Source organism: Perca flavescens, chromosome 21 (assembly GCF_004354835.1).
Source record: "Perca flavescens isolate YP-PL-M2 chromosome 21, PFLA_1.0, whole genome shotgun sequence".
Classification (NCBI taxonomy): domain Eukaryota; kingdom Metazoa; phylum Chordata; class Actinopteri; order Perciformes; family Percidae; genus Perca; species Perca flavescens.
Window position 1 is genome coordinate 21,008,822 of NC_041351.1, and position 144,179 is coordinate 21,153,000.

Below are 144,179 nucleotides of genomic sequence, written 5' to 3' on the forward strand. Positions count from 1 at the left end.
TAGTGTTTTTTTCCCCCATTGTTTTAGTCACTTTTTTCAACATTTGACTCGCCTTTTCTGACATTTTTCTTCCACTTTTTCACAATGTTTTTGTCACCTTTTCAATGTTTTTGACCATCTTTTTCATTGTTTTTTTGTTGTTGCTTTTTTAATGTTTTTTTTTACATTTTCGGCGCTTTATTGACGTCCCATATATTCTGATATAAAAAAACTTTGAAAACGGGTCAAATTTGACCTAAGGACAACATGAGGGTTGAATCTTTCCCGTTTACCTCTCTCGCCACAATAACCGTCAGTCTCTATTATCTTTTCTAACCATTTTTGTCTATGCTACTCTTGTCTAAGAACGATGCTGCCTTCAATTCAAAGTCAGACGTGGGAAATTCCCAGTTTGACAATAGGTCGTAATTTCCTCCTCCAGGCATTCCAGTGGCACTCAGAAAAACCAGGGGAGAAGAAAATACAGTTTCTTTCCTCTGACAGACAAGATCTGTCATGTCGCCTTGAGTTACAGTGGCTTGTAATTGACATTGAATTGTGTAGGAGTGTGGCAGTGTGGCAGCAAGACAAATGGTAGCTAAGAGGAACAAATTCAGCTGTGCTCATTTTGGCACCGGATTTTGCTTCGGTTGCAGTTTATCTTAAATGTGCATTAGTTTTAGTTACATCGTCAGTCATTTTTGTAACTAAAATTTCAGTCTCATATTGGTTGTGCATTTTACATTTTTACTTCTTCTGAGCATTCAAAGGCCATAGCTGTCCCCATGTCGGATGATAGCCATCGGAAAGCAATGTTAGCATTACATCAACATCCTTTGATCATGTAAAATTGGCATTAACTTACCTATTTTTGAATGTTGACATGTTAGGCTGCATGGTTTGTCCCAACAGACTTTTTCCGACCTGTTTCCTGTAATTGAAAAATCATTTTTAATGCTCCAACATCTTAGCAATATAGTTTGTTACACATAAATAATCTATAATCTATACATTACGGAGAAAATAAGTAACACGGATAAATAGGTACTGAATTATGCTTCATTCATAACGTTGACATTTGAATTCTAAATCAACATTTTGAATGCTGCGAATCTTTTTTTTCCGCATCTATGCGATCTGTTGGAACTCTGTATTTCTGCACAGTTGCAGATAAAAATTAGGCTATGCTAATATTATTAGTATCCTACTATTTGTAGAATTAGATTCCACTGGTGGCTGCAATTTAGCCATTGTTTGTTCAGGGGAGAAAAAAGTATGCAACAAGTTTTAATAAGTCAAAGTGTTTAGGCTCAAGTTTCCTGTGTGAACATTTTCTTTTAAGGGGTGTTTCCATATCTGAAATGGCCTGCACTCTGGAAGGCAGCATCAGACCTGTCGTTGTTGTTAGCAGCTGTGCTACAGCAGCCGGGCTTCCCTCCTCCAGTGTATAGAGGATAATAGCCTTAAGTCCTGCACTGCAATTGAATCAGACTTGGCCTCGCGTCAACCACAGCTGCTCTTATTACAGAGCAAAGAGGGAATGAGACACAGAGGGGGTGGAGGAGTAAGTGTGTGAGTGTGTGTGTGTGTGTGTGTGTGTGTGTGTGTGTGTGTGCGTGCGTGCACTCACATGTACGCCCAAGACAGAGTAAACCAAAATGGAGCCAAAATGAGGCTGAAGGCAACAGAGATGGGGTCACACAAGCTCTAATGAAATAGAGAGAAAGAGGGCACACAGGCACACACACACACACACACACACACACACACACACACACACACACACACACACACACACACACACACACGCTGACAAGAAAACCAAGATGAAGCAGAGCGAGGGAGGAATGACACCCACACAGACAAACACACCATGAAGCCAAAATGAGATAGCAATGAAAAACCTTCAGTGCCAGTGTTTGGTTTAAGCCTGAGGTTGGGTGAAAACGATGCGGCCACACCATACCGGGTGTGGCTCTGGGTGTTGTTTTACTCTGAATTTATCACCCAAATCATCCTCATATTGTTCAGAAAGGGTGATGTTGCACAAAAGACGAAGAGCGAGAATGCGAGGAAACATGGACGTTCGAAGCCACACAGCGAGATGATGATGGCAGAGTTGCAAACCACCCAGCCCTTAACCATAGCTTTCCTGTTTTTGTTTAGCCATAACCACTGGGCTGCTCTCTGTGTACACTTCACTGGCACCATAACACTAATATATAACTAACTGGCCTCCACGCCTGTTACAGAGCACCACATTTGCAGATTGCAGGCACCGCATTGTCAGTGCTCGTGAGCAAACAGAAGGAATATATTTGTAAAAAAATGTTCTAATTATGTCTTTGAAATATTCATTTAGGATTCTGTGGTGTAGAGATCCAGACCAATGCAACATTCTAAGATCTATGTTGGTTAAAAACAAGCATGATATACCTGCAGTTTTTCTGAGTCTCTCAGAGCTCCTGAGATTCTGCCTCATACCCTTGATGTGTGGTCTCTGGATTGTGTAGCCTCCGAGCTGCTTGTCGGCTTTGCGCTCTTTAACATGCCCACACATTATTAGCACATAGCCAGTTATTCTACAAACAAAGGGAATGTCACTACTGTCTTCCTTCCTTCCGTCTTTCTTCCCTTATTGCAGATCCCGGAGGAGTTAAAGGTAAAGGTACTTTATTGTCACATACACATACATGTAGCGAAATTCATTCTCTGCATTTAACCCATCCCTCAAGGGAGCAGTGGGCAGCCAATCACAGCGCCCGGGGACCAACTCCAGATCTGAGCCAGTGCCTTGATCAAGGGCACTGACTGGAGAACCTAGTACATGTTTTTGACATGTACTGTACTTTTACGTGTTAAAGGGCAGTCCATGTTAAAGGGTGGTTTGGATTTTTTGAAGCGTGGTTGTATGAGGTACTTCTCCATAACTTAGTGTATTATATACAGTAGATGGTGGTCTGCACGGGTCGAGTTTTGGAGAAGTAGGCAGGAAGCTAAGCAATGTAGCCTACTGCTGTGGAAGGGGCCAGCACGGACAGCAGCAAAATGTATTTTAGCCACCTAAAAAAAAAATCAATATCTGTTTAAGCGTACGATATATTTGGAATATTTTCAACGCTTCAGACAACCTTTCCGACAGGGAACTGAAGCTGTTAGTACCCGATGGTACAAATACGTCTCTTAAATAAAATGTGTGAATTCATTGTCCGGTTAGCAACCAAGCTAGCTGTAGTTGTTGACTGTTAGCAAGCCAGCTAGCTTGGAGAGCATGTTTTCAGCTGCAAAAGTACGCACATGCTGAATTGCTGAACAAAACCTTTTCATAGAAATTAAACTTGTTTAGCATGCCGTGTTGAAAATGCAACCGTTGGTGTGTTTTTTTTTTAGCAATAACTGTGCTTTTTCTGTCACCGGTCACTACTGAGGTCAAAAAATGTCGCTGAGGATAAACCATGCTTGGAATGCTAACAAGTCCTCAGAATCCACAGTGTTTAAAAACCTTTTAAAATATTAATACAGAGGATGATTAAAATTTCATATTAGCATGGTTGGGCTGTGCTAAAACAGACCCGCGGCTGCTGAAGGTGGGACTGTTGACTTAGCGTTACTTATTGATCGCTACTGGCTGTGATGGCCCTCAGCAGTCAGTCAACAGGGGCCGTATTAATTCCGCCTCTCCAAATAATTATAAGAAGAATTAAAGAATTAAAAGAAGAAAGCACTGACAATGATTGCAATCTTAAACAATCTGTAGAATTTGAATTGTTCTTTGGCTAATATGCAAGGTAAAACACTGCAGTAAGAAGACTGGTCAAAGTGATTTACACATTTTGCTCATTAAAACCCCCTGTCCCTAATAAGTAACAGTCCAGTGACTCTCCTCTCACCTTCTTCAATTAGAAGAAAGAAAATGACATTGGTGCTCGTTAAGAGAGAAGTGTGAAGAGACACAGCAGACAGTTGTTCTCCCATGAGCTCTGTCTGTCTGTCTGTCTGTCTGTCTGTCTGTATCTCCCTCCCTTTATAACCCCCTCTCTGCTCCCATTACCCTCCCTCACTACTCTGTCACTGACAATTAGCACATGGCCATGACTTCATCCACTAATGGTTATGAGGGGAGCTGACAGAACAGCAGACTGTGGCGTATGCAATATGGATGGAAGCTGTCTGCCTGTCTGCCTGTGTTTCTGTCTCTTTGTCTGAATGGTCTTACTCAGTCCTTTTGTCTGATTAGAGTTGTTGCACATAAGCATTTTTCAGAAGATGAGCTGCTCAGAAGGCATAATAAAATGAATCGGGAAGCTAATAATGTAGGTCTATAGCGAGGCAAAGTCCTGATGTCAAGTCCAGGCTAGCGCTGCTCCACTAGTTTCTAGCCACACTACTGATTAAATGTAATCTCTCATTGGTTTTTGTTTTTAAATAGGGGTTTCCCTCCATATGCTAAGATGATTTCAACTGCCACAACAGTTTGGACTGACAAATCTACAGCTCGATATCCACCTGCTCGGCACTCATGTCACCTTTTCAACTTTTTAGCTCTAATTCTTTTTAATGAGCAAAGATCTTGTTTCATAATTATTTTGTGAACAATGTCTAGAACTATTGGAGAAAACTGCATGACATAATGTTGAGGAAGGTTATGTTCCAAGGCTGGAAATTAAAGCTGCTCCAATAATATTTGTATTTAGACATATGCACACATAATTGAATTTAGCTGTCTATTTAGCTATCTTTAAAACAATGCCACGGAATCATCTGATGATGTCTTAAATTAAGGTCCTATACTGTAAAAATTAAAATTCCTATGTCTTTTTTTTAAAATATAAAGCAGGTCGAGGTGATATATAAATACTGTTAAAGTATCAAAACGGTCAAGTCAGAAATGGTGTCTTTAAACGAGCTGTCAGGACTTTCGTATGGTTGTAATGTCACAACTATACTATATACAGGTAAAAAGTGCAACTACAGTCATTCCCCGGCTGCAATGACGGTGCAGAGACTCAGAGAGCGCAGAAGAGGAAGTCTGATTGGTCAGCGTTTCCACCCGGAAACTGACTGCAGACTGGGGCTTAAAGAGACAGTCAGCTTTAGACAGCTAAAACGGAGCATTTCAGACAGAGGGTGGATACAAGTATATTCAGACAGACAGTATGAGAAAAATAAAGTGTTTTTCAACATTAAAGCATGTAAACATGCTCTAGTAGAAACACAAAATACAAGTATTAACCTGAAAATATGCATAATATGTCCCCTTTAAATTAATTTGCCTTTTTTTAATTTAAATGATCTCCTTATTATTAAATAAAGTCCAAGTGCCCTCTATAATTCAGCCAATTAAGGTGCCAGGGCCATGCAATCCAAATTAATTAGATTCTATTTGTGGCCACATTACTTTGCCTCCGCAGCAATTCTGTTTCATTCATTCTGCCTGCCGGTGTGTGATTGGGTGATTGATGTACAGAGAGAGAGAGAGCGAGGGGATGGGAAGACTGATGACGTGGCTTAGGAAAAAAGCAGGGAGAAACAAAAATACAGCACATCTAATGTAATGTGTGCATGTACGTATGTGAAATGATTTCCAACAGCACCGAAGGAAAGCTGCCCAAAGAGCATTAGACTGTTCCGCTGTAACAGACCTCCAGCTATAGCTGCACACTAGTAATCCAAGCAATCATCAACCATAGAAAACTACCCTAAAAATAAATAGAAGACTTAAATACAATCATTGCTTTTATTTCTGGTTGTTTGAAACCCTTTTTGTTACCAGTATCCATTTCACGGCCCTGCTCTTAGCCAGATACCTTTGGACTGTTGCTTTTAATCCAAACCCAATAACTTTGATTGAGCAGCATTCTTTCCCCAGTTTTAAATGGTTGTCAATCCATAATAAGGGATTATATATTTTACTATATACTTGTAGGCTTCTGATGTCTTTCCCTCATGTCAGTCTCATATGGCTGAGTCAATACCAGGCTGCTTTCCTTTTAATGACTCGATCTGCTGAGATCTTAATCCAGTCCACTCAGCACATTTCCGCTGAGCGATATGGTACAAACTGGATGACACAAGCCTCTGAGGTTATTCACTGTTTTCAAATTGTATTGACTGTTTGTGTGGACGTAGTGAGGACACTGACAATGGGGTGAGAAAGAGTATTGATCTTAAAGTGGTAAGAAGATAGAGAGGAATAAACAGAAGGCAGATACAATGACCTTCATCCCCTTGCAACCCTGTCTCCTTAAACATTGCGTTCCCGTTCAACTAAACTGTATTATCAATTACAGTTCAAAGTAAAAGTATTTTTTTCCTGGATTACACGTCCGCAATCCAGCGATAGGCACACACTGTGAAACGATTACAGTTTTAAACTTGTGGTCAATGTTGTGAAATAGGAAAAGATCATGGTTTGGGTTATTAAGTTTGTTATGAAATTTAAGTTATGTATGTTAGTTAAGTAGCCTATGTCATGTTAAAATAAGTCAACGTTGATTTATTGGGGCACGAACAGCGGTCACCTGGGTGAAAGTCTTGTGTTTGTTTGACCCATCCATCCGCCCCAAACTACTCCTTACATGGACTTTGATTAGAAACGTATTTGTGATACGTCAAAAACAAACGTAATGCGCAACAAAATATGTTTCCTTCGAAAAAGGATACAGTTTATTTCTATGGGAACGAAATTTTTAGGAGACAAACAAAAACTATAAATGAATGAAATAATGAACAGAACCTCATATTCCCAATGTTTCAAAGGTGTATGAATTCAAGGGTTTCAAAGGCCTATAGTTGTGCAATCCATTTAAATTTAAACATAAAAATAACCAAAAAGTGGATTTGTGTTTATTTAAAGGACAACAGTGATATTACAATGCATTCCTCATTTAGGGTCCTGTGAATAAATGATACTTTTTAAACGTTGCATCACATTGCTGTGAAGTTAATATACTTAATTTCACAGTGACAGTAACAGTGAAGATGCACATGCAGAAAAATCAGCGCTGCCCCTTTTCAAGAGCTTTCAAATAAACGTCCATGACGATGCCCACAGGAATGTATTGACAGACTCCTTTTACTGGAATTAAAGATCACACATTTACATAAGTTATAGCTTGTGGAAACATTCACAATCAGTGACAGAAAAGTCCTGGTTGAATGAAGTGTTGGTATTTGTGGCTTCTGGTAGTCTTTGCTGCCCTCTAGGTCAAAGAGATCGTCAACACATGCAATACTGTACATCATTTTTACATTTCCCTTTGTTATTTTTCATGCCGTTTAAATCTGCCAAATGTATACATAAAGGTTTTTATTACAGTTGTGTAACTGTCACAATTATAAAAATCTGATAGCTGTTTGAAATTTGATTTATGCTGCTTGAGAATTGTATTTTTAAACTGTGTCCTACCATAAATGAGAAAATCACAAATGTGAAACCAGATTAGGTTTTTGTCATTGAAAAGGCCCATTGGATATTAACCTAATTTATTTAAACAATGTGACACTTTATTTTGAAGAACTTCAGAAGATTGAGATGGGTTGTTGCCCAAAAGTCAGTCTGTAACTATATTAGTGCATCATGTACATCTAGTGGGTGTTAAATCAGGCTCCTTATTGTACGTTTCAAAACAGCCGATGGTGCTGTAGTGCAGCTTAAAAGAACTTTACTATCAAGGTTACATTACAGTATGCCTGAATTTACAATTTGGTCAAATAAAAAGAATAATAAATAATGAAAAGACATTTTCTATGTGTGTTTTTTAAGGGAAACCCATCTCTACATCTCCTTGTCTTCCTGGGTCACCAAGTTGGGTATACCCAGTAATGTCTCCTTCCTGTTTTCTACATCCTCCACTTTCTTCCTCTCAGTTTGGCACTTATTCAGGCAGTCCTCACACAGGTCAAGCTCCCGGACCAGATAAAACCTCTGTGCCATCATTAGGGACTCGTTGCTGGGTACCTCCTCAGTGGCGATTGGGTTCCTGTCCAGGTTGATCCTCTCCAGGTTGCTCAGCTTCTGGAGGCAGCCAGGGACCCGGGTGAATCGGTTGTCAGATAGGCCGATGTGGCGGAGATCCTTTAATGCAGAGATGGAGAACGGAAGACTTTCCAGCTGGTTGATACCCAGGTTGAGCGTCTGGAGGTTCTTTAGCAGGCCGATCTCGCTGGGGAGGCTCTTCAGACGGTTGTTACACAGGTTCAAAACCAGCAGGGTCTGGAGACGTCCAATTGTCACGGGGAGCTCCTCCAGCTGGAAGAAAAAGCAGTAACACATTCCGTAATACACAGTATGATACCTAACAATTACAATGCCTTTCCTTTGGACATCTGACTTAATGACTTCATGGGAATTAAACTCCCAACCTCAGACCCCACCAATCAGTCCTCTAACAGAATAAGCTATAAAAGGTTGTAAAACTGTCGCAGTATAATATGTCAAAAAAGTCATGAAAAGTTCATAGTATAGGATTTTGGAAAAAGTATGTCAAAAAAAGTCGTAAAAAGTCATAATGTAGTATGTCAAGAAAAGTCTTAGTACAGTATGTCAAAAAAGTCATAAAAAAGTCATAGTATAGTATGTCGAAAAAGGTCATAGTATAGTATGTTTAAAAAATCATGAAAAAGTCATAGTATAGTATAGCGAAAAAAGTCAGTATAATGTGACTTCTTCAGGAATCTTACTATATAGTATAGTATATATATATATATATATATATATATATATATATATATATATATAGTATAAAAAAAAAAGTCAAAAAAATAGAATAGTATAAAAAAGGTCATACTATAATATGTCGAAAAAAGTCATAAAAAGTAATAGAGGAGTATGTCGAAAACGGTCATACTATAATATGTAGAAAAAAAGTCATAGTATAGTATGTTGAAAAAATTCATAAAAAGTAATAGTATAGTATGTCGAAAGAGTCATGTATAGTATGTTGAAACAGGTCATAGTATAGTATGATGAAAAAAGTCAATGTAGTGTGACTTTCCTCCGGTAATCTTACTAAAAAATAGTAATTATCACATGATGGGAATCAAACTCACAACCTTGGACACCCAAACCAGTTTCCTAACAGGATGAGTTAAAGAAGAAATCATTCAGTTTTATGTCGAAAAGAATTATAAAAAAGTAATAGTATAGTATGTCGAAAGAGTCATAGTATAGTATGTTGAAAAAATCATAAAAATGTCATAGAATAGCATGTCGAAAAAATCATAAAAAGGTCATATATAGTATATAGTATGTCGAAAAGGTCATAGTATAGTATGGCGAAATAAGTCATAAAGAGTTATAATATAGTAGGGCGAAAAAAGTAATACTATAGTATGTTGAAAAAATCATATAAAATTCATAGTATAATATTTCGAAAGAGTCATGGTACAGTACGTCGAAAAAATTCATAAAAAGTAATAGTATAGTTTCTCGGAAAAGGTCATAGTATGATGTTTCAAAAAAAGTCACGAAAAAGTCATAGTATAGTATGTTGAAAAAAATAATGAAAAAATCATAGTAGAGTATGTTGGAAAAAGTCATAGTACAGTAAGTATAAAAAAGTAATAGTATAGTATGTCAAAAAAGGTCATTATACAATGTCGAAAAAATTAATGAAAAGTAATAGTATAATATGTCGAAAGTCTATAGTATGTCGAAAAAATTCATGAAAAGTAATAGTATAATATGTCGAAAGTCTTTAGTATGTCGAAAAAATCAAAAAACGTCATAGTATAGTATGTCGAAAAAAGTAATAGTATAGTATGTCGATAGAGTCATAGTATAGTATGTCGAAAAAGGTCATAGTATAGTATGTCGAAAAAATCATAAAAACGTCATAGTATAGTATGTCGAAAAAATCATAAAAATGTCATAGTATAGTATGTCGAAAAAGGTCATAGTATAGTATGTCGAAAAAGTCATAGTAAAGTATGTCGAAAAAATCATAAAAACGTCATAGTATAGTATGTCGAAAAAGGTCATAGTATAGTATGTCGAATAAAGTCATAGTATAGTATGTCGAAAAAATTCACAAAAGGTAATAGTATGGTATGTCGAAAGAGTCATAGTATAGTATATCGAAAAAATTATGAAAACGTCATAGTATAGTATGTCGAAAAAAGTCATAGTGTAGCATATCGAAAAAATTCACAAAAAAAATAGTATAGTATAGTATGTCATAGTAGTATGTCAAAAATCATAGTATAGTATGTCAAAAAAATCATCAAAAAATGTCGCTCATAGTATAGTATGTCGAAAAAATCATAAAAATTATCAAAACGCGATATATAGTATGTCGAAAAAATCATAAAAAGCGTATAGTATAGTATGTCGAAAGAGTCATAGTATTGTATGTAGAAAAAATTATAAAAACGTCATAGTATAGTATGTCGAAAAAATCATAAAAACGTCATAGTATAGTATGTCGAAAAAGGTCATAGTATAGTATGTCGAAAGAGTCATAGTAAAGTATGTCGAAAAAATCATAAAAAATTCATAGTATAGTATATTGAATTAAGTCATTGTATACTATGGCGAAACAAGTCAGTGTAGTGTGACTTTCCTCAGGTAATCTTACTAAAATATAGTAATTATCTCATGATGGGATTCAAACTCACAACCTTGGACACCCAAACCAGTTTCCTAACAGGATGAGCTATAGAACAAGTCATGCAACTTTATGTCGAAATAATTCATAAAAAAGTCATAGTATAGTATGTCGAAAAAATCATAAAAACGTCATAGTATAGTATGTCGAAAAAATCATAAAAACGTCATAGTATAGTATGTCGAAAAAGGTCATAGTATAGTATGTCGAAAGAGTCATAGTATAGTATGTTAAAAATAATAAAAACGTCATAGTATAGTATGTCGAAAAAATCTTAAAAACGTCATAGTATAGTATGTCGAAAAAGGTCATAGTATACTATGTCGAAAAAAGTCAGCGTATAGTATGTCGAAAGAGTCATAGTATAGCATGTTGAAAAAAGTCATAAAAACGTCATAGTATAGTATGTCGAAAAAATCATAAAAACGTCATAGTATAGTATGTCGAAAGAGTCATAGTATTGTATGTAGAAAAAATTATAAAAACGTCATAGTATAGTATGTCGAAAAAATCATAAAAACGTCATAGTATAGTATGTCGAAAAAAGTCATAGTATACTATGTAGAAAAAAGTCATAGTATAGTATGTTGAAAGAGTCATAGTATATAGTATGTCGAAAAAAATCATAAAAACGTCATAGTATAGTATGTCGAAAAAGGTCATAGTATAGTATGTCGAAAGAGTCATAGTAAAGTATGTCGAAGAAATCATAAAAAATTCATAGTATAGTATATTGAATAAAGTCATTGTATACTATGGCGAAACAAGTCAGTGTATTGTGTTTTCCTCAGGTAATCTTACTGAAATATAGTAATTATCTCATGATGGGATTCAAACTCACAACCTTGGACACCCAAACCAGTTTCCTAACAGGATGAGCTATAGAATAAGTCATGCAACTTTATGTCGAAATAATTCATAAAAAAGTCATAGTATAGTATGTCGAAAAAATCATAAAAACGTCATAGTATAGTATGTCGAAAAAATCATAAAAACGTCATAGTATAGTATGTCGAAAAAGGTCATAGTATAGTATGTCGAAAAAAGTCATAGTATAGTATGTCGAAAGAGTCATAGTATAGTATGTTAAAAATAATAAAAACGCATAATATAGTATGTCGAAAAAATCTTAAAAACGTCATAGTATAGTATGTCGAAAAAGGTCATAGTATACTATGTCGAAAAAGTCATCGTATAGAATGTCGAAAGAGTCATAGTATAGTATGTCGAAAAAATTCATAGTATAGTATATTGAATAAAGTCATAGTATAGTATGGCGAAACAAATCAGTGTAGTGTGACTTTCCTCAGGTAATCTTACTAAAAAACAGTAATTATCTCATGATGGGATTCAAACTGACAACCGTGGACACCCAAACCACTTTCCTAACATGATGAGCTATAGAACAAGTCATGCAAGTTTATGTCGAAATAATTCATAAAAAAGTCATAGTATAGTATGTCGAAAAAATCATAAAAACGTCATAGTATAATATGTCGAAAAAATCATAAAAAAAGGTCATAGTATAGTATGTCGAAAAAGGTCATAGTATAGTATGTCGAAAAAAGTCATAGTATAGTATGTCGAAAAAATTCATAGTATAGTATATTGAATAAAGTCATAGTATAGTATGGCGAAACAAATCATTGTAGTGTGACTTTCCTCAGGTAATCTTACTAAAAAACAGTAATTATCTCATGATGGGATTCAAACTGACAACCGTGGACACCCAAACCACTTTCCTAACATGATGAGCTATAGAACAAGTCATGCAAGTTTATGTCGAAATAATTCATAAAAAAGTCATAGTATAGTATGTCGAAAAAATCATAAAAACGTCATAGTATAATATGTCGAAAAAATCATAAAAACGTCATAGTATAGTATGTCGAAAAAGGTCATAGTATAGTATGTCGAAAAAAGTCATAGTATAGTATGTCGAAAGAGTCATAGTATAGTATGTCAAAAAATGATAAAAACATCATAGTATAGTATGTCGAAAAAAATCATAAAAACGTCATAGTATAGTATGTCGAAAAAAGTCATAGTATAGTATGTCGAAAAAAGTCATAGTATAGTATGTCGAAAGAGTCATAGTATAGTATGTCGAAAAAATCATAAAAACGTCATAGTATAGTATGTCGAAAAAATCATAAAAACGTCATAGTATAGTATGTCGAAAAAGGTCATAGTATAGTATGTCGAAAAAATTTGAAAAAAATAATAGTATAGTTTGTCGAAAAAATCATAAAAACGTCATAGTATAGTATGTCGAAAAAATCATAAAAACGTCATAGTATAGTATGTCGAAAAAGGTCATAGTATACTATGTCGAAAAAAGTCATAGTATAGTATGTCGAAAGAGTCATAGTAAAGTATGTCGAAGAAATCATAAAAAATTCATAGTATAGTATATTGAATAAAGTCATTGTATACTATGGCGAAACAAGTCAGTGTAGTGTGACTTTCCTCAGGTAATCTTACTAAAATATAGTAATTATCTCATGATGGGATTCAAACTCACAACCTTGGACACCCAAACCAGTTTCCTAACAGGATGAGCTATAGAACAAGTCATGCAACTTTATGTCGAAATAATTCATAAAAAAGTCATAGTATAGTATGTCGAAAAAATCATAAAAACGTCATAGTATAGTATGTCGAAAAAGGTCATAGTATACTATGTCGAAAAAAGTCATAGTATAGTATGTCGAAAGAGTCATAGTATAGTATGTCGAAAAAATCATAAAAACGTCATAGTATAGTATGTCGAAAAACTCATAAAAACGTCATAGTATAGTATGTCGAAAAAGGTCATAGTATACTATGTCGAAAAAAGTCATAGTATAGTATGTCGAAAGAGTCATAGTATAGTATGTCGAAAAAAATCATAAAAACGTCATAGTATAGTATGTCGAAAAAATCATAAAAACGTCATAGTATAGTATATCAAAAAGGGTCATAGTATACTATGTCGAAAAAAGTCATAGTATAGTATGTTGAAAGAGTCATAGTATAGTATTTCAAAAAAAGCATAAAAACGTCATAGTATAGTATGTCGAAAAAATCATAAAAACGTCATAGTATAGTATGTCGAAAAAGGTCATAGTATAGTATGTCAAAAAATTTGAAAAAAATAATAGTATAGTTTGTCGAAAAAATCATAAAAACGTCATAGTATAGTATGTCGAAAAAATCATAAAAAAAGGTCATAGTATAGTATGTCGAAAAAGTCATAAAAAAGTCATAGTATAGTATGTCGAAAAAAGTCATAGTATAGTATGTCGAAAAAAAAAACGCTTAGTATAGTATATTGAATAAAGTCATAGTATAGTATGGCGAAAAAATCAGTGTAGTGTGATTTTCCTCAGGTAATCTTACTAAAAAAAGTAATTATCTCATGATGGGATTCAAACTGACAAAATCACCCAAACCACTTTCCTAACATGATGAGCTATAGAACAAGTCATGCAAGTTTATGTATGTTGAAATAATTCAAAAAAGTAATAGTATAGTATGTCGTAAAAATCATAAAAAAGTCATAGTATAAGTATGTCGAAAAAATCATAAAAAATCAAAAAAAAGTCATAGTATAGTATGTCGAAAAAAAAAAAAGTCATAGTATAGTATGTCGTCGAAAAAAAGTCATAGTATAGTATGTCGAAAAAATTCATAGTATAGTATAGTATGAAAAAAATGAAAAGTCATAGTATAGTATATGGCGAAAAAAAAAGTGTAGTGTGACTTTCCTCAGGTAATCTTACTAAAATATAGTAATTATCTCATGATGGGATTCAAAAAAATCTCACAACCTTGATACCCAAACCATGTCCTAACAGGATGAGCTATAGAACAAGTCATCCAACTTTATGTCGAAAAAATTCATAAAAAAGTATAGTATAGTAAAAAGTCGAAAAAATCATAAAAAAAGTCATAGTATAGTATGTCGAAAAAATCATAAAAACGTATAGTATAGTATGTTGAAAAAGGTCATAGTATAGTAAATGTCGAAAAAGTTCATAGTATAGTATTATTGAAAAAAAAAACGCTAGTATAGTATATGTCGAAAAAAAAAACGTCATAGTATAGTATGTCAAAAAGATCATAGTATAATGTCATATAAAAAAAGAGTCATAGTATAGTATGTCGAAAAAACGCATAGTATAAAATGTCGTCAAAAATCAGTAAAGTATAGTTGAAAAAAAGGTCATACTATAGTATGTCAAAATAATTATAAAAAAGTCATAGTATAGTATGTCGAAAATAAAAACGTCATAGTATAGTATGTCGAAAAAAAATAAAAAAAGTCATAGTATAGTATAGTGTCGAAAAAGGTCATATAGTATAGTATGTCATAAAAAAAAAAACGCATAGTATAGTATGTCGAAAAAGTCATAGTATAGTATGTCGAAAAAAAGTCATAGTCAGTGTAGTGTGAAAAATCATAAAAAAATTCAATCTTACTAAAAAATATAGTAATACTATCTCATTATCAATTCAAACTCATTGTGTTTTCCTCAGGTTCCTAACAGGATGAGCTATAGAACAAGTCATGCATTCAAACTCAAAACCTTCACAAAAAAAGTTTAGTATAGTATGTCTAAAAATTCATAAAAAGTAATAGTATAAAAGAGTCATAGTATAGTATGTCGAAAAATCATAAAAAAGTCATAGTATAGTATGTCGAAAAAATCATAAAAACGTCATAGTATAGTATGTCGAAAAAAGTCATAGTATAGTATGTCAAAAGAGTCATAGTATAGTATGTTGAAAAAATTCAAAAAAATAATAGTATAGTCCATCCATCCATCATTAAAAACGTCCGCTAGTATCCTGTGTCGTGTCGAAAAAGGTCATAGTATAGTATGTCGAAAAAGTCATAGTATAGTATGTCAAAAAAAACATAGTATAGTATATTGAATAAAGTCATAGGGATAGTATGGCGTTCCCAGTGTAGTGGAGATATAATCCCTCCACCTAGTCCTGGGTCTTACTAAAAACAGTAATTATCTCATGATGGGATTCAAACTGACAACCGTGGAAACCCAAACCAGGGGCATCCTAACAGATGAGCTATAGAACAAGTCATGCAACTTTATGTCCTTCGATGAAAAAAAGTCATAGTATAGTATGTCGAAAAATCATAAAAACGCTCATAGATAATACTGAAAAATCATAAAAAACGCTATAGTATAGTAGACGCCAAAATCAAGGTCAAACCCATAGTATGTCGAAAAAAGTCATAGTATAGTTTCGGTCATGACCCATAGTTCATGACCATAAAAAATCATAAAAGGAATAGTAACTGACTGGTGTCGAAAAAGGTCATAAAAAGTTGCCTTATGGCTGGTCATAGTATAGTATGTCAAAAGAGGTCATAGTTGAATGTAAAAAAATCATAAAACGTAGTATATAGTATGTCCCGAAAATCTCCGACCAATCTAGTATATTGTCCCCTCATAGTAAACAAAACCCCAAAAAGTCATTGAACTCCTTCAAAAAGACTCATTCCCTATGTGGAGAAAAAATTCCAAAAACGTTTCCTGCTATACCATGGCCTCCGATTTAAAAAACTGATCCTCATCCCAACCGCTTATGTCTCGGCTGGTCAAACCGATCCAGTGAGTGCTGAAAAGTCATAGGCCATAGTATGTCAGGAAAACATCATCTGCAAATTGTATGTAGAAAAATCCCAAAATCTCCGAACTGTAACCCCTCTCAAAAAATCATATAAACGCTTCATAGTATCGAAAAAAAGTCATAAATATTACAAACAGGAAAGCTGACAAAGTATAGCCCTGGCGGAGGCCAATCCCTAAAAACGAACATAGTATAGTACTGCCGAGAAAAGGGACACAGTCTAGTATGGTCGAAAAAAATTCGAAAAGGGATGGCCCTAGTATGTCGAAACCCCCTCATAGTATAGTATCCCGCAAAAATCCCAAAAACGCTCTCCTAGGGACCCGGTCATATGCCTAGTAATCCAAAAAACACATGTCGAAGAAATCATAAAAATTCATACTATAGGCTCCCTCCAGGATCCTAGTATAGATGTGAAGAGCCGGTCCGTTGTTCCACGACCAGGACGTAATCCGCATTGTTCCTCCTCAACCCGAGGTTCGACTATCGGCCGAACCCTCCTTTCCAGCACCTTGGAGTAGACTTTACCAGGGAGGCTGAGAAGTGTGATACCCCTGTAGTATAGTATGTCGAAAATATCATAAAAAACGTCATAGTATAGTATGTCGAAAAAATCATAAAAACGTCATTGTATAGTATGTCGAAAGAGTCATAGTATACAGTAGTATGTCGAAAAAATCATAAAATATTCATAGTATAGTATATTGAATAAAGTCATAGTATACTATGGCGAAACAAGTCAGTGTAGTGTGACTTTCCTCAGGTAATCTTACTAAAATATAGTAATTATCTCATGATGGGATTCAAACTCACAACTTTGGACACCCAAACCAGTTCCCTAACACGATGAGCTATAAATAAGTCATGCAGTTTAATGTCGAAATAATTCATAAAAAGTAATAGTATAGTATGTCGGAAGAGTCATAGTATAGTATGTCGCAAAAAATCATAAAAACGTCATAGTATAGTATGTCGAAAAAATCATAAAAACGTCATAGTATAGTATGTCGAAAAAGGTCATAGTATAGTATGTCGAAAAAAGTTATAGTATATAGTATGTCGAAAGAGTCATAGTATAGTATGTTGAAAAAATCATAAAAACGTCATAGTATAGTATGTCAAAAAAATTCACAAAAGGTAATAGTATAGTATATTGAATAAAGTCATAGTATAGTATGGCGAAACAAGTCAGTGTAGTGTGACTTTCTTCAGGTAATCTTACTAAAATTTTGCAATTATCTCATGATGGGATTCAAACTCACAACCTTGGACACCCAAACCAGTTCCCTAACAGGATGAGCTATAGAACAAGTCATGCAGTTTTATGTCGAAATAATTCATAAAAAAGTCATAGTATAGTATGTCGAAAAAATTCATAAAAAGTAATAGTATAGTATGTCGGAAGAGTCATAGTATAGTATGTCGCAAAAAATCATAAAAACGTCATAGTATAGTATGTCGAAAAAAGTCATAGTATAGTATGTCGAAAAAAGTCATAGTGTAGTAGGTCGAAAGAGTCCTAGTATAGAATGTCGAAACAATTCATAGTATAGTATATTGAATAAAGTCATAGTATACTATGTCGAAAAAAGTCATAGTATAGTATGTCGAAAGAGTCATAGTATAGAATGTCGAAGAAATTCATAGTATAGTATATTGAATAAAGTCATAGTATAGTATGTTGAAAAAAGTCATAGTGTAGTATGTCGAAAAAATTCACAAAAGGTAATAGTACAGTATGTCGAAAGAGTCATAGTATAGTATGTCGAAAAAATCATAAAAACGTCATAGTATAGTATGTCGAAAAAGGTCATAGTATACTATGTCGAAAAAAGTCATAGTATAGTATGTCGAAAGAGTCATAGTATAGCATGTTGAAAAAAGTCATAAAAACGTCATAGTATAGTATGTCGAAAAAATTCACAAAAAGTAATAGTATAGTATGTCAAGAAAATTCATAGTATAGTATATTGAATAAAGTCATAGTATAGTATGGCAAAACAAATCAGTGTAGTGTGACTTTCCTCAGGTAATCTTACTAAGAAATAGTAATTATCCCATGATGGGATTCAAACTCACAACCTTGGACACCCACACCACTTCCCTAACAGGATGAGCTATAGAACAAGTCATGCAGTGTAATGTCGAAATAATTCATAAAAAAGTCATAGTATAGTATGTTGGAAGAATTCATAAAAAAGTCATAGTATAGTATGTCGGAAAAATTCATAAAAAGTAATAGTATAGTATGTCGCAAAAAATCATAAAAACGTCATAGTATAGTATGTCGAAAAAAATCATAAAAACGTCATAGTATAGCATGTCGAAAGAATCATAGTATAGTATGTCGAAAAATCATAAAAACATCATAGTATAGTATGTCAAAAGAGTCATAGTATAGCATGTCGAAAAAATACATAGTATAGTATATTGAATAAAGTCATAGTATATTATGGCGAAACAAGTCAGTGTAGTGTGACTTTCCTCAGTTAATCTTACTAAAATATAGTAATTATCTCATGATGGGATTCAAACACACAACCTTGGACACCCAAACCAGTTTCCTAACAGGATGAGCTATAGAACAAGTCATGCAATGTAATGTCGAAATAATTCATAAAACGTCATAGTATAGTATGTTGAAAGAGTCATAGTATAGTATGTCGAAAGAGTCATAGTATAGTATGTCGAAAAAAGTCATAGTGTAGTATATCGAAAAAAGTCAGTGTAGTGTGACTTTCCTCAGGTAATCTTACTAAAAAATTGCAATTATCTCACGATGGGAATAAAACTCACAATTTTGGACACCCAAACCAGTTTCCTAAGAGGATGAGCTAAAGAACAAGTCATGCAGTTTTATGTCAAAAAAAAGTCATGAAAAAGTCACAGTATAGTATGTCGAAAAAGTTCATAGTATAGTATGTTGAAAAAAAGTCAGTGTAGTGTGATTTTCCTCAGGTTATCTAATTAAAAACATAACTACCTCATGATGGGAATCAAACTCCCAACCTTAGACATCCCAACAAGTTTTCTAACAGCATGAGCTAAAGTACAAATCATACAATTTCATGTCAAAAAAAGTCATAAAAAAGTTATAATATAGTATTTCGAAAAAAGTCAGGAAAAAGTCATAGTTTAGTATGTCAAAAGAAATCATAAAAAGTCTTATTATAGTATGTCCAAATTATCATGAAAACGTTATAGTATAGTATCTGGAAAAAAATTAAGTGCAAGTGACTTTCCTCAGGTAATTTTACTAAAAAAATAATTACCCAGTTATGTGAATCAAACTGACAATGTTCTACACTGCAACCAGTTTTCTAACAGAATGAGATACAGAACAAGTCATACAACTGTATGTCGAAAAAAGTCATAAAAAAGTCATCATATAGTATGTTGAAAGAGACATAGTATAGTATGTAAAAAAAGTCATAAAAAGTAATAGTATAGTATGTCGAAATAAAAGTAATAGTATAGTATGTCGAAAAAATTAAGTGTAGTGTGACTTTCCTCAGGTAATGTCACTAAAAAAAATAATCACCACATTATGGGAATCAAACCAACTTTAGACACCCCAACCACTTTTCTAACAGACCGAGCTAAGGAACAAGTTATACAATTTTATGTCGAAAAAAGTTATAAAAATGTCATAGTACAGTATGGTGAAAGAGTCATAGTATTGTATGTCGACAAAAGTCATAGTATAGTATGTCAAAAAAAAGTCATGGTATAGTACAGTATGTCAAAAAAATTAAGTGTAGTGTGACTTTCCTCAGGTAATCTTCATAAAAAAAATGACTACCTAATGAGGGGAATTAAACTCCCAACCTCAGACACCCCAACCAGTTTTCCAACAGACTGAGCTAAAGAATAAGTCATATAATTTATTGTCGAAAAAGCCCTAAAAAGGTTACAGTATAGTATGTCAGTAAAAAGTCCTAGTATAGCATATCCAAAAAATCATAAAAAGTCATAGTATAGTATAGAACAAGGCATACTATTTTATGTCAAAAAAAGTCATAAAAAAGTCATATTATAGTATGTAAAAAAAAAGGTAGGAAAAAGTCATAGCATAGTAGGTCAAAAAAGTATGTTGAAAAAAGTGACGAAAAAGGCATAGTATGTCAAAAAAAAAGTTATAAAAAGTTGTAGTATAGTATGTTGAAAAAAATCACAAATAAGTCATACTAAAAAGTATGTTGAAAAAAGTCAGAAATAAGTCATATTATAGTATGTCGAAAAAAGTGAGTCTTTAACAACAGTCTTCTTCTATAATTTGATTATTAGCTTTTGATTATAAATCTGTATAACCTCCAAGCCCAAGTATAACCCTGATGACATCATAGGGGTTATTTTCGTAGACCCGCCAAAGCTTCTTCGGAGCCATACTCTACATGTATGGATACAGTCAGTTAACAAAGGCATATAGTCAATCAAACCAAAGATGCCTTTTCAAGCATGTGTTCCAAAATATTGTGTCATACCCACATAATTGCTGTGCAGATCCAAAACGCGGATTTTGACGAAATTGCCAATAAAGTCCGGGACCTTTGCAATCAGGTTCCTGCTCAGGTCCAGTTCATCCATTTCACACAGCTTCTGGATGCACTTGGGCACCGCGGCGAGTTCCTTGAAACCGAGGTTCAGACGACGTACGCCTTCCAGAGTCAGCTCCACGCAGTTCTCAGCCTCTTTCAAGGTGATGGTCTTACTTTTAGCCTGTTTGGTTTTCTTTCCCTTGGCCATTCTGCTGCAGGGAGTCACAAAACAGTGAAGGGGACCGCAGGAAACAGGATTCAGGAATGTGCCGTGACAGAGGAGTTGACGGTGGGAATTGGTCTGAAAGATTATGTTACCCAACACAGTCCAGCCAGCTGAAACAGAAGCCGAAGGGGAGTTTTACCTTTCATCATTACTCAATTGTTCCATGACAAAGCAAATTAACTTACACTTTGCAAGGTGCTTTGTTCAAGTGTATTTACAGTTTGTTACTGTGTGTAGAAAATGCTAAGAACAATACTCTTTTGAAGATTTAGAGCTGCAACTAAATATCATGCAAATAATTTCATGATAAAGAAACTCTTCGATTTCTTACCCGCACTATTGAGTCAGGGTCCTCAGATCCAGCACACTGAGTAACAGGGAAGAGACAAAAAAAAAGGGCCTCTCATTTATTTCTCCAGCCTGAGAATTTCACTTTGGATCAAAATGCTACCTGAAGAGATTTGTAAATATGAACCATATAGATCCAAGTCAGACAGGGAAAAAGCTGACATGTTGTGCAGTAGCTGTCCCTCAGACAGACTCACTTTGCGAGACATGGGATTTGTTTCCCCTTGTTCCCAGGCAACTGCTGTTTGCTCTCGGTTGACTTTATGGCTGTGACCAGCTTAAGCAGGACTTTGTTCTATTGGTCTGTGTTATTTGGAACATTTATAAAAGATCACGGCAACTGTTGCTAATAGAGGCTAGCAACAGTTACCGTGGTCTTTTGAAAATCACGTACAGTGATCTTTTAAAAATGTTCCAATATATACAATATACAGGACAGTATATATTTGCTGGATCAAAGGAAGCTAACTCAATAGTGCTGGCAAGAAATTAACGAGTTTCTTTGTCATAAAATGGTTTACAAACTATAACACCTATACAGAATAACCATAGATAGGATTATTCTGTTTCAAATAAAAAAATTAAATCTGTGGATTTTGTGTCCTGGTTATTTATTATGTTGTTTTTTTTTACCTCATTGCAAAACATGAACTCTAATGCAATTCAAGTCCAAGAATACTTGCATGTAAGTCAGCCCTACAGATTACTTTGAATTGACTTTTCCCAGTCACAATTACTTAATTGAAAGTTATGAGAGATATTGCAGTCAAGATTCTAGTGACATTGAAAACCATTTTCTGAAACAAGGAAATGTATGTAGTAATATTTTATAAGTACAAGTGTAAATTGTGAGTCTCTGCTGCAGCATATGTATTGATTCCCCTTCCTAAATGGGTCGTATATATATTCTGCTTATGCAGCAAAACTGGATTTTTTTCCCCACTTATATTTCATTCAAAAAGTCCTTAATGCTCAATCCTTTGTGTGAAATTTCTATCTCATTTAAATTAGTTATTTGGAAATATAGGCTATAATTTAGTTTCAACAACATTCAATCATAGATAGATAAATCTTTTTTTTTTTAATAAAAGCATAAAAAAAATATGTTTTTATCTATCCAGTGACAATTTGGGAAATTCATTTTTTTCATTAATTTAAAATATCTAGAAATTATTTGATTTATGATCTCTATTATGTAGAGATCAGAAATCAAACTTGTATTGAGAGAAACATGTTTTACTCGCGATCTTAAGGAGAAAAACTACACTAGTTTAGTTTAGAATCAAACATCACATTTTATAAATTACATGTGTTTTGTGTGCAGGAATCTTAATGTGTAAAGTAACTAGTAACTAAAGCTGTAAAATGATGAATGTAGTGGAGTAACTAAAGTAACTAGTAACTAAAGCTGTAACAGATCAATGTAGTGCAGTAAAAAGTACAATATTTCTCTCTGAAATGTAGCGGAGTAGAAGTAGAAAGTGGCATGAAAAGAAAAGACTCAAGTACCTCAACATTTGGACTCAAGTACAGTACTAGAGTACATGTACTTAGTTACATTCCACCACTGATCATTACTGAGACACAAACCACTGTGCAATACACTAAACTGTGAATAAAATAAAAATAATAAAAACAGCAGCAGCAACAGCACATAACACTGTTATTAACAACAATAATGAAACAGCAGCACAACATGTAGGCTACATATTGTTGCATAATCATCACGCCTTTAGAGTTCTTTTTTTAGAATTTACATGCAGGATCCTAGCTATAGGTAGTAGCAGGGACGGACTGGGAAGCAAGAATCATTGAGAGTTGACAAAATAAATAAAAAAAAAGTGCCATTTATTAATATAATAAAACGGTATACTCCTCATGAATCATAAAACAATATATATAGGCCTATATATTATCATTTCACGACTGAACAGGCCCTGTGCTTTAATTTCCAGAGGTCTAGCATGAGTTTTTGTCTGCCAATGCAGATAGAAAAGCTACAATTCTCATTAAGAACTACTTTAAGGACACAAATGCACAAGCACAAGCTTAAGGTTTGATGAACCTTAAGGTGGTGTTTTGCTTATTATTAAGATGTAGGCTACTTTGTTGAATGAAAGGCAGGCTAATATAGCCTAATAATAATAAAACGGTGAGAAAATGATCAGTCAAGACTCAGATACCCGCGCACGTAGCCAAACTAATGCAATGATACAGTATAGCATGCCTATTTCTTTTATTGTTGTCGTGTTATCATCAACAGTTTGTCCACCACTCAGTTTTATCAAGGGGTTAAGTGTTTTAAGGGGAGTTGTGTTTACCGCAGCCGGTTGTAGCCTCACTCCCTCATCTCTGTCCCTCTCCTCCTGAGTCTCCTCCTCACTGTGCATGTCACTGTAGCCGACACCAGCACCGCTGTCATCGGCCACGGGAGCTGATGGAGGTCCTGCTACTGGCCAAAACATGTCTGTCCATTTGACACATTTGGCAGCGTTTGTTTTCTCACGCTGCTTCTCAGCACCTCCTTTGCGTTTCTTCTCCATGATCTCTATCACTGTTCTAGCCTGGCAGACGCACACCCGAAACTGCATGCAGGCAGAAATCCCAAAGAGGGTGCTGTTTAAAGACATGCTGTCCTCTTCATTGTCTTGGTTAACGTTATTCTCACCTAGCGCCACTTCACAGCTAGCTGCTGCTGTAGCGGCATATTCATCGCTTTGGACCGTTGTTCTTCATGTCTGTATCCCCAACAGTAGTCGTAAAAAAAATTTGTCATCTTTGGCAGCGTTGCCAAATACTTATCGGTGTCTTTTTTTCTTTTTTTAGACTCATCTTGCTTCGTCTCTGTTTGTGTACTTCCCAGCTCTCCTGTCACTGTGTTTAATTTTCGCGCCGCGCACCGTTATGGACTAGTCCATTTCAATTTGAAAATAGGGGGTGTATGGAAGAAAATAGTCTATGTGATACTTTTGAGTGTGTTTTTTGCCAGCCCAGAGTCAATTGAAAAAACAATGGGCCAATTAAAAAATAAATGTTTCTTATGGGCCAATTAGGGTCTTTTTTTTCGCGCTGAAGTAAATTCAAAATAATAATTAATTGTCTGGCTAATCCGGAGCCCCTGCACACGTGGGGCCCCTAGGTTGCAGCCTCAAAAGCCTGTGCATTAATCCGCGCCTGACTGTAGTCACACCTCAGACCAGGGGTCGGCAACCTTGGGCACGCGTGCCACCATGGGCACGCGGCACCTTAACCAATGGCACGCTGGCAATATGTGTGCAAGAGAGTTGTTGATGTGTTGAAATCATGGTTGAAATGCTGAAGCACTCTCTCATCCGCATGCCAAATTACAACGTTCACAGTTGCCGACCTCATAGGTGCCGATACCATGGGTGTGAAAAATACTGAGCACCCACGTGTGCCAGACTGCCAGTTCATTTTTACATTATTTTAATATTAAACATTGCAGGTGGTGCTAAGTGGAGCGTCTGTCATAGTGTGATTGGTCATGTCGGTGGCATTGATTTATAATTTCCCAGGAAGCTGATTAAACTTCTCATCTCCAATCCTATCTGTGAGAAGTGGCGCTGTCCTGAGTTGAAAGATAGCTTCTTCGGCGTGTGTGTTCGTGTCGGCCGCTGTCCATTTTCTAAGGTTCTGAAATGCAAACATTTTTGACTACTTTTTTTTTTTTTTTTTTGTGCGCGTGTGAGCACCCACGGAGGAAAACAAATCGGCGCCTGTGCGCAACCTGTTATTTACGGTAGTCTGATTGACTCATATCTCTGACTGGGAACAATACAAAGAGGATTACCAACGGCCGCTGGGGCAGATGAACTAACGTCTTGTTACTGTAAGGAGGCTACAATTAAACCTTCGTGAGTTAAAAGCCAATACTTATCAATGCACTCACCTGTGTAGACCGGCATCAACATGTAGAAAGCGATAATTCAATCTGCTCTGTCTGCTCAGTACACTCTTGTCCATTGCGCTGTTTTACGCAAACACAGCTCTACTCTGCAAATAGCGAATTTTTACAAAACAAGCTAAAGCAAAAGCTGTTGGTTTGTAGTCTGTTTTTGTATCTTAGTTTGCAGGGATCTTGAAATTTGGACAAATTCTTATAAACTTAAGCTGTCTGAAGAAACCATCCTCTCCGCTGGAGCGGTAAATATGGATGCATTATAAGACCAAAACAAATACATGTGGCTACTTAATATGCACGTGAATGACGCAGTCGTTATGTTCGTGTACTTCATTCTTGATAATGATGCTGGTTGTGTTATTATTATTTTGCCACAGCATCGTTTCATTGAAAATGAGACATACAGGACCTGCTTATCAGTCCATTCATCATTAAAGCTGGGCTTCAGGCTCTTTGACAGTGATATTTTTGACAAGACATTTTGAAAAGGGCACTTCCTATCAAAAAGGTTGCCGACCCCTGCCTCAGACAATACTCAGCTGTCTAAATTTCCACTCGCTGTGAATGCCAGACAGTTACAGTACCTCCAACCTACCACTAGGTTGTGCTGTCTCTGTACAAATCCCAGTCCAAGTCCAAGTCACTCTACCTTAACTCAGTACAGTACCCAGTCAGACATCTCTAAGACGCTGCAAGGTGAAGCATCTCGTCAACAAAATGTCGGTTACACTTTACTTGAGGGTATCTACATAAGAGTGACCTGACACTGTCACGAGCGTGTCATAAACATTATAAACAAGTCATAAATGTTCATGACATAACGCTTCTGTCATCAAGTGTTATTCGGTTTTTGTCATGACAAGTTAGGGTTAGGGTTAGAGTTACGTTTAGGGTTCATGTGTCATGACAGTGTCATGTCACTCTTATGTAGATCCCTTCAAGTAAAGTGTTACCAAAATGTCTTACTGTTGTTTAGGAAAATTATGAATGTGAATGTGCTGGGAATGTAACCAGGCCCTGTGGTAAAATTTCCGGGTCATGTAACCAGGCCCTGGCTATATTCTGATAAATTCTTATTCAGATTACACTGTTCATGTGAACCTGAGTGTTGACAGGTTTACCAGGAAGTGGTATCAGGTGCATGATGTCAAGATAAACAGACACAGACGACACGGACAGGCACACTGACAAAGAACGAAAGAGGCTTTAGAGATGCACAGTGTTATTAGAAATAACACCACTGTCATTGTACTCCAAAACATTGTGAATGTCCAAACAGAGAAAAGAAAATGAGAGGCGGAGTGAACTATCAACATGGTGTGGTTCAATGGCCTTTTTTTCATGGGATACACTGACCGACACTGACACGGTACAGACAATGGAAAAGCACAGGTGTTAATACTAAAATAATTTACAGCAGCTGGGGGCTCATGTGTACTGATTAAGCATGTCACAGGCCTTTTCTTTTTTTTTTAGGTTGTGCAGCAGAAGCTTTACCTTGCACGGCAGCTGTATTCTCACGACATCGCGCAAGAATCACAGCATCACATATCACACGAAAATCGATCTTGTCAGGCTTTAGGTAATGCGTTTGTGTCCAAATTACGAGCTTACCGACCCGAAATCAGCATCCGGTGAGGAGTAGAGCTTAATCGATTAGTTGTCAACTGTTACATGTTAAATTCTCTGATTCCAGCTTCTTCAATGTGAATATTTTCTAGTTTCTTCACTCCTCTATGACAGTAAACTGAATATCTTTCAGTTGGGACAGATAAAGACGACGTTATCGATTAATCGAGAGCCCTAGTTAGGAGCTACCGGCAGCTGCGGGTGTGGTTTAGATGCGTTTTTGACGGCTGCCACTGTTCGTTCTAAAGCACAATGGCGGACGTGATAGACAGATGATTTATCCAATCACAAGCATTTTTATGAAAGCGCCGGCCCTTTCCCAAACGATTTCTCATCAGGTTAGCAGAGGCTCCCTGCTGCATAAAACCAGGTGAGCCCACTTTGTGTGTCTTTGTTATGTTTTTAAAGTTGAGGTACAGAAAAGCATCTATAAAGCTCTGCATGCCACTAAAGTTTGCTTAGGTTGCGTTCACACCTACCTCGTTTGGGCCGTTTAACACGAGCCCTGGAGCGTTTGGTCGGATAGTCCGGTTCGTTTGGGCTGGTGTAGAAGCTCATCCAAACTTTGGTGCGGATCAAACAAACAAACTCTGGTCCGCTTGAAAACGTGGGTCTCGGTTCGCTTCCAAGTGAACTAGAGTTTGGTTTGCTTCAGGTGAGAACATGATCCGACTCAAATGCAGGATGTGAACCTAAAACAGAGCATTTGCTAGCCTGCAATTTCAACCTTACACACAATTTACGGACTAATATATGATTTAAGTGATGATAACTTTCAAATCCATAAGCTGTTCTGAGCACACATCGCTGGTCGCCATGGCAGTGTAGACTGTGGAAAAAGTAGCCACAAAATGCCATGTTTTGTAATGTTAACCTACAGACAACACCCAAACCCATTTACTTCCTCCCTTTTTGATCAGAACTGCCCTTTTGTTAGTGTGGGAGTATTTTGTTTTATTTATTAATTTATCTATTTACAGTATTTATTTTCAATTCTCCTGAAACAGCACGCGACAGTATAATATGGTCCATAAGCCTGAGTCATTTCCCTCAGCAGTGTGAAACACAGGACAGGAGATATGCAGGTCACACTGAAGGAAATGGTGCTGACCTAATTGAGTGAGTCAGTTTAGATTACACCTAATGATTAGAAATGTGAGCTGTGTGTGTGTGTGTGTGTGTGTGTGTGTGTGTGTGTGTGTGTAAGCATTTGTGACAGAGACTGGGCGAAAAAGAAGCAAAGAAAGTAAGAAAGAAGACAATTATTTTTGTTCCAAACTGTTTTGTCTTTAGCGTCTTTATGATACAAACCACTGCTATCTACTTAATACAGCATTTTAATCATGTGTAATAACAGGCCACACAAACTATGGTCAGCTATGATAAGCTATACTGTACAAGGGAACTTACAGGAGTTATACATGCTTAGAAATTTGCATTGGTGTCATTTACTTTGGTGCCAGTTCTATTGAGTTAATGGGACGGGCAAGTCCCACTAGAACTAGAACTAGTACCCATCTAGTTTCACTTTTGACTAAAAAATGCTAGCACCTGTTTGGTCCAAGATAGCTGCTAAATCATGATGACTAAACAGGCAGGCACGACACATAAGTCATGACAACAATTAACTAGAAACGCTGTAACGTAGCTAACAAGCTAAACAACACTCATACAAGGTTAGCTACTGTAGCTATACAAGCTTCACACCAATGATATTTACTGTAGCTAGGGGTAGCTACTGTAGCTAACAAGCTTAACAATACATTCTAAATTAGCTAGGGTCAGCTATTGTAGCTAACAAGCTAAACAACCCACATCCAAGGTTAGCTGGAATTAGCTACTGAAGCTAACAAGCTACACACCAAATGCCAGTTAGCTAGGATTAGCTGTTGTTACATCCAAGCTACAAATGGTTTAGAAACAAAATCCATTTACTGTTGTCCAAGAGCAGAGGACCCTCAATATGGCTGCTAAAGCATGCTAAAGAGTGTTTAGGCTCATTCGTGATGAGCCAGGCTAAGGCCTGCACAGAATCAATCACCTGCCGTGGCCACACAATGCAGCCAGTGAGATGCTGTAACATCATTCAGATAGCAAAGCAACGATAACCTCAAGGTGGCTGCAGTTTTTGAAGCCAGGCTGCAGTTGCTCTCCTCCGACTTCAAAACTTCAGGGCATGACAGGAAACGGCCAGTGTTGCCAACTCTTTTCCATTGAAAGTGGCCAAAAGTCGCTAAAAGTGGCCTGATGACACGAATGATGATATTATCATTTGCATATTGGTGACGTCACCATGTATCATTTGCAAAAAGCTTAGTTGATGTGTCCGCTAACTGCCTACTGCTCCCAGCCGAAGGGGAGAGGGAGAGAGCCGTGGACTACGATTAGCATCATGCATGGAATGACTTACAGTACAATATCTCGCTTTTCCCCTGATGGTCTGAAGTCGCTAAATGTGTAGCTAGTCACTTTTTAGAAATAAAGTCTCTAAGAGGCTATAAAAAGTAACTAAAATAACTCTAGTGAGAAAGTCTCCAGTTGGCAACACTGGAAACCCTTGTTGTCTTCCCTGATCTAAGAACTAATCAGTTTAATATGACACTATATAGAAAGAGATTTGGTTTTATCGTTAATTAGACTTATATTACAGATAGTTCTCACAGACTGAATACAATCTATGATAGCCTAGTTCTAGTCTACACTATGACAATAAGTCAGGAAGGCCTATAGGCCTACAGAGGCAAACTGATATGGGGGAGGGGGGCTAATGACAGAATCAATCATGTAGCGACAGAAATAGCTGCAGATAATCAAAAAGATATAGAAATAACAATAAAGACAGACCCAACACTGACGTCATATTAGCCGTCCTTGTATTTCATTTATTAATTTGCCAGCAAGGATTTCCTTTCTTTCACTCACCTATTTCCTTCCTTCCTGTCTTCTTTCACAGCTGCTTGACAGCATTTTGAAGTGTTTTCCTGCTGGTCACCATTGTTTTGCACACAAACATGTCATCCAAGTGTCTTGTTGTTGCTTATTTAGATATAATAATAAGAATAATTCATGTCTCCAAAGGCATTGGTATAAATGAGAAATGCGTACAAGGTTTTTATATAATTAGCGCTGCGGTGAAAAACTAAAAAGGGCACTTGATATAAAACTATTTAGAACCCATCCCTTGGTGAAAGACAAAGTATAATTATGGCATAAAATGCAACACACAGCAAAAACATAAAAACATCACATGGCATACATGGTGGTGAAGTGTTACTGACCACTTCTCAGTTTTGTTTTGGTGTCATGCTCTCACTTCCTCCTAAAACTGCCATTGTAAGACGGTTTGTGATAAGTTTGGAGCTGTGGAGTCACTTCCGTGGACATTAACCACTAATAAAACACTAAAAATAGTGGGCTGTTGCGAAAGAAGACTGTGTATTTCATGGTCAGTCAACCTTTGCAGGATACATAAAGTTTTAAAAGGAACACATAAATGGTGATGGCGTTATCCTGCTCAGGATCAGACACATGGCTCCTAAAGTTGTCATGGTGACTTTGAGATTCTTTCGTCGTTAAGAGTAAAAGTGCTTTTTTTTTTTTGCAGAGTTGAGTGACAGCTTATTGGAGATGTTTAGGAAAGCTGGCACCGCGGCAGCACCGGCACCCATGTGTTTATCTTAGCTTTGAATGGATGTGGCTTCCCTTCCTTCTAACTATGTGACTGTTGTGTTGCCTTTGCTTCAAAGAGCTCCTCTCCTTTTTCTAAATGTTTGTTTTGTTCAGAAAAGCGTAATATGGAACTGACAAAATGTTCAGGCATTTGAGAATGTGTTTTAGGGTCGGGGGTGTGAGTCAGTCATGTGGTACTTGTTTGCATAATGATGACTGTAATGACTAGGTCAGGATTAGTTTCTTGGCACTGTGTGTACAGAAGTGTATTAGAGCCCGCATTTTAAGACAAAGTAATGAGTGATTTACTCCTGAGTGCCCCCAATCATTTCCACTAACTCATTAGAGGAAGTCCATTTATCAAACCGGGTAAACATGTAATGTCATAACTAGTGCTGAAGGTTAAACGTGTTATTAAAGGCGTTAACGCAAACCCATTTTAACGGTGTCAATTTTTTTTGCGCGAGATTAATGTTTGTTTTGGCCTAGAAAACATTAGTTTTTTTCATATGCTGTTGCGACAACTAGTCACGTTAGAAAAACTACAAAACCACACCGGATCTAGCTAGACCGGAAACAAAACAACAGGCACGCCGCACACACTCGTTTGGGCTCGCGAGCCGGCCAGAGAGTAGCAGGCTAACATTACGTTTTGAGTGGATGGCAAACGTGAGACGCCAAAATGGATGCCAATAAGATTCTGAATGGAAAGTTTACTTTTGAAAAGTTGCCAAATGGTTCCATTGACAAGACCAAAGTGATCTGTGTGTTTTGTCGTTGTGAACTGAGCTATCATCGCAGCACGTCCAGTCTGAAATACCACTTGATGTCCAAGCACGCAGCTGATGCCAATTCTCCGCCTGCTCTTCAAAGCCAGGCGACGAAAGCACAAAGCAAGCCGATCCACTTTTCCATGTTGATAAGAGCATTAAAATGAGAAAATAATAATGGGACAAAAAGAAATCAAGGGACATTTAGAATAGATAAAAATGTGCGATTAATTGCGAGTTAACTATGACATTAATGCGACTAATCGCGATTAAATATTTTAATCGTTTGACAGCACTAGTCATAACTAAAAACACATTTCTATAAACTTGAATATAAGCCAGCATTCACATCTACTGTACACTTGTACCCAGCAGACACATTGGGAGAACTTGAAGTTCAACTTCTTCTTCGTCATATGCACAGCAGTTACAGTACAGGAAATTCCGCCGGATGCATGTATTTTCCATTTCCTTCCCCTTTCTTTGGAATTTAAATTCGGTGGATTTATGAGGACTATTGTTGACTGCTCAGATCCCTGCAGGGTAAATCCAGACAGCTAGCTAGACTATCTATCCAATCTGAGTTTTCTCTCGCACGACTATTTTGCAGCGGCTCCGTGTGGAGTGTAGCGTCGCCCATGATGATTCTGATTGGTTTAAAGAAATGACATTAAACCAGAGCACGTTTTCTTCCCATCCCCGAATGCTATGTGGAATAGCCAGACCCTCCTTCAGCCAGCTTTGGAGGAGGGTCTGGCAAAGCGAGAGTACAGTGGAGCAGACATTCGCAATACTTTTTTACTCTGAAATCCCACCAAGTGCGGATGTGCCGCGTTCCAGTTTTGTTCCGTCTTCCGCGATGTGCACCACACTGGGGGCACTGCCTGCCCGACTCAAGCTCGAGCCATTCCACTCCCTGTTCAGACTGATCTCATGAATTGGCGTATGTATGAAACGCCAATTTGTATTCCGTTTTTGCGTGTTATCAAGACGCATAATCGAATTTTTGCGTGTATATCAACGCAAATCGGCCGCTATTGATCTACATTGCGAGTCAATTTCCGCCGTAGCGAGTAGTATAAAGAAACGCGGGATTGAGTAAGGAGGTAGGTTGGGGTGGTAGATGGGTAAAACACAGGACTTTTACTCGGGAGAGCCGGGTTTGCGTCCTGCGTGTGGCGATTTTTCGGCGATTTTTCAGCCGTTTTTTTTTTCGCTGATTTTTCAGCCGTTTTTTTTTTTTTTTTTTTTTTTTTTTTTGTAATAACCCTTACCCAATGTTTCTTTCCTAAACCCAACCATTTATGTTTTCCTAAGCGTGTTTTTGTCACTGTTTTGTTACTAAAGCCTTTCCCTGTGTTCTTTTCCTAAACCCAACTTTTTTTTTTTTTTTTTTAACAGGCGTGTGATGTTGTTCTCGCGATAGTACCTCACGTTCTCGCGATAACACGCAACGTGGCGAGGCCACGTGGTGTGTATGTTTACATCAGCTGTATACAGCGTAGGCATACACGTGGATAGCTGAAAATGAGTACAATAACACACCATTTGGCTTTATGAAAGTGGCGTATATATTTACGCGAAGTCATGATGCCATGTTGCCCTGTTGAACGCACAGCGGATTTCGTCAAAAATAAACCCAGCGCATATTTTTAGCGGCGCAGAGACCCGCTTCCTGCACACTTCCGGGATGTGCTGCGTCTCGGCTGGTGGAATAACAATCATTGCCTTGATTGGCGGCTATTGCTGGCGGCGCCCGCCTGGTGGAATGCAGCGGTTAGATCACAGGCTTATTCCAACAGTAAACGGTAAAATCTAGTTACAATCTAATACATAACAAATGTGCAACATCTAAAATATAGCAATAAAATATAATACAATATATGGTGGGGCTTACCTCTACGCACAGTCTCGGTTCTGGAACCATACTCCTGGATAGGGGTTGGACTCTTTTCTTCTCCGGAGTTGCCCAGGGTATGAGGCGCCGGGCGGGTGTGGGGATACTCACAAGCCCCCGGCTGAGCGCCGCTGTGTTGGAGTTTACCCCGGTGGACGAGAGGGTCGCCTCCCTACGCCTGCGGGTTGTGGGGGGGAAAACTCTGACTGTTGTTTGTGCATATGCACCAAACAGGAGTTCGGAGTATTCGGCCTTCTTGGAGACCTTGACTGGAGTCCTGCATGGGGCTCCAGTGGGGGACTCCATTGTTCTGCTGGGGGACTTCAACGCACACGTGGGCAATGATGGAGACACCTGGAGAGGCGTGATTGGGAGGAACGGCCTCCCTGATCTAAACCAGAGTGGTTGTTTGTTGTTGGACTTCTGTGCTAGTCATGGATTGTCTATAACGAACACCATGTTCGAACATAGGGATGCTCATAAGTGTACCTGGTACCAGAGCACCCTAGGCCAAGGTCAATGATCGATTTCATAATCGTTTCATCTGATCTGAGGCCGTATGTTTTGGACACTCGGGTGAAGAGAGGGGCAGAGCTGTCAACCGATCACCATCTGGTGGTGAGTTGGGTCAGGGGTGGGGAAGACTCTGGACAGACCTGGTAAGCCCAAACGTGTAGTGCGGGTAAATTGGGAACGTCTGGAGGAGGCCCCTGTCCGACAGACTTTCAACTCACACCTCCGGGCGGAGCTTTTCGTGCATCCCTGTGGAGGCTGGGGGCATTGAACCCGAGTGGACAATGTTCAAAGTTTCCATTGCTGAAGCTGCGGCGAGGAGCTGTGGTCTTAGGATCTTAGGTGCCTCAAGGGGGGTAACCCACGAACACCGTGGTGGACACCAGTGGTCAGGGAAGCCGTCCGACTGAAGAAGGAGTCCTTCCGGGATATGTTATCTCGGAGGACTCCGAGGCAGTTGCAGGGTACCGAAGGGCCCGGGGCTGCAGCCTCTGCCGTGAAAGAGGCAAAGCAGCGGGTGTGGGAGAAGTTTGGAGAAGACATGGAGAAGGACTTTCGGTCGGCACCAAAGTGTTTCTGGAAAACTGTTCGCCACCTCAGGAGGGGGGAAGGGAACCATCCAAGCTGTGTACAGTAAGGATGGGACACTGTTGACCTCCACTGAGGAGGTAATAGGGCGGTGGAGGGAGCACTTTGAGGAACTCCTGAATCCGACTAATCGCCCTCTATGTTAGAGGCAGAGCTGGAGGATAACGGGGATTGTCGCCGATTTCCCAGGCGGAAGTCACTGATGTAGTCAAACAACTACACAGTGGCAAAGCCCCGGGATTGATGAGATCCGTCCAGAAATGCTCAAGGCTCTGGGTGTGGAGGGGCTGTCCTGGTTGACACGCCTCTTCAACATTGCGTGGAAGTCTGGGACGGTGCCAAAGGAGTGGCAGACTGGGGTGGTGGTTCCTCTTTTTAAAAGGGGGACCAGAGGGTGTGTGCCAATTATAGGGGTATCACACTTCTCAGCCTCCCTGGTAAAGTCTACTCCAAGGTGCTGGAAAGGAGGGTTCGGCCGATAGTCGAACCTCGGGTTGAGGAGGAACAATGCGGATTCCGTCCTGGTCGTGGAACAACGGACCAGCTCTTCACTCTCGCAAGGATCCTGGAGGGAGCCTGGGAGTATGCCCAACCGGTCTACATGTGTTTTGTGGATTTGGAGAAGGCGTATGACCGGGTCCCCCGGGAGATACTGTGGGAGGTGCTGCGGGAGTATGGGGTGAGGGGGTCTCTACCAGGGCCATCCAATCTCTGTATGACCAAAGTGAGAGCTGTGTCCGGGTTCTCGGTAGTAAGTCGGACTCGTTTCAGGTGAGGGTTGGCCTCCGCCAGGGCTGCGCTTTGTCACCAATCCTGTTTGTAATATTTATGGACAGGATATCGAGGCGTGGTCGGGGTGGGGCGGGGTTGCAGTTTGGTGGGCTGGGGATCTCATCGCTGCTCTTTGCAGATGATGTGGTCCTGATGGCATCATCGGCCTGCGACATTCAGCACTCACTGGATCGGTTCGCAACCGAGTGTGAAGCGGTTGGGATGAGGATCAGCACCTCTAAATCGGAGGCCATGGTTCTCAGCAGGAAACCGATGGAATGCCTTCTCCAGGTAGGGAATGAGTCCTTACCCCAAGTGAAGGAGTTCAAGTACCTTGGGGTTTTGTTTGCGAGTGAGGGGACAATGGAGCGGGAGATTGGTCGGAGAATCGGGCGCAGCGGGTGCGGTATTGCATTCAATCTATCGCACCGCCAGACGAAAAAGAGAGCTGAGCCAGAAGGCAAAGCTCTCGATCTACCGGTCAGTTTTCGTTCCTACCCTCACCTATGGTCATGAAGGCTGGGTCATGACCGAAAGAACGAGATCCAGGGTACAAGCGGCGAAATGGGTTTCCTCAGGAGGGTGGCTGGCGTCTCCCTTAGAGATAGGGTGAGAAGCTCAGTCATCCGTGAGGGAGCTCGGAGAGAGCCGCTGCTCCTTTGCGTCGAAAGGAGCCAGTTGAGGTGGTTCGGGCATCTGGTAAGGATGCCCCCTGGGCGCCTCCCTAGGGAGGTGTTCCAGGCACGTCCAGCTGGGAGGAGGCCTCGGGGAAGACCCAGGACTAGGTGGAGGGATTATATCTCCAACCTGGCCTGGGAACGCCGATCCCCAGTCGGAGCTGGTTAATGTTGCTCGGGAAAGGGAAGTTTGGGGTCCCCTGCTGGAGCTGCTCCCCCCGCGACCCGACACCGGATAAGCGGACGAAGATGGATGGATGGATGGATGAATATAAAATGACCCCGCCTACTTCAGTCTGGGGGCTTGCTTAGCAATGTTCCACATGTTATGTTATCTTACCTGATGTGTTTTATCCCGCCTCTTTTTATCAACCGGGAAGTGTGAGTAACGTTACATGCCTGCACAATACACACAGGCATCGTCCCTCCAGCGAAACGTCACTTTTGAGTGAGTGGTGTTTTTAATTATGTATTAAGTCTTATACTTCAACAGTTTTATGACAAACTAAGACTTTCACTTGCTAAATAATCTTTTAAATTGACATCATATGTGTAATCCATGGGATCAAATAATTATTTGTCTTTTGCCATTCTCTCCTGTATATATCTTTTTTCCAAAATAAGGTCCATGGGGTCCACAGGAAGAAGAGGGATTTCGCCTCTCTATATTCAATTACAGCTGCCTGCTGCGGCTGTAAATGACGGCAATGAGAACTGTCAATCAAAACAGTAAAGTTGTGAATGCTATACGAGTATTCTTTGGAGCAGCTTTAAGAAAAGCACAATACAAATTGGCTTACAGTCACTCAAAATGATTGTAGTAACACTAGATGACAGGTAACAGTATAAAAACAAAGCAAAATGTTCCAACTCCATTGTCAAAGGAAAACCTCATCCTGACTTCATCTGCTTCATCATTTACAACTTTGCAGCCGTTAACACTCTTGAAAGCCATTGTAGAATGATGTCATTATTTTGGGGAAACCAAAAGGGGTGAAAGACAGCCAGACGGTGAGCCGAGCTGTTTCTCATTAGTTCTGCTCGGCCTGCCGTTCCACACAACAGCAGAGTGAATCGTAGCACTGAGAGGTGACAGTCGCCTGAACTGCAGACTAATAAATCTTGTAGTAAAAACGCCTCATCAGTTACTGTGTGTCTGTCAAACTAATCCAAGTGTAAGACACATGTGAAAAAGCTGTTCAAAACAACAAGAGTGGATACCATCATCCACCACCATTTTTTTTAAAGGTCCTATATTGTAAATAGTGAGATATCCATGTTTTTTTTTAAATTATAGAGCAGGTTAAGGAGCTATATAAATATAAATGCTCAATCCATAGAGAAATGCACACAGCCTGTATTTTAAAGGAGCCATCAGGACTTCTGTACGGTTGGGATATCACAACTATACTATATAGGTAGAAAGTGCTGCTACATTGAGACTTCAAGAGCGCAGATGTGGAAGACCCGGAAACGCTGACCAATCAGAGCAGACTTGTCTTATTCAGGGGAGGGGCTTAAAGAGACAGGCGCTAAAACCGTTTTTAGACAGACGGAGAATACAGGTATATACACCTCAAAATGTTGGGGGGGCCTGGGTAGCTCACTTGGTTGAGCGGGCGCAGCGGCCGCGGGTTTGACTCCGACCTGCGGCCCTTTGCTGCATGTCATTCTCCCTCTCTCTCCCCTTTGTCCTATACAAATAAAGGCCTAAAATGGCCAAAAAATAATCTTCCAAAATAAATTATTAATGACCAGATTAACACAGTGTGTATTTTTTATCTCATGGACCTTTTTCACTGCAGCCATTTTGACTTGTCATAGTAGGAAAAGCACATCTGAAACTGATAACCTTAACGATGGCTTATTTCCATCAAGTGTCCCAGTGAGCTATTTCATGCTATGTTTACATGTGGCTGGCTATTTTCATAAACGGACATTTCAACCTCTCCGTTTTTCAAAAATAACATTGTGCACAGCTGTCAGTTTTCAGAAAAGTGTTTGTTTATATGTACCCGTGTATATATGTATATATATATATATATATATATATATATATATATATATATATATATATATATATATATAGAGCATGCCAGACCTGTAGGTGGCAGTTTAACAAGAAGCTCAAGCCCACGTTAGCCAATCAAAATCCCGAAAATAGCAACAACAGCAACCAATCACGTCCTCTTTCTCTCTCTCGGCTGCCTAAACCTCCGTTTGTCTCAGTTTACATGCAAACGTGCAAACAAAGTTTTCCAAAATCCCCACTTTGACCCGAATTTTTAGAAATAATCGTTTTCTGTGATAAAAACGGGGTTTTCGTGTTAAATGAGAGGTTTTCGTGTTAAATGAGAGGCCAAACTGCAGAAAAATATCTACGTCTTCCCTTCATGTAAACAGGGCCTCAGTGAGTCAGCATGCACAATACCAGGGGCCTCTCCTAAGTGGAATGCAGCCATCATTAATGGTTTTGAATACACCTGTGCTTTTCCTACTATGACTTGTCAACATGTCTGCCGTGAAAAAGGTCTATTGGACTTGACGGACAATGTGAAATGTTCCTTTTCCTTTGTTTCTCAGCAGGACTCCTCCACTCTTCCTGTGTATACCATTGTGTTTTTTTTGTATTTGGTGGCTCATGGGAGTCTGGCTGAAAACCTTAACTGTATGGTTTGTGTGGACATGACCTTAGACTACTGCTGTATACTTATAGCATAACATGGACTGACCGTCCAACACTGGACATTGGATCTGAGTTCCTACAGGACATCCAGTCCTGGACCTGATTCCTACTTCCTGTGATTTCTACTTGCTGAAGTCTTTCATTATGTTCATTATATTTTTTTTTTCTCGAGGCCAGTGTACTGTAGCTAAGCATTACTGTAACCACACAGGATATGTTGGGTTGTAGACTGTGTGTTTACTATGCATTGTATTTCTATGGACTGAGATGATGGCATGCATGGGACAGAACAAGCGCAGACGCACGCAAAGGGTTTCAGCTTTAACAATAGGTTCTGGTTGGCTATTTTACCGGTGACATCAGTTGTTTCTTTTTAAGGGAGCGTCTGCAAAGCCTGCTGTGTTGTGCTCAGACAGGAAACTATCAGTCTGTCCCACACTTCCAAGCCTTTCTAAAAAAAATACGGAATTTATCCTCAATCCGTCACCTTATACTCACCCTTTCCAACAATCCCACCCACTTAAACTAATTTTATTTATCTTACTGATCATATTTTATTACTCTTGCACCACTTCTTGCCCAAAGTCATCTACCGACCTGTGTCTTTGTGTGAACTCAATGTGTTTTCTTTGTGGGTGAGACATTTTTATAAGACCTCTGGGGGTTCTTTATGTCCCACGCACGCAGCGAGCTTCCTCCCTCTTTTCCTTTCAAAAATAATTTGGAAGTTGCAAGTAAACTGAACCCAACGTTTAAATCTCCCCCTCTCTCATCACAGCGCCTCCACCACCACAAGAGTAGCTGACACCCATCCAGGCTGCGCCCCTCTCATGTCTCCTCTTTATGTCAAGATGGAGGTGAAAATTAACTGGAGCAGGAGAATTGGAGCTTTGATCCCAGTATGTATGTTGTTTTAATTGATGCCTAACAATGAATGCAATGTTAACACATGTGGAAGCTTGGAAAACACAGTTTTTTTTTCAATTCTTGCGGTAGAGTTCAGGGCTGAAAGTGCAAATAGGCTTTAATCCAATCCATTAGATCCATCCAAATATTTGTATTGGTTGAACTAGGACCATACATCTTTCATGGAGTTAATGGGGCATGGTACAAGCAGGGTCCAAGCCATTTAACTTTAAAACAACCATAGTATATGAGCTTTCTTTGACAAAAAAAAAACAGCAAGGCTGCTGCTTTCTAAGACTATTAGGAATAAAGAGAATCAACATTTAGTCAATTATACAAATACTTTTTTAAAAGCCAGATGACTTTTAGCCTGACAGAGAATTTCCCAAATTTCAAACATTTCTACAGAGAGAAACGGTCTAATCTGTGTCATGCTAAATCATTTCAACGCTATAAAATGCTGGTGTAAACAGCAGGTTAGATATTTACACGCTCACTTCAGCCCCTCCTGTGTGCAATACAGCCAATTCAATGAATTGGCGTGTCAGGACAAGTGGTGGAAAGCATTCTTAGATTTCTTGCTGGCTTAATCACTATGTAACTTGAATCTTCAGATCAGATCAGATATAGGGCCCTATTTTAACGATCTGAAACGCAGGTATGAAACGCAAAACGTAAATAGCTTTGTGGGCGGATCTTTGTGGGCGCAAATCTTAAATGGGTTGGTCTGAAGTAGCTAGGTGTGGTTTGGGCGTAACGTGAAAATAACCAATCAGAGCGTCATCTCACATTCCCTTTAAGAGCAGGCGCGCTTGTTCCATGGCGGATTGCTATTATGACGGCGGATTTGCCTGGCGCACGCCAGCGGGAGCTGTCCAGGATTCGGCAAAGTAATAAATCCTTAAGTCCTCTAATATTTCCTCATTTATGTCATCAACACATCAATGATTCATGGAAATGTTGTGTAAATCACAACAAGCCACAAAGAATGCTGGGACTTTTTGAGGACTGTACTGTAAAGTGCCTCCTGACCTATCCAAACACCTGAAGCGCATTTTCAGTAATATTTTCCTTTGTAATTATGTATGGTTTGCAAAAATGGGAACTGCTGCGTCCGTTTAGATGAGAGAAGTGTGTGCGCGTTGTGCACCCGCTACATTATGGCCAAGCATGCGGCCCTAAAATAGCATCTGAATGAATGCGCCACTGACTTTAGACTAGCGCCACTGACTTTAGACCAGGTTTTTCCTGGTCAGTGGCGGAATTGTTTTCTGAAACTGCACAATAGCATCAGGGAACGTTTGCGCCGGAAAACGCCTCCTCTTTTCGCTGAACCGCCCCCGGGAGCGCAAATACATTCCCTAATTTACCGACGTACGTCTGTGGAGGGAAAAGTCCGCTGTGCGTCGGGTGCAAAATAGGAATGACACGTCGGTGTAAAAAGGCAATTGAGCTGAGTGCAAGATAGGGCCCTAAGAGTTTCAGTTTAGGGCTAAAATATTTCCCTGCCAAACTACTAACTGTGGGGGTGTTTTGGGCAGCCACCGTACCTCTTTGATTTATTGGTTGGACTTTTATTTATTAATACTGCATTAGAAGTTTTTGTTTCTCTTTAGGGTAGAGATCATCACTGCGGCTTTTCTTTGCCCATGTTATTTTGCTGGCTCAATTATTACTTGCTTTGCTTTACCTTTTATCATGCTTTGTTTACATCACCACTGCCTTGTTTTAACCTATTACTGCTTTTGTCCTTTTGACTGGCTAGTATTTTAATTCCTGTTTGACGTTTTATTGCATTTTAGCCTCAGTTTTCTTGTCCTTTCAGTCCTGATCACTTATTTTAATATATATTTATTTATTTACCAAGTATGTCCCCTCTTTGAATAGCAGACTTATGTTTAGAGGGTATAATGTTAACCATATTCACCATCTTAGTTTAGCATATTAGCACGACAATAAGCACAACACAGTACAGCTGAGGCTGATTATAGTGTTGTTATCAGTTTTGCAGGTTTTTGCCAAGGCTTTGGCAAGAGAAAATTGACATGATGGCTCTAGATAAAAAGTTAGGTTATCTCTATTCATCCTGAACATCCAGTACATTGAAAAAGTCAGAGGATCAAAACTTTATGGAAATCCATCCAGTAGTTGTTCAGATATTTCACATTTTGACTTTTTGGTGATGCTAGAAAAAAAGGTTAGGGGATCACTAAAGTCAGAGGGCTTTATCCTATGGGGAGCATGAATGTCTCTATAAAATATTATGGCAATCCATCCAATAGTTGTGGAGATATTTCAGTCTGGACCGAGACACACCAACATCAACATCCAATTGCCGCTAGCCTGATTAAAAACACCTCTCTGGCGGCATACTGCTCACATCCACTTTTATATTTATTTCATTTACTGATACACACTGTACAGATGAAATGTAATAAACAAACAAGAGAAGAAATGCTGGAATGTTGATGAATGCAGAGGTCAGTGGTGGGCAGGGAGAGGGAAAGGAGAGAGGGAGAGGCACAATTCACACACCTGGTTCTAGTTAGTGGACTCCCATTAAGGACAATGTGGTCTGGAAGAAACTTTACATTTCACAGTCTAAGGGCATTTTTAAGACACAATCTGCCCACCACTGAAAGGTCACTTTCAATCATTTCATTTCAATACACACTGTGCAACTGAAACATGCATAAGCAAATAACAATGGAAAATTGGAATAGTGGCAAATGGAGGTTGATAGTGTTTTGAATTGAAACGTAATAAATAGGCGGGAAACAAAGAATGTCAAAGTCCACAACCACCAGCTTGCTGTAAAAATGGGTTATACATTTGCGGTGATTCATTGGGATTTCTTTAAATGTCACCTGGCTGGCAGCCATATTGGAAGTCAGCTTTTGTGCTACATCTGCTGACAACATACAATTTGACTTTCTCTGCATTTTCAAACAGACATGGATAACTATTCTTTTTGTAACTGGAGACTCTTTCATCTCACCAATCCAATACATGTGTATGTCAGCTGTTAGCTAGCTAACCATAATTGCTACATAGTTGACTACATTAATCTAAATACCACTACAAGCTAATTCTTAAGCCCAGTTCAGACAACAGATGTCCTTGGAGCCGCTCTGACCGCTGCTTTGATCGCTGTTTTGATTGCTGCTCTGTCAGCTGGTCAAGTCAGTCAAATTTCAACTTTTTGAAATGAGTTTTAGAGGTTCAACGAGCGCCGCGAGTGTGGTATGTGGTCAAGCGAGCTAGAGAGTGACTGAAGAGAGGTAGCGATGTTAGAACAAAGCAGTGAATCAGAGAAATAAAATGTTGTTTTCGCCATTTCATCACTACTAGAAAGTATCTCACTATCACTAACCTCATTCATATTTTAAGATGCTACAATATATATCCTGCTACAAAAAAGCCTGTAAAGTCAGAATTTAGAACGGAAGTACAGAGAGTGAGATGATACACTGTCTTGTCTAGACTCGTTGGTGTAAACTGGAAGGTTGCAGGTTGGCATATTGCAAGTAGTTGCAAGTTTCAACTCTTCGCACCCTTCTCATCGCAAATCTTTGGTCTGAACTGGGTTTTAAATGTTTTACAGAAGAGTCAAATCATTTTAATCAAGTGACTACTCTATAACTACTGGTTACCAGATAAGTAGCTGGTTCAGCTAGCGTTTCACAACATGGGACTACAGCAGGCATGCGTGGCAGAAAATGAGACTTGTATTTGTGAAGGGCTCCATCTGCATGGATAACTCCACATAAGATAGTGGAGGTCTTGGGGGAAGGGAGGGATCCGGTGCCTTTGTGTCTGGGTTTCAAGTTCACTGTTTAAAAAACTCTCCTTTGCTTTTCCATGCCTCAATCCAGGGGATCATTAAATGGAAAAAAGAGGCCTAAGCACTTTCACACTCAGTGAGAAAGCAAGAAGACCGTACAAAGGTATGTGGGAGTACAGCCGATATGGCTTCTGGCTCTTATCTCAAACCACAAAATCACTGTAAGTTTGGAATTAAACTATGAATTACATACATGTGAAATAGTACAAACACAGGTCTTAAGTTTGTCCCTGTTTGTAGATCAGGAGTTACAATTGTTTGCAGATTTTGGGATTTATAGTATGTGCCTTTGTGAGAACCTACAAGGGTGTTTAGCCTACATGTAACTCCACCTTTGTATGTCTATGTTTGTGTGTGTGTGTCACTAACTGCCTGTTAAGTTGATGCTGGCACCAGATAAAAGAGCCTCGCACAGTCTCACGTACTATGTGGGGGGGTCGGGGGTCTAGTGGCTACTTTAATCAACTCTGTGGAGTTGTGGTCATTATAAATTGCAGTCACACAGAAACACGCTGAACACAGATGTTGTGAGGTAGATAATGCTGGGAACACACTAAAAGTAAATCACATTTGAAAATGCACAAATAAAATAAAACAAACGGATGTCTTACATTTACTTTGTCTCCTTCATAAATCTGTTTGCTCTAGATGGGGTTTCCCACAATTCTCTTTGTAATTAACTTAAACCGGTTGAGAAATCTCAAAGATTTAACGATCTCAGGAACCATGGCTTATTGTTGCTTACACATAGAGCCTTCATGTTTTTCAATTTATTAAACTGTCCAGAATAATGTGCATTTATGAATTTAAAAGAATAGTTTGACATTTTGAGAAATGGTTTAGAGGAGAAGATCCATATCTGTCTCATGATGTCCATATGTTTGCATGAAGCTGGAGCCGGTAGGCGATTAGCTTTGCTTTGGAAAGTCCCAAAGAGTGGAAGCAGGGGCTAGACAGCTAGCCTAATTGTCTCCAAAGTTATAAAATACACCTCTAAAGCTCACTAACTAACACACTGTATCACATTTGTTTCATCCACACACATACAGAAATGTAAGAATTTGTGGTTTTGCAGAAAGTTACGTACATACTTTTTGTCATGGCAAACCAAGAAACAGTTACAGCACGTAATTTCCCCTGGTCATGCTAGCAAGCAAGCTAGCTACAGCCAGGCTAGCTGTTTCCCCCTGCTTCCACTTGTTATGCTAACTAAGCTAATCACCTCCTTGTTCTAGCTCCATAGTTAACGCACACAGACAAGAAATAGCAGCATTATTGTTATGCGTTGATAGCAAAGCAATATCTCACTTCACTTCAGTAAACTTTACTGGCTGTGATAGCCACACACCACAGGACTTTAACCTTCAGATATCGGGTTGCAACCTGTTTAATGTAAATGGGAGGGCTCAGATTAGCCTGCAAATTCAAATCTCCGATCGCCCTTCCGTTTGTCACGATGGACAAATCTGGTCTAAATCATCACCAGTCTGTGTTCCGAGTTTAAGCTACACAGGATTCAAACATGGGTGCAAAAGAAATAAAATATATCAAAAACTCCAGTATGCAAAACATTTCCTTTTGCATCTTGGTCTCATAAAAGAAAGTAATATAAAAGAACATATAAAACCATATATACAATTGTCATAATTGTGGGACATTACACATTTTGCCCTTTACAAACCATAGGAATACAAAATAATAAGGATTATAAATAGACAATAGTTTTTACATAAGGCACAGTTACTATTGGTGCGTGTTTCTCTCACAGCTGCTGCTCCCCAAACAGTATCTGAGCGTACACAGTGCTGCTACACGACGCCTTGGTTTCCGGAATTGGCTTCACCAGATCCAGCTCTGCGTAGGTCAAGTTCTCCTCCACTATCTTCGGCTGGAGATGGAGGAGGAAATGGAGGACAATAATGATGGAGGAGAGGGGGAGAGGGAGGGAAGTGGTATTGGTGGTTAGAAAATGAGCAGAGAGGTTGAGAGAGATTTTTATGTCGAACTCCATCATTAACCTAGAGCTTGAGATTTCTGTCAGTATGAATACAGACAAGAAATCTTTTAAAATGAGTTAAAATTGAATGCTAAACAGCAGTTCTTGCACTGTATCCTCTCTCCTGTCCTTGGTATCCCAATGTTTTACAGCGTTGGTTTGGTAAATGTGGGCAGGTTGTGTGCAGACATCCCCTCACAGGATTCTTCGGTTGAGGTTGCCAAAATTCAATTACATCTTGCCGCATTCTGTGCCATTAAAATGCCATGTTGCCACAGAGTCACTTTATTCCAGTGACAATTTAAACAAAATTAAACCCGGGTTATGTGGCACATTTTATGACATTTTCTGGAACTTTGATTACAGTCATTCCTGTTGCATACTGGTTGCTCTCCATTATATTTTGAAACAATAATGGAAGCCTGTCACTATGAATGCCTTGCTTGGTACATTATGGTAAGTAAGTCTCAGGCAAAAGGTGCCAATGCATGTGTACTGTTAGAAAGGTTTTCTCCAAAGTGATATCCCACACATATGTAGGTTAAAAACTGGTGAAAACGATTACTGGGTAGATTTCTATTTGGCAACAATAAAGAATGATGATTAAGATAAAGTAATGTATAAAAGGGCATGCATAGAACTCACCAACACTACTTTTCTTGGTTGTGGTTTTAAAAGTTTGGGTTTCCGTGTTTTGTCTCCAATGGGAGCTGCAGGGACAAAACAAAAGTCAGCGGTTTTGTAGAGATCTGTTACGCAAATGTAATGTATATATTTATGTATCCACCATGAACTAGACCTCTACATTCATAACCACAAACTTGACATGCGCTCTCCTTCACATAGTGTTTAGACAGATTTCTACAATTCTGAGTATAATAGGACATGTTTCAAGGCCCTTACTGGTTCTAATATTTAAAATTCAGTCCCACTTCTAAATAAATGGTCTTCTGAGTGGAGTTCTGAATAATAAACAATAACCATTCACCTCTTTGGTCAGTATTTTTATATTAACAATGGATCAATTAACTATGTGTAATTTAAGAGGGGTCGCCTCTAGTGATGAACCCACAAAGAATGATTGCCCAAACCTGTAGTCCATCTCAGCCTTACATCATTTTAGCATCTTTCAGCTCAATGCTTTGGATTTATAGCCTCCAATTTAAAGGAATACAGTAGTTTGGTATTTTGGGATTTACACTTTTCACTTACTTACTACAAGTAAAATGTGAAGATTAACACCACTCCTGTGTATGAAGCTAAAGCCATAAGCCGGTTAGCTTAGCTTAGCATGAGTACTGGAAACAGTGAAAGACAGCTAGCTTAGCGCATTTCCAACAGTAACAAAATCCACATATGAGTACTTTCAAAGCTCCCTAATTAACATATGTTGTTTTAGCCATACAAAACCCAAAGTGTAAAAACGACAGTTCTCCGTTAGTTGCCTGACAACAGTCGAAATATTCTGGCACACAACCCTTTGTAAAATGGTAAATTGACAAGATATCACATGTTAATTTGTAAGTTTTGGATGCTAATAATGTTGCTTGGTGTATGCTGGATGTGTAATCAGGCAATTGTTTGCTGACCCATTCGCCATAATGACTTTTTACAGTGATATTATGTCAATGTTGTGTTTCCAGTTTGTTTCACTGCCCCCAAGTGGCCAAAAAAACAACAAATATTACAGTTTTAAAAAGTAACATAAACTGCACAAAATGGCAACAATCAACGGGGTCAGCCCTACAAAACTTCAACACCCCCAAACAGCAGTATTTCCTTTTTAACAAACTTCCCACTTGAATTTTAACATCAGCAGTGAGTTGGGAGGAAATATAGGGATTTGGTAGCTTTGCCGCATCATAATGATCATTAGGCAGCACGGTGGCTCAGTGGTTAGCACTTCTGCCTCACAGCAAGAAGGTTCGTCCCGGGCTTTTCTGTGTGGAGTTAGCATGTTCTCCCTGTGCTTGTTTGGGGGGTGCTCCGGTTTCTTCCCACCATAAAAGACATGCATGCAACTAGGACTACAGTTGAAAATTAGCCGACTGGCTAACACTGGCGCGTTGATTAATGTGCATTGTCCTAATATAAAATAAATAAATTAACATAGTACTGAACTCAAAATAACTTTCCTCTGTGAACTAAATTATGTATTACATTCCACATGCTACCACATAAATCAAGAGTTTATATGTCGAAAGGGCGGATGTTGACCTCAAATGCCAGCACATATTTCGGTATGGAAAGCCACGCAGAACAAAATGGATCAATAGTAAACCTCAGTTTGGACACATGCTCAGCTATTTCTGCTAGTGTTTCTCACTGACAACAATTCTTTACAGGGATCATTTTCTGCTGCAAAAATATCAAAATGGAAGGATGTACAAAAAAATTAGCCACCCATGACAAAACTAGGTGTAAATGCTAGGGATGCACCGAATCCAGGGTTCGCGTTCGGATTCGGCCGAATATTGGGCTTTTTGACGGGGTTCGGTTTCACTGCGCGCGCTACGCTGGTCGACGTAATTTATGTTGACCGTTCAATGCAGTAGGCTGTGAGAAAGTGAAAAAAAAACTCGCGAGCCGAAAAAGCGCCGCCCGGCAGCACCCCCAGCCAAAAGACAGCGACCCAAGCCGAACCACACGCCCAACCCGCAAAGCCGACCTGTCCCGCGGTGGCAGGGATCCCAAACAACACACTACATTGCCGCTGCCAAAACCTGCGCCGCTGCCAAAACACCTGCGCATGAAACATCCGAAAGAATACGAGCCGCATAAAGGAATCCACAGACAGTAGCCAAAACGCAGCAACTTTAGGTACAGTAAAGCAAGGACAGTCACAGCTAAAAACTTGTGTTAACCAGACAGCCTCTCCCGGGCTGTCAGCCGTTCTCTCGGAGTCTCCGTACAGTGGGAGCGGAGCGACTGCTGCTCGTTAGCTAACGTTAGCTTTCTAATTTCACCCACCCAACATGCCTTCATCATACACTGGTTAGCGAAAATTTGCCAAACAAAATTGTCACTCATCTGGCGATAGTGATGTGCTTTCCTACGATGTGAAAAGAGCATGTGAATTCAACATTAAGTTGTTACATTTGTATGGTATTTTATTGTGTAACCTCTCAGTTGAAGGTTAAGAGGAAGTTACAGCAAACATAGAGCTTTTATTATGACGGGAAAAACGGAAGTGAATAAAAGTGTTGTATTTTCTGACGGTTGACTGTGTTGGGGTGGAATAAAGTGAGACGCGCAGTGCCATCTTGGTTCCCGCATAGGAAACCTGTTTCTTTATTACACATTTAACTATTTTAGAGGCTGTGGACGCTGTTTACTTCATTAATGGGTTTACTGTGTTAATAGACTGAGGATCGGATTAGGATTCGGTTCGGTTTCGGGTTCGGCAGAATCTTAACCAGTGGATTCGGTATTTGGCCAAACCCCAAAAATCGGCATTTGGTGCATCCCTAGTAAATGCACCCAGACTCTTATTTACCTTTCGCTGGTATCTCTGGTGGTATCTCCTCTTGGTAGTCTCTGCTCCTTTTCTTCCTGTATCTCCTCTCCTTTTTAGGCAGAGCAGGAGACACATTGACCACACTGGTCTCTCCTGAGCTGGATTGGGACCAGATTAACCAAAGGTTTAGTGCACTTAAGAACATTTTTAGCTTTTATGGCTATGTGTGAGGCTGTGTCAGCCTAAAACCTTACCTGTTATGCAGGCTTTTCACCAAGAGGTAATTATCTGCAGAGATATACAATACAACATTTAGAAACATAATTACTGGTGTGGAGACTAGATAAACTCTAACTCTATACAAAGTTGAGTTTGAGTAGGGTTCTAACTTTGAAAGAAACAAGATAAATCATTGAGAAAAAGATAGGAACAGGATAAGGGAGAAAATTGATACATTAGAGCTACAAGAATTAGTTGACAATCGATCAATAGACAAATATGAAGATGTCCTGTTCTTTGCGGTTTTAAAACATATTAAACTGAATCTATTTTGGTTTTAGTCTCACAAAATTAAACATGTAAAGGCATCACCTTGGACCTAGAGAAACTATGATAGATCATTTTTCGCTATTTTCTGACATTTTAGAAACCAAACGATTAATCGAGAAAATAATCTACAGATTAAGCAATACTGAAAATAATCGTTAATTGCAGCCCTACATAAGAGCCAGATTAATTAAGGTAGGTCAGTGTCAGTGGAGAGTTATCTTGATGTTGCTGCTAACCTTTTAACCTCTGCTTCCTCTGTATGTACTGGCAGGTTACTGTCACTGTGAACATGCACATACACAGCAAACCCACTGAGCAGATCAGCACTGCACACAGGTACACATCTGAAACACAAAACATGTACACATCAGCTATTTTGCTTCTCTTTACACAAAAATCTGAAGGAAAAAAAGGAGTACATATTTTGATGAGCTATTTAAGGCACTGTACTATATCCTTTGGGTTGGGCTATTTTTGCCTGCCAAGGACGATACAGGGCCAGTCCACCACAAACACAGACGCACGCATACGCACACACACACACACACACACACACACACACACACACACACACACACACACACACACACACACACACACACACAACTTACCTTCTAACAAGCTCCACAGGCTTTCTTTGGCCTTGGTGGCTGGTAGGACATGCACTACATGAAGAAAGAAAGAGAGAAAAAGAAGAGAAGCATGTTAAGTCCATAGTCATCACAGTGGCCTCCCTGCCGCCTGATTACACGCTGGCTAGAGTTTAAATAAAGCTAATTGTAGGAAGACAACAAGCCGAGGTTGGCCTCCTCCCTGCCTGATTCGGTCTCTGAATCACTCTCCAGAGGGCTCGACCTCAACCTTTGCTGGATAAATGAACGCAAACAGTTGCTTTAGAGTTATGCATCATTGTAAAATTTAACCTTACATCCACCCATACTCTTTCACCTTCATAACAAACTTGTGGTAAAACAAGGCAACCTGTGCCCACTTTGTTTTATGTCCACACAGTGGCTGTATATCCAACCTCAGACTTGTTTTTGGGACATGGACAACATCAAAATATTGGAACATTCAGATCCCAGTCATTTGATCTGCAGGCATTTGTAAATTTGCCATTATGTAAGTAAAATTCAGCTAGCCAGTAGGCTATCATGTTAGAGAACAACAATCAGTAAACTAGGTGAGCCAACTAGGTGCATCAAAGGTCCCAGGAATAGAACCGTGGACGTTACAGTTAAGTGGCATGCGCCCTAACCATTATGCTGTGTTCACACCAAACGTGAAGCAAACAAGGCGCACACAGCTCGGTGAATTTCACTGCCCACAGATGGCTACAATATTTTTTTCCTCAATGCTGACAGGCTTTCCCGACTTTTAAGTATTCATGTCACACAGCGCAAATTCACCTCTATTGGCGTCGTAGCAAAAAAAAAAGACATCAATGTCTTAGCTGGCTCAAATACAGTTAAAACTCTGCAAAATATCTTAAATATACATTTGATGGTAAATGCATTTGATAACCCAGTAGTTATGGTGCCGAACAGACTAAACATAGCAAAAAAAGTTAGCATCATCACCAGTTAATGATCCCTGTAGCCTAAGTCATGTATATAAAAGGAGCAGGATTGTTTTTGTATTTACGTTAATTAGCACTATATCATCATCGTCAACTTTATTGCCATACTCAAGGTCCATTCAGAAGACACAGACATGACATACAACATACATTAAATAATGACAGTATTATTAAAAAAGTGTAATATTGAACTGTTTGGCAGACCTGTGATGCCTAATTAGAATTGCTAGCATTGACTGGACAATTAGATGTTTGCTGGAGGCACAGTCAGATCAGACACAACTTTAAAGTGCACACCATAACGAGAACGAGGAGAAGCTTGGTAAAATGGATGCAACTTAAAATGTTTTTCATAGATATGGCTTACTGGACATTCCAGCACCAGAATAAATAACTACTACACCCCAAAAATCTAATATGAGCACCAATGGGGAACCAAAGGCCTGTGATTGCAGCCTTTATCTATGTAATGAGAATCCCAGCTATTCGCTGCTTGTGTCCAAAATGGCTGAGAAAAAAATGTTTCCCATACTCGACCTGAAATCTCGCCCCACACACTCACTCATTTCTCCACCCCATCTGACCACAGTAGTCTTAACACCACTGTACTCTTGCTGAGCTGGTGGTAGGAAGCTCGTGAAGTGACACCCACCAGGGCATCTTAAAAATACTCCAAACCACCAAAAGCTGACGACAGGCAGGCTCGCCATGCCGGCTCACCACGCCGGCTGGACACTTTCCCACAGGGAAAAGACTGGCTGTGCTGCGCGCTGATTGACTGACTGTCTGCATGCATCAGATGATTCCAAAACTAGATTACCAAAACCTAAAACTCCAAAAACTAAAGTGCACATTCTGCTATGTCATTCAAAAAAATAGTAACCAGAACCTTCCTTCTGATAGCTGAAAAAAGATTAGTGAGACTTGATTTTTCATATCGGTTCCTTTTCGGCTTGGTTTCCTGTAGCAGTACAGTAAATGTCCACTAAAACAAATCAGACCTTAACAAGTCCACCATCTGTAGGTGAAGGCATTTTCTGCTTATAGGGAAATAGACATATAAAGAAGTGGATGCACACTGAAGTATAAGTATCTAATTGACCATTTATGACAATGTCCCAGTCACAACTTTCATTAGGGATTAAGTAAATTACGAAGTAACGAAGTTATTACAAAGCTGTCAAAACCGTCAAAGACCACAAAATGCAGTGGGATGTTTAATTCAGCAGCATGCAATTCAGTTACTTTAAAATGCTGCACCATGCTTAAACCTCTCTGGTCAAACTAGTCATTTTGTTATAGGATAATATTTATTAAAACAAATTTTCACTACCAGCAATAACACGTTGATCGTTGAACACATTCCCTTATGCCAAGCAGCCAACGCCACATGGCTTCTTTCACCAGTTTACAGAGCACCACGTTAAGCAAGGCCAGATTAGAAAATGAAATGTAGTTATCGGCGGTGTTAGCATTTTGCCCAAGAGGTGCATTTTCCTTGGAGTTCCAGTAAGATTCTTCTCTGCTGTTAAATGGCTTTCAGTTATCTGGGTTTTTTTTTTACCCAAGGTGACATTTTCACCTTGTTTAAAAACTTTTGGTAATCCTTTTCCCAAGACTGTTGGTTGAAATGCTTTTATGGACCCAACAGTTCTTTGGCCGTTCTCTGTTGGGAAGAGGGTTACCTCTGGGTTCGGTCCCCATCTGTGAAATCACTAACCTGATACTGACCACATGTGGCCTATACAGTAACTGCTGTTCGGAATCACCTGCCTTCATTAGGTTTATGGGCAAGATTGACAAAAAAAACCCTGAAGACTTGGAAGTGGATTTTTACAGGTTTTATAACCTTATACATTTGGACAATTGCCAAAAATCTACTTTTTAAATATGAGATATTTTTTTATATATGAGAAGGTCTGCAGTTTAAATGGTTTAGGACTGTGCCAAATCAAAGCCTGTGTTTAATCAGAGGTTAAATCACATCTGGCATTTTTTTGTATTTTTTGCTAGCAGACGGAATAGACGAGGAGGCACCTTCACGCAATGCAAGTCAATGGAGAGCGGAGAGTTGTTTTCCCCTTTGGTGGGCGTGGCTTTCCAGATATGGCGTAATGTGTTCTGTCTCTAGGGGCCCAACGGCGCAGAAGCAGCGCTTTCTGGGCTTCATGCACCACTGAGCAACTTTTATAGGAATGAACACGACACTGCCTTCAACGCTGTATCCGATTCTCTTTATCTATCCATGGGACCCACTCTGTATGAAGATTAGGGTTGGGTATCATTTGGATTTTTACGATTCTGATGCCGAACCGTTACTTTTAAAACGATTCCGATTCCTAAACAGAGTTTTTTATAAATTGAAAATGATTAAAATTTAACAATATATTAACATTTACGGTTGCTAGCTAACGGTAGACTACAGAGAAAGGGTGATATTTTTATGTCCTTTTCGGAGCGACAGAGGGAAAATATTTCAGTCGACACATTAAGTCGAACCGAAATGAGGAACCAGAATTTGCGTTCTAATCCGATCTGATTCCTACCGGTTGCGTAGGAACCGGTTCCATAGTGGAACCAGGTTTCGGTAGCCAACCCTTATGAAGATATGAAGGGCTCATTCTAAGCGAACAAAAACATGATTCTTATTTTCAGGTTATTAATATTATATTCCATTTCTGCCAATAGATTGTCCTAAATCCTACTCAATAAACCTTTAACACAAGTCAGATATTTTGTTAAGAATATCAAAGCCAAAAATCCCTTGGAGTAAAGTTTCTCTTATGTGTTGGCTTCCTGCAGATGTTTGTAACAATGAACTTGCAACTCATCAGAGGTCTACATTATGTAATTTGGCCATTATGTTATTAGCAAAGCTTGTGTGAAAGGCATATTTTATATTAGAACACCAATATTGTAGCATTCCCTTTTCCCTATTACAGATCATTGCTCATGAAAATCTTAAAACCACCAGTGCATGCTGTAAATGATAGCATCTGTGGTAAAACTAAAGCAAATACATAACACACCAACACTGTCACGCTGCACAGTTTCTGAGTGAAATATAATTCAAAACAGACAGTTCTCCCACTTGTTTGAAATGGCAGATGATTCAATTTAAAGACCCAGTCTTCCTTCACAGTAACATATTCACAGCGTAAATCCCGATAACATCTATGACGTTTATGTGCCTCAGGTTCTGTGCAGCTCTGTCAGTGCGGCAGCTGTACATGTTGAAATAATCAGAAATGGGATAAATTGGGTGTACTGTATGCCATTAAACTGGCTTTTATCCTCATCTAGAAAATGGCTTCTTTTTAAAGCAACTTTTGAATGGCTGAAGACTGCGTTGGACTACAGTGGAAACATTCAAACAAACTACTTTTTGTTCATCAGAGCCACAAAGATGCATTCATTTCCTGACCGATTCAGATTTGTGGCTCTTTTTTTGTTCCCTAACAAACGCAACACTGTAAACATCAATACGCAGACATGTACTGGAGTGCATAATGATCCTCTGTCTTCACCATCTACTGAGTCAGTCATTGCTCTAATTTACTGTATTATAAATGATAGGAGATAAATGTAAGTACACAGCGACGTTGTGTGTCTTAACAAAGGTTGGAATAATTCACTTCCTGTTGTCTATTTGCATCTTTTCTTCTAAGAATTGGCATCGTTTAGTACTTTTGCTAACTGTGTCTCTATTATGGCAATAACATAGGCCTATTTTGTTAGTAAAAAAAAAAAAGAAAAAACCTCTACAGGGATGTTTGTGACCCCAGAGCTGCGATATTTCTGATTGATTTCTAGTGAAGCTGCCGATACAATACCCAGAGTTCCATGTTCTTGCTATATTTAAACTCATGCCACATCCTTTTGCCGTCTACCTCTTAGAAGCACCCAGTCGCCCACATGTTATAGAAATACTTAGGAGTTCAGTTTGTTTATGCCAAGAGGAGGCTGTGTTCAGACTGTGCTCTGCCCCCAAACTATTTGACCTCTCTGGATGTGTTTATTATAGCAGTACTAAGTAGAGTAATGGTAGTTTTGTGTGATTGTGTAAACACCTGGTCACCTAATGTTATCCGACCACAGGAATTCCATCACTTTGACGTCACAAAGACACTCATTTGTGCACATAAAGTCTCAGTCATCTGCTGTTTCTCATATGGAGTGGGGACCAGGAGCAATGGTCCCAGAGGGGTTTCAACCACTCAGATGTGAAGCTGATGTTTATCATAGCTGTCAACTGTTGGTGTGGATACTGGGAAGGAATACCACTGCCTGCTTGTCTGCTGGGAAGAAATAGTGCAGTTTTCCAATGTTGTTGGAGCTTTGGCCTGCATTACAATGACTCAATCTAGATACTTGACATGTTTTGTATTAGGAACTCGGAATTTCTATGGTGACCAAATTAAATGGTATACAATTTAGTTAATTTTGTTTTCTATGAATTTTATAGATTTAAATGGGCAAGTTTAAAAACAGCCTGCATGACAAACTGGGGGTGTGAAGTTTGAAAGATGTGGGCATTTACCAGGCCGGAAAAGTGTAATATAAGATGCTATTCAGTAGCATTATTGGAAATGTAGGATCAAGCATTCTTTGAGCTTAACTAACATGAGACAACTGATATCTCAGACAGTGCTGCTTCAATTTTGACCATTCCTTTTTATAAATCTGTCTCTCATAACTTTATGGAAGTACAATACAAAATTGTTAGCGTGCACCTTTAGACAGATTTTCACCTGGATTTTACGTCACTAACTAACCAAAAAACCTTAATGTCGTACTTCATGCTCAAAGAGGACACCATTCACCAAAGTTTATTCTCATATTTCTTACGATTAAAAAACTAACTTTTCCAGATTAGAGTCACGTATTTTGTTTTTAAAACTCTAAAGACTGGATTTCAATAAATAGGTTGGATTAAATGTGGAATAGGATTTTTAGAACCAGACCAGACCTGATTAGTCAGATTAGGATTTGAAGAAGAAATTCAGACCTAACAAAAATCAATTTCAAATATCCAAGTATCCATTTAATTTCAGAGCAAAGGGATTTAGAGTACAGACATTAATGCTGACATATGTAACATCATCATTATTAATATCTCTGAAACCACAATGGACTGGTGCTTCCTTGGATGAAAATAGCTCTCCACATCCTAAACCACAAAAGGTTAAGAGAGCCAAACACGAGCCAGCTGCCCTCGACCGTCATTGCAGACAAACATTCAAACTTTACCTTCCTCAGGACAACTATCTCTTGTTCCAATTCGGCTGAGTCTCTCTGGACTCCGTCTGTTCTACTTTTGGGAGGGGAAACTCCATGTCCAGGCCAATGTCAACAGCTCTCGGTATGGACCGTGTGTGCCTGGGCCCAGACTTGGCTGTGGACACCCCAAAAGTCACAGCCTGAAGAACGCTTCCATGGAAAATGTGGTGAGCAACGTCTAGTGTTGTTGAACACTGACAGCACTAGAGCAATGAACTTGAATAATAAATTAATTGTCTTTAGATTGTTACAAGGTTTAAACTTTGTGATGTACTCGTTCCTTAGATAAACCATTCTCAAAGGGGCAATTTCACATAAATGCCTCTCTAACTGCTTTCTGCTGATCTTTGATGTAACACAACACTGACTCAACCTAAAGTCAATGCATGGAGGTATCTGCATTTGCTATTCTAAATGCTTGTCTGTTATCTCTTTCTCTGGGAAAGAAAGCTGTCAGAAAGTGACACGTTTCCAGTCTTTTACAAGTAAATAAAGGAACATCTGGATTAGCATTAGCATCAGCATTCACAAAAACCCAAACTTCATTAACAAAATAAAACACAGAAGAGGACATCCCAACACTATCCATTGCTGTTGACTGACAAACGTAGACACATGACAAAGCATTTGACCTGATAGTGATTATATCTGATCAAATGTTAGCAACAGTAACTGGCAGTAGGTCTGTCAAGCTTTGAATTGGTCTTTTTTTCTAGCTTTTCCAAAACCAAAAACACAAGCGCAAACGTGGATTAAACAGTGTGTTTATTTGCTCTAACCATAGACTGTAAATATAATAACGTGTGCAGCATCAGTGACGTCACCCGTTGATTTGTGGACAACCGTTGTGAAGCCGGGAGTTTGGCATTTATTTGGAGCCAGAAGTGACCATTTTGGACAAGAGGGTGGAGCTGGGTAGGATGACCTAGCTAAGCCAGTGTTGTTTATGGTTTCAATGGCGGCGCACTAAGCTTAACGCTAAAGAGGGATATTCGATGATTTCAATGTACACAGTGCCATGAATATGCATTGCTAAGCATCACTTCCGGAGTTTTCCGCGGATTCGTTTAAACGTTATTATGGTTCATAACTTACTGGAACAAAACTGAGCAACGTGTTGTTGCTGGTGACACAATCACTGACTGTATATATGTATATTGAAGCGATCCTGGCGTTAAAGACCCGCTGATCGCTGCCCGATTCTTTGAAATGAATGGCCGCATTGCATTGGGGGATAGGCCTATCGGCTTTGAATGCGTCCTGCTCGGATCATATCGTAATGTTCTGTATTAGCCTATACTGTAATATTTCACCGGTAATAAGACCGAAATAATATTATTAAAGTAAAGAAATTAATACAATGATAACATCTAAATAAATGTTGATAGATGTAGCATTATAGTTTAAAAAATATAAATCAACAAAAAAGCAATCAAGCTTAGGCCTACCTGGCCGAAATATACCGAAATAATAACATTAAAAGAAATACATATAAACCATGATAATATCTCGTGAATAATGTTGATTAAAACAGCGTTTTTTGGGCTAAAAATACCAATAACTGTCACAGATTTAGAGTTAAGGGGCGGGGGGCGTGTTTTTTTCTTTCGTCGATATCTGACGGTGAGGGAATAACATGAATGTCTATCTGACGGACCCCCTCGTCGAAAAATAACGTCAAGGGTACCCCTATTTCGTTGAAACTTGACGCCAGGGTCCTTGACCGTGCGTCATACATTTGACGAGTAGGGAGCGAGACTGTGTTGGTAAAGGAAAAAAAAATCACAGTGTGTTTCTGGTTTTATGAAAGTGAAGGGATTTCTGGGCAGTATCTGGTACCAGTGGATTTGTCATCCATTCCATTGTGTAAACGTCTGAAATGCCAGCGGTGGCATTGAAACCTCATACTCTCTCTGCTCTTTCTCCAAGATCATCTCCCCGGTAAAAGCCTCAACTTATTGCGATGGAGGATCCTTTTATCTCCAGACTTGCTCCTAACCAATGACTTTCCCCTCCCAAATCAAAAGCAAGACAGTGCTTTTGCTCAGTGAACTCACTTCCCTGCCTCTTCAGCCAGATGGATTACATCATCCAGTTGTGGTGAGAGAAAACGCTAATACTGGAGATGCAGAACTGCTCCCGTTAGATAGTTTTTCTGCTATTTTGTTATCACAATTTGAGTTTACTTGGGGGCTCCTCTTCAGGTCTGGAAGCCTATGAACATTGCCCTATTTGCCCCTTTCCTCTCCTTCAGATCAAGGCATTTAGTTGAGGTCTGAAATACTGAGAGTTAACAGGGCATCCATGCTCTTCATCAGAAACGTCGAGCTAAATCCTCAAACTGATTCTTGTGTTCTTAACTGGGAGCTGCTCTCTATCAGTCACAGTTTTCTGCAGCTGGCCGTGGAATATCTTCGCAGACAAGCCTGGAATCATTACTACTTGCTTACTATTATCAACACAGCATCTGTCATTGCTTCTGTTGTGGTTTCAGAAATAGCTGTTAAGTCTCCGCCCTGCACCATTAAAAGCAGTGATGTCATTCTGTGAGAAACTGGGCTACAGCTACTGGTTTGAGTGACTTATAGCAGCCGAATGCAAAAGGTTCCCTACCATTTTTTGGCTTAAGACTCCAATTTTAGTTTTAACATTTGTCGCTTTCCCAATGTTTTTGTCACTTTTTTTTTTTAGATGTTTTTGTCACTTTTTCAACATTCTTTTATCAATTGTGTTAAATTGTTATCAATGCTATTACATTTTATAAAACATCCAAATTCAATGAAGGTAGTGAACTGATCATTTATTTTATGTGGGCAGAATGTTGTATGGAACCATCCATGTTATTTTGTTTTTGACAATTTGGTTGAAAGAAACCCAACTTTCTGATATAGAAACTTTTTGAAAATGGGTCAGATATGACCCGAGGACAACAGGAGGGTTAAAAAATAAAAAACTTTGGGCAGGGGCATCCCTTTCAAAAACTCTCTAAGCACTATTTTGTTCACTGTTTCTTGCCTGGCTTCAGTGTTGACTACACTAAAAGGTGATCCTTGTCCTAAACGACTTATCTGCAACTCGACCAACGTGAAGCAGGGTAATGCTCGCAGAGTGCTTGCTCGGCAAATATTCCAGTGATAAGAAAATGACAGGAGAAACTAAAGCAGTAAGTTCCATCAGCCCTCACCTCTGAGCTCAGTAGCGGCGGTGCAGTTTGACGAGGCCTTCCAGCGCTCCTGGTGCTTTTTAAACTCCTGCACCCGGCACATGTAGAGCCCCCGGTCCCCCTCGGACACGTTCAAGATGACCAGGTCAAATATCTTCCCCTGCTTCACCACCGTCAGCTTCAGTTTGGGCCACGGGAAACTCTTTGTGTAGTTACCATAGAAACGGGCCTTCCTCATGTTGAGGCGGGCGATGAGCAGTTCGTCCTCCGGGCGGTCGGTGCCCTCTGGCAGGAAGATCCATTTCACCACCGGTAAAGCAGCGTTGCGGCGCCGCTGGGACACAACACAGGAGAGTGTGACATTTTGACCCTCCTGGGCCACCGTGAACGGGGAAGGGGTGATGGTGACGTTGATGGCCGAACACAAATCTGGAGAATAATTATACAAGTTTTGTTCACGTTAAGTCAAACTTGTAACAAAAAGAAGGCAAGGTTTTTGGAGCTCGCTGCCAATTTCAAGCAATATATTTTTTTCCATATCTGTACAAACAAAAAGCTGTTCAATCATACAAGCTCTGTAAGCTTTACAAAATATTTTGCCTATTTGAATCTTTTTGCTTTTGTTTTTAGTTATATTTACTTTTTAGTAAACCCTTAACCTCCCTGGCTTGTTTGTTTATGTTTGTACGTTAAAGATACAGAAGATGTTGTTTACATGCTGTCCATCCATATCTGACAATAAAGGTTGATTTAAAGTGCTCATATTAGGCTCATTTTCAGGTTCATAATTGTATTTAGAGGTCATATCAGAATAGGTTTACATGGTTTAATTTTCAAAAAACACCATATTTTTGTTGTACTGCACATTGCTGCAGCTCATCTTTTCACCCTGTGTGTAAAGCTCTCTGTTTTAGCTACAGAGTGAGACATCTCAACTTCTGTACCATCTTTGTTGGGACTCGACACATGCGCAGTAGCTAGGTAAGGACTACTAGCCAGTCCGAAGCAGACTAGGAGGGTGTGCCACGCTAGCAGCTAGGCGAGCATTATAACGTGTGTTACAAAGTGACCACGTTTGTCTCTGAAGTAAAGGCTGGACTACAATAGAGCTGTTTGGATCAGTTTGTGAACAGTGTTTTCTGTTGGAGATGGTAAGGCCCTTTGGGGTGGACTTTGGGCTTTTTCCACTTTGGAAGCCTATTACATGCACAAAAAAGATATATAACAAAAAAAGGAAAGGGAAAACGCCAAAAAGCATAATATAAGCACTTTAAAAGAAAAGATTTCAAATACAACTTCTTTTAGAACCATTTGGAGCAGTACGCTATGAACTATCAAGATGTCTGGGTTTGATTGGATGACTAATGACGATCTGATAATATCCAATCTGAGTCAGAGCTGAAAAAGATGTCAGAGAAGTGGATGCAGGTTGTGTCTTAACAAAACACTTATGAAGCCTTCTTGTTTTGACTGCATGTTGGGCACAGCAGGCCTTTGATTTTGACAGAGTTGAGGCATCTCTCTGAACACATTCAGCTGCTTCCTGTCTTTCCATTGTTTTGTCCATGCAACAGATGGTTAGCAACAATGTTAAAAAAAAAAAAGAAAGAAGAAAAAGAGAGAAGGAAATCATGTAAAAGTAAGTGCTGAAACTAATACAGAATACTTTATTTAGTAAGTTTGGACTGCTAATTAGTTCTTCTAATGTAAAACTCAGTGAGGTAAGTGAGAAAAGTTCAACCAACTTTTATAGTCATCTTGAGACTTAACGTTCAGAGTTGCAAGTCAGATTTTCTTTCCAAACACATTCTTTCAGTAGTGGGAGTTACACATGCTGTATGACACACAGCCTAGTCTCGCATTGCCAGACCTTCCTCCACAGCGCTGCGGAGGAAGGCTAGTCTGGCTAGTCCACACAGCATTCCGGGATGGGAGAGAAACGTGCTCTGGTCTATTGGCATTTCTTTAAACCAATCACAATCGTCTTGGGCGGTGCTAAGCACAGAGAAAAGCCGCGGTGCCGCTGCAAAATTGCCTCGGGAAGGAACTTATTTTAGTGGAACGTGTGTACGTTCAAAAGTTGCTTTAGTCGTGCAACAGAAAACTCAGATTGGACAGATAGTCTAGCTAGCGGTCTGGATTTGTCTGAGGAGCAGTTAACCGATAGTCCTCCTAAATCCACCGGAGTTTAGAATGCCAGCACAAAGAATGTGGAAGGTAACGGACATCCGAAAAGAGTGACATCCGGCGGAATTTCCGTCAGAACGAGAGCAATCCCAGAAGTGGAACATCGTGGATATAGAATACACACAGCCTAATCAAGACTGCTTTCTGTAATGTTAACAGCCACATTAAGACCAGTATCAGTTCAATTTCATTAGAGAAATTTCTGAAGAGAAGATTTAAGAAAATACATCCTTTTCCTCTTTTATCTGGTCTCCTGTTAGAATGTGTGTACCTGATGATGAGAATATTGACTATATCAATACTAGAGCTGTAATCGGGCCTTACAAGTTTGGCCCGACAAGGCCCGAGCCCGACGGAATTTGGCCCGAGCCCGACAAGTACTAAGTATTTTGATTGACAGCTTTTTAAAAAGCCCGAACCCGTTTACAGCCCGACATGATTCAAATGTGCGCACGCACACAGCTCTTTTGCCTTTTGTTGAAAATGAGTCATTTCTGCATTTTTTTTTACATAATTTATTCATGACTAATGTAGGCTATAGGCCACTTGGAAGTTGGAACAAAGAAATAATATAAGTCCTCCTGAGGCCAGCCTCCGTTTCACCTCCTCAGCATCCATTTTCGCGCTAATCGAAACGCATCACCTGACCGCTCATTTAACACGCAACCTGGAGCGCAACCCGGAGCACAAGCCCGAGCCTGGCCCGAGCCCGTGTAAAATTATAGAAATGAAGAGCGAACCCGGTCGGGTTGTCTTCCCAACAGCTGTTTTCCTATTGTTTTCATTGTGGACAGTAGGGGTGTGATGAGATCTCATTGTACGAGATCTCGCGAGATTAAAACGTGACGAGATTTCTCGTCGAGGTGAAAAGTTGTCCCGTGAGGCGATGTGATGTCAGCGTGATGGAGCGTGAAATTACTATTGAAGATCCCCCTGCCACTTTTAAATCATTTGTGTGGCAACATTTTGGTTTGCCTGCGGAAATAATAAACGGCGAAAGAGTGACAGACAAGACGAACACAATATGTAAACATTGTAAGAAAAAAATGCCGTATACCGCGGCTAACACGAGCACTATGCAAAAACACTTACAGCACCACCACAGCTCTCTGCTAACTACTGCACCCGGTGCAATGTTGCCACACAAATGATTTAAAAGTGGCAGGGGGATCTTCAATAGTAATTCCACGCTCCATCACGCTGACATCACATCGCCTCTCGAGACAACTTTTCACCTCGACGAGAAATCTTGTCTCGTTCTCGTGAACCCAATCTCGTGATGTGTCTCGTCTGGTGGAGTAAGCGTCTCGTCACACCCCTAGTGGACAGCGATTTTTTCGAAAATAACCTGAAAACAATAGTCTGCACTCCAGCCAGTTTCACATTCAAATGGCTAGCGGGGCCGTAGTTTGACAAACATGCATAAAGACAGGTAACACTTATGGATCATGCTACTCTAAGTTTGATTAAAGATCATTTAAAGCAACACTATGTTATGTAACTTTTCCCGCTTCGGTCCCCCTACAGGTTGGAAGCGGAATTGTCCATTACGTTGTCCAGTTCATTCGAACTACAGATCCGCTACCCGATCTGGCAACCTTGCATAATGTAATGTAATGGACAATTCTGCTTCCAACCTGTAGGGGGACCGAAGCGGGAAAAGTTGCATAGTGTTGCTTTAAATCCAAATACAATGCATACGCCGAGGTTTGGTAATAAAAAAAACAGTTTCTTAATAGTCTTCATTTGATGCATTTAGTGAACAGTGAATTCATTCAGCTCATTACTTCAAGCCTCAAGACTCGAACCCCCCCAAAAGAAAAAAAAAGGCAAATAAAAAAATAAATAAATTTATTTCATTACGTTTGATTAAAATGTTACAGTGTCCAAAAATTATAATATCTATCTGCTCTTAACTTGCGTTGTCTTCCTGTCGACCATGCAACTGTGCTTTTCTGGGCCGAAATTTCAACGTTTTGTTTCAACAAACCCTTTTCTCAACGTTTCTGTCGATTTTTTTTTCGTTTTTTGAATTATGTTTTTTTTTCACTTTTTTCACAAGTTTTTGTCACCTTTGGCGATGTTTTTGTTGTCACTTTTTCCGAGTTTTTTGGTCACTTTTGGCTACTTTTTTGTAGCTTTTTCCAACATTTGTCAAGTTTTCAACGTTCATTTGTCATAGTTCTGATATCTGAAAGTTTTTGTAAACGGGTCAAATTTGACCCGAGGACAACAGGAGGGTTATAACAGGGTTTAGTAGTTTTCATAGCAATACTGAAATCACAGTTTGAACGGGTCAATGTGATCTAGACCTTAGAAACAGCAGTTGACCAAACAATCTCCACTCAAGGTCCACTTACTCGCCTGTTCTGGAGCTTTTGACCGCATCACAGCAGGTGATGTTTACTCAGTTGGAGCTGGAGATAATCGTACTTGACATTATTTTCATTATCTCAGGGTTGTTGTTTTTTTCAGGCTCATGTTCCTTTCATTGCTGCTGTTCAACTTTTTAGCCAACGTGGACAATAAGTCCTAAAAGTGCTCAGAAAATAATGTTCATAGTCATGCAGTTCAGATCAGTTTGAGCTGCATAGCTTAATCAATTCAAAGTTCAAATAACTGCCAACGATTAATCGCTTTTTTTTTTAATGAAAATAAAGTGGATATTCTCTGATTCCTGCTTGTTAAATATAAATATTTTCTAGTTTCTTCACTCCTCTGTTAGTCGCAGCCCTAGTTTCTCTCAAATCTGTGCCAAATGTGAAAAACATGTCATCCATACACTCAAAACTGAGAGCTTGTTTATGCCAAACTACTGAAGAATTTGCAAGAATTTAAGGAACCATTTCTTCTAAAATTGTCCCTAATCTATGTATTAACACTGGGGATGGAAGTCCTTTTCATTCCACTTCCAATAGACTCCTGAAAATCATAGTAGTGGTGGTTTAAAGATGGTATTTAAGTGTCTAACGTCTGCCTGACTTAAATGTGTCTCAGTAGCACCGAAGCAGTATGAAGGTATTCCAATCCATCCAACAAAGTCTGCTTCACACATAAAAGCTACAGTTTCAGTCCTGAATATCCACACACATCCATACCGCCCACATCTCTAATGCGGCTGTTGTTGCTCGACAGACTTCTTCCCGTCGCGCTGACAGCCGTGTTGTTTTTGGCATGTGACGACGTTACGTTGATGATGGATAAATATTGAGCAACAAACTTTACTACCGCATGGCAATGTATCACACGTCTCTTTTTCCAACCTGCCGCTCTTTCACAATGCACGCTTTCCACGACACGCAAGCACTTTACTGTCACCCTGCCCAGATGCTTCCAGCTCAGCATGTAATTAAAATCAGGGCCTTTTTTTTTTATTTATTTTTTTTTACAGTTTTGTCTTTCATTTAGTTTTGATTGACAGAACAAAACAAGGAAAACCTAGTTGAGTGGCTGAAAATTGCTGTTTTACTGCCGCATGTTGACTCTGAACTCTCAAACTGTTCAATTAAGTAATCGGGTTACACTTTACTTGAAGGTATCTACATAAGAGTGACATGACACTGTCATGAACGTGTCATAAACATTATAAACAAGTCTTAAACGTTCATGACATAACGCTTCTGTCATTAAGTGCCATTCGTTCTTGTCATGACAAGTTAGGGTTAGGGTTCATGTGTCATGACAATGTCATGCGTTCGTGACAGTGTCATGTCACTCTTATGAAGATGCCTTCAAGTAAAGTGTTACCAAATAATCTGTTTTGACAGAAGATCACTGAAATCACCGTACATTAACGTAGAAGTGAGACTAAAAAGCTCTCTCTTTTGCATAGAAAACCACCAATTTTCACTTTTGGAATGTCCTCTCATCTCCGCAAACACAATGCAACTTTGATAAACTTATTATTTTCTTACAACTTTTCAACCTACCCCGCAATCTTACTTGGAACTAAACTATTTCAGCAGAAACTGGACAGTATGCAAAGAAGTTTCAGTTATCTTATCTACCAAAACTATTGTTCTCCATCTCCTCACCCATCAACCTTTGATGGGTGGAACACTGTTTTTGTCTCCACCACATCCACTTTGGTATGAAGTAGAAAATAAACTTTGCCTACCTCCAAGCAGCGCTCGAGTCAGGAGAGCGAAGACCACAGAGCAGATCTTCATTTTCCACAACTGCAGCCTCCATAAACTGCCAGTTAAATGCCTCTGAAGAGAAGAAGCCCCAGGTTTCCTCCTCCTCCTCTACTTCTTCTTCTTCTCTTTTTTTCCCCTCCCAGCTGAGGAGTGTAATATGAAACATTCTACTCAGAACCTCCCGCCACCCCTCCCCCGCTCATGTCACACACAGTGAAAACACATTTGGCAGGCTCACGTGCGCACGCACGCACACACACACACACACACACACACAAAACATACGCATGTGCACAGAAAAAGACAGGTGAGCATGTGCGAGGACACATGCACGCAGGCACGAACACATACACACACACACACACACACACACACACACACACACGTTTGTGGCACTATCTTCGTGGGGACCTGTCATTGACATAATGCATTCCCTAGCCCCTTACCCTAACCGTAACCATCACAACTAAATGCCTAACCTTACCCCTTACCCTAACCTTAACCATCACAACTAAATGCCTAACCTTACCCCTTACCCTAACCCTAACCATAACCTAATTCTAACCCTAATCCTAAAACCAAGTGTTAACCCTCAAACAGCCCTTTGAACTTGTGGGGTCCAGCATTTTGGCCCCACAAAGCTGCCGGGACCCCACAAGTATACTGGACTCCCGGGTTTTGGACCCAATGAATATAGTTAAACAAGCCCATGCACGCACACGCACACACACACACACACACACACACACACACACACACACACACACACACACACACACACACACACACACACACACACACCTCTGATCCTGGCGAGTAAGTGGGAAATGTAATTTCCTGTGCAGGAAAGAGGGGAGGGAGGGGTATGTTGTTGAGATTGACGCCGAGCAAATCACACTTCCAGCTGTGTAGGACAGCAGGCGCAGACCACAGTCAGGGCTTTTATTTTGGAACACACACATATGCTGACACAGGGAGGGGAGGGGGAGAGGGGGAGGGGCTGTGTTTGTGGCCAGTGAAATGATGGAGAAGAAGGTTCATTCTGCATTTAAAGTTACTTAGTTATCCCAGAGTTAAACTGGCGTAGTTGCTCATTTTGCTCTCAAAATTGCAAGCCCCACATTACTGAAATCGTCCGTGTCTGGGGCTCTCTATCCATCTCCTCTCATCTCTTGTCTCATGTAACAGGATCCCACAGTGAATCTTTGTACAGCAGCCTGTCAGCTCTGGGTTTTGGGACACTTTGCTGGCTTTTATCAAAACCTCAGAGAGCAGCGCTGTGAGGATCTGGGACACTTTTTGATTTACAGATAATAAAGGAGACGGCCTGCAGGGCCTCAAAAGTGCTTCTCGTCTGGCGACGGTTTCGACAAACATGGCTGTTCCCTTGACAAAGACGTCCCCAATTTTACCGAAGTTCTATAACCTTCAGCGTTCAGTGCAAAATGTGGTGTGGGGTTCACCAAATTAGGGCTCCAAACAGTGTAGGACTCCATGCTGCTTATTATCAAGGCAACTCTTTCCTTAATGCTGTATACATTTGTTTTTGACATCACAAACATGTCTCTTTGGAGATTATTTTTTCAAGGCTTTTATTATCTGATAGAGCAGCTGGAGAATGACATGAAAGCAGAAAGAGAGAGCGCGTGAGAGAGAGAGAGAGAGAGAGAGAGAGAGAGAGAGAGAGAGAGAGAGAGAGAGATGGTGTATTCTTTTTGTCTTGTAATCGCGACTAGTAGTCACTTAAGAAGATATGTGAAAATGCCCTTAGACCTCAGAGGGTTAAACCAAAAGTCAGCGTTGACTTATTTGAACTTGGTTTCGTAACTTAAATGACGTTACAAACGTACTTATTTAACCCAAACCATGCTCCTTTCCTGCAGGTTTAATGAAATGCTTGGTGGGAAGAGAGGGAGAGACCATGCTCTACTAACCATCAGGGGAGAGGAAGAGGAGAGGGTTTCTGGGGACTCACATCAGTGGACCACCTCGAATGGGCAATCAACTCCTCCTGCCCTGGTTGAAAGGGCTCAACAGCAGCTCTACTTCTTACGGACACTGGCAAAGAACTGCTAAGAGCCTTTCATCACTGCTCCGTTGAAAGTGTTTCACCATACTGTCTGACTACTGTTGAAATATTTCTATAATCTAGATGTGTTATTCTCAGTATTATAGTTGTATTGCCCGTATAATGTATAGACTCGGGACACACAGATAGTTAGCTTAAGCTTTGGTTACCTTATAGTTCAGAAATGTCAGTCTATGTTTTTCTGTACCAGACGGAGAGGTGGAACGGGAGGGGGTGGCCTCTGAGTCTGTGTGTGTGTGTGTGTGTGTGTGTGTGTGAGCTGGAGAATCTGCCTGGAGAAAGGGGAGAGAGGGAGAGAGAGAGAGAGAGAGAGAGAGAAGGGTGACGCTGATGTTAAAAGATTAGGAATTTGGTTAGACGGTGTTCATAATCTGACATAGACTTTGCTGACTTGAACTCCGTATACTTTTGTCTGCGGTTAGGGGAACTTAGTCTCATTTTTGTGAAGCCACAATTGTGTTACGTAAACCTAAATGCTTGGACTTCAGTAAACTTTCTTGACTTTAATCTATCGTCTCAGTTTTGATCCCTGAGTTCTGGTGTCATTATTCTCATTAACCAACGCGCGAGCATTAGAGTGTATCGATAACTGGAGTCAGATCTTCCTCTGGCTTTCGGGCCAGTGCTTTTCCCTGAATTTTCTTCACTACCTGGTGTGCAAATTGTACAGAGGCCGACAGAAAAAGTATCCAGAGACTCGTTAAAAACTGCGGGGAAAAAAAAAATCACTGAATCACCCCGCCATCTCTGCAGGACACCTTCAGGACCCGCTGTATCTGCAGAGCTGACAACATCGTGGCAGATGCGACCAACCCCTGTCATCACCTGTTCTGTCTGTTCACCTCCGGGAGGCACTACAGAGCACTCCAACACAGTTTGGTTTTTTTTTCATCCAAGAGCCATCACTGAACTGAACAAAATCAAACATTTCCCCACCTTGGTGTCATGAACTAGATGTGCAAAAATACAACCCGTGCAATGCTGTTTCCATGCTTTCAAAATGCTTATTCATATATTTATTGACTGGAATAACTGTGAACTGTGTATTTATTCATTTTAGCACTTTTATTTTCAGGTATTGCACAGCACATTTCGTGGCGCACAAGCTTGTGCAATGACAATGAAGTCTATTTTATTGTATTCTAAAGAAACACACCTCTGACACTTTTTTTGTCTATGAATACAGAAAGATCCTGCAAGTGGCGAAAGTGCTACAGAAAGAAATGTGAGTTGAGATTAAAGGCTGTTTTATGGTTCTGCGGAGGCTCCACGCAGAACTTTCGCCGTAGCCTACAAAGCTTCTGGGGGGGTTGTGTGGCTCGAGGTCATGGTGCAAAGGACCCTAGGGTGAAGGCACAGTTAAAAAGGATTTTTAAATTTTTATAATGATGACAAAAATGTTGCTTTATTAAAGGAAACTGGGACACATCATTATGTAGATATGATTAAATGTCCCATTTGTTTATGCTCTGACATAAAAACAAGTAATCAAAGTACAAAGAATTGGTCAAGGCTCCTCTGGTGCTCAGATGTGAAACTGGACTTCTCTTTTCTAAGAGTTTTTTTTCTTTCTTGGAGGTAAATATCGCCCCCTTGTGGAAAATGTATAAAGTGCGTGTTAGTGCAGAGGTTTTCTGCTGAGTGGAGCTGTGTGTATTATGTGAGTCAGTGGAGCAGTTTGATTTTCCTCAGAGAGTGAAACGTAAAAACACAAATTCACACATATTCAGGCTTTTTTTTTTTTTTTTTTAAATGGCTGAAACCTTGTTTATGTTTTAAACAACACAACTCCACACCCAAATAAAAAGGAATTATTACAAGTCTTCAGACGGACGCTTATTACGAAAACCATAATGCCACGTTAGTGAGGTTCAATTACATGCGTAAAGCCGATCTAGGTTCGAGCCGCAAAAACGTGAGGAGTAAGAGGAATAGGCCGCCTGGTTGACCTTTCACCCAGTAGCCATGTTTGCAGGGTTCACATCATCTTGCAAATCACTGTGCCCGACATTTATTATTGCATCGGACACCGCGGCCACGGGATGTTCTGGTTGGCTGGGAGGGCCCAAATGGAGCATTTGAGTCTGTGGTTGAGAGTAAATAAAGGTTACGTATGGGAACCTGGACCTTTTAATACAAACATGCTTCTTTCAATTAACAAAATACAAGAAAGTTAGAAAACATGTATTTTTGTTTGTGTGATTACAAAGTATTTCGGTTTTTGGATGATAGACAGAAAAAAAAAAATTATCAGTACTACTAGTACAATTATGGCCCAGTCTTTAAGGTTAACATCTTACCTCTAAAGGTGTCTTCCTGCTCCCATCTGTAGGGAAGAACAGTTTGACTTATAACTATGATGTTAATATACCAGACAAAGCACAGTGTCATATTCTATCCAACTTGCGAAATTACATGTGATTTAGATATCGTCGCTGTCGGGCAGAAACCTTGTATCTCCAAAGTTCATCATTTAAATTTTTTCATACACAATGCTTTTTATGTCTGTCTGTAGGCTTTACAGATATTTAAACCATGACGAGGTGATTTATTCTAAGAAAAAAAGCTTAATAAAAGGTTTTCAAATGAGGCTTTTACAATTTCTTGAAAAGCAAAGGTTTTGAACATACAAGGTTTTCACCCGACAGCGACGATATAAGAAAGAGAAATTTAGGCAAATCTCAAAAGAGAAGTATAAAAGGGAGAAAGGAGTTGTCCAATGGTACAGTTCGCAAATTACGATAGTGAATGTGTGTAATATGATCTCACAGTCCCCTCACCTGTGTTGTAATCACGGACATGCTTCCTGATGAGGCAAAACTTGAAAATAATAAATCCAGCAGCCAGGAACAGGCCAATCCCACCTCCGATCAAAGCGTACTTAATTTCTGGAAACAAAAACAACCAACAGGCATCATCGCACGGCCAATAACAAACAAGACGCAACGCAATACAGTGGCAGAACAGAACATCGGTTTGAGTAATGCCAGCTCATGTTCAGGCCTCCTGACATACTAAACAACGTGTGTGTGTGTGTGTGTGTGTATTTCCCAACTTGTTTACTTAGGAGATGATAAAATTCTCAGTCATGGTATCATGCGTCTTTCTGAAAATTGTATTGCATCACCAGTGTTTGCAATTTGATTCTGGAACGTCCATTAATCCCTGGGGGGGGGGTTACATTCTCATGAGAAATTAACTTCTTGAACAAAACACTGGCAACCACTTTTACAAATAGGCCAGTCCTGCTTATATCTGAAGCATATTCACTTAACAAACAAGACAGATTGGAAAAATGTCCAGATTTCCGGTCAATGAGCATGAAAGGCCAAGTTCAACATACAGCAAATGCCAGATTGTGACAACTACAGACCATATTTCAACTATTAATGGAAGCCTTATTAACACAGTTATTATAGCCTATTTCACATTTTGGCCCACCTAGTTGTGCGCCAAACCAAAAACACAGGAAAGTTTTTTTTAAACTGCAATTACCGGACATTCAAAGCAGAATGGGGCAGATTTGCCGACTGAGACTCAGAAATCCCCCCCCAGAAGGAACTCTTTTGATGACTTATGTAGGGCTTTGTGTCAACAAAAATGCGACAAAAAGCATACAAAAATGGCGGAAAAAGCAACAAATTTACAAAAAGGTGACAAATATCTGAGAAAGCCACAAAAACGTTGGAACCAAAACAACAAAAATGAGGAAAAAAGCTACCAAAATGTAAAAAAAAAGAAAAAAAAAAAGTGCCATGCGGTAACAAAAGCTCGTCAATAAACTCTACATGTCTGGCCCTCAGTGTGATTCTCTTTTTCCAGTGTGGCCCCTAGTGAAAATGAGTTTGACACCCCTGCTCTACATGGAAGTTTTTTTCACTTTGTAATTACTACACACAGGCACAAAATACATAAGTGCATTAACAGGTGGTTTTTTTTTTTTATAACTCACACGTTTGAATTATATTAAGGCTATAGTAAGGTTTATATTAAAGGCGAGCCGCTTTGAATGACAGGTGGCTGCCATCACAAGAGGCAAGCATAGACTGTAGGCTTAATCCACTTAACCCACGTTATTTCCTTACAAGCCATGTAGCATTTAAATGGCTATTTTTTAAACGCAGTCCAGCGCAATGTTCACCCCACAGACGACGTTATCTTCACTTCACCTGTTCAAATGACTTTACCAGTTTAGATAACACACTCGACTGTCCAGCTGTTACAGAAGTTCCTAAGCACAGACATTTCACAGTTGCCTCGTTAATGGACTCATGCAGAGTCTACTTGTGACCCTTTATCCAAGGCTGTGACCAGTTCTCCCAGTCTTAATTTCTTTCCCTTTCCTTTTATCCACTCATGAACAGGGGCGGGGCTAGAAGGGGGGCGCGGGGTGGCACCCGCCCCCCGGAAATATGATTACCCCCTCCTGGTGCCCCGCCCAATCCATTGGGCTACAGTGTGTGTGTGTGTATAAATATATATAAAATGTGTGTGCATATATAAAAACCGAACACTAAGAAAGGCAAACAGCATTGTGGGTAATCCCTTATCTCCTCATTTGAACTGCTGTATTCAGGACGATGATGGTGTGCTCCTCTGTTTACAAAAAACAGATCCAAGTTCTCTTTTGTTCAACAGGCTATCAAACTCCTTAATGAATATAATAGTTAATGAAGATCCTGTATGGTAACAAGGTTATATTTATTTTCTCTCTTCTTGTTTTCCCAGCTGGTCTGGAACCCTACTCAACCAAACCCCCCATGCATGAGTGCCCTGGTCTATGTTATGAGTAGTGATGTCTACATGTTACAGTCTTTTTTGTTTTTTGTTTTCTTGTCTTAATGTTGTCAAAAATGCCTTATGATTTCCCCACAGGGACAATAAACATTGGGCCTCATTCACCAACCGTTCTTACGAAGAAATGTGTTCTTAAAGCCTTCTTACGAACTTTTTACGAAGATTCCTGCATTCACTAATGTTTTCCTAACTTGGATTTGTTCTTAAGTAAGAACAAAATCTACGAACACTTAAAAGCACTCTTACGCACATTTGAGTGATTACAATTTGCTCCAAATGATTGCGTACTGCATTTTATTTAATTCTACAGTCGTTTATAATTATAGTATTGTACTGTAATGTATTTCTGATCATTTGTTGAAAAAATATGTTATAGTAGGCAAAAAAAACACTAACACTGCAATTTACATCAGCAATTAAACTGATTAAATCTTGCGTTATTTGGTGATTGATCGCTATTTATAGGGCCAAAATGCAGTGGTAGAATGTAACAAAGTACAAATTCGTCCTAACTGTATCTGTACTTTACTTAAGTAGACTCAATAGTGCATAGCCTACTTTTGACTTTTACTTTGTTACATTTTGCAGCAATTATCTATACTTTCTACTCCACTACATTTCTACAACGTTCCGTTACATTTTTTTGATCAGTTTCCCACCAGTGAAGTTTGGTTGCCATAGATACTGTATATATGGGGCACCGCTGATCCAAGCCGGCTCCGGTGCTGCAGAGCCCGGGCGCAGCGCCGCTGACCCTCGGTAATACAGCCTCCGGTAAAAGTGATAATGAAAACATTTGTTTTTATTATTCCCGTTTTTAAATCAAAGTTGCTGTATCTATTTCTCTCCACAGCGTTGTTTACTCCTCCGCCAGGCTGCGTAAGACGCGTTCATATCTTATTTATTTGGCTGGACCTCTTCACATCTCCCCATGTCCGCTGCTTCACACACTTTATTTGCTTACTTGCATGGTTAAAGAAAATAAAATACAACCATGAATAAAACCAACCGCATTCCGATTCTAACAACACATTTCCGTTTTATGCTGGTTAGGATAGGAACTTTTAAAAAAAAGCCAGGCTTTGTTTGTGGTAGTGGACACCTTCTTCTTTTACTAAAGTAAATATGTCTCTGGTTATTTGTACTTTATTTAAGTACTGAGATTCAGTACTTCCTCCACCGCGGCTCCGACAATCTCCGAAAACCTGTCTCCCAGGAGGTGCACAGGAAGTGTCATGTCCTTATATGGGAATTTGCGGGGCGTTTTCTTATGCTAATTAGGAACAACTGGCACGCGCTTTCAGTTACGAAGACGTGGGATTCATCAATCCTAAAAACACAGATGTGAACAAATCTGCTGTTTAAGAACACGTCATGAATCCGGCGTAGACTTTTCTTAGGAACCTTCTTAAGAACATATTCAAGAGAAAACTTAGGAAGATATTGGTGAATGAGGCCCAATGAACTGAACTAATGTTTCCATGACTCTCCAAAATTATGATAACAATTGTTTTTTTTAAAGTGGCAGACTGAACTTATAAATGTGTATTGTATAATTTTTTTTCGAAAATAAAAACAATTGAAATTTATAATGAATGTTATATGTGTTATTTAGCAGAATTACATTGTGTTGTTCAATCCTATCCAATACTTCCTATATTTCTAAGCAGATTTTCAATGCTGTATTCAGATAAATTGCGCCCCCTGACTGATTATAATTATTGGGTGCCACACCACCTAAAACAATCCTGTAATCGTCCCTGCTCATGACACCTAAAATGTATGCTGCAACCCTCTGTAGCGGTCTTGCCCCGAAGGTTGGGATCCATTGACCTACTCAACATCAATATTCCTTGGATTTTTCAGATACCAAGAGAACGAAAAACCCTAGCACATAAAAATGGTTAGATAACACTAGGGTAAAGTAATGTCATCTTCTCTTGTCTTTTTGTAATTTAGTCAAACTGACTTTTTAAGGTTTTGTTCTAAAAACTTTACACAAAAATGTAATAACAAACACAAATACATTTTACAGTGGCATTATTTAAGTATTGTTGCTGAATGAATGTGTCAACAGATGCTACTTGGACCATGTTGGCAGTCTAACAACCCAGCCTAGACTTAAGGACTCGTTGGAAATTACCTCAACAATTTACAGGTAATTTCCAATAAGTCTGAGACTGAAGACAGAGCGGTTGTGTGTTCAGCGTAACCTGTTGACCCACCTAGTTTCTCTGTAGAATCTGCTCCATCTCCTCTCACACTAGTCAGCAGACACTCTGAAACACAATTGTTTTCTGTGAATTATTTTCAGGTCACAGAAACAGGCTGTTAAAACAAACAGGAAGCAGTAACACCACAGTGATGTTGATATCAGATAACGCCAAACGGTACAAACAGTTGCACAATAGTGATCAAGAAGTGAAGATTGAATGCACCTGCAGTATTCTGCAGTACTTTCTAAACATTGCTGGGGCAGTAGCATTGTAAATGCCTTGCTCAAGGACACCTCGGTAGTGGTCATTGTTCCCATTTCACCACAATCCTAGAGGGGCTGGAGAGGTTAATCACATGTGTGCACTTAAAGGCTTTATACCAGTGCACAGTTTTGCAAACACTTTCAATATCAAGTCTTTAAATAAAAATTGTGTGGACTTGATAGAAAAAGAAAACTATAAAAATGGGTTATTAAGAACAAAATACTGTATATCAATAGGGACCAAATCAATCAAGTTTATGGGAAATGGGATCTTAGTTGAGAGAAATACAAACAACTACGCAAACCATCCCTATAGTACAGTAGATTTGAAAAGTTAACAGTTTAATTTTGTCTAAAGCATTTATTTTACGGTGTATAAAACAAAGGTGAATATTTGGATTAGTAGCTAGACTGTCCACTGAAGAGTGTAAATACTTTATGTGTCAGCTTATTGTATGCAAGTGTGGGAATTATGAATTTCGATTTAAGATTATGAAATGCCACTTTGAAAAAGAGCAGGATCAAGACATGCTTAATGGCTTGTTCACATAAGGTCCATGTGATCATTACTGGACCTTGACAGTCATTCTTACATCCACCATGCATGTCTGTTTCTGCATCACACACAACTTAGAGTGGGATATTAAGTTGTAGACATGCAAGGCAAAATATAGGAAAGAAAAATCCAATGTTATGCCAAAATATCCTTGAGCCAGACAGCTGCTCCGGTTCGGACGCAAAACGACAGAGGAGTGGTGGTACCGTGGGTGGTAAGGTATGACTGTAACTGAGAGTGGAGCAGGGTGTTGCTGCAACAGAGCATACATGCTCAGCAAATGGCTATCTTACATTTTATAACCCCCAGTCGCATTCCTCTGGCAGCTCTGGGACCTGGCCTGTTGTTGCTGTATGTGAGATCCTAAATAAAAACTAAAGTACAGTAAGTGCAGGTTCAGCAGAAATCAGACAATCAAGAAACATAGAAAATGAATACCGTGACATTTAAAATGGTCATTTTTCTGTTAGCATATTGTAGGATTTGATTTTCTTGCAGGGGCGGAAACATGCAATTTCCCCCCAGGGATCAGTACAACTACAGCTTTTGTACCTTGCTGATGGTCATAAACAGGAGTTCAAAATGTTGGCTGGTTGCAGGGTTTGAACCTGTGACTAGTCATGGGACAATATGTGTTATGTATCAGTCTATGGTAATTTCAGCTTAACGTGCCCTGAGTGTTGGGAGAGATAAAATTTCCAGTGACCAGAGCTCGACCTCTTAAATAATGTGTCATGTCCAGCAAGTAGAGCATAGGCGGTCTGACAGCTCTCCGTAGCTTCAACTCACAGCCCAAATTAAGTTTTAAATACAAGTTTTGCAGATTTTGCAAATCCCTGCACATTATTTCACATTATCATTGTTGTGTTGAAATTGGCAGCAACACAAAACACATGGAATTGAATGTATTGATTTGTTTTATTTCAATAAAATATGCCACTTCCCTACAAGGCAAGAGAGCAGTAGCCCAGGTAAAGAAGCATTGAAATAGAGAACAAAGGGATTTGCCGACAAAGCATTAAAAAAGTTGTAAAGCCTTCATGTTATGCCTTTAAGACTGATTTATTTTTACCCCAAGAATCATTGAAGAATCGCTACCCTCCATCACACCTACCATACAGTACAATGCAGAAGTTATTACCATAATGTTGGAACGTTTACTGGCAGTTAGCTTACAAGCTTAATTTGCTAGCTAAAGGCTAATAGCTAACTTGAACTTGACATTTCAGATACTTTACATTGCTAAAAGCTTTTTTTATCTACTCTAGGCTATTTCCGCCTGGTCATGCAGATGTCTCTCGGTTTCTTTGTTTATACTACATTTATTAGCAATTATTACATTTAAATATGTAATTAACAGGTAGCTTAACCACACCAAATTGTGATATCCAGTCAAAAGCTGAGATGGCAGCTCCTTGGATCTACTTGCTAGCTTAACAGGAGTTTAGCTAGGGCTATAGTCCCCTTCATTATTTGTTTAAGCTAAGACTCCATTAAGTGAAATACCAATATCGCTGTTCATTAATAATGGTATTTTTTAAGACAACAAGTGGGGGAAGTTCAAGTAATTTTTAACTTTTACTGGCTTTAGCTAAGCCTTTGGCTCTCTACCCAGCTAGCTTGTGTTAGCTGTCTAATAAACTGTATGTGGCAGAGAGTGCAGTAAGATTAGCTACATAAATTAGTTACCAAAGTTAGTTTTTAACCCTTGTTTTGTAATTTCGTATCCTGTTATCACAGAAATTATACACTTATATAGAAGAATAGTTTTTATATGGTAAAACAGGTGACCTTGCTGATAGCTAATGGTTTTTTAACATCTTCACCACAGCATGTGCTGCTAATACATCTGTATAGGTTTGATGAATATTATTTACTACAACATACAAGTCAATTGTACTCACCAGTGATAAGGACAGCTCTGATGACAGCTGACAAACACCCACCACACATCTGAAATGCTATCATCTCGTGTGGTGTTTCTGTGCAGTTCACTGACTTCTTGAAGTGCTGGGAGTCTTTTTTCATACATGTTCTTAATGGTGAGCCATTTCCTGAGCTTGTGGGTTTCAAAGCTTTGCGATGAAAAGATGATGCGTCTATCTGACTTTCGTTCAATGTCCTATAAGCTGCTGTAATGCAGGGCCCCACCCATTTCTTGAGATGAGTTTTAGAATTAAAGCGCTTCAACAATCAAAGGAAATTTGAATTCATGCTAGTTTGCATGCATTCTTTCATGTATTTTCAGCATGCACCTCCTGATTGGCGAGCAATATTAAGAGTCTGCAGTTATAGTTGTTATTATATTAGATTGTTAGATGTAGGTTAATGATGTTGTGGTTTGGGTAGAAATATTTGTGGGTCAGATGTAACCCTGGCAGCCATAATGCCACTCAGATGTATTACTGCCAATAAAATATCAGGTCAAATATTAGGTCAAGGTCTTGGCTCACGCAAACTACACTGGATCCAATTGATAGTGTTTTCTGGCAGTTAGTGTTCGACCACGTTTATTATCTCAACTTCTTCATGCGATGATGATGTAACTGCATTTGCAGCGTGTTAATGCTCTCCTTTGATTGGTCAGCCGCTGGGCGTATCAGCCCTCGGGGGTTATCAGTTATTGCAGTTCTGTCATTACTCCCCTCACACATGGCCAATAACGACTATGTGATAAAGTTATGTTATGTTGGAACTGGAGGCTGCAGTCTAGGCTCCTCTTTAGTTTTTATACCTATGAAATCATTCATAGGTATAAAATTCATTCATTTCTACAGTGACCTATTTGACACTTTCATTTCACCATGCACAGGAAACAATGATTAAATTGCACAATGTGCTGTTCTTGTTTCAGCCATATGACACACAGTTGTCTTAAGGTTGGGGTGCTGAATATACTGACCACAAATCAGGATTCATTAACATAAAGAAGAGATTTTTTTTGTTGAAATACAATTTGTGTGGTATGATTGTCTGTCACCACATCTTCTTCTGTATATGATCTGCATCAGCTGTCCTAGACCATACCTGGGTTTACTAGCCTGTCAGTCTTGTTTATCTGTCTGATTGTCCTTCCTCTCTGTGGGCATGAATGAGCATGAGCCAGGCTGCTTGCTGGCTCCTTGTGGTTTTAAAGCCAAACAGAACACATGTGGGTGTCAGTCAAAATGGCACAAACAAAGACTGAGTCCTGACCCTGGTGTACTGAAGTTTATTCTTTGGTGTCTGTTGTCCAATAAACCTTGCTGTCTGTTTTGTGCTTTTAAAGCTGTTCTCATTGTATGACAGGTCAAATGAAATGAAAGGTCAAATCTTTTATGAATGTGATGGACTATAAAATATGTTCTACGTCGTTTATATCCATGCATTCATGCAATCCTTAACCTAATGAAAAAGATAGAAACAGATAAACGAAAAGGTAGAAAAGATAATCCATGTCTCTGCTGTCCACCTGTGTGCTCAGTATTTTCCTCACAGTCAGCTAAATATAGTGACAGAGCTTTATTCTAAAATCTCAAAGGTGGCTCTTCAAGCAAAAAAGTGCCTTGCATTGCACACTTAAGAAAGGCTCTCCTGCTTTTTTATTGGTCAGATCGTCTCTATCCTTACTATGCTGTATTAGACCATTGTAGGTAAGGAAAATCACGGAGCGGAGGGTAATATTCTGAAAAGAAATTGGATATTCTCTGAGATTATAGTTAGAAATTTAGTTCCTGATGCACAAAAGCTATCACCTCATCCAAATCAGTATTTTTCTTCTGAATATGCACAGTAAATGACAACGTCTCTATAAAGTCTGCATGCTTATGATAATATGGTGATTTTGGCTTAAATCAATTATTGCTATAAATTTGATTACAAAGTATAATTTGATGAGATTATCAACTGCAGGCATTATACACTTTCTTTTCCTCATAAATTTATGACCCCGACAATTTCAGATTTTTACAAAATATTAATGAGTTTTTCTTGTAAATGTACTACTTTAATCTATCTTTTTTTTTTTTTTTTTTTTTTTTTTTTACCTACAATGGCCCTTATATAGGGTCATACTATCCCAGTTGACTCATTGACTAGCTTAAATTACGAACTTGCCTAGGACCATGTCTGGTCATATATACCCTTTGTTAGCTTGCTGGCTAAGAAAAAAAACAACTGAATTTCAAAAAAATTATTTCTTACATTATTCACAAATAATCATGAATCTATAAACTTTTTACAGCCACTTTTCAAGTAAACAGTTTTACAGTTTACAATTGCTCATGCTTAAAAGTTAGCTTTTGGTCAGAATTTCACTTCAGCTCCAAATATAACATGGGTTAGCTTTGTGGCTAGGACCTAGGGAATAACTGGCACAAGCAGTGGGTCTAATTTGCTGTATGAGGTTAGGAGGCAAAAAGAGAAAGGTGAGAAAAGGGCTAGAAATGGAGGGGGCAGGCTCATGTGAGGCCTTATTCTGGGCAAGATGCGAGTCTAGACAGTAAAAGGGAAATGCCCTCACATAGCTTATTGTATCTCTGCTTACAACATGATATACCTACACTGCTCAGCAAGTAAGTGTATCTCCACAAAACAGTGCAAGGACTTTTCCCCGTTGAAAATGAACACCCTAAATGATCTGCAAGTGGAATCATTATATCCTTTGGAAAAACAAATAATGAAATATGATTTCTATAAATGTTTATATCCATTGCAAGTCAAGGGAGAACTGTTTTTAATTACCCTTTTAACCTGATTCATGCACTTTAACAAATACATTGTGCAAGTTAAGACTAGTTGTCAATTCAAAATAAACTTTTACATGATTGCCTAATTTCAAGTCCATTTCTTTGCAAAAAAAGTCCATGTGTTACCACCTAAAGGTAGTCAACTCACAAGCAAGCTTAGCATTTGACTGTAGCTGAAGTGTGGAAGGTGCAGTCGGCAGACAGGCAGGCTATTACCTTTTGAAATACAACATGACAGAAATAGACTGGCTTGAATACCTTGCTGGGGCCACAGAGTTGTCGTTGTGTCCAATGAGGACTTAAAAGAAATTGTGTTTTTAGCCACACAGTATTTATTAATCACTCCACTTTATCCATTTAGGGAATGCACAGGGTCAAGCTTAACATGTGACCTCATCCACTGACTTCCTCTGACTCACGAAGGGTAACAAGTCAACAAAATGCCCCCCCACCCCCCACCCCCCACCCCCACGCCCCATTTCAGCTTAATATCACAGCAACAACAACAGCTGCATTGGTCCTAAAACTAGACTACCCAGTCACACACTTTCATGTCCACAACACGGCCTTGTAAACAAAGCTTAAACAACAAGAATTAGCCCAGCCCCGTCAAAGTCATATCAGTCAGCAGACATACACCCGACCTCCAGCTACCAATCTTCACTTCAGGGACCGTCGCGCTAATTTGGAATTGTGTGATGCAATGGGCTATATCCAAAAGCTTGTTTCCCTGGGTGACAGAGGCAAAATGAGTCACAAGCTAAATGTTAGTCAATGGTAAGTACACCCCACCCATCTGGATTGTCTCTACAAAGACTCAGAGTATTGATGCCATCTTTTCAAAGTTGCCTAACAGTAAAGAAAGGGTCAATGAGAGAGCCTATCAGCCCTCACTACTTAGTTACAGAAATAACCAATGACAGTGTCCATTTCATCCTGCTGCCCTGCCACTCGACACCCACTGGTTATTCCAATGTGAGCTAGCTAGCTGTGCACTGTGTTGCAGCTCAGTTTGGCCACACCAACTTGTGCGTCTATTTTGGTATCTTCTGAGCTGGCTATCAGGACCCCGGCCACACCAGTGCATTTGGACATGGATCTGAGGGCTTGACTCACTTTGGTGAGTTTTTCTTTGTCTCTTTAACTTCAAGAGAAAGACTTTGTTTTCATATTAAATGACAACGGCTAACTAGAATTTATTCATTATTTAGTCTTCACTGAGGATTTTTGTTTGATACTACAGTCTAGAGTGGCCTGTTACACTCAGCATGAAAGACCCATCACCAAGGCGAGGGAGCAGTGTGATTATAAGGATGTTTACAAAGACATGAAAAATACTGAGGGCCAGCAGGCAGAATATAAGCTATAATAAGTTAGACTTGGGCATAAAAGTAATGTCCAAAAAGATCTACAGCACAATGGCCCCAGGATTTTATTGCTATAAAATCATTACACATGCACAGCGTCATATCATATACACCGATATTTACACATCTTTAAGGAAAATGATGTTCCAATGGTTACGCCTATATACAGTACAGTTATCTGGGCTACTTCATACCTTGGGTATAAATACACGAGCAGATGCTGGGAAAGTACCGTTGTTGCTAACTGATCTCTGGTTATGGGAGCTGGTAGACTGATGGCGGCCAAAGTCTCCTGGAAAGCCAAAACATTCTCCAAGTCAGGCTAAAGATACAGTAAAGTCACTAGGTTCTGGCAAAATGTACCTGGTTTGTTAGCTTCCAATAGTAATAATTATGATAATAATGATTTGTCTTATTGGCTGTTGTAAACCTCTCTTCAAATCCTCCTTGACTGTGAACATAAATGTCTTGACAACCAAAAACTGCTTTCAAACTCTACACTTTTAATGCACAGTTAAAAACAAAGACATCATTGAATCACTGAATGTCTGGGTTTATATTTGTCTCTGTCTCATCTGCTTATAAGGGGAGTCATGGTTTTGCATATAGTTGAAGAGTTGAGTTATATGCCAGTGGCTATGCTCCCAGGTCAGGACATATAAATGGGTTAATGAGCTATTCTAAGACCTCACCCAGATAGCTAAAGTAAGCTACAGTAGAGCAGCTGCTGCTGAGGCGCTATGTGACTGATGCCATGATTTACGTGTATTTCCTGCGCTCTGTGGTGTAAACCTGCAGGATATCAACATTGTTCTGTAGCTTTGCAGAGGATTTGTCTATACAAAAACCTATTAAATGTGAAAAAATACTGTATATGATTGCATTTGAAATGGACCAATGCGAAGCTTGGGTCTTCGATTTGAAATGCACACATGAACAATAAAAATGTTCATCCTATAAATAGATTAGTTCTCATAGCCACCAACAGTATGCTTAGTGCTCACACCTTAAGGCACCATACAGTGCTTAAAATAGCCAAGTGCATGGCATGAATTGTTTGTCTGCTGCCTGGATAGTGACAGCACGGCACATGTCTTGTACAGAAAGGTCATCGTCGAAGCTACAGAGTTCAAAACCTTTTATAGTAATCATCAAAGAACCTTTTGTGAGTTTTTGAACTGCACAAATTCTGGAATGATAATTACTTACAATGTGTGAGTGAGCATATTGGTTTAAAACCACAACATTTAAACACTGACACTGACTTCACTGTCTCGTTTTTAGGACGTAAACACATCCCACCACTTCCTCAACCTGGGCTGGACGAAAACCAACGGAGCTGCAGAGCTGAAGGAGCTGTAGAGGAAGCAAGACAGGTGATGCACGAGACAGAAAGAGAGTTGTTGACATCATGACCTGCGTGGAAAAGCGACACATGAGCCATCGGGTGGGGAGCATGCTCCACCATCGCTTCCCCAACGGCTTCACCGACTTGTTGATGGACGAGACCGATCGCGAGGTCAGCACTCTCACCGATCGGGCCTTCCGAAGTCTCTGCGTCGGAGATGATGCAGCCTACAATGACGAGTTCTCGTATGGGTACTCGCCTTTCAACTGCCACAAACCTTTGGTGGGGGAGCCTCTTAAAAAGACTCATCATAAGGAATCTAAAAAGCAAGGGCAAAACAAAACAGACAAAAACTATGCCCAGCAACAACATAAGAATATATCCCACATATCGTCTTTCCTCAAGGCATTAAGTGCTACAGAGAAAAGTTGTGAGGGGATGTTAATCAAAAATGGAGGTATGCCAGACACTAACGGGGAATCATGGGATAAGTCTGCACTTCGCAGCATCCAAAGAGAGCTATCGGATTTCTCCTCGGATTATCACACTAATCTCACGGACGGACATTACAAGAACCGTCATAGGCATCGCTCGGTTGACGGTTCGTCAAACAAAGCAGGCAAAGATGCTGCCCTTCCCTCTGAGAAATTCTCAAAGAGCCAAAATGGGAAATCCGCTGTCAAACTAAGGAAACTTAACATTAAAAACTTTTTCCTCCACAGTGAGTTCAGTCCTTTCCAATCATGGAGAGATTGTAATCAGTTTCCCTTTGGTCAAGAGGAAACCTCTATTCTCCCCACAGATAATATCCCTAAATGGTACGATTTGCCTTTTTACAAGGAGCTGACAGAGGCACACAGAAAAGAGACTCAGCATACAGAGGAGGTGAAGTCATGCCAGAAAGCAGCCCCTCCTCTTACTGCTCCTAAACCCATCCCCCCCTCCTCCCCCAAAGGTTCTGCCAAAGCCCATAGCCACTCCGGCTGATAAAAGGTGCTCATCAGATGGAGGAGATGGTAGTGCTGTCCCCTGGAGGCGCAACAGGTCCAGGGCAAAAAGTGTGATTCCACTCAATCAGTCTGGGATACCACCTCAGGGAAACAGTTCAAAAACTTTGGATGAAAGTCTTTGGCTGCTCAAAAAGGAATCTAGATGTGTGGAGGTGAAAGCCGTTGAGGAAGTCAGCTCTTTGGCGTCGACTCCATTCAGCATCTGCCAGCTCATGACTCCCCTCATTCCCTCCAGACAACCGACGGAAACATCGGAAATCCTCCAAACTATCCTCTCGCCCGCTGCTCTCGACCTCCCACAAAGACCACACTCTGAGGCCAAACTGACCCCTGAACCTCCAGTCAAGCGGGACAGCTACAAATCACTCGCCTCGAGCATCCTCTTCAACCTCAAAGACAACAGGAAAAGGGTGAAAAGCCGTTACAGCCCTCCGAAATTCAAAACATTAGAAGTGCCTGAGGGTGGCACCCAATCTCCACAATCAGATCATCTGAAATATCCACAAGCTGGCTCTGAGGGCTATGCATCTGGCTTAAGCACTCCGGCTATTTTAAAAGATGGACATGCAGTTTGCAGTCCTGTTTTGGAATCTAACAGCACCCCAACTGTTGCTGTTACCAAGCATGATAGTGACAGACCTCTTTCAGGTGATTATTTGTTATCAAATCTCTTGCAAACCAAAAGAGACGCTGCAGGTAGTCTTGGTGAGGAGAATCCCATCTCCCCCTTCATGGCATTAAAAAAGACCAAGAGTCCCAAGGCTAAAAAGCAAAACTACCCATCTCTGAATTTGTACAAGAAGGCCAGCCCTGTGGACAGTGATATGAAATATCTTCTAGTCCCTCCAACTGAGGCAAATGAATTTTCACCACTCACGCTGAATAAAGACCTCTCACCAAATGCACTGCCAACAAACAACGGGCTTTCGCCAAGTAATTTAAATGTCAACAAAGATCGTTCGCCCATAATTTCACCCCATGCACTTGAGAAAGAGTGGTTGTCATCTAATGTATCGGTAGGGAAAAGAGCACCAAATGTACCAGACAAAGCAAAACGACTTGTGACAGACATTAAAGAAAAAGACTTCAGCTCCAAGGAAAAAGATACTTGTGGCGAACCCATGAGTACAATGGATGTGATCAGAGCAGCAAGGGAAGCAATTAGTGCAGCCAAAAATAAAGCTTTATCTGCAACTCAGTCAGATAGCATCAATAAGCCAATTTCAGACACAGAAGAACTGAGGGAGAAAGAAATACATAAGAAGGTTGCCTATTCAAAAGAAATGTTTGGCAGCAAGAGGGATAGTTCAATACCAGAAAACAACAATGTTTTATATCAAAGTAGAAATGAAGCAACCCTGGTAGACAAAAAAGGTAATGTCAAGAAAGAGCCCCCGCCAGTTCCAAAGAGAAATTTTGCTAAATCTGATATTCAACTCTCTCTTGACAAAAAGCAGAAACATAATGATGACAAGCTCACTAATGGGGATTCGGAGGATGCAAAACTAAACTTATCACCAAACGAAAATGAATCTGTCCAGAAACAGGCTAAACTCAAAAATGTATTCTCAGCCAGACAGAATAATTACATAAAATATCAGAGATATGCAGTGATGGATGATGAACAAGGAGAGGAGTTTCAGGACGGCGATCTGAATGTGAACGCAGGAATGGATGTGGATAAGGAGACGATGCCATTCAGAGAAATGAGAGATGGTGGGTATATCATTAACGATTTGCATGCTTTGAAAGAGCTGGAGAGAGCAAGGCTTGGCGATCGTGTTCTGGAGAACGCAAAGAACAAATTAGGTGTTCTTAACATAGATGAGGAGGCGAGGGCTAAGAATGATTTGATCTCAAGGGAGCTAAGGAACATTAAGAAGGGCATGCTCTCTATGAGAGGGAACACAACAGCTAAGAAAGAACTATTTGCACAGAAAGAGAAGGACCAGAGCAAGCAGGAGACTTTCACAAAGATAGATGCCAACGTCATAGTAAACAAAGCACTTATAAATGATAATTATGACAGAGCCAAAATGGCACTCGAAGAGATCATCTCAGACAGGCAGAAGAGAAAGAATAAATTCACAGAGCAGGACGCAAATCCAATATTTGATGAGAACACTGATGAAAGTTATGTAACAAGGGTAGAGCAACGTAAAAACGCCATGAAAGATTCTATGACAGAGGCCAAGGAGAAACAAGATGGCAGCACTCTTGTACTAAAAGAGGAAGATTTAAAAGAGAGGTTAAGTGATCTTAGAGACCACAATCACATGAGACAGATCTTGTCACAAACTGAACCTCGACTTGGTGAGACTCACAGATCAGGTGGTAGGTTAGCGTTACCTGGCATGGACAAAACTGATGATCCAAGCTTTGAATCAGATGAGGTGAATTTAAGAAACGTAGTGAGACAGATTTCTGAAGAGAGCGGAGAGAATCGGATGAACCAAAATGATGGCAAAAAGGGAGACGTTCCTCCTGTTCCTCCTAGGAGCAAAAAGGGAGGCAGTAGAAGAGATGAAAGTGTTTCTAAGGATACAGATAGTTTGAAAAATGTAGTAGAAGAGGATATCTTTAACAAAGATGTAAAATGTGAAAATGATGAGGTACGCTTAAAAGAGAGGAGTAGTACAGGCTCAGGAAAACAAGTATATAGTGACCTGCCCACAACAGAATCCAGTCAACATTACACCAGTCCTGTGAAAGAGAGATGGGATGTGGTAAATAAAGCAAATTCAAAATCTATTACAGTAACTGATGGACTTATATGTGATTCTATTTTACCTTCAAAATACCCACAATCTGAAAATAGATTGTGTTTATCACCAGAGTTTAAAGGAAATGACAAAAAGGCAGTTAGCTTGCAAGCAGACAGGAGCCCCATAAGGGAAGCCATATTTGAAAATAGCAATGTCAGGGCAAAGGAAACACCCAAGGTAAAGCGGAAGGCTCCTTTAAGACCAGACCACTTAAACACACCGGATGACAATGTAACTAATAATTTAGTGGCAGAAGAATCTAACAAAATGAATAGAGCTATTGAGGAAATAAATATGGGTGCAGAGGCTCTTGGTGAAACACACAGGGATATACTATCACCCTTACTATTGGTAAATGGTAAAAGTGTCAATCAGAGCCCACCTGACCAAGCCAGCTTGTCCTCAAAATCCTCATACTTCTCTGTGGAGAGTACACTGAACAGAAATACTGAAACCGAATCAAATGTTTACCACTCTCTGGAGAACTTGATTGGAGAGGAGGAGGAGGTTGATGAGGTGACACGGAATAGTTCACGAACCACAAAACAGGATTCGGACAGGACGGAAGCTGAATATTATTCTTTAAGTGACCATGAAAGTGAGCCGGTGGTTGTTGAGCGACGGATCAAATCTCCCCAAAAAGACACAGAAGTACCATACAAGGACAGCAAAAAAAAGGATAACACCACCTCAGATCAAAGCGTGACTTATGATGGAAATAATCCAACACCAATGTCACCTTCCAACACTTTCTCACATAGTTTGGGGATCCCTGCCTTATTTAAAGTCAAAGACATCACTTTGGGTAATAAATTGATAAAGAGTGTACAACCATGGTCGCCAAGGGAGAGTCTGAGCGGTTCAGAGAGGGGAGAGGAGTTAGATCAAGTACAGGGAAATCCAGAGCTCCCTGCGGCCAATGAACCTGCCAGCAGAGGTAGCACACCTATCCCAGATGAAATCTTCAAGCCTAAAGAGATTCCATCGAAGAGTTCACCGCCACTGCTGTTGTCTCCTTTGAATCTGCAAAGTGAAAACCCAAAGAAACCACAAGCTGGAGGATTCCTTACTGTCCCACAGGAGGAAGATAGATTGTCTGGGGTGAGTCCGTCATCTGAAGGTGTGGAGAGTTTAACAACCAGCACAGCCGACACCGCTGATGAGATGGGAAAGACCGCTGAAGTGTCAAAGGTTCCCAGTGAACGGTCTGGGTCCACCTGCAGTGGTAATGAAAGCCAAACAGGGCTGCCTAAACCACCAGTTGTCTTACCCAAATCTGAAAAGGCTGTTCTCAAAGCCATAAAGCTGGCAAATAGAAGGATGAAGAAGGAAGAGGCCCAGAAGTCCTCCCACAGGTCGTCTCAAAGCGGCAGCAAACACAGGGTGGATAGACACAAGAGTGACAAACCTGAGCACAAAAGCAGCAGCAGTCGAAGTAGCGAGAGCAGTGAGAGAAATCACAGAGAAAAGACAGAAGACAGTCATCGTCACAGTGAAAGTCACCATGGCAAAACCAGTGATGATCAGAGTGAGCAAATACCCTGTGAAGGAAGAGGCCACGGCAGTGAAAACCACAATCGCGACAGAGCACACATGCGTCACAAGACTCGGAGACAGAGCCATGATTCTGCGGTAAGCAGTACCGAGAACAATGAGGCACTACCCAGTGTTGCAACAGGAAGGCAAGGCCGCAGCAGCAACAGACACATTCGTGATAAGCCAGAGCAAAGACCCTACAGTAGTGATAGAGTCATCAGTAATGTTCCTGTGTACAAAGCTCAGCTCAGTGAGAGACCCACGACGGACAGGCCAATCAACCGATCACAAAGCATCGATAGGTACTTGGGCGAACAAGTGGAGCAAAGGCCCAGCGCCGATATATCAGTGAAGGAGAAGCTTGATCCGAGGACCCAGCGCATTGAAAAATCCATCATGGACGGGCTTCAGCAGAGAGGCAGAGCCAGAGAAAAGGCAAGCATAGACACCCCAATCAGAAGGAGTCACAGTATTGATTCGTACCCTAACCCTAACCCTTCAACCCTCTCCCGACAGTCAAGCCATACCAGCCAGCTTTCTCGCCAGTCTAGCATTGAGCACGCCATCGTTACGCAGTCCTTTCCTATGACCCAACGTAAGCTCCTCCAGGATCCAGACTCTGGCCACTACTTCTTTGTAGACATGCCTGTACAAGTCAAGACAAAAACCTTTTTTGATCCTGAAACAGGAAGCTATGTGCAGCTGCCAGTCCAGCAGCCAGAGCGTGCTGTTCCTCAGGCATCCCCCTTGGAAGTTTTGACCCAACCGCTGGTTGTTTACCCCAGCTTTGTACCGGTGCCTCTGTCTCCCATGGCTCAGAAGGCTCCAATCCAAGCCTCTCATATGGAGCCAAGATTGAGGCAAATGCAATGTAAGGACGGACATCCGTATTTAGAGCCTGTCTATGGTCAACACGACCACATGTTAGGGGAGTTTCTAGGCACTGAGGAGGTGGACTGCCCAAGCTGATAGGCTATGAGGATCGAAACAAAATAAAATCTACTTATTTTGAACAGTGTGAAAGCATTTCAGGGTGGATTTTCCCTTCAAAGTTAAGCGTTTGATCTTTTTATTGCTTTACTTGCCTTAACTCACGAGACAAAGAAGCTGCCCTGGCTTTGCAAAGCTACTCTTCAATTGGTTTTGTGAGGAGGAAGGGGTTCGAATTGAGTGTAATTAATTTGTGAATCAATGATAGTTGAATGCTTTTGTTTGAATGCGGGTTAAATTATATGTGTAAGATAATGTGCAATTTTTGAGAAAGATAAGGGACATGGGTGATCCATGTACATAATGTATTTAAGTGTAAACAGAGCGGGTAAGCTTGATTGTAAATGTGGAATATTTATTGTAAATGCTGAGTTTGTTATATACAACGACAGTGGTATTGGGTTCTCCACTGCTTTTTAGTTATTGTTTTTTTCTTTTTTATTACCTGCAAAGTTTGTTGCGTTCAGAATTCTTTTTTCACCAGACAATTTGCAGTCACTTAAGTTGTCATTAGAGATACTTGAACACAGCTAGAACTCACTCAAAAATTTGTCTTTCTTTTGTATGCTATTGATTTTAACTCATCATGTCCACACAACTTAACATTAAAAACATATTGCATGCTCAAGTTCAAATTACGGTTACACTTATTGTGTTTGATACAAAATCATTTTCACTTTTAATGCCTAAATGCTTGAACTGGCATTGTTGCAATTAATGTTTTTTAATATGCCAAGATCATGAAGAAGAATTGGTTTTGTAAGTTTGTTGCATTGGCATTTCTCTAAACTATAATAAAGCAGGGCTGTATTGTGTCTGTGATCCATTCCAATAAATAAAAAAAAACTGTCGTTACAGACTTTTATTGTACTGGTGTCATTCATTTCATTTCATCTAAATATTACTTTTTAACATAAGTTGTAACTTTTATGATTGATCATTTAAATGTAATATGATTACAAATAAAAGTGACATTAGTTTTACATAATGCTCACATATTCACAAATGTTTATTACAATTTTGGTAATTAACTCCTTGTTTAAAGGGGCTTAAACTTTGTGTTGATTCTAGCGGCCACTTTGGACAAAAGCGGTAGTGTTTTTAGCACACCTGCTGTTGTAAAGGTCTTTTCTTTACGGTACTGTATTACCCACTGTAGTTTAATAAGTTAGCATTACCGGGAGGTCATATGGTTGAGATGAATATTTTTGCTCAGACAGAAAATCATTCATTTACAATAAAAGAATACATTACGGATGCATCGTTGCATTTCAAGTGTTGCTTACGGTAACTTTGGATGTATCGTGAGCTAAACCGGGTATCACGGTCACTATGTCATGAGCCAAAGCATTAAGAAATTGTTGTAGCAACCAATGTAATAATAACTTATATCATTATAGCACATTTCATGAAACCCACGAACGCTTTACACAAGTACAGGGAAACAAGTGAAAAGAAAAAATGCTTGCTCTTGGGGGAATTATTAGAATTGTTGGGACTTTATAAATTATAGTGTGGTCTAGACCTACTCTATCTGTAAAGTGTCCCGAGATAACTCGTTAGGATTTGATACTATAAATAAAATTGAATTGAAAATAGTAGGCCAACACAAACATGGACTGATAAGAAAACGGGCGCTGAATGGAAGGGGGACATAATTTAATGTCGGCTACTGATGTACAACCACATCGTGCATTGTAAAGTTATTTTATGAATGGAATAGACATATTACATTCCCGAGGGCCAATTCAGGGTGGGTTTGGAATCATTTACATTCCCGTAATTGTCTCCATCTGATGAAAGCTGGGCTGAGCTATGACTCACGTTTTCCCTTTCCCTTTCAGCGTTTAGTTGTTCTTCGTTTAATTTCCTTCTTTTCTGTGATGGCCCTGCCCCAGTATCAGCCATAACTACACCAGATAATATAACACAACGTCTAAAATAACATTAAAATATAATTAGGCCTACATAAAGAAATCGCCTGCTACCTTTTACCTGGCTGAATACACTGACACTGGCTTTTCCGGTCTTACAAAGAAATCTGTGACCCTTTAGAATCTGTTACTGTCGGTCTACCTGACGCAATTATTCTGTGACTTCTCGGGAAATATCAGACTCGAGCAATGGCACTAATAAAAGCTACATACAAGTAGCGTTTTTTTCACTGAGTTTCAGAAACAGTAAAAAGTTACATATAGTCACTTCAACAAAAAAAGTAAAAATTAATTTATGAGTGAAAATTTGTTCTACAAGGATGTTTCTAATTTGAATGATTGAAGGTTTAAAGTGGTTCTTTAATTGCCCTGGCTTAAGATTTTGTGTATTTTGTCAGTTTTTGCAAACTTTAAACACAATCTGAACTAGTTAGTGCAGAATTACTACAATGGAATAGGTTTGTAGTCTTCCATCAGACCTCTATCACGCCATCTGCTGGTTAGTTACTGTAATGACAGAAGTGACTGAGAAAGTTAACAGCAGTATTTGTGTTGCTTTCATTTACCAATCTGCACAACTACATACTGTAAATAGGAACTAAGTCAAAAGATACTGCAGATTCTGTTTGGAAAATTCTTTCTGTCTGGATGACGCTTAACATTTCCTCATTAACTCTTTTGAATTACAGAGGTTCAAAAGGGCCCGAAACTTATTCACCATCCAGTTGCATATTCTGCTCGGATATTAAATGAAATCTAAAAATGTAATACTGTTTCTAACCTTACCAAAAACCAAGTACCGACATCATAGTGAGTTAAAAACTTAATACGAAAGAAGAAGTGGTAATAGATTATTTATGAACATGGGATGGCTAGGGATACCCTAACCCTAATTAGAATGGGCAGTGTCACCAAATCAAGGCCCTCAAGAAGACCTTGAGGTGGTTCCACGGGCCCTTAGTAAAACATGTTATGATTCAACTTCAGTTTGAATTAAGTAACAATTAAGTAATTCCCTGACAAAACCACACCATAGTTCAGTACAAAAGTACTTTTATTTGAAATAACCAGTTGATACGGGAAGGATAGGGTGAGGGTCATGTTCGGTAGGACGTTGAGGGTCGAGGAGAGGGATGGAGAATTGGGTTGATTCCCGGGGAATAACAGGGTTGAACAGAGTTGTGGTGTGGCTGAACATCTGGGAACCCGGGGGGGCCAAAATTTAGGATGGGGGTAAGCCTCAAAGAGCTTATGAGTTCATCATCCCCCGGGGGTTTGAGTCCAGAACCTTCTTGTCCCAAGGCAATGCTGTTAATCACCAAGCTGTCGGGATGCCCTACTTAAGTGAGCAACGAAAAGAAAAAGGATTCGGATGTGAGAACTGAGACAAACGGGGGAGAGAGGGTTAAACACACGTATCGTTGCTGTCAGGTGAAAACCTTGTATGTCCAAAACCGTTAAGGACACACGGTCAGACAAAATCGCCTCATCACTGTTTAAGTATTTGTGAAACTCACAGACAGACGTAAAGGGTGAACAACAGCAGTGGAAGAACAAATGAAAATGACGAAATATAGAGATACGTAGTTTCAGCCCGACAGCGACGAGATACAGGACTGGACAGGTGATTGTATTAGTGAGTCACAGGTGGGTCAATTAGTGAGACGCAGGTGATTTGTATTACTGGGAGAGAGAAGGGTGGTCTTGTTCCTGAACCTAATGCTGCGTTCCAGACACAATTTTTAGCCCGTAAATTATGACTTCAAGTCACGACTCACGACTTGGTAGCGTTCCAGGCAAAGTCACGACAAACACTTCTAGCTAGCGGCTACCTAACGTTGACGTTAGCTAGTGCTAGCTGATACTAGTGATTTCTAGTCGGCGACATATTTTGGGCTTCATTTAATAAACGTAACCTGTAGTAGTACTAATATTACAATGTGCGGAATTACTTTACGTTGCCCGTTTGTCTATTTATTTCTATTTCTCACCGCTAATCACCGGCTTCTGTACAGCATTAACAGGGGTCGCCATTGTTGTTTATGTGTGACGTCAAAAACTGTAACTGTAATTTTAGGTAGAAGGTTGTGAAAAAACGGGTTACGGGTTGCCTGGAATGAAGCATTCGTTCTAATAACTCCATAAAGGATCACGGATTAATAGCTGAGGAATAGTTGTTTTATTTCTCAAAATAATACAATATTTAAACATAAGCACAAAAATACACTGTTTTAATCAAGTCAAGCAAATCATCATATCTCCCCCATCCATCATTGTCCCAGTGTTAAAGAGTGCAGGAGATGCACAGGCAGTCAGTGACAGCCGCAGCTTAATGCCACCATGTCGTCATACTGCTTCAAAACCACGTTCTCCTCATCGTCAAAGTATAACAAACTGATGGACTGGAGTCTGTCGGGAACACAGCACGGCGCGCCCACTTCATCACTGGAGAGCTTGAGCGCATGCATGATGGAGCGCACCGTGGCGTGGTTGGTCGCTCGGAGGCTTTCCCCTAGCGGGAACGGGCAGGAGCCTTTGCAGTGGTAGGCGTTGTACCCGCGGGGAGAGATGATCCAGCCGGACCAGCCGATCTCCTCAAAGTCGACGAAGAGGGGAACCCTCTGGCAGGACTGGGCGCGGCCGTGGGGGAGGAAACCTGGAGACGCACGTCGTCTCCTGTTGCGGTGATCGTGGAGCTCGGGTGCTGCGGCAGCATGTTGGGCTTGTCCTGTGGGCAGAGGAAGTGGGTCACATTAGGTTTGAATAGCAACATATAGGCTAGTAAAAGTATAGTCATAGCGCAGACAGATGAATTTGCTGAATTCAAACAAATTGTAAACTTTTAAAAATAAGAATCACTTTACTTTTAGTGTCCCTATTCAGAGACTGTCATCCAACGAAAAATGCTCCCATTTGTGGTTTATTCAAGCAGAAATTAAGACCTACATGTATAATAAATGCGCCCTAGTGACTGTAGTAGTTGTGACGGGAGCAAAGCAGGAAGTTAGGTGACAAACAAACACAGGACTTTCACCCAGGAGAGCAGGGCTCGACTCCCGTTAGAAACTATAAGTAAACGGCGAGTTAGGATAACGTCACATTCAGCCGGAAGCAACGTCTCATTTTAACCCAAACTGCGATCTTTTTCAAAACTTAACTGAATAGTTTTGGTGCCTAAAAATAACCAAACTGCGATAGTTTCACAATGTTAAAGATGTGTTTGAAAACCGTAACCCTTACGTTCAAAACCTAGACCGACGTTCTCTGGTTTAGATATGAGGAGACACTATAATGTAGCACACGCTACACTGTAATGAAGCATGAGCAGTCTTGTCAAGCTAAAGCTTAAAAGCCACAGATGTTTAGTTACTGAGGCTGTGTACTGAGTTTAATTACAGCAGCAGACTCTAATACATTGATTCAGAATAACATTTGTGTTGTTACTGCTCTAGCTAACGGGAGCTAACTGGCTAAATTTGGTAGCAGCTCTTGTGCTTGCTAGCTTAATAGAGGCAAGGGGACGTGTGATTGGCTGAAAGGTGAGAGGGCGGTGACAGGACTCATGAAAAGTGACATTATGATATAAAAGCTGACAGGAAACGTGTTAGCGGGAAAAATGGCATTATGAAAAAGAACATAAATTTGAAATAAATATAATTACACTGAAATGCCGCTATTATGAAACAGGACGATGACTTTTAATAATTTCTTCAGTTATTTCCCAAATAATATAAATTGGTTCATTATAGATTTGGTTCAATTAGATATTTCTTTCATAATGCCCTTTTTTAAATTAATTTTATGTTGATCATTTTGGGGTTCCATACATAATGGCTATGCTACTGAAGTGTTGTTGCTCTAGCTAAAAGGAGCTAACAGGCAAAATGTGGTAGAAGTTATTAAGCTTGCTAGCTTAAGAGACCCAAGGGGACATGTGATTGGCTTAAAAGTGAGAGGGCTGTGACAACACTTATGAAAAGTGACATGAAATAAAAGTTGACATGAAATGTGTTATTGGTGTTATTGACATGAAATGTGTTATATATATATATATATATATATATATATATATATATATATATATATATATATATATATATATATATATATATAATAATCAATCAAAAGTTTGGACACACCTTCTCATTCAATGAGTTTCCTTTTTATTTTCATGACTATTTACATTGTAGATTCTCACTGAAGACATCAAAACTATGAATGAACAGATATGGAATTTATGTACTTACAAAAAAGTGTGAAATAACTGAAAACATGTCTTATATTTGCGATTCTTCAAAGTAGCCACCCTTTGCTTTTTTATTAATAAGGGAAAAACTTCCACCAATTAACCCTAACAAAGCACACCTGTGAAGTGAAAACCATTTCAGGTGACTACCTTATGAAGCTCATTGAGAGAACACCAAGGGTTTGCAGCGTTATCAAAAAAAGCAAAGGGTGGCTACTTTGAAGAATCTAAAATATAAGACATGTTTTCAGTTATTTCACACTTTTTTGTTAAGTACATAATTCCACATGTGTTCATTCATAGTTTTGATGCCTTCAGTGAGAATCTACAATGTAAATACATAATGAAAATGAAGAAACACATTGAATGAGAAGGTGTGTCCAAACTTTTGGCCTGTACTGTATATATCCAAATGGAATCTGCAGATTTCTTTACGATTTTCAGCGGTGATCCAACAGTGAACTGATGTTCTGCTTGGGGTGGAAATGTGTTAACATTCTCAGTTTTATCTTTATTTATTTTTTTAATTTGTTCAAATCTGTGGAACCTTCTGCCAAAGTCTGTGCCCACAGATTCCGTGCGGCCCTGCTCCTATCTTAGTTCTTTCACAAATTAATTTCATAATGTCTTTTTTTATTCATTTAATATTGATCATTTTGGGGTTCCATACACAATGGCATTTGCTACTGAAATGCAAAGAACATTGATCTCTGAAGCCCTTGCTCAATATCTTCCACCCTATGCAACGCCCCCATCATCTTACCCAGGTAGGACTGGTTCGATGCTCCTGTCCTCAAGTCATCTGAGAATATGACCAGGTAGGCGTTTGTGTCTGTCGGCTCCCCATGCCGCTTAGATGAAGACACCACTGATTCCATCCAGTTTCCGGAAGGAAATGTGGTCACCACAAGGATGCCGTTATTCTCCTGGCTGTTGCGGATCCACTTTGACACCTGACATTCAGAACACGAATGAGCTGGTTAATACTTTAGAAACTTCTCATTGTAAATAACTAATGTATCACTCCAACTAAACAGAAATCTAGGTACATGTTGCATAACGTCATGGAAATGACCAGAAAAAACTGTACCTAACATCGATGAAGATCAAAAAAAATGTCTTACAAAAATACAACAAATTAAAGAAAAAATAGGGAGGGCGTTACCATTTGAGTGACATTGAAGACTTCCCATCCATGTGTGTAAAGGGGCACCAGTCTGGAGGTGATGAGGTTTCCTCTCCATGGCTTCACTCGGCTGTCCAGCACCTCATACAGATCCACCTGGATAGTCCCAACACAAAGCTGTTAGTTCACTAAACTGTGAACAAGGCCATTTTTGCATCAAAACTTCCAAACCTCAGTTAGAGGCCTATATCTACTAAATTTAGTTTAGTTCAGTCTCTAAGCCTTTTGAGTGTTATTCATTTATAATTTGTTCTAGCTTTTCCAACATTTTAAAAACACAGATATGTTAATAATAATGGTCCAAAATGATGTGAAATTGCATATTTTGTTTTAGTGAAAAAAGTTACATTTTCTCGAGGAAGGGACCTTAAATGCAGCTAAATCTTCCATAGCAATACGATGGGCTGTTCTTATTTGTTAGTGTTAGATTACTCACCAAAATAATGCTCAGATTATTAATAGTATTGTCATATGTTTCCTTACTCGAAAATAAAAATATTTACATGAGAACAGATTAAATAATGTCACCCAAAAAGACATTTTACCTTATAGAAATGAGGCCCATATGACTTTCCGAGGTAAAACTTCTGTTTCTTTCTGAACCAACGGAACTCCGCTTTGATCATTCTCTCCTCTCGGCCAAAAGACGACAAGTTAAAGAAGTGAAACCTCTCTCCAGTGTGACCTGCAGGCGGAACAATATCAAACACAATTCTAGTTAACCATTCAAATAATCCAACGATAAAGTCAGGTAACAAAGTATTTAAAACAAGCCGTTTAACTGGGACACAAGCCGCGCGTAATCGTGCGTAAATGCACGTTTGGAATACAATTACGCACTCTAAACCATAACATTTAATGCTGCCGTTTAGCTTAGATTGTGTATCTCCAAAATACATTCTCAAAAACCATCGTAGTTAACGCATACATGTCCTTTTTTACTTACCTTTATCCTCGAAACTCCGCACAATGTTTCCTTCCAGAATCTCCTTCTGGCTTTTCGGGGACCCGTCGGCGGCTGCCACCGCGTTAAAAAGATCCAACATAAACTGAGGCGCCTTCTTGTGAGGAACTGGAGGTAAATCCTTGAGATGGGACAACGGGTCCAGCTTCTCGGTCGCCGTGTTGGTCGCATCCAAAGCGCCCCGCCGCCCTGCCGTCCCCCTGTCCGACGGGATAGCGAGCAGCGTGACGCACCTCAGCTGCAGAACGAGGGCGAGGCAGAGGCGCAGAGCTCCGGGTGTCATTTTTAGTGCGAGTGGACTGAGCTCTACACCTGTGGGACGGCGGGTGATAAGAGCGACCCCCCCCCCCCCCCCCCCTTGATGACAGGCTGTCCCCCCCTCCCTGTATTCAGCTAACACCGGCGGATGATTGGACCGTGATTGATGACGGCGGAAAAAAAACCACAGACAAAGGAAAAGGTGAAAATGACCCGAGAGTCAACTATAAAGATAAAACAATAATAATAAACGACTAAGTACCATTAATGAGTAGGCTACATAGCCTCTATGTCCAGGTTACAGTACGCCAAGGGCCATTTGTCTTAACGAACTTTTATCAGGAAGCAGAGACACGTTTGTAGAGATTTGGCAGGGGTTTCTAAGCCATCAATGCAGGCTGTTAACGGATCAGTTTAAAAAGTGATTAAGGCGTAATCACATGATTCACCATGGAAACTTATAGCCTATAAAATAGTGTCAAAATAACCGTGTTTGAACTCATAAAAACCTACTGAATGAGATGAGTTATGAAAACAGCAAATAGACCAATAAAAAGTCCTTTAAATATACAGTACGTGGCAATAATAGGTTCACATAAATGCATTTAATATCAAATGTGAAGGACTGCACCGTGTTTTTGGAGAGGGAACATGCGTTCTGTTACACTGCTGCATTACAGTGGTTTTATAACAGTCGGGACCAGTGATCGGGGCCAACCAAATAAAGTTATCCCATTATGATGTGTTGTCGCCGGTGCTCCACATCGTGTGTTTCTCGGCCCAGTTGTCCGTTATCAGTATGAGGCCAGTTGCCGAGAGAGCAAACGAACATTAGAGCCGTGACGCAAATGAAGCGCGTTTTCAAAAGCTGCTTGTTGATGCGCACATTTCCACAAAACGCTCTTCTCTCCTCCGTTACTGTTTGCACAGTGACTCAGAGAGTTAACACCGAAATCAGCACGACGTGTTTATTCCCCCCGTTGAGATGAATCCGAGATCATTTGCAATCATTCAGGTCGAACAAAAGGGATCAAATTCCCAAGATCATCACGCTGATCAATACACACCCCCCCCAAACGCACACACACACAAACACTATTAATCAAATTCATGACGATGACAGGAATGATGATCCCCTCATTTAGGGGCCATTACTCACGTTTAAAGGCCCCGCAGTGAATCTGATCTCCTTTGTATCACTTAGCAGCCACACTGTCAGATAAGCCACAAGATAGATTATAGCCATAAACACCGCAAACAACTAGATATGTCAAATGATGATGCAAATGATTGGATTTGCTAAAAAAAATGCATTTCATGCTGTATTATGGCATTTTTATTGGTAAAAAGTAATTATAAAAAGTTCTTAGATGTGATTATTCAAATGTAAAAGTAAGTATTTATATTGGGTTTGGGGCTACCTTTTAAACTAAGAAAATGAGCTGCTGGGGAAGCCATTACTTACCCTTTTAAGCCCTATATGCCTCTGGCTCAGGCCCCTGCTCGAGTAATGACATGCCCATAGGGAAGTGAGTATCTCTCTGCAATTCCAAGATCTGTTTGAATGATCTTGTAAACCCAGCTACAGGTAACACTGTGAGATTTATGTAGCGGTGTAAGCATAATTATATACTGTATTTTACTGAGTCAGAGTAAATGAAGATGGAACACAGCATAAATTAAAGATTTGATTTTCGCCTCACAAAACTATACATTTTTAGAGTGAATATCCCTCTGGAATGATGCAGCTGTGGCCCAAAACCTCTAGAAACCCACAGCACAACATTTGAACATTCCCTGGGAAAATATTGATGCTTATGAAGTGAAGCAGAGCAAAGTTAGAAAGCTGTTCTGTTTTTGTCTTTTTTTGCCTCTCCAAATGATGCGTTTTGGGCACATTTAGGTACCATCTGGGCCATTTGACCTTTCTCAGGTACCAAATTTTAAAACTCTTATAAACTTTGCGTATACTTGTAGGTTTTCATTCTGTCTAAATACGAATTCTAGATTTGTTTTCGGAAAAAAAACAGACCTATACATTTCCCCATTCAAATAAAACCATACAAAGGAAATGAAGTTTGACTCTAACTTGAGCAGATTTCTTTACTATGAAACACATAATTAAAACCAAACTGGTAAAAACCAGGTAATGAACAATAATTACTGCGGGGAAGAGCGGCAGAGCTGAATGAATATTGTCCGTGTGTCTTCCTGTGATGTGTGTGATTGCGTTCCTTCCTCTGTTACATGTGTACTGTACGTGCGTTTGTTTGTGTGCGACGACTAGCACGTGGACGTATGTGAGACAGCTGGTGGGTGTGGGGGTGTCCTCAAATGTTTACACTGACCATGTGCTGATCACAGATAGACTTAAAGGGAAGTCCTCTGACGTAGATTCACCTAACAGCTAAGGACAGACGCTGGTGTCCTGTACATGTGACTGATGCTGCAGTCAAACCCCTAACTTACTACCTGTGAACTCGTACCAGATCGTTGTATTCCCAGTTACAGTTTTTGACGTCTCACGCACACATAAACAACAAATAATGGCGACCCCTATTGATGCTGTACAGACACCGGTGATTAGCGGTGAGAAATAGAAATAAATAGACATAAATAGGCAACGTAAAGTAATTCCGCACATTGTAATCAAAAGAATACACATACGATTGTGTACTATTACAGGTTATTTTTATTAAATGAAGGCCAAAATATGGGTGCCCGGATGGCTCAGCTGGTAGAGCAGGCGCCCATATATAGAGGTTTACTCCTTGACGCAGCGGCCGCGGGTTTGACTCCGACCTGCGGCCCTTTGCTGCATGTCATTCCCCCTCTCTCTCCCCTTTCAGGTCTTCATCTGCCCTGTCAAAAATAAAAGCAGAAAATGGCCCAAAAAAATGCCCAAAATATGTCGGCGACTAGAAATCGCTAGTATCAGCTAGCGCTAGCTAACATCAACGTTAGGTAGCCGCTAGCTAGAAGGGTTTGTCGTGACTTTGCCTGGAACGCAACCAATTCGTGAAGTTACGACTTTTACCCTGAAGTCGTAACTTACGGGTAAAAATTGTGTCTGGAACGCAGCATGACTGTGCAGATACAGTATACTGTACAGTAACCTGCACATTCGAGCTAGGAGCCATAGACAGTTTTATGTTAAATGTTTATAGAGACAGATACAATAGTGTTATTTTCAAATCAAAGGAATAGTTTGACGTTTTAGGAAATATGCTTATTCACTTTCTAAGATGCGAAAAAGTACACCACGTGGCAGTTAAATGTGACGCAACAGCCAGTAGACAGTTAGCTTAGCATTAAGACTGGTTGCAGGGGGAAACAGCTTGCCTTGCTCTGACCCAAGATGAACAAAGAAAAGTTGACCAGTACCTTTAAACCTCTAAACCTAACGTTGCCGTTTTACAGGGGTTGTTTCCAGGAATGGGAGCAATACATTCCTGTTGGTAACCTGGCAACCAATGGATAAATAATAAGAACTGGATACAGAGCCCCAGTCATTCATGTGGGAGTTGCTCAGTGGCACATGAAGCCATCATGGAGCCAAAAATGACCCAGATGATTGGCACAGCTTCCGCAGTGTTGCGGGCACATAGAGCAGCGGACTTGTAACTTCCGCTAGCCAAGCCGGCTACTTCTGGTTTGGCGCTCCGCTAAAAGGAATGGGGATTAAATGATTTAATTGTGTGGCTCTGACTTTACAAATGTTATAAGACCTAATGCAAATTCTGATAGTGAAACGAGTCATTTCGTGGGGGGTTGTGACGCCCAGCAAATTTATTTCCGGGGCCCAATGGCATTACGTGACGGACACAGAAATTGTAATTCCACCGTTTAGCCACCATGTTAAATTGGCTTCAAAGCCCGGCACACTTCCTGGAGGACTGTGGCAAACTCGCGGTGAAGGCAAGACTCCAGGAAGTCACATCCAGTAAAAACCACAACTTCACCGGGGTTCTATTTTTTGTACAGAGGAAACAAATGGAATATAACATTTAATTAGTGAGCTTTAATGTTTTGGAAGGTAAAGATTGTTTAGCTTTGGAAAGAGCCAGGCTAGCTGTTTTGCCCTGCTTCAAGTCTTTATGCTAAGCCTCATCAGCTACGTGTTTATCATGACCCGGTTACTAGAGAAAATCCACAGACTTGGTTTTGAGCAGTTTCATTTCAGAACTTTTTTATATTTCTAACAAACTACTATTGGCAAGCATACTCATGGATAGAAGGCTTGTGAGACATTGCATTTGACTTGTCGCTTTGATCACTACAAGTTGAATGCCATTTAGATCCAATTATATTCAGTCCCTCCAGAAAAACGCGATTAATCGCATAATTCAATGCATAATCAGCCAAAGTCTGCATATTTATGCGGGGGCCGCATTTTTTCAAACATGCCGCACTTTCGCCGCATAAATTGCCGATTTCCACACAAAATATGCGGGGCTTGCATGATTTCATAATCCCCCGCATTTTCACATATATCTTAGCAGGAAGTTGAAAAATGTTGCGTTTACTTCACACAAGAGCAGCCATTTTCCCCTGTTACCATGGGAACGTTATGAAGCGACGTAATTACGCGACGTGAACATCATCGAAAAGCAGGGTGTTGGGGGAATCACTTTTCTTTCTCCTTTTCATCAAACTGCAGTTTTTGCAAGTTCCCGCAATTTCATCGCATAAAATTGCATAAATATCCCGCATATTCCATCACATTTTTTAAGAAAACTTGCCGCATAATCTCAAAAAACTCCGCATTTTTCTGGAAGGACTGTATATTGGAGAAATGGCAGACAACTCTATCTCCACGGGGCAACTCACACCAAAACAATCAAGGTGGAGGGTGGGGGTGTGGCCTTGACCAACTGCCATGCTTCGGTTGTTTGCAAGCCATGATGTCTCTCTCTTTCTCATGGGTGGGCCACATTCTCTGGGCGGGCAAAGCAGGGAAAGGGGAGGTAACCTTTCCCCTTATGATGTCATAAAGGGAAGATTCTAGATTGGCCCATCTGAGCTTTCATCTTCTCAAAGGCAGAGCAGGATACCCAGGGCTCGGTTTACACCTATCGCCATTTCTGGCCACTGAGGGAACTTAGGCAGGCTGGGGGAACTCATATTAATGTTAAAAAACCTCATGAAGTGAAAGTTTCATGCCATGGGAGCTTTTTTACAGCAGATATTATTATTATTATTATTATTAAATAATAATAATATATTGTTTTAATTTATCATAGTTTATCAGTGAGCCAGCATGCACAACATGAGGAAACTGAGGCAGCTACATGGAATTCAGCCATCATTCATTTTACTATTTACACCTGTGCTTTTCCTACTGTGACATGTCCACATGTCTTTCATGAAAAAGTCCAATATCTGTCTTCCACACTGATCACTGATATTACCTTCACTTACTTTTACACCATATCTCAGCATTACTTTGTCAGTGCTTTAGCAGGACTCAAGACTAATATATGAATGTTTTCTGATTGTTCTGTTTTTTTTTTTTTATTAACTGTACTTCACCAACTCAGTTTTGACTTGCTACTGGGTGGATGCAGTGTTCTCAATTAAACAGCAGGTGGCGATGTTGACTTAGGCATGGTGTGCTGGAGCCTTAGTTTCATTGCTGGTTATGAGTACGATCATACTGTATTTCAGTGTATGGTTTAATATGTTATGTCATATAGTGGTTTTAAAATAAAATGACTAACGTTTCCATATGAAAACCTCATGAATGCAAAAATCATTTGCTTTCCAATTGATTTGATGATTCAACATTCAAAATAAATACAAAGTTTGGATAAACTCATAAATACTATAAAATAATTCTTTTTTTTTTCCAAAAACACCCCAAGTGATGTTATATTATGTCTAATACCTAAGACTCGGAAAAGACTTTGGAAAGAATAACGTCTGACACCGTCTTACATCTAAAGACATCATGTCATAATGTCACTGAGTTTTTAGTCACATACCATGAGATTTAGCAAAGACTGACTTACAACTTTTGGTAACATTTTATAATAATGGCACATGAATTATAATGAAGTCATGCATGAATTCATGCATGAAAAAACATGAATTCACTCATGTAGTGTAATGAACATCAGTAATCAGTAATGTATGACGATTAAAAGTATCTCATGCTTGACGTAATGCAGGAACAATATGTTAATTAATGCATCAATTAAGGTATTTCAATCATTATGATTTCTGATTTAATGGTGTTCCTGTCTTCTTCATAGGTAAATCTGTAGTTAATTAGTAGTTAGTGTGCTGTTGTCTACATTTGCACCCAGGGCCACCTGGCCCCACATCTGACAAGTGTGTCCGTGTGTTAATGACTTCACCTTGTGTTAAATAGCTCAACTGAGGCAATTAGACACACATGGAAGGCATTCGCTACAAGTGCTGGCCACTGCTGCAACTCGGTTTGAATGAATAATGAAGAGGAATATAATCACAGCCAAAGTGGAAACATATGACAAGGGTGTCGAAGTCAACGGTGTTGCAGCTGAGATTACAGGGACTAACTAATATTGTAATTTATAGAGGATTGGTGACAAGTCCGATTTGCACACGGTCTTCTACTTCGTTATGCTTTAAAATGAACAGTTTGACTTTGTGGGAAATACACTTATTTTAGTTTTTTGGCTGAGAGTAAGAGAAGATAGATATCGCTGTCATGTCAGTATGCTAATTATGAAGCCTGCCAGCAGTTAGCTTAGCATAAAGACTGTTAAAAGTGGGAAACAGCCATCCTGGCTCTGTCCAAAGGTAACAAAAATCCATGACGACCAGCACCTCTAAAGCACGCTAATTAACAGGAAATAACTGCTAAAAGCCAAGATTTAGTTCCCATTTGTAAGTCTTCATAAAACTACGAATTGTTGGTTGAGACCTTTTTTGGAACAGATTAAACAAAGAATATATAACATGTTGATAAGATTCCATTAATTAAAACGTAATGTGTCGTTGATGAATCAGATATTGGACCTCGAAAAAGTTAAGTGTTAATGAATCCAAGAAGCATTCAATATGGATTAAAATGACTGACTGCTGGCCAGATGTTTAAAAGGTGTAAATGCATATGTCTCTCCAAGACACACATTTAATCTTTAGTCCTCCCAAGTGTAGCTGCATCACTAAGCAGTATGTGGATATAGCCACTCACAGGCAGTGTTGTAGTCAAGACCACCTAAACCGAGACCAAGTCATTACCAAGACTGGAGTGTATCGAGACCGAGACAAGACCAAGACTTTGAGGGGTTGAGACCAAGACATTGAGGGGTTGAGACCAACACAAGACCAAGACTTTGAGGGGTTGAGACCAAGACTTTGAGAGGTTGAGACCAAGACTTTGAGAGGTTGAGACCAACACAAGACCAAGACTTTGAGGGGTTGAGACCAACACAAGACCAAGACTTTGAGGGGTTGAGACCAACACAAGACCAAGACTTTGAGGGGTTGAGGCCGAGACAAGTCCAAGACTACGACAGGGCAAGACTGAGTCAAGACCAATACCAGACCAAACAACTGAATCATACAGTATATACACAACTAGCTAATTTGTATAGCTAATATTCACTAAATCCCTTTGGGTGAGGGGTGAAGAGATTTCTGAAGAGCTTTGGTACAGGGGCAGATTGATAACGTTAGCTAGCTAGCTTCGCTAGCGTCACTTACACTTAGCTCACCTTAGTGCAAATCAACATTTTAGGGGGTCCCAGCTGTGTCAGTTAGCATTACATTGTAGAATTTACACACTGCTGTGCATTTTCTTTTAGATTTTTGAGAGAATAAAAAAATATAATAATAAAAATGTAATAAATAAATTGTTATTACTGACAATTTGGCTGCCATCTCCCAGACAGCCAGAGCTTCTTCTTCTGTCACCTACATTCACTATAGGAGCTCGTGTTAAGGGGGCGCAGGGAACAGGGGTTAACAGTAACACATTTCAAACTAGAAATGAGTCAAGCTTACTCTATGACTAAGCAGATGAATACTTTGGCTATAATCCTAAAATTTCACATTTACTGTTTTCCGTCAGATCGTTTATAGATTTCACCGTTTCCGACTGCACTTGAAGGCAGCGTATTTCACAGGGGGAGAGAGACAAAGAAAACAGATGAGCAAAACATAGCGAGTGCTTTGTTGTTGCAGGAAACGTTCAGCTATTACGCAAACTCCTGGGCAGTTCAGTGCTCGTGTCTCATTGTTTTACCCTCATAGTGTCTTAAAACTTTCTTGTGACAACGATGAAGGCAGTGGTGTTTCCTTTTCACTCTACGGGACTCTAACTCCGCCTCAAACCATAGCTCTAAACACATCAACAAGCTCTGATCACCGGTTACATAATTGGCCACCACAGCGTGACGCGGGGTTGCGTTTCTCCAAAAGTTGAGTCTGTCTCTACTTTGGCTAATACAGGAGGTCTTCTGAAATATCCATCTTTAGAACAGCAAGGGCCCTATCTATTTAAAATGATCATTTTAGCATGTTTATTCTTCTGTCAAACTAATTCAATATATCATGGTAATCAGCATGCTACTTGTAGCCCCAAACAGCGGAGATAAAATAAGTCTCGAGGATGGAGCAAAATTTTGTTCCTTCAGCAAGTGAGTAGTACTACAGGACGCCCACTGTGGGCGCATTGATTGCACTGTATAAACACCATTATGGCATATCTTTGTCTGTCCTTTTATCCTACACATTTTCCTTTCCCTTTTCCATGGTCAATCTAGCCATACCTAAATCTCTGCTTCATAAAAATGTCAAAATATCGTTTAGGTACATTTTGCAGTAAGGCAAGACGAAAATGAGTGTTACGAAAAAAGACACATTGTAAAAGGACTAATGAGAGAAATGACAGACATCGATAGGGGATGACAGAAAAGAGAAACTGGGACGGAGCAAAAAGACAGAGTGGGACATAGAAAAGTGAAGATTAAGACTGAAGCAGCCAGGTTTCTGTAAGCCTCCATCGCCATACTTGAGACAGGAGTATTAGATTAATACTCACTGGAGCCATTAGGATGACTGGAGGATATCCTCCTCAGCTCCAATAGAGCTGATGAGAGGAAGAGTGTATGTGCTGCTCAGGTCCAGACTAGAGGACTTCCTGCTCTTTCCATAAATGAAAAATTGGCTTGCCTTTAAAAAATATGATTTTCATGATGGAAGAATGCCCAAGTGTGCAAATGCGTAGTTTGTGTGCAAGCAGGCATGACATGACATGACTGTATATGACTTGGCCTACATATCTGTAGATATCAAGATTATTACCATAAAGAATGAAAATGACTGCACTGGAGTTTTTAATTGGTATTTTGAACCAAAAATGACAGATATCACAAAACCTGAACAAAAAATCTGTATGAGTCATACCTGCCCAGGGACTACAGGTGGAAATTAGCAATTGTTGCTATAACCTGGCCCAAGACATATTCTCTTGTTTAACAAGTTTAATGTTTATTTGTGCATTGTCCCTGTTTCAAATAAATCAATTTCCAATTCCAATTCCAATACCATGATGATAAGTAAGAAAAAATGTGTTTTTTGTTTTAAATGTAGCTTTTTGCATTTTTTGGCTGTTTTGGCCTTTCGTCCACATGCAAGCTGCGTTGAAGGTAACTGGAAACGGATCTCCACCGGTGAAGATTTCCACAAACTCTGCTTTCAGTGTTGAGTTTTTGGCTTGTAACTTCATAGTGTGCGCTGGTATGTCCTTTGTGAGGCGTCACAAAGAGTCATCCCTGATTGGCTCGCCCTGACATTTTTACTTACCCTAACCATAACCAATCCCACTCCTCTTGCCTAAACCCAACCCTCCTCTTGCCTAAACCTAACCAACCCAACCAGAGTACAAGCCATTCAGGGATGAGACAATTTTTTGCAGCAAAGTAGGCCTTCCAGTAATACCATTTTTTTTCAGGCTTCTGATTGGCCAAAATGGCTTAAGGTTTATTGCCACCTGTTGGTTTGGCTTGCCCTTGACAGCACTTCAATTATGTTTTAGCATTTTCATTTGGTTGAAGATTCTTTTTAAACAGTTCTTGTGTGGACAGGATTTTTTTTTTTAAGAACTTAGCAGGGAAAAACCCGGTTTCCAAAAATGCCCGTATACGTGTGGACGAGGACTTAGTGCACAGACATGAGGGTGGTGTCGATCTTGTCACGTAACTGTTGCAAGACAGTGTATTGAAAATGTATTTCCCAAAATGACAAACTACCAGATGCGTCGGCGATATTGTTATTGCAAAAGACATACAGCAGAAGACGAGGCTAAAGATGATAGTGAATAACATCTTACTCCTTTCTCATTCCCCTTTCAACAGTTTTTAACCAGTGTCTGAATTCAATCTTTCATCTCATTCAAGCTTTAATTTGGAAGAACATTTAGTCTCAGCTCGGGCTCCAGAGGCAGTGGTATTGTATGTGGCTGTAGACCAGTTGTGTTACTTTTTTTCTCTTTAAAAAATAAAAACCCCTCTACATCCCATTTCCTCTCTGCTCCACGTGGCGACCTCACCTTTCTGTCATTAAGTCAGCCAGACGCTACTTCATCCAGCAAATTGTTGCGGTTTAGATGATATTCCTGATCGCTCAAACATACTTGTTTCCCTCATTGCTCCGTGTTCATTTGTCCAATATTTGCAGCAGATATTGCCTTTATAACATTCACCTGTTCCTAATTATGCTGTTTGTTATCATGGTCGGCCACCTGCATGGTCTGTGTATGTGTATGCTTGTAGGAATACATTCATATTTGATTGCATAAGTGTGTCTACCTCGTTATGACTATGAGTACATGCTTGTTAAAGTAGTCCTGGAGTTCTTTGTGTTTGGTATTTAGTCTCCATTTTTGTTGCTAAGCTCTCATTGCTTTAGTTCTTTTTTTTTTTTTTTTTTTTTTTTTGAACCTAATTTTCTATTGATTTGATGAGTTTCTGTAGGCGTAGCTCATGTTAGCTCCTCTTCTTCCTGTTTACAAACTGGAAATGTAAAGCCCGAGTGTGGATAACAGATAAATAATATAATAAATAATAATCCAGTACCAATGTGTTCAGCCAGGTTGGTGCCAGTGATGGAGACATGGAGGCCTACAATGAGTAAATTGGTGGCAGAAGGATGAAAGGAAGGGAGCAAGGGAGTAGCTTAAAGGCAGAATGGAGTTGGAGCCTGGCCGGCCCATCAGTGTCCGGGATGGGTGAAAAAACGTGCTCTGGTTTATTGGCATTTAAACCAATCACAATCGTCTTGGGCGGTGCTAAGTGCCGAGCGGAGCCCTGGTGCCGCTGTAAAATAATAATGTTTTGGTGCAACATTTCACCAACAACTAAAACAACGTTCAAAAGTTGTTTTAGTCGTGCAACAGCAAACTCAGATTGGACAGATAGTATAGCTAGCTGTCTGGATTTACCCTGCAGAGATCTGAGGAGCAGTTAACCAAAGTCCTCAGAAATCCATCGGAGTTTAAAATGCCAACACTAAGACGCTAAGTGGAAGGTGACAGACGTACGAAAACGGACATGCGGCGGGATTTCCGGCAGAAGGAGAGCAATCCCGGAAGTGGACATTAAAGGATCTAGCTAAACTCATTATAAAGTGAGATAATTTACATGTAAATATTTTTTTGAGGAATGTTTGGACTATTTTTAAGCAGAAAAGACCAGCAATTAAAATTTCCAGTTTCCTGATCGTAAAACTAGAGTTAAAAATACAATGGGAATTATTAAAATTACTAGATATAGCTGACATAATAAACAAATATAGTGTAACAATCAGAAAACAGAAAAAGGAAATATTTAGTAAACCTTTAGAAAATGTAATCGCTAGCTTTGTTTAGAAGGTAATATGACTGATTTATAAAGCCATTCTGTTCATCCATTATGACTTTAAAGGTGCAGGTATAAACGTCACCATTCACGTCAGAGGTGGGAAACTCGGGCTGGATTTTGCTAACCGAGTTTCCCAGTTGGTGACGCGTTGTTGACAACTGACGTTTGATGTGGGCGACTTTGGTTCACGGAACATATTTCAATGACAACTGAGGTGGACAAACGCCTCTGCCAAGAAACATCCAGACATAATGTTTCAAATGATTCATATTAAATAGGCCCATGTATAAAAAAACAACACCTTATCCGTGTCCTTTCCCGTTGGTTGTCCTGCAGATAACACAAACAAACACCTGTGCTGTTTGGATGCTCGTATAAGAAAACAGCAGCCACTCTTTTGTTATTGTGGCCTCCATGTTTTCACACACCTGATGCTCAAGGCTACGGCCAACCGTTGGTGGCAGTCATGCAACAAGTTGTTATGCCAAAGAGAAGAAGTAGAACACGCATCCCGACTATGTGAACACTGGCAGTCGGAAAAACAACGTAACCACGGGGGCGGTCACTGTTATTCCCAGGTGGCATGAACGCAGCATAAGTCCTGGATCTTCGCAACCCTTATCCTGGTTTTGTGCAACAGGCCCCTGGTGAACACAGGGGTACATAGAGAGCCAAAACAGAGCTTAAATGAGAATTAACATAAACTTCCATCCGTCAAGTGGCCAGAAACATAACTCTAAATGAACGCTAATGTTGCTCCATGACTGCTGAATGTGTAAACAGCTTTAGCACTTTATAAATAGCTTTATAAGATGACAATGTCATATGTTCCAATAAAATGAATGAATGCAGCTTTAAATGTGGATAGTCAGAATTTTTCACAGTGAGACTGATGAAAATGTTAAAGATGTTAAAAAGAAATGGAGGAATGGGATGTACTGAAGGGACGGTTAGCAGAAGAGAAATTTCTGCTCTCTCTCTCTCTCTCTCTCTCTCTCTCTCTCTCTCTCTCTCCGTGCCAATATCCTTTGGCTCCTGGAGCTCGACTGATGTAGATTAAGGTGGAGTGGCCAAATACACTGAAGTAGCCCAGTTGTTGTAGTTATGGCTCCAGTGGCTCCAGGGAACCAGGCATGTGGACTAGCAAATGTTTCTTAATGCCATATGTGCTGTATCACTATGTGCACATACTCTGATCTTATGTATATGTATGCGTTTTGGAGAGCGTGCGTGTGTGTGTGTGTGTTGAGTTTCCAGATGAAATGAGGGTTTATGTTATTTAAATTGGCTCATACATCATACTACCAGCCCATTATTACTGAGGTCTGCTATCTGAACCACACATCTCCTGCTCCCTTTTCGTGTTCTTTATTTGCATAAACTGGTCACTGGTTTGAAATAAATGTCGATCACAAATGGTGCGAGGAAAACCTGGAGCTTTGCCTATCTGCTTTAATTTGTTCTTTCCATTCTCTTCACCGCAACGCCGCAGTATCTGAGACTTTAGTCGGAGGAAAATCGCAGGGAAAAAAAAACAAAAAGTTACTCAGTTTGTCTTTCAGCAGTCTTATTGCTACAGCCAAAAAGCTGACCAAACACACAGGCTGGGATATACTGTATACTGTAGATTACAAGACTTATAGGAGAGTACAGTCACAGTGCAGATGGGTTCCATTCGTACTACAAGTCTAGAGCCAGGCAGGTAGTCTCAGTAAGCCCCTGTGGAGAGCTGGGAGAAACATCCCACAGACCAACTACACATGCCATATCAGGAAAAGCACAGGTGTAGTTATTACATTCATTAATGAGGGGGGAGGGTCTTGGTTTGCTTCCAAGTGTACTAGAGTTTGGTTTGCTTTAGGTGAGAATGCAATCTGACCCAATTACAGGAAATGGACCAAAAACAATGCATTCAGTAGCCTTCAAATTCAACCTTGCACACAATTTACTGACTTCTTTATGATTTAAGGGATGATTTAACTTTCAGATCCGTAAGCTGTTCTGACCATACATTGCTGGTCGTCTGTGCGACATCATCATCTCTCTCTCTCCTTCATTCGCTGTCCGTCGGCTGCGTATATTGTTCGTCTTCTTCTAAAATATTTGAAACAAAACCAGAAACAGAAAACCCCAAACATTATAAATTTGGTGTTGCTCCATTATCTTTGAGACCAGAAGTGTTGGCGAGTTTTGTATATTCTGGCCAAGAAACAAGCAACCGTAACAATTGCATGACGTATGTTTCCAGTTTTTGGTGCGTTTGACAAAGTACAGTGTGAAAGTAGTCTATATCCTCGAAGTTCCACTTCCGGGATTGCCCTGTCGCCGACAAAAATTCCGCCAGATTTCACTCATTTAGGCCGGATATCAATTGCCTTGGGCTTCCTTTGTGTTGGCATTTTAAACTGTGGTGGATTCATGAGGACTATGGTTAACTGCTCCTCAGATCTCTGCAGGGTAAATCCAGACAGCTAGCTAGACTATCTGTCCAATCAGAGTTTTCTGTTGCACAACTAAAACAACTTTTGAACGTGCACATGTTCCACCAAAACAAGTTCCTTCCCGAGGCTATTATGCAACAGCACCGTGGTTTTTCTCTGTGCTTAGCAGCACCCATGACGATTGTGATTGGTTTAAAGAAATGCCAATGAACCAGAGCACCTTTTACTCCCATCCCGAAATGGTGTGTGGACTAGCTAGACCCTCCTTCGCTGCGCAGCGGTGGAGGAAGGTCTGGAAAAGCGAGACTAGTGCAAAAGCAAACCAAACCAAATGAAAAATGCTATAATTTTGCAACTTCAACCCCCAATCCAGTGCTTAATTTGTAAAGAGGGAGGTCCCGGAGCGCAGAGGGTGGGTGGATCTGACAACTCTAAACAGGGGTTGAAGGTAACGGAACAAAAAAAAATAAAATGTGACACTGCCTACGTAGCTTCTCTGACTAAAAAAACCTAAACAACGCTGTGTGTACATCAGAGCAATGTTTATTTTAATTTCAGAACACTGCTTAGGTGTGAAATGTAAAACAAATTCAAAAATACACTGCAACAATCGTTTTCACAAGCAGCAATTATCCATCGGACTATTATATTACCCAAAAAACCCACTGAATGAGACAAACACTCCATCATGTGACCATGACCATGTAAACAGCAACAGGCTACTGGTGGGACTTAAATATACACATGCAAATTAAAACATATATAGTATATTGCAATGATTACCACCCAATAATCAACACAAACACAGCATGGAATAATTGCGATTTCTTCCTACCATCATTAGCCTATTTGTCCAAAACAGCCCGTACAGCATCGATAGAACCCCCGCCTCTCATTCCCCCATTTCTTTCTTTCTTTCCCTGTGTGGGTCATCCCAGCTATCGACAGGTGCATTAGCAACATTAATGGTAGGCGTACTTCTGCTGTGTCTCCACATTCTTAAATCGGCCAAAACGATTTTTGATGGTTTGGGATCCGACTGGCCAGCATATTTGAACAAGTTAAAGGTCCAATATGTAATATTTGTACTGTAATAAATCCAAAAATGACACCAATGCCTCATCAGATATTAAGGAAACATGTTAAACTGAAATAATATCTTTTCTGACAACAATGCTAATTTCAATATTTTTCTTTTTGAAATTTACATTCCGTGACGGAATTTATGTTTATGTTTTGATCTGTGTGTTGTTATCAACGGCCCAGTTTGACAGGCAGGCCGGGTTGCCAGATATACCTGTAAAAACGTAAACCCAGCGCGCTACAGCTGTAACGTTAGTACAGCCATGAAAGCAGCAAACAAACCAACAGGATCAACGGAGATAGATTCTACATGACATTAAAAAAAGAAAACAGCATGTTTCTAACAGTTGCGTGACCAGAGACGTAACAACCCCCTGGTAAATATTGGAGATGTATTTGAAAGATGGAGACAGCTTAGAGCCCAAAAGGACGCTTATTTTCTCCTGAACCGGTAAGCATTAGCTCCACGCTAATTTATCACAGCTACTAGGGATGGGCATTTTTTGTCATTTCAACATTTGTGTAGTTACATTGAATTATATAGCTAGAGTAACCGAGTTGGTTACTCGCAAAAACAATTGAGACATAGCCAGTAAAGTGATCCCGACTGGTCCTGACTAACGCAGCCATGCTAACCCTGCTAACTGTTAACGTTACCGGGAGGACCAGGCATGCAGCCCATGGCTGTTTACAGCGTGTAGCCTCTTCAGCGGCTGGAGCCGACAACGGTGAGTTATTTTAAGCCACGAGAGGGGGGCTGTAAATCGGAAAGAGGGGACTATGAGTTTGCAGTGTGTTTAGCGATTGTTGCCGTAATTCTAAGCCAATGAAGTGTGTTCCGTCGGCAAGGTAGTGGTATTTTTAGCGTTTCGTATTGTAATTCTAAGCCAAGGAAGTGTGCCTGACTGGCGTGTGGAGAGAACCGTGAGGTTGTTGTGTTTTTAGCGGTTCATACTGTAATTTTAAGCCGAAAAAGTGTGTCTGTTAGTTGGTTACAGAGCTCCACGTGAGCACGGGCTTTTATGACTGTCAATATAGCCAGCATCTAACGTTAGCTACTCGGCTGTGCTGTGGAGTGATGTCTGGCTATGTGAGACTAGCATCTACCGTTAGCTACTCGGCTGTGCTGTGGAGTAATGTCTGGCTATGTGAGACTAGCATCTACCGTTAGCTACTCCTCTGTGCTGTGGAGTAATGTCTGGCTATGTGAGACTAGCATCTACCGTTAGCTACTCCGCTATGTGAGAAAAGCGTCCAGCTACATTGTTGTGAATGCTGCGGTCTCAGCCTGGCAACCTCCGTGAACTTCGAGTCTGGGCAGGAGGGGGCGGGGGAGACGACTCTCCAGTATTTTGAATTGGTAGTGCAGTAACTATTTTAACCGCTAACTGCCAGTATTACACACAATATTACATATTGCACCTTTAAGCAAACTTTGTTGTCTTTTTGACATTTTTCCTCTGAGTGAAACGAGGCTAACAGCAATCTCAACCAGCACAAGCGCATGTGTCACTTGAAGTGCCTCCCCTCCCTACGTCCCTCTGAGTTTGCTGTTGCAAGACTAAAAAAAAACTTTTGAACGTACACATGTTCCACCAAAACAAGTTCCTTCCCGATATTTTGCGCATATATTCACATAGTCACATAGCGCCGACCAAGACAATTGTGAGTGGTTTAAAGCAATGCCAATAAACCAGAGCACGTTTTTCTACCATCCCGGAATGTTGTGTGGACTAGCCAGACCCTCCTCTGCAGTGCTGTGGAGGAAGGTCTGGCATTGCAAGACTAGGAAAAAAGCAATAGAGGAAGAGAGGGAGACAGTGTCAGCTCATTAAACTACGTGCCCTTCCTGCTCTCCGGGATCACAGATACTCTTTCAATAATGATATAGGAGTACTAATTAACATATCATGTCCGACAACTGGGGAAAAAAAAAAGTTTGTGGGTTCGGCTAAAACACCGGTCCCCTTAAGTAGTACTTCCGAGACGTAAACACCCGTCTCCAGGGGGAAAGTCTTCCCCTTAACTTATCCTGTGACGCAAACTCAACCCCACCCCACTCCCCCCCTCCGCTTGCAAGCCGTATGTTTTGGGAACCATTCACCACCCCAACCTTGTCCCTATGTAGATTTTATCGGTCTTATACTAGGTGATCAGGTCATAACTACTGTACTACGTCCACTACTGGTCGCTGCTTTACAGCGGCAGTCAATTACCTTTCGTAGCTAATTGTACGAATTGTTCACAGGAACCGCCTGATTGTTACATCAGGCAAAAAATACAGGTTAAGGACAGCAGCTGGGCTGTGTGACCAGCTACGTATATATTGACATTTTATAGAGAAAGTTCAAAGCAACAATAAAGGTTGTTCTATTAAAGTACAACCACTCAGCATCTGTTAGCACATCTAAATGAGCTGCAGACGTGCATTAAACATGCTTGTGAAATATGAAACACGCTGGCAACACAGCTCTAAACTTTATTAAGAGTGACTAGCATTGATTAATGAGACTTGCCACCCACTTATGTTCCGCATAAGAGCCAAAACATTACTAAGTGAACCTTTAAAGAAAGACACATACAGTATCTAATGCAAGATAGATGCTGATCAAGTGCATAACGAGAGACCAAATGGCTACCAGTTAACATTAAAATAGTTGGCATGAGCTACTGTTTGACATACATTACATCTGTCTTAGAAAAAGGGAAATAAAGTTGTGAAATATCACATCTTTTTATATTTGAAAAAGCTCGACGTGTAGCTCCTCAGCCTGGGGTGACAGGGCCTAGTTGTTAACCATGTCAGATTGCCCATGAGCAAAAGCTCGGCACAATAATACTCTTTGTATATCATCTTGAATAAAAACATAAAGTCCATGCATAAATGTGATACATAAAAGCTTGACGGCAGAGCATAAAGAAACCCTAGATGCTGATTTGTGGTCAGTTTTCCTTATTTTTCTTCGCTGATGGGCTAGGATTGGGATTTGGGATGGGGAACCTAATCCAGGCCTGTTGCTCCCATCTGAGAGGAGAGCGTCATATGGAACGCATCCACCACATACATCCATTTTTCATCAACACTCAGCTTTCCTTTCCCTATTGTTGTGCTGAGTTCCTGAAGGGACTCTGGTTGACCCGTGGGTCATTTATACGCCAAATGCTCTGCACTCTTTCATCCTCATGACTCCGGCAATGGCTCTCGTCTTCTAAAGTGTCTTTAAATGACACAAGGCTCTAGCATTAAGAGGTAACAAGTTTCAAACCCCAGAAATCTTGTTAGGTGATGTCAGTTAACTGGCTCAAAAAGTCATTTATTTAACCTTTTGGTGCATGAGTGGGTCAAAATGAACACGGCTGGTCTGTTTTTTTTACTCTACCGCTTTGAGAAAATAAAGTTTAATAAAGTTTTACATTACCGCAACTTTCCACTTCCATTTGTATGTCAATAATGACCCATTTCCTATGGAAATCTATGGGTCACATTCATCCTTATAAGTTATTTTTGTAACATATAACATTAAAACATATGCGTATATAATACATACACTATTAATTGTGAACTCATCTGCATCATCAGCTACATTAGCATCATTAGCTACATCATTATACACAGGAAGACAAGTTCATATTAGATGCAAGCAAGCATTATCTGTATTTTATTATATCAGTTTTTTGTTTGGAAGATTACATACTGTTCATAGTTTTACAATTGTATGCATGCATATGCTGCTGCATAGTGATTGAGTGACTGTCATCCAAAACATTCTCTTGGTGTTGTATTAATTAATAATGTACTGTTGACATGGCAGCTAGATAGTAGAGTGCGGATCGGGACGCATTTTTCTGTCCGAGCCCGGCCCGCGTCAAAAAGAGCAGTAACCAAACCCGGCCCGAGCCCGACAGGCATTAAGATATTTATGTCCGAGCCCGACACAGTTAAAATCAAATTTTTTTCTCATACTAATGACACATGGACGTTTGTGTGGAAAGCCCGCTTTCATTAAGCAACTGTAGGAAGGCATTCGGAAATAAAATTCAATTCAAATTACATTTTAAATGTTCAATGCCTTATCATGCTGATGAGACCGAGCCCGACCCGAACCCAAACATCATTTCTAAATATCTGTCCGAACCCGCCCCGGCACGTTGGGTACAATCGGGGTCGGGTATCCATCCTCTACTAGATACAGAGAGAGATGTTTGACTTTAAATCGGACAACACAGACTACCAGTAAATTATCATGGTATTTCCTCAAAGAGTTTACTAAGGAGCTTGTCACACAACACATGAGGTGTGTCAACCCAGTTCATTGCAGCAATGGGAAGGTGTGGTGTGGCAAAAGCCTCAGTCCTGCCACACAAGGGAAGCAAACAGGGTCAATAGTAAAATAAATTGTCAGTAGTAAGTAAAAATGACTACATTTTCATTTGCAATGCTCGCAGCCAGAATAAGGTAGTTTGACAAAAATGAAAATACAACATTACAAACATAACAATTCTTCTTGCAAATTTTAGAAGGTACCATAATAACAAAAAACACAGATTCTAATATGGATTGTTTTTAGTCATTTTTGGAACCTACACTCCACTTAGCAGAGTATGGATAAAGTTGGAGAAGAAAGTTCAGTTTTTGCATTCAAATCCTTAAAGACTTGGCAGAAAAATGTATGTATGTAAAAGCATAGTTAAATAACTTTAAGTAAAGGTGGATATTTTGAACAATGGTGTCCTGCAGAACATTAAAGGTCCCATATTTTAAAAACTGAGATTTCCATGTCTTTTTGATTATAAAGCAGGTTGAGGTGCTACATAAATAAAGTGAAAGTATCAAAATGCTCAATCAACAGAGAAATGCACACAGCCCGTATAGAGAAACTGTATCTTTAAACGAGCCGTCAGGACTTCAACTATACTATATAAAGGTAGAAATTGTCGCTACAGTGCCGTTACAGTCATTCCCCGGCTGCAATCCAGAAACACTGACCAAATCAGAGCAGACGGGCTTTTTTCAGGAGGGGGGGTTTACAGAGACAGTCGCTAAAACGGAACGTTTCAGAAAGAGTGTGAATACAGGTATATTCAGACAGTATGAGAAAAATAATGTTTTTGTTACACAAAGCATGTTTTACTAGAAGCCCAAAATACAGGCATGAACCTGGAAATGAGCATAACATGGGACCTTTAAATTATTGACATTATTTATGTGTATGGGGACATGAAGTTTATTGGTGAATTTTCCCAAAATACACTGTAGAAGAGTCAGCCGGTTAAACATTAAAATGAAGCACATGTGAAACTGAATATTTCTTTTATGTAAGTTTTTCCTTCTTCAGATAAAGGCTTAAAAAAGATCACGGCCTACGCTCTTTACCTTGTTGGCTTTTCGCTTTAGGCAGATTGTGGTTTTGTTGCAAAGCCTCCATGAACAATCTGAGACAGGCCTCATTTATAAATAAGTGCCTTGATTGCTTGGAACTAGAAGATAGTGTGTGTGTGTGTGTGTGTGTGTGTGTGTGTGTGTGTGTGTGTGTGTGTGTGTGTGTGTGTGTGTGTGTGTGTGTGTGTGTGTGTGTGTGTGTGTAGATACTCATAGTTGGAAGGATTTTCAAAGTGTTTATATAAAGTGTGAGTGGGACAACCAAGGCCAAATGTTTCAAAGGATCTTGAGTTTCAACCAAAATGCTTGTTTGAGGGGAAGCTGATAACAGTTCGGTTTGCCTGCAATTACATTTTATTAATGACCAAAAAATCTTTTGCCACTGCCAACCCCATTTTTTTTTTTATAGAAACACGCATGCATAGACGTGCATGCGTTGGGGCGAGGTGTGAGGCCTGGCTTTGGAATGGCTACTGCTATTTGACTTCTTCTTTAATGGATAATTACATTGTAGGAATGTTTAATGTTTATCACTACTCAGATTGCTGAGCAGTATGTATTAAGTTCCCCCTCAGTCAAAGCCTTAATGAGTGTTGATTAGAGCCAGACCGATAAAGGATTTTTTAGGCCGATATTTATACAAATATTTGGTGATTTAAAAATCCGATATTCCGATATATCGGCCAATATAAAAAAAATCCAGAAACGCGTAACATAAACAGATTTCCCTAACATTAGTTATTTGTAGTTATTTATGAGTCCTCACTTTTAAAAATAAACTTGTTTGTTTTATTGTCACAACAGAACAGAGCAACGTCAAAATATATTGAAGTTCTGATAAATAAAATGTATAAAAATACAAACTTAAGATATGAAACTTAAAGTCCTTTGAACAAAAACACAATAACAACAAAAAACCAAAGAGTGTTGCCAACAGGGACGTTGTAGAGCGCCATCTGGTGGACAAACTATGCAACACCAACACTCGTAACATGATAGAAGGGTGCTTCGTCCGTTTTTATTTAATATTCATTTATCGTCTATTATAAATGCCGATACTGATAGTTTGGCATTAATATCTGGAGATAATATCGGCCCGCTGATATATCGGTCTGGCTCTAATGATGATCATTGCGCTTATTTAAACGAGAGAAAGTGTGTTCAATCTTAGAATAAGTTCTGCATGATGACTTGATCTTCACAATTTCTTTATTGGCAAACAGTGACTTAAATATGACCCTGGGTGCTCTAATTGATATTTTTAGATTTTTTTCTTTAAAACTAGTGCAGTGCCCATCCGGCCATTTGCTTGGCCTGTCGTATTGCTGCTTGCAGCTTATTTTTCAAGAACTGCTCAACTCATCCACTTCACACTCACACGGTGGTTCCTTGGGTCCTGAGCAATACACCTTTCATGACATAATTGCCCAAGTCACAGATACTCATGGTCAGAAACACCGGTGAAATACACTCTGGTTCACAGGAAAAAACATCAATAGCAGATTTCACCACTAGGCAAGGTGGGCAACTGCCTGGGGACTTGAGGTAAAAGGGCCCTAAACAGCTATAGATGTATTATGATGATTAGATATTTTACTATTCTAACTCATTGTATCCCAAAATAACTTCCAGAAGAATACGAAGATAAATGAGTCTGTTTACATATGTACAACAGCGTGCGAGATGTTATGTCTTTCGTGCATGCAAATCAGATAAGTGGCCTGATGCATTGACTCACTCACTCGCAAAGTTTTTCACATTTGTTAGTGAGATTCCACATGGCTACTTAAAATGCATGTGAATGACGTCATCGCACCATGCCAATGATGTCTGCATTCTCCATTCTTTCCAAACTTCACTCAGATCAGCGTTCTAAAATTGTGTCCTCCTGAACAGTGTAGTTAAATAGCCCTGCTGTAAGCTTTGTACAGTCACATATACCTGGGCTTAGTGAACAGCTTTTATTGTTTACAGTATGCAGTGTAAAGAGCCAGACGCATGAAGGGGAAGGGGGGCGAAACTGATTTACATTTGGGCCACCAAAAAGGTACTTTTGCCGCCTTATTTAGGGGCTGGATGGCCCATGCAGCCAGTGCTTAAAAATGTTAGCGTCTATTTCTGTTTTTGTATGCAATTCAAGCAAATAAATTGTTGCTTTTCTAAAAATGAAACCTTTCTTTTGTGTATTTACTATTGCAAAAGTATTTCTTATCCGATTACTCGATTAATCAATGGAATCATCGGTAGAATACTCGATTACTAAAAGAATCGATAGCTGCAGCCAGGGCATGAAATTAACACCCGCCCACCCGCCAAATGCGGGTGAATTATGCCATTGGCGGGTAACACTGTCAATCTACCTGCCACTTTGGCGGGTAGCCAATGAGAATTCAGTGATTCAGATGCGTAACTATTCGTAAGCAGGGTACGCGGTTGCTTACGGGCCTGGTCCAATCAGGGGCCCACATCACTGGAAGACATTGATTGACAGCCGGGGCTCCCTATCGCGCAGCCACTGACCAAGCAGGATGTTATGAAGACGAGATGTGTGTTACTCGAACATCTCACATTTACCAACAAAACGTACAGCAAAAGACAAAACATTTCAGACCGTCCTGCCAACATGTATACATTGTAACATCAACGTATACTGTAACAATTTTTTACTCTTAAGTCTCTGAAAGTTGCTGCTGTTTAATCTTGTCAGCTGTCTGCAGTGGGCGGGCCTATTGCTCCGTTTCCCTCGCGACTGACGCGCGCACACACACACACACACACACACACACAAACACACACACAAACACACACAATCACACACGGTGGACGCAGGAAAAAACGCAGATGAGACCTACAGGATGACATAAATTGAGGACAGCTACTTTATTGTAAGTGCAATGATAAGTTAAAGTCTAATATGAAACCGTATGAATGTGAGTCCCAGTCCAGGTTACGAAATTAACTAACAATGTAAAGATCAACAAGCCACTGACAGATATGTTCATATTTGACTCATTCAATTAATTATTAATTTGTGTCATAAATCCACCAGCTGTTTTCATATTATACCAACATCATCATCCTGAGCCTTTTTGGTAAGGTTCCTAGAAAATCTCAGCCCAGAGTAATTAATTTATAGTTATTAATAATTATGATTCTCCCCAAAACAAGTTTCCTTTTAATTTATTTATTTATTTTTAAGAACTATATATGACATATATGTCAGTCCTCTCATCTCCTATATGAAGTGGCGTAACGAGCCAACACCGGACCCCTATGCAGTATTATCAAGGCTGGCCCCCCTACTACAGCACGTGATGACGGCGCAATGTCCATGAGTAGGCTACCATGAATAGGACAGGACAGGATCATAGAGACACAGCAAGTCCTGTTTTTCACCTTTTATGAGGCAAAAACAAAACTGGCTGGTAAAAAGTGGCTCGTGGTCAAAAAAGTTAACTTCATGCCCTGGCTGCAGCTCTAGTAGCTTGGTAGCTAGCTGAGTGGAAACTAGAAGGTGGAGTTTGATCACTGCAGGCGGAGGTGAGATGGTGTTCATATATCCGATGTCTCAATACAGCACTGAGGTAAATGCAGTTTTGTTTAATACATACACCACATACTGTATGTATAAAGAAGAATGCATCAGATTTGCACCTGAAAAACTGCCACAATCTGCCCTACGGTGACCTTGAACAAGATTTTCTTGTAATATCTTAATTTAATCCAGACTTGGATTTCTCCAAGTGAAATAATCAATAACCCTGGCCTGACATCAGTTGTGTAGTTTGTTGTTAGGACCAAACATGTCTTGTCTTGTGCGCAACACAGCAAGACAGAGATCTTGTAAGCATTGTAGTCTGCACATGGCTTTAATTATGACTAATAGGGAATGGTGGGATGAATAGATTTCAGTCAAGAGAGCATTTAGCTGAACTCAGCGTCAACTCATTACACCCCCTTTATAGCAGCATGGGCCTCTTTATATCAAATACAGTTATTTATCAGCCACTGTGTCCATCATCAACTCAATTAGTTATGCACTGATACATATCAAGAGGGGACTTTTGGCCACAACCCTATTTACATTACTGCTGACATTTCCTCATTTAATGGTAATTTTTCTGAATTAAGTATGGTAATGTATGGAGTCCCCCAGGGAAGTTGCTTAGGACTGTTGCTTTTCTCTATATTTAATAATGATATGCAACTTGATTTAAATTTATAACTAGCCATGTTTCCATTCACACATTTCTATGCACATTTTTAAGTATCGCATTAGAAAAGCTGGTTACACTTTACTTGAAGATATCTACATAAGAGTGACATGACACTGTCATGAACGTATCATAAAGATTATAAACAAGTCATACATGTTTATGACATAACGCTTCTTTTAGTAAGTGTCATTCTGTTTTTGTCATGACAAGTTATGGTTAGGGTTCATGTGTCATGACTGTGTCATGTGTTCATGACTGTGTCATGTCACTCTTATGTAGATAGCTTCAAGTAAAGTGTTACCCAAACGCTGAATGGAAATAACAGAATTTGATAAAATTACCCCAAAAAGTTTTTAGGCTTGAGATGGTTTTTGCATTATATGGTATATGAAAACGCCTTTGCCAAATAAGAAAATTTAACTTGACACTTTTAATGCTACTGGCTCCTTTCAGATACTATATTAATTTGCCTTCATCTCTGGACAGCTAGCTGGCAGGAAATAACAATTCAAACTTGTCCAACTGAACCAAATTCCTGAAGACCTCTCTCCATTAATCTCTTACAGATGGGTGACTTCCTTTGTTTCCCGGTTCGCAACCTCTACTTCTTTTACTCTGTTTACTGGCAGATTACCGCCATGCATAAAGTGTAGCCTGTAGCACCAACTTCTGACCAAACTACGCTGTAGCCTGGTTCATTCACTCCAAACTAATTGATGAAAATGCACCTACAGTAATTCGCACCTAATTCGTTTTGCGACATTTCAAAAGTTTGCTTGAAATTTGCTTGACCGTAGGGCTGGGCGATATGGACCAAAAGTCATATCCCGATATATTTTGGCTGAATATCGATATACGATATATATCCCGATATTTTTTTCCGCAAAGTGAGAGCAAATGTTCAGTCAAAGCCAAAATCAAATATGACATGTCACAAGTAGTTTCATAGAGACAGTTGCAAAATCAAATAAATAATAAACCGGTTTCTTCACCTGGTTCATGATTAAATGCTCAGCTGTTCAAATAACAATAAAATGTAAACCTAAATACTGTATAACAGGAGTACCTTTTTTGAAATCAAAGCTCCATATTTGTGATTCGCTCCAAAGGTCAATTAAGCTTTTGATATTAATATAATCTACTTTGTTCAAAATGTAATGCCTCATGCCTGTAAGCCTAGGTTTATAGTCCCATTCTTCCACTTGATACTGCTTCCACTTAAGTAAACTAAAAGATGAACTATCGACTACAAAACAAAGAAACTAATTAATGTGTTAATACAAAGAATATTTATTATGATCGGTTCACAGATCTGAGTTCAAACGAAACTTCACCCTTCTGAACTAAGAGTTTCTGCTTCAAGGTGAAGTTTAAAATAGACTGAAATGTCCAGGCTCATTCCTCCACTATTTATTTCTGTATGTATTTATGCGTTACATGTCATTTTAACGGGCACTGAGCTCCAGATCCTGCAGCTGCAGACGGTCTCTGCTGCCCCGCTGTAGCTTCTCTCCGTCCGCCTGCCGCCGCAAACTTAGTGGAACTTTCCGCCGATATCGACATACAGGTCGTCCTGACTACGTGTAAGATCCTACCGATCACCACTCTGTCTTTGGCTGGTCCGATTTGGATCAGCGGGGACCCGCAGCAGCAGCGAGGCAAAGCTGTGTTTTTCCTGGGAAGAGACGCTGCGGCCGGCCACAGAGCTCTCCGCCCCCGCTGCCGCCGGAGCTCAGGTTGCTGGTCGGCGGCATACATAATCATAAAACACATTGTCACCTGTTAAATGTTATTCATTGCTGTTTGTTCTTTTCATTTCCTCTATCAAACATAATTAAGCAGTACAAAAGTCCGGCATCTTTAGCGTTGATCTGAATGCTTCGCACCCCTGTTCCAAGATGGCGGCGGTTTTGACGTATATTTAGAACCTCAAGGCGACATCTGTGTATATATCTATGGGAGCAAGGATCACATTTGAACTATATCGATATATGCGATATGGTCTAATTCCATATCTCATTTAAAAATATATCGATATATTTTTAATATCGATATATCGCCCAGCCCTACTTGACCGTATGGAAACACAGCTAATTCCGTAAACTAATGTTGATGAGATAAATAATATACTTAAGAATTAACAAGATTACTATTGTTTTACTCATTAATTCACATTATATTATTAAGAGTGACATGACACTGTCATGACACATGAACCCTAACCCTAACCAAAACTTGTCATGACAAAAAACGAATAACGCATTATGTTGTTTATGACTTGTTTATAATGTTTATAACACAGTCATGACAGTGTCATGTCACTCTTATGTAGATACCTTCTAGTAAAGTGTAACCCAATGTTTTACTGTATGAGGTGTAAGTACATTTCCTTCAAATATGGACCCCAGGAAAAGTAGCTGTTGCCGAGGCAACAACTAATAGGGATCCCTTTAAAAATAGCTACTCTGCTGTAGAGGTCGACCGATTCATCGGTTTTGCCGATTAATCGGCACTGATAGTTGATTGGTGGAACTATCGTTATCGGCAAAAATCCATGCTGAATGTTTTTCCTGGTTGCGTCCATTGCTGGAGCGGCTGAGAAGCACACGCTGTCATTCATTACACAGTACACGAGAGCTGAGAAGGGTCTGCTGGCATCATGCATTACAATAGCGGCCTCTAGAGGCGAAATAAAAACTATCACTGATGCCCAAAGGGGTAAGCTTCGCTTCAGAACGCGAACCTCCGATGGCGCCATTTTGTTGCTACAAAGCGATCACCTCTTGTTAGCATTACACTGACCACCATTTTTTTTTTTACGTCACTTGACTGCGAATAACTTTACATCTGAAGCATTTAAAGACTATTTGTCCATTGTTTATTTCTAAAGAAACACGACAATGTATAAAAGGCTCCATTACCTTGTACCTCACGTTATAGCTCCGTAGCAGACGTTTTTGTAAAAATAGGCTTGTAACGATTGTGTCATAACCAAGTGCCTTACGGTCGCACAGTAGAGGAATTACCGTATAGTACAGGAGAAGCTCGCAGGCAGTTTCGACTTACATTAGCTGTTTAGGTTTAATTACTAATGTTAACTAGCATGTTAGTTAGCAATAATTAGCCTGTGCTTATGTTATCTCCTTACATATACCTACGCTCTCCGTCTCTGTAAGATTGGAAATGATTGAGATTTCTCTTGTCACAGCTACCAGAAGACTTACAACTTACAGACAAGTTGCTCACGTCACATTTACGTTGTCTCTGTCAGTTGGAGGCTGCGCAGTAAAGCAAGAGATCACCGGAAAAGTGCTTCTAATAGCCTTCACTGGTCTCCGTCCAGAGCAACTGGGTCTATTGGTCCATTATATACTGTCTATGCTGATGCCTCGTGCTGTTTATTTTCGGAGAAGCGGAGAAGGCTGACATCAGATGCGCGTTTAAAGCATCGACAGAAAAAAGGTTTGTTATATCATTATAAAGTTATTCATTTGTTGAATAGATGCTGCATTAGTAGAGAAAGAACAGCATAACAGTATGTGTGTTTGTTTGCTTTGGCTGAGATGACGCTAAACATTAGCAGTAGGCTAACTAACCTCAAGCGGTTAAAACACTGACAAAAATGAACGCAAGTCCGACCCAAATCGTCCACGATCCGTCTAGTGGTTGCCGCTGGAGAATTGAGATGTGTAGAATCGACAGCGCATTAATTTTAATGCATCAACAACTACCCGAAAGCACGGTACTAGCGTCATATGGTGGAGCGAGATAGAGAAAGACTGGAGAGAGCGAGCGTTATATGTTGGAGAGACATAGAGAAAGACTGGAGAGAGCGAGGGTTATATGGTAGAGAGACATAGAGAAAGACTGGAGAGAGCGAGCGTTATATGGTGGAGAGACATAGAGAGAGACTGAAGAGAGGGAGCGCCGGCGCTGGTTCTGTTGGAACACGCCTCATAATCACTAACCTGACTCCGCCAGATGGATTGCTTCGCATTAGCGCAGCATATCCATCTGGGAACTTTCCATTGGAGAACTTTTGGGAAGGGGCCGAAATACTGGTTAGCTGATTGTATGAACCATCTGTCTATCACCTATGGTTGGTGATAGACGGGCCAAATCAACCAATCAGATCCACGAAGCGTATGAAAATACAACCACAAGCCCGCCCCTGCTGCTGCAGGCAAAGCATAGCTCGTTAGCTCAGCATGCAAACATGTCGGTAAAGGATATTTGCCGTTTGTGTAACAAGAATTTAGGAATAAAAGGAACCATTTCAGGTTCACGGACCATAATCCAAAAGAAGGATCCAAGAGAAAAAAAGCATTAGCAAGCGGCTACCGCTGTCTGAAAATACTGGTTAGCTGATTGGATAAACCATCTGTCTATCACCATCTAACCCACCTCAAAACCAACGCTGATTGGCCCAGTCGTTTGGCTAACGGCTCCAAATTTTCTCTGCCTCAAGATGCCAGACTGATCTGCGAGTGGAAAACTGGAGCTCGCGAGATCAGGACGGTCTCACGAGGCTACATAATCACAGCCCAATGGAGCGGTTTCAGACTCACATTCTGACTAGAATCTGAGTATGACCACGTCAGGCTAGTTCTAAACCGTTCTACAGAGAAGAATGGCGTCACTGTTTTGAGATTTGGCATACATTTGGGCCTTTTTTGAAGAAATGTAAATAGTTTGTCCTTTATATGAATTATAATGCTCATTATGTTTATTTTTGCACTGGATGACTCCAAATATGTAGGAGAACTGTTTTAGACAACATACATGCTTGTGTAGCATTGCTGTGGGTGTAATATCAATAAATATGACATTATTATTTTGATTATTGGCAAAAGCGTCTGGACTTTTTTTGAAAAAATTCATGTATTTTGTCAACTGTTTTATCCAGTATCAATTCTAAATACTATCGGTCGATTAATCGGTTATCGGCAAATACGGCCCAACCTAACTATCGGTATCGGTAAAATCCACTATCGGTCGACCTCTACTCTGCTGTGTATTGTTCTTGCTATACTAGTGGCATTTAGAGTATGCAAGTCAAGAGCCGGTAGTCAACACTGTCAGCCAGTGTAAAACTAAGGTCAAGTCTCTATCAGATGAGATCAAATATTCAGCTGAAGCTTGGCTGGCTTGTTCCAAGTTGGCGGCAAACCAGCAGAAAACTGAATAATGGTCTGCTGCCTCGGAGTGAGTTGTTATTTTAGAGATAATGAATTAAAAATAATATAATACACTATATTCTCACCAGCTGAAGATAGTGAAAGGCAAAACTGTAAGGGTATATATTTGTCGTTTATCTGCGTTTAATTTTACAACAAAGTAGCATGTGGAGGCTCATACCTCCACTAACACATACTATAACAAAATAAATGTAAATCATCTGATCAACACCATCATTTAATCCTCAAACCAAAACAGAAACCTCCGCTGGAGTTCAGTCAAATCATGTTAATAGTTTTCTGAGAGATTTTGCTGACAAACAGTGGTCAGGAAATTTAGCCTACATTTATATATGCAAAAAAACAGAAAATGAGAATGGTACACAAAAGTGCTACTGCCAAATGAAAGCTGAAAAATTCAAAAAAAGACAAGAAGAAAAGAAGTTTAATTTTATAACCAAATGCTTCCCGCTGTCATCTCATTCTCGCTGCGTCCCAAGAGCAGCCCACATAGAGCCCAAGGGGCAAGAAGCTCATTTCATGACTGAAAAATGGATTTAAGATAGAATGATTTCGTATTTTTTGTATCGCGTCAGGAATCAGATTAGACAAAAGGAGAGACATGGTGAGGAAGACAGGTGGCTAGAAGGTAAGAGTCTTGTCTGTATGACGAATATCTGTTGAATTTCTTTCCCTGACACCACTTTCTATAACTGATGCCAAAATTGAATACTGAACTAGACTGAAAAAAAGCTCAAAAAACAGACAGAAGCTGACTTTTGAGTTACATCATTGTTTCATCGATTTAACAGACCTCATTGATGTCCGCGGACTATTGAATTGTCTGGGTAGGATGTGATTAGTTTTCAATGGAAATACTGTGGAAAGTGTTCTAATGAAGGGTGTGGTACAACAGTACTGACAACATTTATTTAGAATTTTGTGTTTTCTGCATTTTTAATATCTTATAAACAAGAGATGAGTAGAAAGGCTTGTTTTTTCCTAACCTTTAATACGACGCACAAGAGCATTTTCCATCCTTTTTAATAATAATTAAACCAGAATGTTGATTGCGGTTTTGAACGTAAAGGTCGCAGTTTTAAACATGCCGTTAACGTTGTGAAACGTTAGCAGTTTGGTCCTGTTTAGGCACAAAAACTACTTGGTTATGTTTAGAAAAAGATCATGGTTTGGGTTAAAAATCAGACGTTTGCTTTGCCCTTGTCATAATTACAACGGCCAATAGGGGGGCGGCACCACTAGAAATGTAAAGATGAGTTGTAATGGGAGCGTTTTTTGGGGAGGACAGTCTCACAAGATTACATTGCCCTGAAGCAGTGGTGGGAAAAGTATTCAGATTCTTAAGTAAAAGCACTGATACAATAAAGATACGCTGTAACATGTAAAAGTCCTGGATTAAAATGTTACTTAAGTAAAAGTATGTAAGAATCATCAGGATAATATACTTAAAGTATTAAAAGTAAAAGTACTCAATTCAGAAAAACCCACCCAATTTTAGAAACTGGAAACGATCCAAACAGTTCTGTGTTTAAAGGTGCACCATGAGTTCCTGCATGGTTTCAGCGCCATTTCATTTTTGTCTCAAATCGTAGGCATCTCTCCTTGATCCGCTAGCTGCCTGCCCCCCTGAATCCACTGTGAAAAAGCCCGGTCTTTAGAGACAACACAGGGGTCGTAAACGTCAAACACTAGGGGCACAGGATGTGCACCAAAATACAACAAACCACGTTCCAGCCAATCACCGACAAGATGGTTGGTGGAGGGGGTGGGGGTTAGTGACAGTTAGTCATGACAGTTACGAAAACATGGGGGGAGGGGCGAGCTTGCTCTGTTTTTTTTAAGTACAGTACTTGAGTAAATTCATTCAACCACTGCCCTGAAAACAACCAATCAGAGCTGAGTAGTCTCTCATGCAGTGTTAATTACAAAGTGTATTCCAGGCCGATGGTGACAGGGACGGGGCTTGGCTTTGGCTTAAAATGTTTTCAGCATAGCGGCTTACTCATTTTTCAGCTAAACAGTACACTCAAAAATGTCTCTGAAAATATTTGAGGCGAGAAATAGGCAATGCAGCAACAAAATCTACAGTCCTATTTGATCAGTGGTGCCTAGTTTGACAGTTTGATTTGAGTAAATGAGCACTGATCAACACCGCACTGGAGACTCCTCGGCTCTGATTGGTTGTTTTTCTTTCGGGCGTGGTTGAAACTTAACAAATTCCATTAGGAGCACTACAAGGTATCAGAGGAATGTGATTTTTTTTTTCACAGGTTATCTTTCTTAAGTGTGTCTGCTGATATACCAAACTTATTTTGTATAAATATTACCATTTGAAACTTGAAAGCCGTAAGGAGCTTTTACGTAATGGACACATATGTATGAATCACACAAAAATATCCATCACTTTAACAGATACTGTAGATGAACCAGCGATGTGACATATTCTGTGCCTGAGAAGGCTTAAGCAAGATGATACTTGGTTAAACCTGAAGCTGAGATCTCTTGGATTGTAGGGTGGGGAGAAAGTGAAAGAGAATGACTGTATGAATAAAACAAGTAGACAAATGGTTGCAAGGTAACGCAAGAGAAGAAGCAAAGGAGAGGGATGAGAATGAAATATCTTAGATCTTTGCGAGCCAAGACAAACTAAACACAAAACCCTCAAAATGCACTCTCGGTGTGCTATCCTGCAGAGGTGATAACATAAAAAAATATATATCATTAGGCATATTTTTCTTTAACACTCTTTAGCTTCCAAAACTTTAATTACATAACTGTTTTTGACTACAACGATACACAACATTAATCAGGTTTTATATTGTAGTTTAGGTTGATTTGTGTGAAAGGTTAACACACACACAAAGACATGTACATGCGCACACACACCACATCATTAACTGTAGAGTTCACTGGGGTCACCTGTGTGATGCTGTAGCTGGTCCAAGACAAACAGAGGAGTTCCGGGCCCAACAGCGTGGACATCACATAGCAGGACAGCAGTCTTGTTATTTTAACGTCTAGTTCACTCGTGTTTATGGCTCTACTTCTGTATTTATGACATGGAGCCCTGCTTGTGTTGGTTCCTCAGAGTGCTGCTCGATTCAGTGATACACAACGGTTGCAGCTTCTGTTATTTGTTCCTTAAATTCAGCCTGAAGCCAGTTTTCATCACTGGTCCTGTGGGTTCTTGCAAATATTCTAGGCTAGCATGGTCCTGCCAAATCAGTGGGTTTCTAGGGATCAGAGTCCAATAAATTCTGCATCCAGTGCCACCACTCAGCCAACTGTACTGTAAGTCACTTATGGTTTGCAGCCTTACTGTGAAAGACATTTTTCAAGACACTTAAACATCAACATTTACAAATAATGACATAGCATATTGGAGGTAGACCTTCCATTTTCATACCTGCCACCACTCCTATTTACTCCCTACTTTTAACCCTTTTTCCTGCCCTGCTCTTGATTGGTAATTTGTCCCGGTATTCTCCCGATTTCATAGTGATACAACTTAATCGTTTTCCAGTTCCTGTGATATGTCCAGACTGTAGGATACAGCATATGTCATGTTACTGCCTTGCAATCCAACCCAAACAACTCCGCCTGACGCGTTGTGCGTCACTCGTCACGTTCAGGTGCACGTTCTGGTCAGTCAGCTGAACTGAAAACCGATGAAACTGAGCAAAACGTCAACATTTCTATCGCCTTGGTGCGCGACCATCCCGTTACGAGCCGCTAGCCTCAGCAAACACCGTGCGTTTGGCATGCTTGCACGTTGGCAGGTATGCAATTTGCTTCTAAATTTGCTGTGTTTACGTTCTTCATTCACTGTGACAGAGAGCGGCGATTGGTGAGAAGCAGAGAGATGGTTTTACTGAAAAGAAGCAGGTAACTGAGGCTTTCTTCAGCTTGCTTAATGATGTCTTAACTACGATTTAAACCAACATTGGAAACTTGTGGGAAGAAAGCAAAACCAGCCAAAGATTACCAATTACAGTTTTAGTGGTCTCCATGTGGCGTCTCAGTTGGTGCCAAAGTAGTATTGCATTGTCTGGCTAGTCCACACAGCATTCAGGAATGGCAGAAAAACGTGCTCTTGTTCATTGGCTTTAAATCAATCACAATAGTCTTGGGTGGTGCTAAGCGCCGCAGGGAGCCCTGGTGTCTCTACAAAATAGCCTCGGAAAGGAACTTGTTTTGGTGGAACGTGTACGTTCAAAAGTTGTTTTAGTTGTGCAACAGAAAACTCAGATTGGACAGAAAGTCTATCTAGCTGTCTCGATTCACCCTGCAGAGATCTGAGGAGCAGTTAAACATAGTGCTCATAAATCCACCGGAGTTTAAAATGCCAACACTAAGAAAGGGGAAGGTGACGGATATCTGGCCAAAAAGAAGGACATCCGGCGGAATTTCCGGCAGCATCGGAGCAATCCTGGAAGTGGAACGTCGTGGATATAGACTACTGCCAAAGCAACAACATACAGCATAGTTACATTTTTGAAGGGGTGCATCATATCTGTGCTGCCAGGGGTTTAGAAGGGGGGGCCCGGAATGGCACCCACCACCCTGAAATATGATTGCCACCCCCCCCAGTGCCATCAATCTGACAAATTTGATTTCCACTGGATTAGAGTACTGTCACTTTGCTGCCTGTTCTGCCAACCACTGCCTTTCCATTTGGTAAATGGATAAATACTTTAAAACACACATTGTATGGCAACTGTGTATTTCGTTGAAACGTTGAGGACAGTTTAGAAGCAGAAACATGACATGACATTGTGTTGTTCTATCCTATCCAGTATTTCCAATATTTCTGTGCTGTATTCTAGTAAAGTCCCCTCTGACTGATTATTGGTGCCCCCCGTGCACCCCACTTAAAAAAAAATCCTGGAATCCCCCATTTGCTGCTGCTCACTTCCAAATTGCACGGAGAGTTTTTACACTATACACTTAAATAAATCTAATTTAATATTTAGGCTGCATTTTATTTTTTATATACAGTATATATATATAGGTCATCTTTATAAACACAAATACAACAGGTCTACATTATTAATTTGGTTCTGGCAAAGAAGTAGGTTTTTCATTATATAATTAAACTGATTGTGAAAAAACTGTACTTCACAATGAAAAACATACAGATTGAGGCTTTAAACACCAAAGAAGTCCATTTCCAACAACCCGATTAAGATCGCTTGATTATATCATCAGAATAAAGAGCAACGAGAAAAAAATCTGTCAAATATAATCAGCTGATTTTACTTTTCATCATATAATGCGGTAAATGAGAGGAACAGCTTGTGTGTGTGTGTGTGTGTGTGTGTGTGTGTGTGTGTGTGTGTGTGTGTGTGTGTGTGTGTGCGCGCGCGCGTGCGTGCGTGCGTGCGTGCGTGCGTGCGTGCGTGCGTGCGTGCGTGCGTGCGTGCGTATGTCAGAGGCTTGGGGAGGATTCGTTCCCCTTAAAACAACCAACATTAGATTTTTGTGCATAGGTTCAAAATGCCATGATTTATCCAAATGATATACTATTACGCTGTTGGCTTTGACATCCAAGCTTGGCTGGAAGTACAGAGTGCCTGCCCACCACTTATTCTTGATTCTGTTAAAAGGCAAAAAGTGCCAAGAACAATATAAACAAACTGCACAAGCTTCTTAAATTCAAGTAGCAGTCACAGTTCCAGAGCATGTGTGCTCTTTTTTTGCCATCAAACCTGACCCGAATTCATGTATTAGTCATACGTTATAATCATTATCAAAATGACTATTGTCTGGTTACATTCCACTGTAGCGTATACTTTTTTTACTCTACAGTAAATGAAGTTTTAATCATGGAATAAATCATCCTCGTCTTATCCACCATGAGTGAAAAGAAATAAATTTCGAGATGCTTTATAGTTTTGTTCACAATTGGTTAACCTCATTCTTTTAGCAAAAATCTGCAACCGAGATGGATTAATAGAGCAAAATTATTACTTGTGTAATGCCTCGTCCACCTTGGAATAACGGTAAATATATGCTACCAAAAATGGGTCAAATGTTCATGAAACATTGAATTCAAATATAGTACACTCTTACTCAATTCAATACACTCATACACACACTCAATACGCTACAGCCTGTTATGACCAGTAGCTCATGGTTGGCTAATGTTGGCTGACTGAGTCTGTTTGCTAACTTTATGCAGGCTGTTCTCATGAACCATCAGTACCTACATAGTAATTCACTGTAATTCGTAGGTATTCCACGTATTTATTGCTGCATGCACCCCATTGACTTCTGCTGTATAGGAGGCCGGGGTGGTTGGCTGGGTGATAAAACACAGGGCATAAAACACAGGGCGTTCAAGGGGTGGAGCAGAGTTTGGGTCCCTCAGAAAACACAAGGCTTTCACCCAGGAAATACGTGATGTGTCCCGGGACGATAACCTTCTGTTGGCTAAACTCAACAGCAACAGCCGCTGAAATGACCCTAACCTTACCTGACTTCTTGGCTAAATTTAACTGTAAAAACCACTAAAACCTGTCATGTGACCGGTCATCATGTGACCGGCTGTGCGCCGCCATAGTTTTGTAGGATATCATACGAACCTGTTCATAAGAATGCGTTGCTTTATTACTTCTCTATTTTGCTACGGTTAATAATCAGGATTCATACTTCTGATCATGGGGTTACTACATCTACATGCTGAAAGGTTATGCCTTTGGCTACATGTCGGGGCTATGGAGTCGTTGGAGTTACCAAGTTGGGACAACACAACCCGGTCTCAGGATAAAAACCACAAAAACGTGTCCCTGTACACGAATCGATAGATTAAATAACGTCACCATTTCATGAACTGCCATGAGACTGGGCTGGACTACAAGAACTGTGATTGGCTACTTGTATTTGTTGGGAGTAAAAACGGCAATTAAGAAGTTAAAGAAATAGTCCTTTCCTTTTGAACAAACCTCTAACAAAGTGTTACGCTACAAACCTTCAATTCATCGGTATCGACGCTCTTTATGAAAGAATGAATGTAAACGGGGACCGCCCATTTCTCCAACGTTCCATTGTTCCAACCTCTCAATAACCCGAAAAATTCCCTTTGATCCTACAGCCCACTAGTCCAGTTGGTGGCAAAATTACGAATCCCACTATGGCCATGCCAAGACCTGTCCTACGATTGATTGGTTGGGGTTAGGAATTTGACCTTGAGTGGTTAAAGTTAGCATAGCCGATTGGTCAGGGGATAGGACCTGTACAAATGGGGTTACGTTACCTTGCGTAAGCACGGAAGCTATTGAAGAGCAGGTCTTGGCGTGGCCATAGTGGGATACATAATATCGCTGGGCGTCGGACTTGTTTGCTGTAGGACCAAAGGGAATTTTTCGTGTTATTGAGAGGTCGGAACAATGGAGCGTCGGAGAAATGACATGGCACTTGCACTGCGGTAGTCTCCTACTCAACACAGCGAAATACAGTTATAAGTTGCCCTGATGCAAGTCCAGTTCTATGCGTCATAGGTAGGTGCAGCAGGACTCCCGTTAACCCCTTCAACTGCTCTCTGAGATTCAAGTTTCTATCAAATCCTTTATCCCTCTCCGTTTACGGCATCTCTCGTCTTCTGTCATTGCAAAATTCCCTTAAGGTCTGGCAGAATTGGTGAAATGTCTCCCATCAGACATCTGCTCCGGCTTTCCTCTGCAGTTTCATCTGGCAAGAGAGGCAGTTTTCTGATTGCTCTTATCCAGAGCAATTCCCAAAGAGCCTAACAGTTAAAAACACTTCAATGTATTGTTGAACACTGTTCCCTGTGAAACTACTGTACCAGGCTCAACATAGCCTACCCTTTTCATCCCCTGATATTACAAATGCAATTAATTATGTTTCCCTTTATAAAGAAAATATGAGATTGGACAGAATAATCTATATATTGTTAGCCAAATGAGAGTAAAGAGAAACAAAATCTTTAATTCATATTAGAGTGAATTATTTGGTATAACTGTTTGGTATGTGTTGCTGTCTTTTTTTCCTAGAATAGGAACAATTAGTGAATATGAATAATTAGTGATCTAATGTGACTTAATGTTGGTGCTCATAATTCACAAATAAGCTAATGTCAGTTTACATTTTGATTTTAATGGCAGATGAATATTCTGACTCAAGTTAATGCCACTAAAAACTTCCACCTCAACATGACTGTTTCCAACTGTGTCCCACAACCATCCTTGAAAAAAATCAACCATCTGCAACAGGTAGGCCGTGTCCCAATGAACTTTCTCGGATGTGATACATGTTTCTAGTTTGTTTGGAAGAAACAGAAAAAGAAATGAACCCTGAGCTGTTGCAGCTTTTCAAAAGGAGCAACAGAAGATCTTTTACAACTTAAAAGATATTTTGGGTGTGTTATAAACTACTCAGAAGACAGTGAGTAATTACAAAATGTATTGGATTTTGGGCACCGATTAGCTTACTGACTCAATGGGCACTGGTACACCGATGAGCAAGTCAATGTCACAGAATTATACTCAGTAACAGAAAAATAGCATTTTTTCTGCCACACAGCATAATTTTTCATTAATTACATGCCACTTTGCAACACAGTAAGACCAAATTTAATGATATATTTGGTAACACATCCCAACAAGGTACACAAAATGTAGGTAGTTACTAAGGAATGAATGAGGAATGAATGAGTAACAAATGTTAGTTAATGATAAGTTACTGATTGACTGATTCAAGCACTAATGATTAGTTACCGGTAAACAGAATGGTAGCTACTGTTAAATGAATAATTAACAAATGGTTAGTTAATGATAAGTAACTGATTGACTGATTATTAGTGCTTGAATCCGTCAATGTCAGGTGGGATCATGGTAGTTGTTTTCTTTATTGTTAAACAACCAACATTAAAATCTTTCTCGGATGTGACTCAGACAGAAATAATGTTCTTGGACAAAGCAAAGCAGTCAGTAATTAATCATTAACTTAACATTTGTTACTCATTCATTTAACAGTAGATACCATTCTGTTTACCAGTAACTAATCATTAGGGCTTGAATCACAGTCAATCAGTAACTAATCATTAACTAGCCATTCGTTACTCATTCGTTTCTCAGTAACTACCTACATTTTTCTGTACCTTATTGTAAAGTGTTACCATATATTTAATATCGATCTAGCTTACTACAACGTGCTACTATGACAAGTGTTTCATGCCAGCCACCAAACTAAGGTGTACGGTAACGTTATAACATTACAACAACGTTCAACACTCTCATAATGTTAGCACATTAGCTGTATTGATAGCATCTAACGGTACGTTAGCCAGTTAGCTAGTTAGCACACTCAGCAGCCCCTACGCCTCACTCCCTGCCGTTAGGAGACTTTGCTGGGAGGAGATGCAACTCCAACCAGCAGCTCTGGCTGAATTCAAGTTGCTACAGTAGCTAACTGAAGGTCTGTGTCCCCCATCCGTCAGCTACCACCACAAAAAGAATCTAATTCTATGGAAAACACTGTGGCTATTTCATTATGAAATGAATGAAATGACATAACATGAAAAAAATGTAAATACATTAAAGCTTTAGTAACTTTTTTTTTATATTAATGAACATCCGTCACATTCAAACCATTGCTAAATGAGTTGATACAAAGCTAAGTAAGACTATCAGCGCCACAAAACTCTCTCTGTATTTCAAAGTAAGGCAATGTTTAGAAAATTGTGTCGTCCGGCAAATTCAAGTGAAGATTATTACCTCTTCTGAAGAGTCCATGTTTTTTTTAATCCTCCTTGGCTAAATAGGAACTGTGTGGGGGGAGGGGTGTGCAATCACGGAAGGCTTGTGTCATGGGGATGCTTCAACAGTGTTGTTGTCATTACCTAGAATCCGTCATGGGGGCGACAGAAACTACTCACTATTGCTTTAACTCGTCCGTGAACACACCATTGGCAGGGCTGAATCTGAGGGGCGGGATAAACAGTTGTCTTTCAAATTCCCTTGGCAGGCAATAGCATAGCGCTACAACCGACCAGAGAAACGAAGAAGGTAGCGGAGCTAGTTGATAGATTCAACTTTTGTCGTATCCGGTCGGCAAAACTCTGAACACATCTTCCTTTTTTAAGAATGACTTCAGTGCCGTTCTTTGTTCTTTTCTCAAAGAAAAGCTTAACTCCAAGTCTCCAATTCCAAAGCCAATTCAAAAGACCGCTGTTCGGCGGCAGCAGCAGCAGCCATCTCCTTTGTTTTCAAGTAGCAGAGAATTCACGCGCAACCGTCGTAACTCTGCCGTCATTATGTTAAGCCCGCCCACCGACTCTATGCACGATGTGATTGGCCCGGCGAGTGTTTGGCTTTTCCAGCTCGCAAGCCAATGGAGAGTTGCTAGACTGACCATGGCTGCAAATTACATTTACTGCCACTAGGGTGCGTCTAGAGTTGTTTAACAATAAAGAAAACAACTACCACAATCCCACCTACTTCACGCTCAACCAGGGAGGACTCTGATCACCACAGGCTTCTCTAAAACTCACCCATCGGCCCAGACACAAACACGGAGTACCCTGCAACGAGTTATCCTAATGACTCGTGACTAGTGTGTGTGCGTCTGCAGGAAGCATGGTTTCTGCTGTTACTGTTTCAAACTTAGATTTCATACAGTAGAGTGTACATGTGTTTGTGCACAATCTTAAACATGCTTTCCTATAAGGACCGGTTGTACTTACAGGGAGTCAGATAAGAGCAGTTCATTATTTTTTTGTTCTGTCTATCTTTGGACATTTAAACGTTGAACCACTGTAATCTACATGAAAACGTTGCATAAGGATTTCAGTTGCAGGCTTCTAAATCTCACTGTGATAGGTAATCTATCACCTTTATTTTATGTTTGTCAGGGTTTTCTTGATGTCTTAATGCTACCGACGGCATGCATTGGTTTATAAAGCATGGCCAGGCCCTGCGTGGCGGTGTGTGTTCAAGTGCTGATGAAAAGCACGAATAACCAAGTCATGTTGGAAGAGAGCGGCTACAGCTTTATGTAATCCAAAGAGCTATCAAATTCATATGACTCTTTTCATGAAGTCTGTGTTTAGTTATTGGTTGTTATCATGGGTTCATTTTCTAACAATGTACTTAAGCTTTTGAATGCAGAAGAGAAGTTTAAAATCTAAACATATGCCATGGAATTGGTGCATGTTCACATTAAGTATTTCACCCCAGCTGCCTTTAAGTTCTCATTCTCGTAACCTTTTTTTTTATTTTGCCCTCTATCCATCTGTCCAATATCAGGTGGATGAGTCTGCCAGAGAGCGGGCCTATGATAAATGCTGAAACATATAATGAGTGTTATGGGCCTTCAGGACCTAAAGTCTGTAATCTGTTAGAGCGTCCAGCTGGCTCTTACAACTATAGTCTTACAGGGGAGGGGAGAGATAATGCATTTTCCATCACAGCAGTTCTCATGATTATGGTTCAAATGATTTAATCATATGATATGAGTTTTTCTGTAAGCAGTCAAACAGAAACCCATGGTAGAAGAAATATTGAGACAAATTAATACAGAGAGTAATAATAAAAGGACCAGAATGATGGCAGCAGTGCATGACATGTAGCACAGCAACCATTTTACCTACTAATGCAGTGAATCTGAGCCTTGTTAAGCCAGATGTGAATGCTCTTTCATGCATACATGTATACATTATATGGACATGTATATGTTTAAATTGGTGAACAATTGGTGAACATGCTTTTCATAAAAATGTTCTCATGAGCCATCTGTACACGTCGCTACAAAAAGTAATGCCTTGTAATTTGGATGTATTCCACGTATTAATTGCTGTATGCAGCACGTTGACTGCTGATCTTTCAGAGCACAAAACGCCGCGTAGGGAGTGGGTCGGAGTGGAAGGGAGGGGCTCCTAAAACACAGCGCTTTCAAGCGGTGGATTTGAGTTTGTGTCCTTGGGAAAACAAAAAACTTTCGCCCAGGAAACGAGTGTTTGTTTCCTTTGTTTTTAACCAAACCCCAATCTTTTTTCCAATCTTAACTATTCGTTTCCGTGCCTAAACTTGACTGTCATTGCGGCATGACGGTCACCTTTTGGTCGGCTAAACTCAACTGCAACGACCTCTGAAACAACCAGCACCTCAATGAGATTTTTGATAAATAATCATCAGTAATGTGGATATAATGACTAAGTGGCTAAAGGGAAATAATACAACAGTCTGGTAAGTTCAGAAAATGACATCACTTTACTGTAATGCAGCCTTAAAAACCAGGAAAAGACACCACTTATGCCATATTACGATATCACGATATCCAAAAGACAATATCTAGTATCATATCACAATATCAATATAATATCGATATATCGCCCACAAACATAATGATCTTGACAGAGATCCCTTAGTTTTTTTTTTTTAAAGAATTGTGACCAATTGATGAATACTAACCGGAACATTTTACAGTAAAAAAATTTCTGCTCCATGGAAGATGGACATCGTTTGTCTGGTGGACAAACAATGTAATAGAGACACAGTTTCTAAATGATCTTCAACCTAGTTTGGCATTGATGTTTTGCAATTTCTTGCTACTTATTGGCTGATATTTACCAATATTACCAATCTGCAATAAGCTCATATCAGCAGATTTATCAGTCTAGCCCCAAATGAACAGTTCATTAATGCACTAACCTACCCTGATCAGTTTCCTTGAAATTAACCTTTTTACAGCCCTATCTTTGATTTAGAATTAAAAAATTAACTGAATAACAATATAGAATATATTTTTTTAAAACCTAAAAACCATACAGAGGAGCAGGAAGAACTTTAATTTAGTGCCAAATATAGTACAAATAGTTGCTACGTACTTTTTCCTCAGGCCTCTACAGCCCCAACAACCCCCACCAATAAGGCAGAGCAACTTTTTTGAAAACTGCTAATTTTCAACATGATCCTGTTCCCAGTAGACATTACACCCTTGGTTAAGCTCAAGTTGTAGCTCCAATGAACTCCTGTTTGTTCCCACTCATCGCCTGATGATTAGTCAATATTTCTACTGAAAAATATGATCTTATTTCCTCCCCCTTCTACTCTGCCATAACTCTGATTTTGGTCACACTGTGTCAGGTAATTACTGTAGGCTGGTACAGGGCTTACAGTAAAGCTTTTCCTGATTGAATGTTGTGTTCAATGATCTGTATGGTTAGGTGAGGGTGGCGATTCCCCTCTTACATTGACACTGTCTGGTGGTGACTTATTGCAATGATAAAGTACTTTAGGATATACACCTGACTCATCAGTCTATGTTTCGACCATTATTGGATTCAAATGTCACATCTTCAATGTCAAATGTCAGGTAAAAAAAAAATAACTGCAGTCCCTAATATGACCTGATGGGGGTAGTAAAGGACCATGTAAATGCCAAATTCACTTCTCAGCAACAAGAGATGTGTGCCTCAGCACGTCTCTTACAGGAAGGAGATAATTAGAGGCAATAAATAAATAAAAAGGTATTGGCATTATAGGCTCTCTATTTGTCTACTGCTGTTTTACTCAGCCGGCACCTTTGGCAGGAATATCCAGAAAGATGCAATAGGTACAGGTGTTCACTGTCTTGCATGGATACACAGACTATGAGAGGACTGAACCCTGCAGCTGCCAAACAAGGCCACCTTTTCCCCAAAACTCTGTATTCACATTCACAGCTGGATGGATCGCTATTCTTTTTTTACCAGCATATCTCTAGCTCTTATAGTGTGTGTGTGTGTGTGTGTGTGTGTGTGTGTGTGTGTGTGTGTGTGTGTGTGTCAACCAATAGCTCCTAGATAAGATAGACTATCCCACTCACCACATATGTTTTAAAATAAACGCCAAGTTCCATAACGTTCTGAGGAGAAACTCATTCGAAGCGGCCATATGTTCAGACACTATATAGACGGTAAAAAAACGGACTTTTAACTTTTTACAAGAAAGAACATCATAAGAAGAAGAAGAAGAAGTTGTGAACTGTTCTCTATGGAGAAAGCAGATGTGAGTAACTTAATAAAAAATAAAAAAAATCGTACTGTCATGATGCCCGAATGGAGAAGTAGTAGGAACTAACTCCAGAAAGTTATAACTAGCTTTTGTGTAGACCATGTGATCTCCTGGCACGCCAGTATGTTGACTTTATATGATGGTAGCATATTCAGATTCAGCAAATCATTATGGCTTCATGTTCATATACTCAAAAGACTCTGTGTTAGTGTTTCACTTGCAGTGAAAGATAATTTTAGCCTCTTTTAGGAAAAACTATCATGACATTGCAATTAAAACACCCAGCTGTACACTGTGCCATAATTCAAATATATAAAATATATATAATAAAGCTCCGTGTGGTCACGTAGATTATGATGCTGTTCAGAAACAATGTGTCGTTCTTTCAGTCTGTCCTGGAGCTTGCTATTCCTTCTTGCCAGCAAAGTCATAGTCCAGTGCATCTTTAGGGTCGTATGATCGCAAATGGAGAAAGTGGGGGTATTTGCTATTAGCATGCTACATCGGTTTGTTAGTGGCACTTTCCCTAGTACATTAAAGCTACAGTGCATAGTTTCTGTCGCCCCCATGAGGAATTCTAAGTTATGACAACAACACTGTCGGTGCGCCCACATGACGCAAGCCTTCTGTGATCGCGCACCGCCCCCACTCCTCCCCCACGCAGTTACTAGTAGCCAAGGAGGACACAAAAAAATATGATGGACTTTTCAGAAGAGGTCATTATCTTCACTCGAGTTTCCGCGCGCAAAAGTCACTGGACTGGAATTTTCTGAACACGGCCATGCTGAGAAATACCGAGAGAGTTGTGTGGAGCTGATAGTCTTAATTAGCTTTGTAGCAACTGATTTGGCAACGGCTTGAATGTAACGGACGTTCATTAATATCAAAAAGTTACGCACTAAAGCTTTAAAAGGTTGGATTGCTTTTGAGCAACGCTAGCAGTGTAGCTTTAGGGATGGCATTATTGGCCAAACTAAAGTATCTCAACAACTAATGGATAGATTGCTATGAGATTTTGTAAAGACGTGTCTAGAGGATAAATTCTAATGACTCTGGTGGTTCCCTGAATTTTCATCTAGCTCCGCAATGAGGTTGACATTTGTAGTTTTGAGTAAAATGTCTCGACAATCATTGGGTAGATTGCAATAAAATCTGGCTCAGGCTTTCATGTCCCACAGGATGTAATAACTTTGGTGATCCTTCAGCTTAATCATCACCATCGTTGGGTGAAAAAATGAAATTGTCCCATGGTTAGTTTTCAGCCCCAGTGGTGGGGTAACAAGTGAGGTAACAAAGTTTGAGGCCGAATTCCATGCAATGAGGAAGCCAACTGTCATCAGGAAATAAGCCTTAGTCCGTGACAAATGTTACATGCTCATTATTACACATTTACCTGACTCATTTTCGGCAAATCACTGTTGTTGATTGACTTACTCTTACCAAGTATATTTGTTTATTAAACTTAACTAGTTCCATTTCACAACGTTATACATGTGTTTAAAAATGTGCTTGTTAGGTTATAACGGTCACAGGATTTTGGTAACATGATGAAAAAAAGTCTTTGGAAATCGACCTATAATGTTGTTTAGGTGCAACATTTGGAAGTAATCCTAGACCACTTTTTTTCAGTATTTCGAGTACAGCACTTTTAAATATACAGTTGATTGTTTACAGTTTTTCGTAGGGCCTTTTTCAGTGAAAACTGTTGAGGTCTGTCTATTATCCAAAGTAAGAGGAAGACTATTTCTGGAAAAAGATGTTGCTGCAAATTGAAATGCAATTATCCTGTTCAGTCAGAACTAAAATTAAATTTCATCCAACTCCTTTTTTGGGGGGGGGGAGGGGTGGCAGCAGAAATCTCAAGGACAGATATAGATAGCTGCTGTTTTGGTAGTGCTGTTGTCTTTTGGTAGTGCTGTCTTTTTCTCTCCATCTCTTTCCTTCTCTCTCACACTCACCATCAGGATGTGCTATAGTCAGTAACCGTAAATGATCTCAGGGATTATCAGCCAGTAATACTTGGCGCTTGTTAACCATGTCCTCATTAGGTCCCTGTAGGGATGTTGAGGTCAGCAGAGGAACGATAAAGGGTCGTTGGTTAAACACCAGAATTGTGTTGTCAACCCCTACATTGGCAGTACAAACAAGATTACTGTGTTTTGAAGGAAGTCAGTCTTTGGAGAC

The 144,179-nt window shown here is 39.9% G+C and overlaps 5 protein-coding genes across 8 annotated transcripts in view; 1 reads left to right on the top strand and 4 right to left on the bottom strand.

The window, feature by feature from the left end:
* Positions 1–7,357: 7,357 nt before the first annotated feature.
* lrrc18b (leucine rich repeat containing 18b) lies at positions 7,358–23,694 on the bottom strand. 2 transcript variants are annotated; one of them, XM_028568427.1, is made up of 3 exons: positions 23,660–23,694; positions 20,715–21,100; positions 7,358–8,230 (listed from the first exon to the last, which is right to left on the bottom strand). In XM_028568427.1, the coding sequence occupies exons 2-3, from the start codon at positions 20,970–20,972 to the stop codon at positions 7,757–7,759; spliced, it is 732 nt and encodes a 243-aa protein (XP_028424228.1). In that variant the 5' UTR covers positions 20,973–21,100; positions 23,660–23,694; the 3' UTR covers positions 7,358–7,756. The 2 variants fall into 2 exon arrangements, with proteins under 2 accessions (XP_028424228.1, XP_028424226.1); XM_028568425.1 differs by lacking the exon at positions 23,660–23,694 and adding an exon at positions 21,322–21,584.
* Positions 23,695–41,742: 18,048 nt separating this feature from the next.
* Positions 41,743–65,652, bottom strand: vstm4b (V-set and transmembrane domain containing 4b). Its single transcript, XM_028566876.1, has 8 exons — positions 65,539–65,652; positions 59,256–59,663; positions 49,824–49,877; positions 49,449–49,556; positions 48,918–48,951; positions 48,703–48,821; positions 45,852–45,916; positions 41,743–45,098 (listed from the first exon to the last, which is right to left on the bottom strand). The coding sequence occupies exons 1-8, from the start codon at positions 65,588–65,590 to the stop codon at positions 44,973–44,975; spliced, it is 966 nt and encodes a 321-aa protein (XP_028422677.1). The 5' UTR covers positions 65,591–65,652; the 3' UTR covers positions 41,743–44,972.
* A 3,342-nt stretch (positions 65,653–68,994) lies between these two features.
* LOC114547609 (uncharacterized) lies at positions 68,995–77,583 on the bottom strand. Its single transcript, XM_028566877.1, has 5 exons — positions 77,386–77,583; positions 74,672–74,725; positions 70,430–70,537; positions 69,950–69,975; positions 68,995–69,733 (listed from the first exon to the last, which is right to left on the bottom strand). The coding sequence occupies exons 1-5, from the start codon at positions 77,507–77,509 to the stop codon at positions 69,602–69,604; spliced, it is 444 nt and encodes a 147-aa protein (XP_028422678.1). The 5' UTR covers positions 77,510–77,583; the 3' UTR covers positions 68,995–69,601.
* Positions 77,584–81,187: 3,604 nt separating this feature from the next.
* LOC114547606 (uncharacterized) lies at positions 81,188–90,084 on the top strand. The gene is made up of 2 exons (XM_028566871.1): positions 81,188–81,328; positions 82,860–90,084. The coding sequence occupies exon 2, from the start codon at positions 84,146–84,148 to the stop codon at positions 89,201–89,203; it is 5,058 nt and encodes a 1,685-aa protein (XP_028422672.1). The 5' UTR covers positions 81,188–81,328; positions 82,860–84,145; the 3' UTR covers positions 89,204–90,084.
* A 3,296-nt stretch (positions 90,085–93,380) lies between these two features.
* The window catches only part of LOC114547607 (bone morphogenetic protein 2), a 258,058-nt gene continuing 207,259 nt past the window's right edge, over positions 93,381–144,179 (bottom strand). Inside the window, exons 1-6 of one of the 3 annotated variants that reach the window (XM_028566874.1) lie at positions 98,972–99,055; positions 97,537–97,754; positions 97,136–97,275; positions 96,570–96,686; positions 96,168–96,357; positions 93,381–93,886 (exon numbers count right to left, since the gene is read on the bottom strand). In XM_028566874.1, coding sequence (XP_028422675.1) covers positions 93,471–93,886; positions 96,168–96,357; positions 96,570–96,686; positions 97,136–97,275; positions 97,537–97,636 — 963 coding nt within the window. In that variant the 5' untranslated portion in view covers positions 97,637–97,754; positions 98,972–99,055 and the 3' untranslated portion in view covers positions 93,381–93,470. Of the gene's footprint in view, positions 93,887–96,167; positions 96,358–96,569; positions 96,687–97,135; positions 97,276–97,536; positions 97,875–98,971; positions 99,056–144,179 lie in introns of those variants that run through there. The other 2 variants (XM_028566872.1, XM_028566873.1) reach the window with 2 other exon arrangements.

Bases quoted from the DNA above. Each gene is read 5' to 3' on its own strand.
- lrrc18b (XM_028568427.1), bottom strand. From the start codon at position 20,972: ATGGCCAAGGGAAAGAAAACCAAACAGGCTAAAAGTAAGACCATCACC. The intron at 8,231-20,714 runs GTGGGTATGACA...TTTTTCTTCCAG, and splicing joins TGGATCTGCACAGCAATTAT to CTGGAGGAGCTCCCCGTGAC.
- vstm4b (XM_028566876.1), bottom strand. From the start codon at position 65,590: ATGAAGATCTGCTCTGTGGTCTTCGCTCTCCTGACTCGAGCGCTGCTT. The intron at 59,664-65,538 runs GTAGGCAAAGTT...ATTATTCTCCAG, and splicing joins GACTCGAGCGCTGCTTGGAG to ATTTGTGTTCGGCCATCAAC. The intron at 45,099-45,851 runs GTGAGTTCTATG...CTCCATCTCCAG, and splicing joins AACCAAGAAAAGTAGTGTTG to CCGAAGATAGTGGAGGAGAA.
- LOC114547609 (XM_028566877.1), bottom strand. From the start codon at position 77,509: ATGAAAAAAGACTCCCAGCACTTCAAGAAGTCAGTGAACTGCACAGAA. The intron at 70,538-74,671 runs GTGGGTCAACAG...TTTTGTTTCCAG, and splicing joins AGATTCTACAGAGAAACTAG to AAATTAAGTACGCTTTGATC. The intron at 69,734-69,949 runs GTAAGATGTTAA...TCTCAACCACAG, and splicing joins GCAGGAAGACACCTTTAGAG to ACTCAAATGCTCCATTTGGG.
- LOC114547606 (XM_028566871.1), top strand. From the start codon at position 84,146: ATGACTCCCCTCATTCCCTCCAGACAACCGACGGAAACATCGGAAATC.